This window comes from Euleptes europaea, chromosome 16 (genome assembly GCF_029931775.1).
Source record: "Euleptes europaea isolate rEulEur1 chromosome 16, rEulEur1.hap1, whole genome shotgun sequence".
NCBI lineage: Eukaryota > Metazoa > Chordata > Lepidosauria > Squamata > Sphaerodactylidae > Euleptes > Euleptes europaea.
Genome location: NC_079327.1, coordinates 4797145 through 4927016, shown reverse-complemented (window position 1 = coordinate 4927016; position 129872 = coordinate 4797145). Strand labels below are relative to the sequence as shown.

Below are 129872 nucleotides of genomic sequence, written 5' to 3'. Positions count from 1 at the left end.
TGCAACTATATATCTGTCCTAATAGCTATAAATAGCCAAGTGAATAACAAAGGATTACTATCCCCAAATGGGCTTGCATGTGTTGTAAAAGTCCAGTATTGGTACAAAAGCCTGTAAGAGTATATGTAGTAGTGAATCTTCTTATTTTCAGATGTCCTTCAGCCAGGTACAAGAGAAAAAGCAGGTTCCAAATGTCAAGAAAAGAAGGGGAGACGGCCATTTCCAATTCTTCCTCAGTCCCTCTTCAATTCAATACATGACTGTGCAAAGTCTCCTCTCAATTTATAACTGGAACCACCTCTAGTATAATCCAATTTTCATTAGTTCCATTATTAGGAAAGTCAGACCGGTTCCCGGAGGGATACCTGGAGGTTGGCAACCCTACGGCTGCAAGGCTCTTGTCCATCCTTGTTTGAGAGAGATTTTGTGGGGAGGGGCAGTAGAGGGCTTCTCTCTCTCTCCCCCCCCCCACACCCCCCGTCACCCAACAGCAACCTTATGAGCCTTTGCATAGGATAGGTTAGGCCTTGGAGCCTCCAGAGCTCTTAAGATCAGTAAGGCCATGGGGCAACAGACCCACAGCATTTGTGTTGGGGAGGTCGGGAGCATGTGCTTTTCTGCCCCCTTGCAAGGGTTGCCATCCTCCAGGTGGGGCCTGGAAATCTCCCAGCATTACAACTGACCTCCAGACTACAGAGATCAGTTCTCCTGGAGAAAATGGCAACTGCAGAGGGTGGACTCCATGGCATTATACCCTGCTGAGGATTCTCCCGAAACCCCGTCCTCCCCAGGATCCCCACCCCCCAATCTGCAGGAATTCCTCAACCTGGAATTTTCTTATCCCTTCAGCCTCCAAAACTCAACTCAGGAATAATTTGGGAAACCTTCTGCTCTGACAGATCTCCCATCCCAGGTTTCTATAATCTCGAATTTCTTCCCCTGTTCTCTTTTAACCAACTCTCAAATGCTCTCAACATTCTGTGCCTCCTGGAGTATGCTGGAGTTGGATCCACAATATCCAAGTATATGGGGTTTAAATATCAAATATATTGCTCTATTCAAAGCCAAGTAAATATATTCACTGGTGTGTTCCTGGAATGGATAAAGCACATTTCTACAACTGTAGCATAAGTCCAAAATGATCACACCCCTTGAAGTATCTCCAACACGCAGATGGGTAATTTGGTTTTCTATTTGCAGTTTGCTGAGGAATCCAATAAGCTCTGCAGAGAACTTCTCTCACCTAATCAACGCCTTGTCTAGGAGACACGTGCATTTCGGGATTATTTTAGTGAAGAACTCATGTCCTCCTTTATCTAACATGAATCTCCAGTTTTTACCCATAGATTTTTTTTCAAGCGTTAAAAAAAGCAGTTGCATTAGAGTTTACAGCTGTTCTGTGCCCTTTTCCATTGCAGGAATGGTCCTCATTTGCGGATTATGTTCTCTTGGTGCTATGAGCTTCCATTCCCATAAGACCGGCATCTTTCAGCAAACTGAATAGTTGGACAGCAAAAGTTGTCATCTTTTAAGAAGAGTTGGTTTTTATATGCCAACTTTCTCTACCTTTTAAGGAGAACCGACTGGCTTACAATGATTAAGGAGAGCCAACGTGGTGTAGTGGTTAAGAGCGGTGGTTTGGAGTGGTAGACTCTGATCTGGAGAACCGGGTTTGATTCCTCACTCCTCCACATGAGCGACGGACGCTTAACTGGTGAACTGGATTTGTTTCCCCACTTTTACACATGAAGCCAGTTGGGTGACCTTGGGCTAGTCACAGCTCTCTTTATTTAGAGAGAATTCCAAGGTCCATCAAGGTTGAGAAACTCCTGTTGATTTGGGGTTGGAGCCTGGGTAGGACAGGGACCTCAGTGGGGTTTACTTCATTTAGATCCTGCTCTTCTCCGCTCCCTGCCTCCCATGGGAACACAAAGCGACTCACATCAGGCTTTTCCTCATTCTCATTTTCCTTGCTTGTTTTTTTTTTGGGGGGGGAGGTTCTTTCCCGCACGTGTCTTGCTTCCTCTAGTGGTTGATTCGCTATTGCACCAGTTTATGTCTGCATAAAAACCAGCATTTTAAATCTGCAGGGACATATTCCAGACATAAACCTGTGTAATAGCGAATTGACCACTAGAGAGAGCAAAACATGTGAGGAACAGGAAAGAAAGAAAAAAACACTGAAGAAACTGGAATTTACAAACAAAGAAAATGAGAATGCGGAAAAGCCCATCCTTCTACTCTTTTGCATTTTATCCTCACAACAACCCTGTGAGGTTGACTAGCCTGAGAGTGTGTGATTGGCTCAGGATCACCCAGTGAGCTTCCATGGCAGAGTAGGGAATCGAACCTGGTTTTCCAGATCTGAGTCTGCCGCTCATGTAGCGGAACAGGGAATCAAGCGTGATTAGAGTCTGCTGCTCTTAACCACTATACCACACTGGCAGGCCATGGAAATCCACCTCTGAACATCTCTTGCCTTGAAAACCCTATGGGGTTGCCATAAGTTGGCTGCGACTTGATGGCTCTCCCCCTCCCCAAATATACTCCTGACCAAACATATTAACAGCACAGTCCTACGCAAAATTACTCCAGTCTAAGCCCATTGAAATGAATGGACTTAGACTGGAGTAACTCTCCTTAGGAATGCACTGTAAGTGCTTATTCTGAGCTTTCTTGGCCAGAGTAAGCCTTACATCCCAGTAAACGGCCCTGAGATGCTATGGGAGAACAGTAATGTGTATAGCAGCATATACAATCAAACCTGGTTTTCAGGTCAAAATTAAGTTTATTGCCTTTTCCGACATCACAAGTCAAAAATTGTCATACTGAGGTGACAAGCATGTTTCTGAGCAATACTGTTGTAACCACACGAGGGAGGGGCTGCAGATGGAAGCTCTCCTGTGACACGCAGTGACTTCAGACTGACTGGAATAATAAATATTTGTTCCCTTTTACACAACCTTTATGGGTGCCTGGTTGACGACACAGTCGATGTGAGGAGGAGGAGGAGAAGAAGAGTTGTTTTTTATATGCCGACTTTCTCTACCACTTAAGGGAGAATCAAACCGGCTTACAATAAACTTCCCCTCCCCACAACAGACACCCTGTGAGGCAGGTGGGGCTGAGAGAGTGTGACTAGCCCAAGGCCACCCAGCTGGCTTCATGTGTAGGAGTGGGGACACCAACCCAGTTCACCAGATTAGCCTCCGCCACTCATGTGGAAGAGTGGGGAATCAAACCTGGGTCTCCAGATCAGAGTCCACTGCTCCAAACCACCGCTCTTAACCACTACACCACGCTGAGTAGAGTCCCTGCAGGCCCTACCCAACACAACAGGTAGGAGGCAGGTCTTACAACTTCACATTCTTACACTGTGAAAAACCATCACTATATCTAATCGTAAACTGGCTGGCGTAGTGGTTAAGAGTGGAGGACTCTGATCTGGAGAACCGGGTTCAGTTCCCCGCTTCTCCACATGAGCGGCGGACTCTAATCTGGTGAGCCGGGTTGGTTTCCCCACTCCTCCACGTGCAGCCTGCTGGGTGACCTCGGGCTAGTCACAGTCCTCTTAGAGCTTTCTCAGCCCCACCTGCCTCACAAGGTGTCTGCTGTGGGGAAGGGAAGGCGATTGTAAGCTGCTTTGAGACTCCTCAAAGGTAGAGAAAAGTGGGTTATAAAAACCCACTTTTCTTCTTCTTCTTCTAAGTGGGTGAGGAAAACACCACAACAGGGAAACACACAGGTAAGGAAGGAAATAGCTTTGGGTGAGGGGGGAACTCCATGGTGTACTATAGAATATATAAGACACAGAAGTCCTGCTGAGCTCCCTGGTCAGGCACTGCCCCCAAATCTCCATGTATTTCCCAAGCAGGAGCTGGCAACCTTAAAGCCAAATCTAGACGTCTGCTACTGTTTGCCCTTCTACTGACAAAGTGGTCTGAGATACCGTCTAAGAAAAAGAAAAGGGTTCTTCAATTGATTTGCTTAGCTGTAAAGCTCATCGGTGTAACACTTGCTGTTTACTTTTAATGTTTGTGTCGAATAGAAAAATGCATTTGCAACCAGTTAACACAAAAACTCACGGCACATTGCCATGATTCACAGCTGCAATATCATTTTATTTTCTTTTTTTATCACTTATATTGTTTGGGTGCACATGTGTATATCTCATTCTTATAAGGCAGCCATTTAAATGTAAAATGGTGTGTTTTATTTATGTATTTACTCAAAAAATGTGGAGCAATTAAAGTTGGGGGGGGGGGAGGAAAGAGATGGAGAAGTTGTAAATCTTAATGTTTGGGTTGTATTAAACCGAATTTCCCAGGAAATGACACCCCATGTTTGTCAAGTGTCTCTTTACGTTTTCTAACAGATGGAACTCAGCCATTGTCAATGTTTCCACTAAACAGCAACTGGCACTGCGATGTAAACACAATATTGCAAGAGGCTGATCTTACATTAACATTTTTACAATCTGGTAGACAGTTTGTGCATTTAAAAGTTGCCTTGTTTTTATACCAGCACCAACTGCCGTGGCATTCCCCCGTTGCTAGGGAGAGCATGAATGGCGTCTATGCACCTGAAGTGACTCCAGGGCAGCCTTTAAGCGCACCGAGCAACACAGGTAGGGTTGCCAACCTCCAGGTAGTACCTGGAGATCTCCCGCTATTACAACTGATCTCCAGCCAATAGAGAGCCAGCATGGTGTAGTGGTGAAGAGCGGTGGTTTGGAGTGGTGGAGTCTGATCTGGAGAGCCGGGTTTGATTCCCCCCTCCTCCACATGAGCGACGGAGGCTAATTTGGTGAACTGGATTTGTTTCCCCACTCCTACACAGGAAGCCAGCTAGGTGACCTTGGGCTAGTCACAGTTCTCTTAGAGCTCTCTCAGCCCCACCTACCTCACAGGGTGACTGTTGTTGGCGAGGGGAAGGTGATTGTAAGCCAGTTTGATTCTCCCTTAAGTGGTAGAGAAAGTCGGCATATAAAAACCAACCCTTCTTCTTCTTCTTCTCCTGAAGAAAATGGCTGCTTTGGCAATTGGACTCTATGGCATCGAAGCCCCTCTCTTCCCCAAATCCTCAGGCTCTGCCCCTAAAAGCTCCTGCTGGTGGCAAAGAGGGACCTGGCAACCCTAGACACGGGGTCTGCTGTTTAATTTGTCAAAAATATGTCTCTCATTAGAATCATGGAATCATAGAGTTGGAAGGGACCTCCAGATTCATCTAGTCCCACCCCCTGCACAATGCAGGAAATTCTCAACTAGCCTCCCCCCACCACACACACACACCCAGGGACCCCTACTCCATGACTAGAAGATGGGGGGGACCCCTCCAGGATCCCTGGCCAATCTGGTCGGGAGGAAAATCGCTTCCTGACCCCAGAGAGGCGATGGGCGCCACTTTGGGCATGCAAGAAAGTTTCAGAGGATAGCCATGTTGGTCTAAAGCAGAACAGTTCAATTCAAGTCCAGTAGCACTCTAGAGGTCAGCAAGAGTTTAAGGGTATAAGCTTCCTCCGGCAGACACAAATGGAAATGGAGATCTCTGAGTCCTTTTATCCTAGTCAGAATTCAGCTCAAGAATTCATAAGGCAAATCCAGTTTCGCCTTATGGCAAGATGCAAAATTATTACACTAACCAATATGGAGTCACCAAGGTATACTGGTTAGTGTCCAACTAGGATCAGGAAGACCTTGGGTTGCCTGGTCCCCCTGGCCTAAGGTTGCCAACCTCCAGGTATTAGCTGGAGATCTCTTGCTATTACAATTGATCTCCCACCGATAGAGATCAGTTTCCCTGGAGAAAATGGCCAATATGGCAATTGGACTTTATCGCATTTAAGTCCCTCCCCTACCCAAAAACCTCCCGCCGGTGGCAAAGAGGGACCTGACAACCGTACCCTGGCCACCAGTGGGGAATGGTGGGTAGGGTTGCCAGATCCAGGTTGAGAAACTCCTGTAGATTTGGGGTTGGAGCCTAGGTACATAAGAACATAACATAAGAAAAGCCCTGCTGGATCAGACCCAGGCCCATCAAGTCCAGCAGTCTGTTCACACAGTGGCCAACCAGGTGCCTCTGGGAAGCCCACAAACAAGACCACTGCAGCTGCATTCTCCTGCCTGTGTACCACAGCACCCAATATATTCGGCATGCTCCTCTGATCCTGGAGAGAATAGGTATGCATCCTGACTAGTATCCATTTTTACTAGCAGCCATGGATAGCCCTCTCCTCCATGAACATGTCCACTCCCCTCTTAAAGCCTTCCAAGTCAGCAGTCCTCCCCACATCCTGTGGCAGGGAGTTCCACAATTTAACTATTTGTTGTGTGAAGATCCAGGTTGAGAAACCTCTGTAGATTTGGTGTTGGAGCCTGGGGAGGACAAGGACCTCAGTGGGGTACAATGCCATAGAGTCCACCCAACAAAGCATTCACTTTCTCCAGGGAAACTGATCTCTCTAGTCTGGGGATGAGCTGTAATTTTGGGGGATCCTCAGGTCCCACCTGGAGACTGGCACCCCTACCAAGACCTGGGTTTCAAATTCCTACTCAACCACGAAGCATTCCTACTCAACCAGGTGAACTGGGGCCAGCCGTTCTCCATCCGCTAAATCTACCTCACCGGGTTTTTGTGAAGATAAACTGAGGGACAACCACGCACACCATTTTGAGTTCCTTTGACGAAAGGCGTGATAAGAAGGTGCCAGGCAGACAGAGGCAACTCACCTGCTCTGAGATCGTTAAAATTAATTTTGCTTCCATCTTTTACTTTACTGAACTAAAACAGAAGATGGGTATAAAAAAAAAAGATGGCAGTATTTGTTAAAACGGAGGGGGGAGCTCAGTTTATGTACTGGGGGGGTTGATATGAGAGAGAAGAAAATTATTCTAGCATTAGCCATTTAAAGCACATCTTGAAATCTGAATGTGAAGGGGATTTATGTCTAAATCCTGTACTTTCCTTGTATATTTATGCAGCAATTTCCCAGCATAACAGCAACATCCATCTGTCATAAGATGTGCTATTACAAGAATTGTATACTATAGAAGTTTCATTTTATGCCGCTCTGCATATTCGGGGGGGGGGGCGTTGTTTGGCACACACCGACGGTGGATTCCACTCATTAAAGTCACTCACTTGCAAATGGAAGTAAGGAACAAGCAGAGATTGTGCAGGAGATTTTCAAATAGCTGAGGCAAGGCATACCTGTCTCATCAAAAACATTTATTTACTTCTCAGATTTATAGCCCGCCTCTCAGCCAAGATTTTCGGAAGCCAATCAAATCCAGCACAATAAGGCTGCCAGATCCTTCTTTGCCACCGGCAGGAGGTTTGGGGGGCAGAGCCTGAGGAGGGCGGGGTTTGGGGAGGGGAGGGACTTCGATGCCATAGAGTCCAATGGCCAATGGTACTCAGCAGTACCTGAAGGTTGGCAACCCTAGGCGACTAATTAGGTGGTGTGAAAGACCAAGCAATTTGCAGAGTTACACCCTGCTAAATCTATTGAAGTCAATGGACTTAGTAGGGTGTAACTAGGGATACCAGGTCCCTCTTTGCTATCAGCGGGAGATTTTTTGGGCGGAGCCTGAGCAGGGCGGGGTTTGGGGAGGGGAGGGACTTCAATGCCATAAAGTTCAATTGCCAAAGCAGCCATTTTTCTCCAGGGGAACTGATCTCTATCGGCTGGAGACCAGTTGTAATAGCAGGAGATCTTCTGCTATTACTTGGAGGTTGGCAACCCTAGGTGTAACTCTGTTTAGGATTGCCAATTAACTTCATGGCAGAATGTGGATTCAATCCTGGCTCTGCCACGTTGCAGTTTGACACTCTAACCACTATGCCAAACTGCAGTTATAGTGAATACAGGCCCAATCCATGGTGGTTTCTCCATGCTTACTAATAGAATTGCAAACGCTTGTCCCTAGGGTTGACAACCTCCAGGTACTAGCTGGAGATCTCCTTCTATTACAACTGATCTCCAGCCAATAGAGATCCCTTCACCTGGTAAAATGGCCGCTTGGCCATTGGACTCTATGGCATCGAAGTCCCTCTCCTCCCTAAACACTGCCCTCCTCAGGCTCCACCCCAAAAACCTGGCAACCCTATTCCCCACCCAGAAAATAGAGACTTCCAGTTTAAAAGTTCCATAAAAGAATGGAAAGTTCTGTTCTTAAAGATGCCAGTTTTGGCTAGATATCACTCAAAAAGTAGCTATTATTAAACAGAAGCAATTTATCTCCTTTGTTCCATTATGCAAATAACCTTCCAGAACCGAACTTAACGTGCAGTAATATTTCCAAGAACATTTTTTGTACGAAGTTCCCCCCCCCTCCCCAGAATGATTTGAATCTTTATAATTAGGAAGGGCAAATATATTAATAAGGATAAAGGGATAATTTTCTAATCTCCTGTTATGCAAATTAGTTTATAATTTTTTAACATTTATTTCAGAACTGGCAGAACAATCAAGCTTTTGTTCACTTGCTAGGGAGTCTCGGTTGTCTGGCTGACTCTGAGCAACTGGGCATTCACTCAGCGCGAGCATGATTAATGGCATAAAGACGATAAATACATATTAATTAGCTCACTGCCTGCACATGGTAAAAAAAACAATGCAATTCACAGTTTGTGTTTTACGTAACACCTTCAGTTCTGACCTCCTAACCCTCGTCCGTCCAAGAATGTGCGTGTGTGTGTGTGTGTTAAGTGCCATCAAGTCGCTTCTAACTCATGGCAACCCTATGAATCAATGTCCTCCAAAATGTCCTATCTTGGGCAGCCTTGCTCAGCTCTTGCAAACTGAGGGCCGTGGCTTCTTTTCTGGAGTCAACCCATCTCATGTTGGGTCTTCCTCTTTTCCTGCTGCCTTCGACTTTTCCTTGCATTATTGTCTTTTCCAGTGACTCTTGTCTTCTCGTAATGGGACCAAAGTTTGACAGCCTCTGTTTAGCTTCTAGGGTCAGTTCAGGCTTGATTTGATCTATAAACCACTGATTTCTTTTTCTTTTTTTTACAGTCCACGGTATTTGTAACCCTCTCCTCCAACACCACATTTCAAAGGAATATACTTTCTTCCTATCAGCTTTCTTCATGGGCCAGCTCTCTCACCCATACATAGTAATAGGGAATACGATGGCATGAATTAACTTGATCTTGGTGGCCAGCAACACATCCTTACACTGAAGAATTTTTTCTAGCTCCTTCATGACTGCCTTCCCAGTCTCAATCTCCTTCTGATTTCTTGGCTGCAGTCTCCCTTTTGGTTGATGATGGAACCAAGGAATAGAAAGTCTTCAACAATTTCAGTTTCCTCATTGTCAATCTTAAAGTTGTGTAAGTCTCCTGTAGTCACTACTTTTGTCTTCTTCATGCTCAGCTGTAGTCCTGCTTTGGCACTTTCTCTTTTAACTTTCAGCAGTAGTCGTTTTAAGTCTTCGCTATTTTCTGCCAGTAATGTAGTATCATCGGCATATCTCAAATTGTTCATGTTCCTCCCTCCAATTTTCACTCCACCTTTCAAAGGAATCCGCTTTCTTCCTGTCAGCTTTCTTCATTGTCCAACTTCCAAGAACACTCTTTGCATTTGTTGTGTGCAGTATTACGGCGATCTCTCTGTATTCGCATCTTACTTGAGCTTTCCCAGATGTTCATATTTCACAATTTGGTTTTAACTACAGATAATAGAAAATGATATCGTAAAACAACTTCAGATCCAGAGTCAAATGTTTATAGTACCCAAAGGATGGTCTTTCCCCAAAACCAGCCAGTATGAAGGAGCAGTTCAGCAAGAAAGGGACTGGAATGCTGGCTGGAGAGGAAAGGTTAAACACTTTCTACCCTAGAACTCTTTCCCCACATCCAATTCAATTTCCCTCCGGGGAGATACCATCAGGGGTATCCAAGCGCTTAGCCTAGCTTTGCTCTCCCTAGGCCTTTAGAGATTCCCAGCAGACTTGTCCTGCAAAGGAAAGGTGGCGTGCTGTGCTTCTCAGACTCCAACTGGGTACCAGGTGCATAATTACTAACTACCGTATAGTTTAGCTGAACTACAGCGCCATCCTAAACAGAGTTATATTTTTCTAAGCCCATTGACTTCAAGAGACTTAGATAGGTGGTATCTCCGCTTCGGGTTTCACTGTTAGCCATGGCACATGGGGAAAAAATTGAATTAATTTCACACTTACTTACTTAGGTCACTTTCATGCATACCGAATAATGCACTTTCAATCCACTTTCGATGCACTTTAATGATCGTGTGCAAGTGGATTTTCCATTTCACACAGGACACTTTCACACATGCCCAAATAATGCACTTTCAATCCACTTTCAATGCACTTCGCAGCTGGATTTTACTGTGTGAAACACCGAAATCCACTTGCAAACTATCATTAAAGTGCATTGAAAGTGGATTTAAAGTGCATTATTCAGTATGTGTGAAAGCGCCCTATTTACTTCCTTCATATCCCACCTTTCTTCCAAGTGGGGAGGGAAAGAGCAGCTGACAATGTTCTCTTCTCCTCACTTTTATCCTCACAACGACCCTGTTAGGCAGAGAGCGTGTGACTGGCCCAAGACCGTCCAGCCACGCTCTCCGCAGAATAGGGACTCATAAGCCAGTCTCCCATATCATAGTCCGACGCTCTAACCACCACACCACTACACTGGAGTACTTCCCAGGAACTTGTGAAGCATTTATCAAAGGAAGCCCCACAATACATGAATACAGTGATATGGGGAGGGGGGAATTAACTTTGGTATTAAAGTCCTATCAGCCTTCTGCCTTTGCTCTTTCCATTGCTTCAAAGGCATTTACAACAATCACTTTCCAATTATGAGCCTGAAAAGCGTTTTCTGACAACCAAGATGAATGCAGAATTCCTCTACAGCCTCAATCAGCTATCGTTATCTTTTATTTTCTCTACTTCCCCTGAAGAAAATTAAACCCTTCTTCTAAGATTGAGTGGTTCTTGTAAAAAAAAAAAACCAAAAAAACCCCACCGCAACCAACCAAAAGCATTAGAAAGGAACGTTGCATCACAAATCGGTATTCTGAGCAGTTAATAATAAGCTGTTAGACATTTGAGATATTAACACAATAAATTCTTGAACAAGTGAGGACGTATAATGTGTGGGCCAGCGAAGCTCCGCTTATTCTTTCCAACTTACTGGAGAGAGACTTGAAACGTGCATTTCAAGTCAATAGTGCTAATGGAAGCTCAAGGTCAGAGGAGATGGAGGTACAGTCTTAGAAAGGAAAATCAGCCAGGGAGGCAGACAATGAGAAAACTGCAGGCAACCCACGGTGGAAGCCCCGTATCCAAGTTCTTCTGTGTTCTGTCCATGCATTTGCAAAGTTCGGAAAAAGCAATGGTTACCATGTCTCCCTGTGACTTAAGGTTGCCAACCTCCAGGTACTCAGCACAGATGCGAGGGTAATTAACAAAGTGCAAACATTTATATAAATCGCTACACAAATACAACACTGAACATCAACTAGCCTATCATATATACATATACATCCAAAATATATCCTAATAAACATAATATATAAATAAACACACGAGTCAAAGTGTTCATGCAGTCATCAATAGTCCAAATATCATATAAGGAGTGGTTCCATGAAGGTTCCCACAAAGTGGTTGCACAGAAAGGTGGGGGTACAGCCTTTTCGATTTCTTGTCTCAATCTCTTCTTCAGTCCCCCCTTAATATATAAACAATTATGTACGGTAATAGTTATCCATAAGACATTCCTCTCAATTATACTTATATTTATACCACGTACATTACATATACTTGCAATATTCATTCATTTTTATAAGCTCGCTTTGTTAATTACCCTCGCATCTGTGCTGATTTCCAAACCTCCTGGTACTAGCACAGGAGTGTCCTTTTCCTACAACCTCCAGGTACTAGCTGGAGATCTCCTGCTATTACTACTGATCTCCAGCCGATAGATATCAGTTCACAGGGTTGCCAGGTCCCTCTTCGCCACCGGCGGGAGGCTTTTGGGACGGAGCCTGAGGATGGCGGGGTTTGGGGAAGGACTTCAGTGCCATAGAGTCCAATTGCCAAAGCAGCCATTTTCTCCAGGGGAACTGATTTCTATCGGCTGGAGATCAGTTGTAATAGCAGGAGATCTCCAGCCACCACCTGGAGGTTGGCAACCCTATCAGTTCACCTGGAAAAAATGGCTGCTTTGGCCATTGGACTCTATGGCACTGAATTCCCTCCCCAAACCCCTCCCTCCTTAGGCTCCGCCCCAAAAACCTCCCTCCGATGGCGAAGAGGGACCTGGCATCCCTACTGTGACTGGTCTTTTCTACCAACATAGGGAACCTGCATATAGGGTTGCCAGGTCCTTCTTCACCACCGGCGGGAGTTTTTTGCGGTGGCGCATGAGGAACGCAGGTTTGGGGAGGGGCTTCAATGTCATAGAGTCCAATTGCCAACGCAGCCATTTTCTCCAGGGGAACTGATTTCTATCAGCTGGAGATAATTTATAATAGCGGGAGATCTCCAGCTACTACTTGGAGATTGACAACCCTACCCACATAGCCTCTTATCATTTTGGAGAACCGGGTTTATTTCAAACTGCAAGCCTTCTGTTAAGTCCGCGTGGGGAGGACACACGAGGTCGAGACGGAGTTCCAACAACAACGCTTTATTGTAGTCCAGAACAGAACTGAGACCTGTGAAACCGGGCCGCTTATATTCCCCGCCGATCCGTGATGGGGGGAAACAACCCCCGGGTCGCCAACAGCGCAACCCGGCTTAGGGCCAATGGGGCGCGCTGGCTTGGGCCAAGGACTTAGGAGCCTTCGCCTGGAACTCAAGCTCCTAGGTTTCCCCCTGCTTACTATCCTATGTGCATACATAACACCTTCCCCCTCAAGTACAAGAGGTTGTTGGGTTTGCTGCCGTGAGGTTAGTTTTGCGGTGAGCAAGTCGAACATGGAGGTCACCGAGGAAGGCGTTGTAAGTAAATAACAAGGAAAATTTATTTATTTCTAGCTGAGTTTCCAAGCACAGATCAGCAGCACACTTCTCCAGGTAGTCAAAGGAAAGGCCAGGCTGAGGCACACAACTTTAAGCTAGACATGGCTCCCGGTTGCCACCTCCAGGTTGGGAAATAAGCTAATAACTCAGGCTGAAAACCTCCACACAGATGTCTCTCACAGCACTCTACATAGGGTTGCCAACCTCCAGGTGGTGGCTGGAGATCTCCCACTATTGCAACTGATCTCCAGCCAATAGAGATCAGTTCCCCTGGAGAAAATGGCTGCTTTGGCAATTGGACTCTATGGCATTGAGGTCCCTTTCCTCCCCAAACCCCACCCTCCTCAGACTCCACCCCCAAAATCTCCAGGTATTTCCCAACCTGGAGGGGGCAACCCTATCTATATATGTTAAAATGTAAGCACGTATTCTCTCCATGGCAGCTTTACTTAGACTCTTGTAGAGTGCAGGTTTATAAAGAGAGAACTTCAGACAGTCGTTCGTCTCTTTGGCCTTGATCGATCAGTTCCAGTAACCAGCTGCCGCTCGATCCATACCGTTCGCTAGGGAGCCGTCATAATGCTGCAAAGTCGTGTTTGGATTTCGCTTCCCAGAGAAGGTCACCAAACATCATGATGCCTCGGGGACACCCTTAACAGGAGCGCACCGATCCGAGTGTGTGTGCTTTGTTCTCCCTGGGAAATTAATTAATCACAACAGGTTTACTCGGCCTTCAGTAGGCCCATCATAGCAATAGGAAAAGGTCATCGAGGGAAACATGCTGACCCTCTACAGATTATCCTACATAACTAATCAAGTGCATGTTGCTTTTCTCAACCTAACCAATCTGTTCTTCTGCTAGGCTCCTGATGGCTGTCCCCTCTCAGCAACAGGCAGTGAGTCTTATTTCTCTGGGGTAATCAAAGGACCGTTGGTGCCTCCTTATTCTGTGGTTGCCAACCTCCAGGTACTAGCCGGAGATCTCCTGCTATTACAACTGATCTCCAGCCGATGGAGATCAGATCACCTGGAGAAAACAGCCGCTTTGGCAATTGGACTCTATGGCATTGAAGCCCCTCTCCTCCCCGAACCCCGCCCTCCTCAGGCTCCGCCCCAAAACCTCCCGCCGGTGGCGACGAGGGACCGGGAGACCCTATTGCCAACTCTGGGTTGGGAAATTCCTAGCGATTTGGGGACGGAGAATGGGAATAGCAGGGTTTGGGAAGGGGCGGGACCTCAGCAGGGTATGTAGCCATAGAGTCCACCCTCCAAAGCTGCCATTTTCTCCAGGGGATCTGATCTCTGTCATCTGGAGATTGGTTGTAATTCCGGGAGATCTCCAGGCCTCACTTGGAAGTTGGCAACTGTGCTGTATTCTAGGTTTGCCAACCTCCAGGTGGTAGCTGGAGATCTCCTGCTATTACATCTGATCTCTAGGCGACAGGGATCAGTTCACTTGGAGAAAACGGTCACTTTGGAAGGTGGGCTCTATGGCATTATACCCCATTGAAGTCCCTCCCCTCCCCAAACCCCGCCCTCCTCAGGCTCCACCTCCCAAATTTCCAGGTATTTCTCAACCCAGAGCTGGCAACCCTACCTTATCCTGATACCTAGTATTAAGGACACACAGAAAGTTCTTGTTTTCAGACAAGGCTTTAGGTGGTGAGTCTAATACTACATAATACAAAAATTGTGTAGATTGGTGAGGCTGAAATACTCATTCAAGTTATGGAGGTTCCCTTATTGTTCCTGCTCCACATGAAAGCTATCACGTTTACCTAAACAGCGCACATGAACACACATGAAGCTGCCTTCTACTGAATCAGAGTCTCGGTCCGTCAAGGTCAGTATTGTCTACGAAGACTGGCAGCGGCTCTCCAGGGTCTCAGGCTGAAGTCTTTCACATCACCTACTACCTGACCTGATCCTTTTAACTGGAGATGCCAGGGATCGAACCTGGGACCTTCTACACGCCAAGCAGAGGCTCCACCACTGAGCCACAGTCCCTACAAAGGGGGAAGAGAGAGAGATAACCCAGGCTGGAAAGCAACGTGAGCCTCATGGGCAAATATTCTAGGAATATATGGAATAATATGGAATAATCTCAGACCAAGCTGGTCAAGGACACAAGAGCTGGTCCTATTCCATAGGGTTGCCGGCTCCAGATTGGGAAATATCTGGAGATTTGGGGGAGTGGACCCTGAGGAGGGTGAAGTTTGGGGAGGGGAAGATATAGGGCCATAGAGTCCACCTTCCAAAATGGCCATTGTCTCCAGGTGACTTGATTCACATAGACCATCCTGCACAGTCAGGTCTGAGTAGGGTTGCCAGGTCCCTCTTCACCATTGGCGGGAGGTTTTTGGGGCGGAGCCTGAGGAGGGCAGGGTTTGGGGAGGGGAGAAGGGTTGCCAACCTCCAGGTAATGGCTGGAGATCTCCTGCTATTACAACTGATCTCCAGCTGACAGAGATCATTTCGCCTGGAGAAAATGGCTGCATTGACAATTGGTCTCTATGGCATTGAAGCCCCTCCCCTTCCCAAACCCCGCCCTTCTCAGGCTCTGCCCCAAAAACCTCCCGCCGGTGGTGAAGAGGGACCTGACAACCCTAGAGGGGAGGGACTTCAATGCTATAGAGTCCAGTTGTCAAAGCGGCCATTTTTCTCCAGGTGAACTGATCTCAATCGGCTGGAGATCAGTTGTAACAGCAGGAGATCTCCAGCTAGTACCTGGAGGTTGGCAACCCTAGATCTAAGGCAGTATGTAGGCTTCAAGAATGCGAGTTTGAAGAACTTCTGCATAAACTAACACAGAAACTTCAAGAATTTCTGTCTCCTCCTCAGTTTAAGAGCCAGCGCCAAACATCCGTTTTAGTTTCTACTTATTTAGAAACAGCTTTGTGCATTATTTTTTTTGCCTGACATTACATGAAGCAGAACATGCCTGAGGCAATCTCTTTTTAACACTTCTGAGAAACATTTTGTCTGTAATTCTGAGCTGTCAACAGGTCAACCAATTCTTGGCTTGCTTTCTGCCAAGGGGGGGGGGAAACATTTTACAAGATGAGATATTGTACCAAAGTTTTATTAAATGCAGCTTCATCTTTCCCCTGCATGTTTGAGATATATATGGTGCAAAAGGAAGAGAAACTCTTTCAAAGAGGGGGGGGGGAGAAACCCCTTTCCCTAATAATTTTAAAAGACTCTGTGAAGTTTAAAGGCAACTAATCCAAGTAACTGTTTCTATCCTTTTTAAAAGAATGAGATAGTCTGTTTTAAACTGTTTCATTAGGATGAAATGAAAATGTATCAAGCAATATGAGGGAAAACTGTACTTTGGCCTAATTTTGCCTCTTAGTACTTGACTTAGATACTCCAACAATACAATCCTAAGAACAGTTACACCCTTCTAAGTCTGTTGAGTCTTAGAAAGGTGTGACTGTGCTTAGCAATTAGGGTTGCCAACCTCCAGGTGGTGACTGGCGATCTCCCACTATTGCAACTGATCTCCAGCCGATAGAGATCATTTCCCCTTGAGAAAATGGCAGCTTTGGCCATTGGACTCTATGCCATTGAAGTCCTTCCCCTCTCCAAACCCCACCCTCCTCAGGCTCCACCCCCAAAATCTCCAGGTATTTCCCAACCCGGAGCTGGCAACCCTATTAGCAATGCAAACAAATCAGGAACGGACAATGTATTTCACTTCCTATGGCTCCAACAGGGTTTTTTTTAACCAGCATTTCAGAATCTAATCTGGCTTCAGATTTGGATAATTCTTACTTTCCGCTGCCTTAAAAGAGATCCTGAAATCCCCCTCCTTTCAACACATTTTCTTTGATAGCTGAACATACCCCCCCTCCTTTTCTGTTGTTGTTAAGTTGCAACTGACTTATGGCAACCCCATTGGGTTTTCAAGGCAATAGATGTTCACAGATACCATAGTTTGCCATTGCTTGCCTCTGCGTATCAACCCTGGACTTCCTTGGTGGTCTCCCAGCCAAGTACTCACCAGGGCTGACCCTGCTTAGCTTCTGAGATCTGATGAGATCAGGCTAGTGTGGGCCCTCCAGGTCAAACTAACGAGTGGTTTGCTATTAACTGCCTCTGCATAGCACCTTCCCTTTCCTCTTATCTGTGTTGTCTCTTTAAGCACCTAATCTGGTGAACGGGGTTGGTTTTTCTCACTCCTCCACATGCAGCCAGCTGGGTGACCTTGGGCCAGTCACAGTTCTCTCCAACCTCTCTCAGCCCCACCTACCTCACAAGGTGTCTGTTGTGGGGAGAGGAAGGGAAGGTGATTGTAAGCTGCCTTGAGACTCCTTAAAAGGTAGAGAAAGTTGGCATATAAAACCCAACCCTCCTCCTCCTTCTAGTACCTAGCATAAAAATCCATGTGAGGATCCAGTGACTCAGCCGTTTTCCACACCAGAATTCATCTCTCTCTGAGGACAGACAGTATCGGCTGCAGTCTCTCTGGGTTGATCTCGGGCTGCCTCCATCAGCCGAAGAAATACACAAATGGGATCAGAACAAACAGGGTAAATGTATCCACACTGATAGGTGGATGGGGGTTCAAAGAGAGAAGAAATGGTTGCCCGCGCCCCTTTCTGGAGGCAGTGTGGAGGTGATCCAGAAGAAGATGGAGTTGTGAAATGGGAGAAAGGAAGGCCATGTAAAGCACACTTCACCTCTGTATTTAAAAAAAGGTACAGGTAGTCCCCTGTGCAAGCACCGGGTCGTTCCTGACCCATGGGGTGATGTCACATCCCAACGTTTCCTAGGCAGACTTACAGGGTGGTTTGCCAGTGCCTTCCCCAGTCATCTTCCCTTTACCCCCAGCAAGCCGGGTACTCATTTCACCAACCTCGGAAGGATGGAAGGCTGAGTCAACCTTGAACCGGCTACCTGAAACCAACTTCCATTGGGATCGAACTCAGGTGGTGAGCAGAGCTTGGACTGCAGTCCTGCAGCTTAGTACTCTGTGCCACGGGGCTCCCTTCACCTCTGCATAGCTTACCGCAAAATAGTTGATAAGAGGGTTATGCGGGCGCTGGCAGAATATTACACAAACAAGGCAGACGTGATTACATGGTGTCTCCTCCTTTTTTTCTCCCTGAGTGGTAGATTAAGATTTTTCATTTTGGAGGCCATCTGCTTCACAAGTATGACACACCTGTTCCACAACTCCGTGTGGGCAAAGCACGAAATCTGGAACTGTTTCACACACACACCCCCACACACAACACCACACTACTTGATCAGTAGTTTAAGAAGTAGAATTTAGCAGGAAAAAGGAACCACAATGTGGACAAAGAAATATGCAAAAGTAAGATTGTCCCTCTCCCCTGCCTAAGGTTGATGTTTAGTATATAGCATTTTGAGAGATGCAGGCAAGAGAATCATTACCTGGTATTGTAGAAGCCTAAAAAGTCAATTAGTGATTAAGGAAGGCAGATGTTCCTTTCCTTGCATAGCAGCTGTCAGATTAATTATCTTGCTCTGCTTATTCAAATAGAGAAGCAGAAAATGTACTGGTAGTCCAAAGCCACTCTTAAAATGTTTAACCTGGAGTCAGTCAGTCTGTCTACAGGTTGAGTATCCCTTATCCGGACTGCTTGGGACCAGAAATGTTTCTTATTTCAGATCTTTCCATATTTTGGTATATACATAATGAGATATCTTGGGCACGGGACCCAAGTCTAAGCATGAAATTCTTTTATGTTTTATATATCCTTTATACACATAGCCTGAATGTAATTTTAAACAGTATTTTTTAATAATTCTGTGTACATTGAACCATTAGAAAGCAGCTTGGTGCACTGTTGAAGGCCTGTGAGTAATGCCTGCCAGGTGCCTCTAGGAAGCCCACAAACAAGACGACTGCAGCAGCATTATTCTGCCTGTGTTTCACAGCACCTAATAAAACAGGCCTGCTCCTCTGATCCTGGAGATCATGCATCATGACTAGTATCCATTTTGACTAGTAGCCAGGGATAGCCCTCTCCTCCATGAACATGTCCACAGGTGTAGTTTTCAGTATCAGGTGTAGTTCAGAGTCAGCCCTGGTTAGTATTTGGATGGGAGACCACAAAGGAAGTCTAGGGTTGCTATGCAGAAGCAGGCAAGGGCAAACCACCTCTAAGAACATAAGAAAGGCCCTGCTGGATCAGACCGAGGCCCATCAAGTCCAGCAGTCTGTTCACACAGGGGCCAACCAGGTGCCTCCAGGAAGCCCAAAAACAAGACGACTGCACTAGGAAGCCCACAAAACGAGTCGACTGCATCAGCATTGTCCGTCCTGTGTTCCCAAGCACCTAATATCACAGGCATGCTCCTCTGATCCAGGAGAGAATAGGTATGCACCATGACTAGTGTTCATTTTGATTAGTAGCCATGGATAGCCCTCTCCTCCATGAACATGTCCACTCCCCTCTTAAAGCCTTCCAATTAATGTGTTGGATTCAGCTGGCTTTTCAGTTGGTGAAAAGAGAGGTCTGCTTAAACTGCCAAAAGGCGATGTTGCAGATCATGAAAGCCATATTGAGAAATGTCCACTCTCTCTATACCACGCACACTGACCCTAAAGCACCTAATATAATAGGCATTCTCGTCTGATCCTGGAGAGAATAGGTCTGCATCATGACTAGTATCCATTTTGACTAGCAGCCATGGATAGCCCTCTCCTCCATAGACATGTCCACTCCCCTCTTAAAGCCTTCCAAGTTGGCAGCCAACACCACATCCTGGGGCAGGGAGTTCCACAATTTATTTGGGAGGGAGAACAAGGCGTCAACATAATTAACTCCCCCACCCTCCAGCTTTAAAATTCCTATTTCTGTGCTGCAACCTTTATTTGGGACGGGATAATAGCGTTGCAACATCCCCCCCCCCTCCACCCCCCATTCCCTGCAGAATCCGCTTCCCGAATTTCTCTCCCTCGCCCCACTCGGAGCTTCCTCTCCCTGCAACGCCGCGTTCCTGCCTGCAGGGGGAGCCCCCGGACACCGGCGGGACGCGGCGGAGAGCAGCCGGGCTCCCGCGATTGGGCGGCGGAAATCTTCAAAAACGCCGTTTTAAGATTCCCGCCAATGAGGAAGCGCGCTTTCCCGAGATGGACGGAGTAGCCGCCCAATGGGGGAGAGGCGCCGAGAGCTCCGCGGCTCCGCATTGGGCGGGGAGGGAAGGCGGGACGGGGCAGCAGTGGCGGGAGGATTTGGATGCTGGTCGAGAGGTTTGGGCGGCGGGACTATTTTTTTTGGGGGGGGGCGCGAAGTTTGAGCGGGGGCGGCGGAGGGAGACGGAAGTGACGCGCGCCCCTCCCCCCACCAACGGTCGCCGCTCCTGTGGCGCGAGGCGGGCCTGGCCCGGGATTAGCCGGGGTCTTCCCGGGACAAGGCCGCCCGCCGGTCGCTAATCGCCTCGGGGCCCTCCAGGCCGCGCGGACATGGAGCCGCCGCCGCCCCTGGGCCGAGGCCGCCGGGCCCGAGAGAACAAGGGGCTCCGCGGGGACCCCCCGGCCGGCGGCCATGGGTGGGAGGCCCCCGCCGGAGGAGGAGGAGGAGGAGGAGGAGGCAAGAAGCCCAAGTTTGTGAGTATGGCGGGCCGGGGGTGTCGGGGCCCCTGGGGGGGGGGGTCAGCCCTCACAACAGCCCTGCGAGGTAGGCGAGGCTGGGGTGGGGGCTTCTTTCCTCCTCCCGCTCAGTGGGCCCGTCTGTCTATCTAATCTACCTAATTGATTAATCTGTTTAATGTACCTATTTGTCTAACCATTTATCTAATTTAGTTTTTTATCCCCCCCACGAGGACTGAAAAGACTGTGTGTGTGTGTATATATATGTGTATATATATATATGTGTGTGTGTGTGTGTATGTATATGTATGTATGTATGTATATATATGTGTGTGTGTATATATATATGTATGTATATATATGTGTATATATACATATACATATACACACACAAACAAAATTTTATGTGTGTGTATGTGTATATATATACATATACATACACACACATATACATACATACACACATTTGGTTTATCCTTGGTCAATGGGTCTATCTGTCTAACTATTCATCTATCATTAATCTATCTAGCTATATGTTTTATTTAGTTTGTTTACACCCCCCCCAGGGGGACTGATCTAATTTAGTTTGTTTATCCCCCCCCCCCCCGCATGAAGACAGGGGACCTTTAGATATACACATACACACACACATATACATGCATACACACATTTAGTTTATCGTTGGTCAATGGGTCTATCTGTCTAACTATCCATCTATCATTAATCTATCTAGCTATATATTTTATTTAGTTTGTTTAACCCCCCCCCAAAAGGGGGACTGAAAGCAATTTATTTGTTTTCATTCATTTTGTTTATTACGGTCAGAGACCAGCTTAAAGCAATTTATATTCTGCCCTCCTCCACTCTGCCTTCACAACAGCCCTGCAAGGGAGGCTCAGCTCGGGGGTTTGTCATAGGAGCATAGAATCGTAGAGTTGGAAGGACCACCAGGGTCATCTAGTCCAACCCCATGAACAGTGCAGGAAATTCACAACTACTTCCCCCCACACCCCATGTGACCCCTACTCCATGCCCAGAAGATGGCCAAGATGCCCTCCCTCTCATCATCTGCCTAAGGTCACAGAATCAGCAATGCTGACAGATGGCCATCTAATCTCTTCTTAAAAACCTCCATTGAAGGAGAGCCCACCACCTCCCAAGGAAGCCTGTTCCACTGAGGAACCGCTCTAACTGCTAGAAAATTCTTCCTAATGCCGGTCACATTGAGGCTAATTCTCCCCTCCCCACACTCAGTGGGACCATCTATCATCTACCTATCTATCTAATTTAGTTTGTTTATACCCTGCTTTCCCAAAGTGCTGTACATTGTTCTCTCCTCCATGTTAGCCTGACAACAGCCCTGTGAGGTAGGCGAGGATCAGGGTTCGCAGTCACATTGAGGGAGATTCTCTCCCCACTCCTCCTGGTCAGTGGGACCAGCTGCTCCTGTGAGGAGCTTTGCCATCTATTTATTTTGTTTAGCTTGTTTATTCCACCAAACTATCTTTAGATAATTTTTTTCTCAAAAAGCATTTTATTTAAAAAATCGGATTTAAATTAACTAAGAAATCCTTTAAAAAAACACCATTGATTTTTATCCACTCTGGTAGGAGATATTATCAGAGGCCACTTTGAGATCCATAGAAGCAGTAAACAATTCCCCCCTTAGCATATGATGAATATTTCTCAGCAAGAAAGGAGAGCACCTATGCATCATGCAATGTAGATGTACCTTTTTAACAGCCAATTTGTTCTGGACCTGGTATTGACAAGTTGTAACTCCAGCTGCGAACTTTTAGTTGTAGATGAGATGCATGCAGCTTTTCTTGTATTGATAACAGACTGATTGGTCTGTAGTTGGCTGGAGAATGAGGTCTTATATATCAAGCTGGTTATCAATTCTGGTTTTATTAGCAAGCTCAACAATTGATTCCTTTTGTATATTAAGCCAAATGTCGCACTTGCTTCCAACAAAACCAGCACGGGTATCCCAACATGCACCTTAGAGGTAGGGGCAAAGTGGAAAAACGACAGTCTTTCATTTTATCTGTGGCTTTTAAAGCCTCTTTAACGTAAGATGGGATCATAATGGATTATTTCTTTTGCAGCACTTGCACATCAAGACACTGACAGATGATGTGGTAAGATTATTTGCTTGCTTATTTTGGATGTTGCGTGACTAACCTGGCGCCTTGGTTTCAAATAACGTAGATGCTTCATTGTAGCAAAGAAAAAAACAGCTTTGGAAAGCAATGTTAAGCTGTGTGCTGTGCAAATTTGGCTGTTAACTGAAATATATTAAGTTGAGTATGCCAGTGGTCAATGATTCTTTTAATGTAGCAATCTTAGTCATGAGGAAGATGTCCTGTGATTTTCTGCAGCTCTAAGGGAGATTGCTGCAGTAATTCTTCTGGTTCAGGGTTTCTCAGACTGGGTCCAGTGGGTCTCTTTAAGGGGATTCACGAGCCCTTTGCAAGAACACATACCCTGTTTGTGCCTCCAACACTCACCTAGCCAATACAGAAATGAAGCCATCTCAGTTTACTAGGAATGGAGGGTGGTGGAACAGGGATTCTTTTCCTCTTTAAAAAGCAAAATGCACATTTTGCTACCTCAAGTCCAATTTCAACGGGAAAGAAAGGTGTTTTTGAACAACAAAAACTGTTTGGAAAAAGCTGGACAGAGATCTCATTAACAAGCAAAAATGGAGTATACATGCCAAACTGAATTAGGTTACAAAATTGTCACTAAGAATCACAGTTCTCTCAGAGCTCTGTCAGCCTCATCTACTTCACAAGGTGTCTGTTGTGGGGAGAGGAAGGGAAGGCAATTGTAAGCCAGTTTGAGACTCCTTAAAGCAGGGATGGGGAACCTCAGGCCCGGGGGCCGTATGCGGCCCCCAAGGACATTTTCTGTGGCCCTCGGTAGCTCCGGGGCCGGGTGTGTGTGTGTGGGGGGAAGCGTGGAGGCTGGGGCCTGGTCGCGTGGGGCCGGCATGCGCGGGTGTGTGTGTGTGGGGGAAGGCTTTTCTTTCTTTTCTTCCTCTTTTTCTGTCACTCCTTTCTCTCCCTCTCTCCCCTTTTCTGTCTCTTTGTCTCCCTCCGTCCTTTTCTTTCTTTCTTCCCCTCCCTCCATTTCTTTCTCCCTTTCTCCTTCTTTTTCCCTCCCTCCCTTTTCCTCTTTCTCTGTTTTCTTTCTTTCCTTCCTCCTTTCCTTCCCTGCGGATCGGCTGCGGGCTGCGCCCCCCTGGCGCCTCGTTTGCTCGGGCCCACCGCTGGCTGCCCTCCTGCCTGGGAGGGGGAGGACGACGGGAGTGGGGGTTCCCTCCAGGCCTTCTCTGTGTGGCCTCCCCTGGGGTTGTCAACCTCCAGGTGGTGGCTGGAGACCTGGCAACCCTAGCCTCCTCCCCCCCGCCGGGAGATCTACACCTGGTTATGGCCCCCGAATGATGTTATAAATGTGCAAATGGCCCTTGGCAGGAAAAAGGTTCCCCACCCCTGCCTTAAAGGTTGAGAAAATCACGGTATAAAAACCAGTTCTTCATGGGCGGTCTCCCATCCAAATACTAAAGCTTAGTCTACAGCCCAAGGTTGGCATGTGGGCCCCCAATTCTGAGATTAGTCGTTACTGTTTTGATAGACTTCTCTTTATAGAAGAAATTTTATGATTTGTCTTTATACTTTTTTGTATATGTGTAAATAAACACTTGTTCTGGTTTTATGTTTATAGATTAAAATACAACAAGTGTTCTGTTGTTGTGGGTAAAATATAAATTTCGGAAATGTGATCATTCTAAGGGGGGATTGTTTTTGGTTGTTGTTCACAGATGGATCGATTTGCCAGCATACGAATTCCAGGCAGCAAAAAAGACAGGCCTCCTCTACCACATCTGAAGCAGTCTCATTCCTCAGCCAGTGACTGGCCTGTAACTGCAGACGGAGATGACTTCATCCTTACCCCGTTGTCTGATAGAGAGATTTTAACACTTTTTGAAAAAATGATGGTAAAGATCATAGTTGAATATTATGTGTTTCTATGGTGCTTTCTTAATATGATGTAGTTGAGACTAAAAATGTGGAGGCCCGGAAAAATTCAGAAAAAAAGGTGTGTGTGTTCCCCCCCCCCTATTTTTCTCCAAGGCTTTGCCCCACAATTTTTTCCAATTGAGAACTTGGAAAGTTTGAATGAATGAATGATTTTATTATTACAGCAATAGCCAGATGAGCTGCAAGGAAAGTTTGGAGATTACTGAAAGAAGCTCCTATGAAATTTTCTCTTAGAATGAGTGAAATGGTTTTAAAGGCAAGGTGGGCATGCTGTAGACACATACAGCTCTTAAATGTAAGATGCATTTCTGTACCTACAAGACAACCTAATCATGAAGGGAGCGTGCAGGGCTTTCATTACTTTTCAGAGGTTGTTTATCACCTGTTATCCTTTTGACCCAACTTGTGGTTCACTTTTCACCTCCCCCTCAAACCACTGTAACACATTTACCTGCAGACTGAGTAAAAAGTAGCTTATTGCCCTAACGTGTGTGTGTGTGTGTGTGTGTGTGTGTGTGTGTGTGTGTGTGTGTGGGGAATCAGAAGGACGTGGTCAGAAACTGAATCACAGCTTCCGAGGAAAACTAAAAGTTTCATTGCGAACTGAGCTCTCTCCAACCAAGTAGCAAAATTAAAGTGTGTTAAGATAGCATAGGGTGTACCAGCTTGCAGTTTTCTCTCAAGTTTTGGGTGTATTTGCAGTTTTGCTTATGCAAAACTAAGGCATTTGTAACTTTTATATTCCATAAATATGTCAAGTATTGCAATTTTATGTGCTAAGTAAGTTATAAATTATGTACTATGTTAAAGCAGTAAAATTAGTTTAGCTTTGATAGGAAAGTAAATATTGCACATATTTCAATTTTCCCAACATTTCAGGGTATTTTCCCAGGGGCCTATGGAAAAAAACCCCAGTATTTTTTCTGTGGCTTCAAAATTTCCAGAAATGTTACATCTCTAGTTGGGACTCAGTTCTAGCAGTTCCCTTGCTGTAAAATAACAGTAGCAAAATGTTGCTTCCCTGAATCCATTCCAGAGATTGATCTCTTTACCTGCCCCCCCCCCCCCAATACTTGTTTAGCCAGCCGTCAGCACTGCCTGGAATGGAAGCCTTCTTGTAAAACAATTGGCTGCTGTTAGTTGTGAGTGAAAATTAGCGGTGGGGAGTAGTATTACCTAATTGTGAATGGTTCTTTCCTTGTCTGTCTGTGGCACTGGCTTTAAATTGACAAACCGCCTGGACACCACAGTGCTCTTTGAATATGGCTTGTGATAAAGCATCGTGCTTCAGAAGACTGAGGCAGCCAGCCTCTAAAGGACTCTCTCTGCTGTGTATCTTAGAGCACGTGCACCGGTTGATAAAGGTGCGAGCTTGGTAGTACTGGGTGCCCACTTCCCTTCAATTCAAAATCTTGTTCAGTGCTTTAAGCGCTCCTTCATCCATATGCCTGCTACAAATATTTTTTCTCAAACTCTTGGTTCTTTCTTTGCCTTTAAGCATCAGGACGTCACTGTTGGCAGCCTGTGCTATAGTACTGCCAAAATCCTGCGCTGCTTTTGTCAAATCCCTTTTGGTTGTTTTCATAATTATGATGAAAGCTAGTCCATTGTTCTTCCTATGTTGTTATGTTTTGTTTCTCATTGGTTTGTTTTTCCCCCTCTTGTAACCAATGGCCGATGGGCAGTAACTTGCACCACTAGAAATTCCAATGCTGTAGAAATAAAGGCAACTTGGCGACTAGTTCTGAGAGAGAAAACTTTTGTCTGTTAACTGGAGCTAGAAGTTGAGACTTAAAACGATGCAAACATGTTATGTTGCCTGACCTTGATTTTTTCTTCTTCAAAGGGTCAAGCTAGAAGCTGGTAGCCCTTTAAGCCATAGTTTAGCCAAGTAGCCAAAAGCATGTTTGTATGATTATATTAGAAACTGGGGGGCAAGATGCCAATAAAGGTATTGTATTTGTATGAGAAACTGGGGGGAGACCCATGGGTACGTACCTTCATTTCAGGTTAATTGTGGCTGCCGGCTGCTGTTGAATAGTTGAAAACAGAGGAAACTGAAATGCTACATATTCTTGGTAAAATCTTGTAGCTTGTTGGTTAAAAATACAGACTTTGACAGGGCAGTGTTGCTTATTTTGTACAGTAGGGAGTGTCTAAAGGAGTTGTGGAGTTAGAGAAACTGGCTATGTAAGATACCAGTATTGCAAAAATACTCCTGAAACCCTCTTATGTGTTACTATGACTTTTTACATATAATTTAAATTGTGTATTAAAGTAGCTTCAAATACTCTTTCTTCTTGTTGTTTGATGCTATGACAGAGAAACTTATTTTGAATAATAAAATGGTCAGAAATATTTGGCACTCGAGTTGAAATATAACTTAAAAACTGTTTTTTATATGTCTTTTTGTGGGATTTAAAAGTCAGGTTAGCCAATCTTCATAACAGGAATGTGGATTGTAACAGAACTGAGAAGTTTGAAATGGTTAAGTTCCAAATGTATTGAAGTGGTTCACATACATGTGTTTAAACCTTTATTTTCTCCCAAGAGTGATTTGTGTTGGCAGTCACTGGTTTGTTTCTTAAAATTAAGCTTCTTTTACACTTAAACTTAAGCTGCTTTCTTTTTCACAGTGGTTCTTTAGTTGTAGGAGTTAAGAGCATTAACACACTTCCCCAGTTTCTCTCAAACTCGCCTGGGATCACACATTTCACAAGAGCTATTTTCCATTGAACTCTTAGGAATCACTCTATAAACCTTAGAGCTATTTTCCCTAGATAACTGGATATGGATCCTGTTCTGATCCAAAAACCCAAAATGTGTTCCTTTTTCACTCCTGAGGAGAATCCTCCACCTCACAGCTCACACATCGGTTTCCAAACTCTGTCCATAACTTATCTCTCAGTCAACTGTCAGAACTCTCCCACTCCAATTCTATTTGAACTCCCTATCAGTCATAGGGTTCTATGACCGGAAAAAACTCCATAGAATGCAGCTGTAAAGGTCCCCTGTGCAAGGTAAAGGTCCCCTGTGCAAGTACCGGGTCATTTCTGACCCATGGGGTGACGTCACATCCCAACGTTTTCTAGGCAGACTTTGTTTACGGGCTGGTTTGCCAGCACCTTCCCCAGTCATTTTCCCTTTACCCCCAGCAAGCTGGGTACTCATTTGACCGATCTCGGAAGGATGGAAGGCTGAGTCAACCTTGAGCCGGCTACCTGAAACAACTTCCATTGGGATTGAACTCAGGTCGTGAGCAAAGCTTTTGACTGCAATACTGCATCTTACCACTCTGTGCCACGGGGCTTCTTTAGAAGGTTTTTAACAGAGAAAACTAGTCCTGTGTAGAAATGGCTAATCTATTTTCATCATTCTTGAAAACAAGATGTCAGATCTTTCTAGTTTCTTTGACGATGGGCACTAGCTCAGTAGTAGAGCATCTGCTTGTCATGCAGAAGGTCCCAGGTTCAATCCCCGGCATCTCCAGTTAAAGGGACTAGGCAAGTAGGCGATGTGAAAGACCTCTGCCTGAAACCCTGGAGAGCCGCTGCCGGTCTGAGTAAACAATACTGACTTTGATGGATCCAGGGTCTGATTCAGTATAAGGCAGCTTCATGTGTTAGTCTTTGTATTGGTTTAGTAATTCACAGTGGGTAGCCGTGTTAGTCTGTCTGCAGTAGTAGAAAAGAGCAAGAGTCCAGTAGCACCTTAAAGACTAACAAAAATATTTTCTGGCAGTAGTTCTCTTGAACTTAATTGTGTTAAGTGAGAGGGGTATTGCGTATTTAAAGGAAATGGTGAAAAATTAATGGAGAGAATTTGGTCAAATGTAGTTGGTGTTTGAACAGTCTTAGCTGCTACTTTAATCCTTCATGACTGCCACAAGGACACTGTGGTGGTAACACCTGAATTTAGATAGCAGAGATTTTTTTATATTTCTCAAAAATAAGATGATGCTATTTGAAGAAATGTGCCATCTTGTTGATGGCTCTGAAGTGGCATAGGTTAGGAAAGCAGCTTAATTAGACTAGAGAATCACATATCTGATCTCTGTGCTTACTCTGCTTTCTTTTCCCCCCCTTAGGAAGATATGAATTTAAACGAAGATCGAAAGACTCCCCTGAGAGAGAAGGACTTCAATACCAAAAAAGAGATGGTGATGCAATATATTAGTACTGCTTCTAAAGTGGTGAGTTCCCTTCCACTTTAGATTTGCTCGAAAAGATCTTGCTGCTGCATCCCAGGAAACAAGATTATTCACATGCTTGCCTCCACAGTGTGAGAATACACCATGTAGAAACGACTCCTGCTGCTTGCCACACATGTAAAGGGAACTTAAGAGCACTTGTGTTCTTCACTGTATCAAGCAGTGACCTGGTAGTAGCTTAGCTTTTTGAAAATGCAGTGTTTGTTTGGCGCATGAATTAAAAGTGGCATTGAGCACTCAATCAGAACCAGAGTGATTGGGAAAGGCTGCAGACTGCTACGTCTGGAGCAGTTGATACCAATCCCCCACCCCCATCTTTTCGTGGCATGCAGGCCACAGCTAATGGCACTGCGTATGGCATCTCTGCTTCAACAGAGAATATGGTTATTGCTATGGAGATCAAAGTGTGTTTCTCTCTAGTAGACGGTACATATTTCTCTCAATAATGCCAAAAATGAAAGCGGTTGTGCAGAAGGTTTTGGTGGTCCATCACATTAAAAGCAGGCATATCCAGCTTGGTACCACAAGCCGATTGTGGGGGAAGGGGAGATTATAATTCAGCTTGTGAGGATTGGACCAGGTTCTATGGCAAAAAGGATGCAAAAGGAATCTGTGCATGGAAGCATGATTTCCCTTTCTCCCCTTTCCTGCTGGAGCCCGAAATGGACAGGGCTCATAGTATGTTGGAGAGTCATTCATTTAAAAAGTATAGGATTTCGTGTTTGTTTTCAGATTTCATTGTCCACTTGTTAATTTGTTTAAGGAAGAGCTTGGTTAACTCAGGTTGAAAAGGTATTCAAGTTAAATGAAGAACTGATTTTAAATTTAAAAGTATTTAAATTTTAGTCATTTAACTATTTAATTCAAATTCAGATTCAAATATTTATTTAAATCAAACTTATTTATTCAAAGAAATAATTTTTATATCCTTGTTGATATGTGAAAGTTTCCCCTGAATTGTATCACGTTTAATTTACATGTAGGGCATGTGTTTTCTCCGCATTCATTAGTGCGCCACAATGTGCACGTGTTGGGCACTTGTCGAGTGGCTGCTCATTCATTCATGTTATTCACCAATGCTTAATAGTGGATGTTCAGTCCTCATACCCCCTGCAGTAATGTTTGTATAAGCTCTTGTGTTGTGTACTTTGTTGCATTGTTAGGATCAACTTGGTGTAATTTTACCATGATCATATTATATATCTCTACTTCTAGATTCAGCTCGTGAAGTTTGGAACAGTATTTTGTCTCTTTGGTTCTACAAGTAATGCTCGAATAAGAGCCTTGTGAATTCCTCCTATGTGAAATGCAGTGAACTGGACGACAGATATACATGCTCATTTTATGCTTTTACTGATTTACCAATGTTAGTTTAAAAATCTGAAGCAACTTTCGCAGTAAATCCAATGTTGCTTTTTCAGGGAAGTCTCAAGAGCAGTAAACGGATCACTCCACAGGATTTCATCTGTGAACTAAAATCTGGAGCAGCTGATGAAAGGCTTGTTGGTCTTTTAGAATCGCTTCGTGTGTCATTGACCAGTAATCCTGTCAGGTAATGGAACAATTTCAAACTTTTTTTTTTTTTAAACAGTGCAGCTGTTTGTGACAGTCTTTTCATACTTTTGGCTTCCTTTCATTAAGTCAAGAGTTTTGTGAAAAGCTAGAGCTGACTTTATTTTGTTTAAAGCTGGAGATTATGATAAGAATCTCCGCTAACTTCTCACATGGAAGTGGTGCAAACACCATCACCTGCTTCAACATGGCTATCTCTCTTTTTTAGAATGTAAGCAGAAGGATAGATAAAGTAGCACAAAATTATAGTTGATTCTATTTTGAGAGTTTCTGTAGCTGTTTAGAAAGGTCTCCTCAAGATACGTGAATTACTATGCCGCTGGTGTACTTCATCTGTATTGCTCATTCATTTGGGACCAAATTAATCTCCATATCGTTATGATGTTGCCAAAAGGTCTCTTGAACTAAAATTAGAATTTGATTAAATCAACATGTTTAAAATGAACTGTATTGTGTTTTATGGAGATGTCTACATACAGATGGCGTGTGTGAGTTTATGAATGTAAAATGTTCATATGTTTCATAACTTCTCCAGCGATGTTTACGTATTCCCCTTCACATACATTGCTTGCAGTGCAGGGAGCATCATTCTTTGCAAAGGGAGTTTGCAAAGGGTGAAGCTCCTCTATTGATTTGGTTTGGTGACTTGTTTTAGTTTCTTTCGGAAGTCTTTTAAAGCAAGAACACAGAGGGCAAATATGCAGAAAGGTTAGCAAACTAGCAGACAGCAAAAATTAATGTGAGGGCTTTGTACTTTTGTTCAGCCAAGAAGCTGTCCAGGGTATGGGATTAAACGAGTATGTTCCTTTCCATTATTTACTGGTGTTGGCACCAAGGCCAGCAATAATGGGTTTAAATTGAGGGAAAGATAGCTGCTGGATATTAGGAATTTTTTTTTTTTACAATAAGAGTTGTTCGACAGTGGAATCGGCTACCTAGGGAGGAGGTGAGCTCCCCCTCACTGGCAGTCTTTAAGCAGAGGCTGGACAAACACTTGTCAGGGATGCTTTCAGCTGATCCTGCATTAAGCAGGGGGTTGGACTAGATGGCCTTAATGGCCCCTTCCAACTCTATGGTTCTATGACATCATTAGCTGAGCTGGGGCTTTGCACTTGGGTTTCTTCATCTTAGTCAAATGCTGTAACGACTATGCTACTATAGCTCTCTTGAAGACATGTAACCCAGTGTGGTGCCTTCAATATCAGGTGTGTGTCTGTCTCTTTGGCCTCCAACATGGGCATGGTTGCTGTGTACGAAGGAGTTTTTCTCCCCACAAACGGATTAAACTGTGGCTTTAAATCCCAGTTCGTGGGTAAAGAAAACCCTAAATTGCCCAGGCTCCCGCATTTGGATGTCACACAGCACTCTGGGGTTTGGTTCCAGGCTTTGGAAACCAGGAAACTCAATTGGGCTGCTTGCACATGGGGAAAAGGGAGCATGCTGGCACAGCAACAAGTGCATCGCATTCAGTCACTAGTGTGTTGGTTTTATGTGTTCCTTTCTTTCAAGTAACATATTTTATAATGATGACAGTGTATTCAGCCAGTTGACAACTTGGAAAAACAACAACTATCATTTCCTGTCTCAGAAAGATTGATGTAAAAAAAAAAAACTTTTCAGATTCTGAGCAAACTCTAGATGATTGATCATGCCCATAAAGTTAAATGGCACAAAGGAATCAATATAAACATCTCAAATGAGCAGTGACAAATGTATTTATACATGTATGTATAAAGATTTTGGCCTAGTTCTTTAGAAAATCTTTTCAAAAAATTAACGCTTATGGTATCCTGCTTTCAAAACTGAAAGACTGTAAATGTCAAACTCCAGTACTCAGAGTAACAATTAAATATAAGCAGAGTTTAAACATGATGGTGAGTAATATTATTTAATGAATAACATTCATGATAATTTTGAGAAAAATTTTTTGGGTGCAATCCTAAACAGGTCTACTTAGAATCCTGCTTGGGGCTGTACAATGGGGCTTACTCCCAGGAAAGTGTGTTTAGATTTGCTCAGTTAGTTACAGTTAAAAACATCAATTATTAACTTGTAATGAGTCAAAATATACTTCTATCAGGATTTCTTAATGGTAGTTGAAAAAAGAACTAGGAAATTTAATAGCTGCATATTTTTATTTAGGTGTGTGAGGCATTGTTCTTAGTAAACTACTTTGGGCAGAAGAGTGAGGTATAAATTAAGTAAATAAATAAATTCCCAACTAAAGAAAAGTGGTTATGGAGGCCAGCGTATAACGTCCAGATGTACAGATTATGAAAGCCTATGGGATGAGAAGGAAAAACCCCTGTACTTTTTCTTGTGTTTGCTAATGTATTTTTTAATCTTTTTTTGTTTTGTTGCAGTTGGGTTGAGAGCTTTGGCCACGAAGGGCTTGGAGTATTATTGGACATCTTGGAAAAACTAGTTGAATCCAAACAGTACGTCCTTTTGTGGAAATGTTCCAACTTCGGTACATGAACAATAACTTGCACTTACGGTTTAAATTGATTTTATTTATTCTATTGCATTCAGACAGGACAAAATTTTGAAGAAAGTACAGCATAAGATCGTACAGTGCATGAAAGCTTTTATGAATAACCAGGTCAGTGGTTTAATTTACTTTAGAAATTAAGATTGTTGTCCTCTCTATACTTTGAAGTAAATGAAACCAAATGAGATTACTTTCGAATATATTGTAGTGACAGTTGGGTGTATGTAAATACATAATTGCTGATTTGGTTAGTGTGTGCCAGGTCTGTTACGCTTCTGTAGCTCAAATGCTGTGAATTACTGTCATGTGTGACCAAATGGTATACCAGTGGGGCAGCCGAATCCTAAGGGGAGGGTCTGCAGTGGCCGGGAGTAGCGCAGGTGTGCTTCCTAGCTGCAAAAGAAACAAATTAAATGAAAGAAAGGCTACCCACCCCCCATTGGATTTAGCGAGGCTATGCCACCTATTTTGGTGGCTTAGCTATGCCGCAGCGCAAAGTGGCATTCCTGAGATGAAACGGGTCTGGAAGCTGACTAATGTCTCCTCCACCCCTGGAAATGCCCCAGGAATGCCACCCCATGCCGGTGTGGGCTTTCCCTTCTGGGGTTTCCTTGCCAGTGTGGCAGTGACGACAGCAAAGGCCAGCACAGCTTTGTGGCGCACCGGTGTGTTTGCCCTCGAACCGGCGTAAGTGTATGACTTCCAGTAACTTCATTTATTTAGCAGAGGGTTAAACATTTTTGATCATTTTTTTCCCTTTTTTGTACTCTGTATTGTATGAATAAGATTGTGGGCAAAATTGTGCCTGCGCTCCAGAGTTATAAACTGGGGAGCAGATGATCGCCCTAATTGAAATAGAGGGGAAAAACTCACCCACACTCTCAGTAAAATGCAATTCTTGTGCTGGATGTTATAAATATATTGAATGCTGGGCTGGCCCTAGGAAAAATAGCTCATCTAGGGTTTGGTCCTGAATGAATAGGCCAGTGGTTAGTGCAAGCTAGTGGCTTCAGATGCCAGACAATAGACACCTCCGTTCTTCTAGGTGCGCTGGGCAATGTTTTTCATATTCTTTGTGCTGATCTGTTTATTTTGTCTGTTGCAAAAATCTGACCTATTTCATTTGCTCCATGACCTTTACAGCAAACAATGTATAAGCTATAAACTTTTATTTATGTGTTACTGTATTGCATTTTTCAAATTTCATTGCTGCCAATTCTAGTGTTTTATTGTTTGAATTTTATGCAACTGGACACCTAAAATTAATTAAAAAACAACACATTTTTCCTTTTTTGGTGGATGTATGCTTTATGGAAAGATGTGGATGTTGGCTTTTTGATAGGAAAAGATCCTATCAGAAGGTCGGACTAGAACCAACGGGTTGAAATTAAATCAAAAGAGTTTCCAACAGTTAGAGCGGTTCCTCAGTGGGACAGGCTTCCTCGGGAGGTGGTGAGCGCTCCTTCTCTGGAAGTTTCCAAGCAGAGGCTAGATGGCCATCTGTCAGCAATGCTGATTCTATGACCTTAGGCAGATGATGAGAGGGAGGGCATCTGGGCCATCTTCTGGGCATGGAGTAGGGGTCACTGGGGGTGTGGGGAGGGGAAGGTAGTTTTGAATTTCCTGCATTGTGCAGTGGGTTGGAATAGATGGCCCTGGTGGTCCCTTCCATTTCTATGATCCAGCATGGCACAGTAGATCCTGTTGCGGCAGTCTCAGTCAATTGTTGGAAACTTTCTGTGCATGGTACGTGAATCATGTGTGAGAGGACTGCCGTTAGGTTCATCGTACTCCTGTTGCTGTTTGGAGCCGTTCCAGAAGAACGTAGCCTTGCTTCAAAACCTATCAGGAGACCTTTTATCCTGGCGGACACAGATCTCCTTGAACTGCACGTTAGTTGGTTGAATCTTATGCTTCCTGCTAAACTTAACTTCTCCTTCTTCCTCTTCAGTATGGTTTGGAGAGAATAATGGGCGAGCAGAGAAGCCTTTCGCTGCTGGCTAAGACCATTGATCCCAAGCACACCAATATGATGACCGACGTAGTGAAGCTTCTTTCTGCAATATGTATCGTTGGCGAGGAAAACATGTAAGTACGGTGTCGCTTGGCCAGCTACCCAGTTCACAAATATTTTAAAAAGAACCGTTGTCTTTTAAACTGGGGCAGCGTTGAGTTGTAACTAGGAACAGTTGTGTGCTAGCTCGGAGGAAAAAATAATTTTGAAAATAAGCGTTGCAACTAAGTCGCAAGGCTGGTCCAAAAAAGCTCCTTTGTTTTGAAGAGAACCTTTTGAAAACGATTTGCCGCACACAGAGACGGCAGCTCTATTTTTCAAACATCTGTGGAACCATGAGAGCTACATGGCCGTTTACAGAAACATATCCGTACTAGTTGCCAGATTCGGAATGAAATTCTTTGTGTCTAGACAACTGTAGCCTGGCAAGGTTGTTTTTTGAAAGAGCTTTTAAAAAGCTTCAGGCACCCTTGTTGATTTACCTGTCAAAACCATTCCTTTTCCTCTCTCTCTCTCTCTTTTTTTAAATAACTGATAGCCTCGAAAAAATTTTGGAAGCGTTGACTGCAGCAGCAGAAGAAAGAAGCATTGATAGATTCTGCCCCATTGTGGAAGGCCTGCAAGGGAATTCAGTCCATTTGCAAGTAAATGATACCTTTCTTTGTGGCACTTTCACTCCAAATAAATGCAGCTCTTGCGTTTGGATTTACTTGAGGAGAAGGAAATAGTGGGGTGTGCTTGGCTCCAAACATAGACGCATAGGCGGAGAAACATAGAAGCCATTATGCTGGCGGAGAGTTACTGTCCTGTCCGAGGTCGGTAAAATGAGTACCCAGCTTGCTGGGGGTAAAGCGTAGACGGCTGGGGAAGGCAATGGCAAACCACCCCGTAAACACTCCTGTGGTTTGAAGAAGAAAGTTGATTTTTCTATGCCGACTTTCTCTACCACTTAAGGCAGAATCAAAACTTAAGGCACAATTCCCCACAACGGACACCATGTGAGGTAGTTGGGGCTGAGAGAGAGTGACTAGCCCAAGGTCACCCAGCTGGCTGCATGTGTAGGAATGGGGAATTCACCAGATTAGACTCCGCCACTCATGTGGAGGAGTGGGTAATCAAACCCAGTTCTCCAGATCAGAGTCCACCGCTCCAAACCACCGCTCTTAACCACTATACCACACAAGGTTGGCATGCTGTAGACACATACAGGTCTTAAATGCAATGTACATTTCTGCACCTGGAAGAAAGTCAAATCTTCATGAAGGGTGCATGACGGTCTTTCATTGCTTTTCAGCTGTTTGCCATCTGTTGTTTGTTCGACCTGACTTGTGGTTTGACCTTTCACCTCTCCCTCAAATCACCATGAGAAATATGCCCACAGATTGTGTAACAAGTAGTTTATTCCCTTCACTTGCTGGGGAGTGGGGGAGATTAGGTGGAGGTGGGGCAGAAACTGCACTAAAGCCTCAGAGGAAAACAGGAAGTTTAATTTACAGCTTTCTGTAATCAAGACAGCAAAAGTTAAGGTGCATGTGCTAAGATAGCATGTGCTAAGATAGCATTGGGTGTTGCTTATATAACTCTGAGGCATTTATAACTTTTTAATTCCATGCATACATCAAATATTGCAACGTTATATGCTAAGGAAGTTATAAATCATGCAGTTTATGATGTTAAAGCAGTAAAATTAGTTTAGGTATGATAGGACAGTAAGTATTAAATATATTTAAATTTTTAACATCTCTTATCAAGCCAGGTGCTACAATTTGAACATAAAATAAGGGTCTGAATTGACTGACTGCCTCAAATGTAATACTTTTGATGGGACAGTCAATTCAGACCCTTATTTTATGTTCAAATTGTAGCACCAGGCCCATGGCTCTTTTCTGGTTGGGACCAGAACATTAAAAGATAACTTGATTTTGGAGGGAGGAGCTAAAATGCACACCATCCCAGCAAACTACTATTCTGAACCGATCAATATGATGGGAATTAGGGAGGGGGGGGGTAGAGCAGAAGTTAATACTATATTTTTAAAATGGAAGCTTTTTTGAGGACCTTATGGTCAAGCAGTGAGATATCAATCTAGTTAAACTAAGGGCTTGATCAAGTTGAGAACTCCATACATTGTGGAAACTTAACTCAAAACTTCCTAGGAGATTTTTGCCATGCAGAATGAAACCCTTAATTGTTAACTATCCACTCATGCCTGTCCGCTCCCTCAAGCCTGTAGCTGCCCTGCAAAAGCGTGGAGTCGCTTATACTGCAATATAAGGCATATGAATAGGTTTGAACTAAATAGTCTTAATCCTCTCAGTCTTCAGCTGATCCCCAGCTATTTTCATGTGGTTCTCTTATCCTCGAAGGCTGCAAGTGTCATTGGTTAAGATCTGGCAAGAGGCTTCTGTAATCTTCTTGCAGCCAAGCTGATATGTATGATGTTGTTGTTTTTGAAGGGGGTAGAGAAAATTATGAAAACATAGTTTTTGTAATTGTGGCAATTGTGTGGAACCATTCTGTTGTCCATCTAGCAAGTCTTGATAATTAAGACTAGCCCTTGTAAACCCTCCCTCTTATTTTGTCAACATTTTCTTCTCCAAGGAGACTGTCTTGTCTACTTTGCCCTTACAAATGAATGGATCTGATATTTGTCTTGGACCTTAAAGTTCAAGTGCTTCAATTTTTGTGTGCTTTGAAAAAAAAATCCATTTAGAGAGCTCTTGTTGTGTGCACGTCTGCATTAGCATAGCACAGCAGGAGAGCTCCTGAAAGGAATGCTGTTTTTTCCCCCCATGAGATCGTAAGATTATCTGCAGGAGGGAATTTCTGGCATGAAAGGATTGCCTGCAAAACATTATACAATCTTGGTTAACAGCAGTATTCCTCAGTGGTGGAAAGTGCTGTCAAGTCACAGCTGACTTATGGCTTACCCCGCATAGGTTGTCAAGACAAGAGATGTTCAGAAGTGGTTTGCTATTGCCTGTCTCTGTGAAGCAACCCAGGACTTCCCTGGTCATCTCCCATCCCAGTACTAATCAGAGCTGACCCTGCTTAGTTTTAGAGATCTGACAAGATCTGGGCAGTCCAGGTCAGGGCCATAAAGCAGGTTATGTTGAGAGAAAGCAACTCTCCAAAGATCACTCAGTTAGCCCACAGAGCACAGTGGAGATTTAAACCTGGGTCTCCCCAACCTCAGGCCAACTTTTACTGTTGGAGTAGGTCCTATTTTTTAGTCGTACTAAACTGCTTTTTTCAGTAACCCTGTGATCTCCCTCCACCCCCGGGGAAGCAGGAAGGCTTTACTTGTGGCCATACTGACAGTGTTACAATTAAGCATGAAATCCTAATTCAAATCAAATCATCTTTATTTCGATGCAAGAACAGTGCTGAATAAAAATTAAAAGTTAGATTAAATAATAAAAAATGTGTTAATAGTTCTGGGAGAGATGATTTGAACAGGAGGAGGAAAGATCAGCTATGGGGTAAGATTTTCAGTCAGCCGTTTTTGAATCCCATAAGACCAAAGGCAAAATTTGGCCACTTGGATGGTTATCTCCCTAGAGGAGTCTGCTGAGAGAAGGGAAATTTTAGCTTCTTCAGATCTCCCAGGAAAGGTTGACAATACTGGGAGAATATACTGCGATCTTATATCATTGTAAAAAGGGCATTGCACGAAATCCGAATTGTCTTTGTTGAATGGGTAGGATATGATTAGATCATTAGAGCATTCTTTGACAAATCTGACCTTTCCCCGTGTGTGTTGAGTGCTGTCAAGTTGCTTCCAACTTATAGTGACCCAATGAATTAATGACCTCCAAAACATGCTATCGTTAACAGCCTTGCTCATGACTTGCAGACTGAGAGCCGCGGCTTCCTTTGTAGAGTCAATCCATCTCATGTTGGGTTGTCCTTTCCTTGCTGTCTTCTACTTTTCCTAGCATTATTATCTTTTCCAGTGACTCCTGTCTTATAACATGACCCAAGTACAGTAGCCTCAGCTTGATCATTTCCGCTTCTAAGGAGAGTTTGGTTTAATTGAAAACCTGCTTATTTGTCGTTATGGCAGCGCAGTATCGGTAAAACTCTCCTCCACCACCACATTTCAAATGCATCCACTTTCTTCCTGGCAGCTTTCTTCATTGTCCAACTTTCACACCTATACATAGTAATGAGGAATACTACAGTATGGATTGTCTTGATCTTGATCGCCAGCAACATTTCCTGTGGCATCTGTAGTTTCTCTCTGACGGCCAGACAGAGGTGGCTCCCATAACAGTTCCTAAGTGGCACCGTTCGAGTGCTACTTCATACAATGCATAGTTAAATTGTGGAACTCCCTGCCCCAGGACGTGATGATGGCTACCAACTTGGAAGGCTTGAAGAGGGGAGTAGACATATTCATGGAGGATAGGGCTATCCATGGCTACTAGTCAAAATGGCTACTAATCTTGATGCATACCTATTCTCTCCAGGATCAGAGGAGCAGGCCTATTATAGTAGGTGCTGTAAAACAAGCAGGATGCTACTGCAGCTGTCTTGTTTGTGGGCTTCCTAGAGGCACCTGGTTGGCCACTGTGTGAACAGTCTGCTGGACTTGATGGGCCTTGGTCTGATCCAGCATGGCTTTTTCTTATGTTTTTACTTGTTCTTACTTATGTTCTTAAAAAAAGCTGGAATGGAGCAGCCCACCCTTGTAAGTATTTCTCTGCTTTCATGACTTTCAGGTACAGCTCCCACACATGCACCCCACCCCAAAAAACTTTCCTAAGAAGTGCGGGGTATAGAGTGGTATTTCCGAAGCTCAGCTGGCAGCTCCCACTGAGCCTCTTAAGCAACTAATGCTCCAGCCCTGCCTTTTTAGTACAAACAAAGCCGCTCGTAGAAGACGGGCTGCGGCTCTGCTTCAGAAGCTGGGGTGGAGCTGCCAGCGCACCCTCTTAAGTAGCACTCCAGCCCCGGCTTTTCTAGAGGCAGGGAATGAAGGGATGATTAATTAGGAGGGTTGGCAGCCCCAGCCGGGAGAGTTTTTGCTGCAATTCTGATCCAGCAAGACTTGCCTGAAAGGCGGGGTTGGAGCCCTGCTGAAAAAGGCAGATCCAGGGATCATGTGCAAGGAGAGGCAACAGCTAGTAACTGCATTTTTTTTTCCTGGCCAGATTCCTTATCACTGAGTAGCGAGCATTAAACAGTAAAAGGGATTAAGCACATGCACCTACCCCCACCCCTTTTCCCTTCAAAACATGGCCTCCTTGGGAACCTTTTCTTTTAAAAACCCCAGGAGGACTTTGTTTCCTGCTTGTGGACTTAATGTATGCCTTGCCTGTAAGCTATAGCAAAGGCATGTCTGAGGCAATGTTCTACCTCTTTCTTCAAATTTGTGCTGCCTGCTATGTATGCAAAATGTACGCTGTCTGGAAGGTGGCTAAAGCATCCTCTCTCCCTTTCCAAATACTGAAGGGGCGGGGCAGGGGGAGGACTGTCAAAAGGATGACAAGGAAGGTAGATAAAAAAGGCTTTGTTATGTTTGCCAAGCCCTTTACTTTAGAAGTTTTCAAACATTCTTCTTAACTAAGGTCAGGGCATCTCCTTGCCTCTAATGCCACCAGAATTACACAGCTTTAGTTCAAAGTTCAATATATACAGATCTCCAGCATTAGTGTCCTTAAAGCTGTGGACAATTCTCCCAAATGCTTCAGAATGTAATAAAATTACGAAAAGACTTCTGCTGAAGCATTATACCTACATTGGCACAAAGTATGCAGACGTGGGTCAGAACATCAGGACCTGAGGGAGGGAAATTGGTTCAGAAATCTTTATGGGGGGCTCTCATTTAGTTTACACAAACAGCAGATGAGAGATGATAAAACCTCATGCGGTTGGTTCACGTTGTAGTTAGGGAAACCTATTATGTGTATGGAGTTTTATAAGATGTCCATGTGTGTAGAAAGTGTGGCTTGAACATTGGTTCTTGTAGATTATCCGGGCTGTGTAACCGTGGTCTTGGTATTTTCTTTCCTGATGTTTCGCCAGCAGCTGTGGCAGGCATCTTCAGAGGAGTAACACTGAAGGACAGTGAGAGACACTGTCCTTCAGTGTTACTCCTCTGAAGATGCCTGCCACAGCTGCTGGCGAAACATCAGTAAAGAAAATACCAAGACCACGGTTACACAGCCCGGATAACCTACAAGAACCAATGAACTCTGACCGTGAAAGCCTTCGACAATATTTTGTGGTTTGAACAGTTTACCCCAGAATCCTAGAGTGAGTGTGTGTGCCGTCAGGTCACAGCTGATTTATGGCAACCCCTTAGCGTTTTCAAGGCAAGAGGCGTTCAGAGGTGGTTTGCCATTGTTTGCCTCTGCTTGAGCTGAGAGAGTTCAGAAAGAACTGAGCCTGGCCCAAGGTCAACCAGCAGGCTTCATGTGGAGGAGCGGGGAATCGAACCCAGTTCTCCAGATTAGAGTCCGTTGCTCTTAACCACTACACAACACTGGCTCTCCGGATCTTGGTAGCCTTTCCATTTTTGCTTACACTTATGCAGTCAAAAGGTGACATGAGATTTTGTTTGTGGAATGACTTCCGGTAAATGTATATGCCCCCTCTCTCTCCAGAGACCTGCTTGAAGTAGCTCACATGACAATGAAAATACTATATTTGTTAGGGGTGAGTCTGGCTCCTGAATTTTTGGCCTCGCTCCTACATCTGAAGGGGAAAAAAAAAACTTGTCAAGGCCTGATTTAAAACTCACTGAAATATGTCTCCAGCATGAAAAAATACTGAAAAGCTCAACGCCACTGCTCTACTTTTTTTTGCAGGTAGCTTGCATGCAGCTCATCAACGCCCTTGTTACGTCACCTGAGGATTTGGACTTCAGGCTTCACATTAGAAATGAATTTATGCGTTGTGGATTGAAAGAGCGATTGCCAGTAAGTCCCAGTACTATGAATGTGCATTAATATTTAAATCAGAAGACGTATGTGAGTTGAGAGGAAGTTGTATAAAGGCCCTTCTGGAATTATTTACAAAGAGCAAGAATGACAGATTGTGCATTTTTTTAAAATGCACAAAACATGTAGCTCCAAATGAAATAAAGAAAACTTCAGAACCACCTCTATTTTATGTTATGTATTTGTATTCTAACTGTTCCGTGCTCTGAAAACTGCTTTTGTGTATTTGAATATACCTTGTTATCTTGAAGACAACCTCTGATCAAAATACCTCATTTCAGTATTCAGTTAATTGTTTGTGTGCGTGTTATTTTCTACTCTAGCAACTGAAATGTATAAAGAATGATGCTTTGGATATCCAGCTCAAAGTGTTTGGTGAACACAAAGAGGAGGACATGATTGAATTCTCGCATCGTTTAGACGATATCCGAGCGGAGCTAGAATATCCTTTTGAAAGAAGACAATTCCCAAAACATTGCGATGGGCTGAGTCCCAAATGGAAAGCACTCTTTGCGGGCCACTGCTCTACTGTTTTGTAACGCTGGCACATTTCCTGCTGCGAGTTGTTTTTCTTGTGTCTTTGAAAGTAGGGCTGATTTTCCTCTAAAACCCCAAATGGAAGTTGATGATGTATAAAGTGGTTTAGATCCAAAGACCGTCTCCAGCAAGTAAGACTTCCCAGACAGTAGAATCCTACTCTGATTCAAATTCTCGCTTTTTGGGGAGTTTTTGTGTCTATCCCATTCCTCTCATTGGCACTGAAAAAAAGAGGGCAATTTCAGCCGGCTACATGAGTGCAGGAGAGCCCCGTGGCGCAGAGTGGTAAGCTGCAGTACTGCAGACAAAATCTCTGCTCATGACTTGAGTTTGATCTGACAGAAGTTGGTTTCAGGTAGCTGGCTCAAAGTTGACTCAGCCTTCCATCCTTCTGAGGTCGATAAATGAAGTACCTAGCTTGCTGGGGTAAAGTGTAGACCACTGGGGAAGGCAATGGCAAACCACTCCATAAATATAGTCTGCCTAGTAATCGTCGGGATGTGACGTCACCCTATGGGTCAGGAATGACCCGGTGTTTGCACAGGGGACTATTTTTACCTTTACGTGAGTGCAGTGGCTTTCATTAGCTAAAATGTGTACATCGCATAAAGTAATAAAATACTAACTTTTGTTTTGCTTAACTTGAGTCCAAGCTAATGTTCTCTTCCTTGACTTGGTTACTGAACCAAATGATGTTTACAACATGGTGTGGAACACAGTTAAAAATACGAGTGCGGAAGGCTATTTTCTTTCTATACTCCAGCACCTTCTCCTGATTCGAAATGACTACTGCATACGGTAAGGGAACCTGGTAGCAACTCCTACTACTTCGGTTAAGGGATTATATAATAATTACCCGTTAGAGGTTCTCCCCCCCATCTGCAGGTAGATTAAAGGTTCTGTGAACTGATACAACTCATAGCTTTTAAAAAAGGAGCATTATGCTAACACGGGGAGTTGTAGGCTTCCATGGAGTCTCTGAAGAAGATCCTGCTCCTATATAGTACAGGGTTCCAAAGGTGGTCATCCCCCCCCCCCTCTGATCATGACAAGATAACATGTTATTGGAGCCAACTTACTCTTGCTAATGAGTGTTCGTGCAAACTGTGGGAGATCTCTACTTTTTCACAATTTGCAGAAGTAAGACTTTAAAAAAATGTTGGATGCGCGTACATGAACAGACAATTCTAGGGAGGCAGAAGATTTTTTCTGTAGATGTCCAGTGGCAGATGTTCAGATCCTCCACAACTGTCCTTCGTGGCAGGGGGAGCTAAGTATGCCTGTGAGAGAAAAGAAGAGCCAAACTAAATTAAAACCTTGTCTTTCATTCCGTTGATTCCTAAAGGGGGAAAAAAATCATTGGAGTCTTTTCTGTGTTCTCCCAAATTTCCCAATGTTCCCTTTGGGGAAAAAAGTTAAGGAAGTTATAAAACTTTTTCATGTTGTACATTGTGAGTGTGAAAAACCTTGCATTCAGCAGCATCCTGCTAATTCCAAGAGTAAATATAAGAGGTTTTTTTCCCCCAGTGGTCCCCCCAATTTCCCAATTTTTAAATGGGAAGAATTGTAAAAGTCCTTGGCGGCACTTAACACCCCCCCCCCCGAGTCGCTTCCAACTCACGGCAACCTCCACCCCAGCCTCCATACATGTAGCTGTTAAACAAGGCTCTCGGGTATCTGGCTGCTTTTCTTTTCTTGGGCTGCATACTTCTTGGGGACCCTCCGGAGGATGTTTTAGCTAAAACTAATGAGGAGAAAAATTCTCAGAGAGAGAGAGAGACTTCTCCTGTAGTTCCTATTCTAGCTCAGTATGGTTTGAAGTAGGAGCTTTTCCCTGAGAAAGTTTGTTTGCGGGCGCTGTCTTCTGATGGTGACAGTAGGGGGGTCTCCCCGGTGGTTCCTTGGAGAACAAGAATTTACAGTACGAATATTCTTTTTTCTCATGATGACCCTGTTCACACAATGACATTTTCAAAAATCTGCACAGCCGATCAAATCTTCATTGGGCAATTAGAAGCCTTGCTGGGCAAAAGCCCCACCCGGGCCCTGCTCACTTTCCAAAAGCACTCAGGAAGCAGGATAGGTGTTGGTGGGTCCCATGGCGCTCCTGGGCACCATGTTGGGGACCCTAAAGAAATGCTAAGAGTTGATGCAAGCGGAATCATGGAAATGGAAACTGGCTGTGGTATTGCTCACGCCCACTGCTTCAGCTTGCCTGAAAGCTTTCCTCTTCCCCCCAGACCTTTACTGTGGCTACTGCGGTTGCTGTCAGCACTAGCAAGAGTTTAGTCTTAACCATACTTGGAAGCAGGTTTCTAATGATGGATAATCAAACCTTGGCTAGCATCAGCAGATGTTGCTGTGAGATAGGATAATACCAGGGCCTCAAGCGTCAATGTCATGTTACAGTTTTCTGTTCCGCTTTCTAGAAGTGGATGAATAATTAGATTTAGTCCGATAACAAAATTGTGTTGTACCATATTTGTTTTTAAACAAAAAGAACCTGCAGAATGAAGACGGCAGTTAGTTGTTCTGAACTATCCTATGGCTAATATAGTGACTATGTTTCTCCTTTGTTTCCGTAGACCCCTGTATTTCAAATTAATCGAAGAGTGTGTCTCACAGATAGTTCTGCATCGAAGTGGAGTCGATCCAGATTTTAGTTATCGTAAAAGATTGGATGCAGACTTCAGTCATTTGATGGGTAGGTTCTTTTTATTATAGGTTCCAACAAAGTGTGTGTATGTTTTAAATCAATTGGCTGTCCAGACTTCTACAGCTTTCGGTTGCCTTTTAGCTAAGTACCTTTACAGCAGTTGAACTCTGGAGGCTATTTGATGCATTGCACAGTAGCAGTCCTGAGTGTACCACTGGTTTTGTGCTGAAAAACCAACCATAGTTACTTCTGGCTCCCTGTATGATGCATACAATTGCAGAGGCTCTGTAAGATACCTTAGATGTATAGTTAAATTGTAAGGTGAATTAATACTTTGAAAGTGATAATTTCTCTCCCCCCTGCCCCTCCCTGATCTACTAACTGTAAAAAGTCATTGGCATTTCATGGATTTACAGGGTCCCAAAAATACTAATGGAAGATGTGTTGCTAAATTGTTAACACTGTTGGGCCTCTCCTTCATAAATCCGTCTGAACCCCTTTTAAAGCCTTCTGTGCTAGTGGCTATCACTACGTCTGCTGGCAATTTAATTTAAATTGTGCAATTCACTGCTGCTGAATGGCCATGAGCATAGACAGCTTAAAATGGGATTAGACAGGTTTGTGGAGGAGAGGTTCATCAGTGGCTACATCAATGGCTACTAGCCATGGTGATTAAAGAGAAGCTCCACATTTGGAGGCAGTAAACCTCTGAATGATTCCGGTAAGAGGTGGTGTCGGGCCAAGGCTTTGTTTGTGTGGACCTCCAGGGCAACTGGCTGCCCACTGCGAGTGAGACAAGGATGCTGGACTAGATAGACTTCTGGTCCAATCCAGCGGGGTTCCTCTTATGTTCTTTTCATCAAACACTCCTCATGTCAGAAGATCAACTCCAAGTACATTGTGCTTGTATCAGTGAAGCCAAATATTCCTTGGAATTTTGAAAATCAGGGCCCTAGTTTACGCCAATGGTTGAATGCTAACAAGTAAGCAATATTCACAGCTTTAATAGTATTAGAGCAGACAATAAGATGAAATATAGATCAATGAATCAAACAGCAAATATTTCTACAGTGCATGCACATACAACCCTGGTTGTCATCACCACAACAAAAAGCTAACCTCTAAATCTAATTTAACTTCTCCCCAGATTCTCATAATTCCATTATTGTTGCAGAAAGCTCTATTCAATTAAATATTGGAGCCAGTATAGAAGGCAGCTGGTTAAGAAACAATTTCATACCATCGTTTAATGGTGCTTAGTTAAGTATGTGTATAAACAAGCAGTGGCCAGAACCTCATGCATGTTTTCCTCTGCGTCATACAGCAACACGTTCTGATGCAGAATGATAAGGAAGCTTTGGGCTGGATCCAGCTTTTTCTCTTAATCTCAGGCAATTCTCCTCCTTATTGCAAACACCTGTTCCACATGGCTTTTGTCCATACAGGTCCCAGAATCCCATTCAGTCTTTTTGATTTTCAAAGGAGGAGGGGGACACCTTTGTCCCTTTTTTACCAGTAGAAAAACTGGATTGAGCCCTTTGTAAGTCCAATGAGGACTGCTGAAAGTCGCAATAATATCATTCTTGAAAATAGAAGGCGCCACAATGAAATTTCTAGGTGCCTTGGCAACCTGGCATCTGGGAATTGTTGAGCCCTGAATTTTGCAGCCAAAATATGCTGCTGATATAGTCTCACCTGCTGAATTGCTTAGAACAGGTGTGTCAAGCATAAGGCCCGCGGGCTGGATCTAGCTGCTTGAGAGCTCTTAGCTGGCCCACGAGCCAGCCAAGGCAGCCACCCCCGCCCCTCGACTTGGGCTGGCAAGGCATGGCCCGGCCCAACCAAGTGGCATTTATGTCATATCTGGCCCTCGTAACAATTGGATTTGACACCCCTGGCTTAGAAACCATGTTGTGGGTAAATGTTAGCCCACCCACATTTTCCTTGCATTCTGTTACCACCCTTGCTGTCACTTGATTTCTGAATACAGTTAACCCCCAGCCACTTATGGATTTGAGACTTGCCATTTTACTTTGTCATGGTCTGGTGGGAGACCATGAAGTGGTCTCCCACAGCCCCGTCGCTTTAACTGTCATATCCTTAAATTTTGTAGGGGACTCGGTTGTTTTGCTAGGGGGAGGCTGCAGACCCCTGCCACCCAGAGGTTGTGGATGTTTTTGTCATTCAACATGATCCTAAGGACAGATCCCCCCATGAACGGACGAGGGTCTACTGAACCCAGTAGATCCTTAACATTTCCTGGACCTTGCGGCTGTGTATGTACTGAGATAAGGCTAAAGGCAGGGGTCTCCCAAAAATTGTTTAGCCTGTGGGCATGAACACATATGTGAAGCTGCCTTATACTGAATCAGACCATCAAGGTCCATCAAAGTCAGTATTGTCTACTCAGACTGACAGCGGCTCTCCAGGGTCTCAGGCAAGGGTCTTTCACATCACCTACTTGCCTGGTCCCTTTAACTGGAGATGCTGGGGATTGAACCTGGGACCTTCTGCATGCCAAGCATATGCTCTGCCACTGAGCCACGCCCCCTCCACAGCATCTTTGGAATTCTGCCATAGGATGCCGAGCCTAGCACAAAATGGCTGCCACAGGAGTGTTGGAATAAATTCCAGTATCAGTTAGCCATCACTGAATACTACTGAAATCAGTGGAACGTATATCAATAACCATGTCTAAATTCCATTATTTTGTTGGGCTTGTCCCTTAGGTGTTCTGAGATTACCTTTCTTGCAACACTTAAAATGAAAATATTGTTTAAAAAATACTCTCTTGCATGTGCACAAATTAATTATACATATTAAGACAACAAGAAAACCCTGATCAAGCAGCATCTATCTTCATTGTGCAGGCATTTAATGTACTTAATGCAACCGGGAAAGGAAGAATGCTTCTCCTGGCTCTCCCCTTAACATGAGCCCTTCCGTCGTGAGCAGAGCCATTGTAACTGTCCTATTGTAACAATGACAGTGCTGAAGGGCTGGTGAGAGGACCTTGCATGTGCGTACAGTAAGAGAGATCCTGATCAGATATTGATAGGAATGTAGATTATTTTTGGGAAGGGATCAGAATTTGATGTAGTGATATTGTTGACTCCCATCTAGGGATGCCCACCTTGAAAAAAAATATCTGTATTTTTAAAAATCCCTATTCAGGGAGCTGAAAAGGGTTGATATTCCTGGTTATCTGGGTTGGAAGTACCAGTTTAGTGTTTGCATCTAGGTTCCGCCCCCCCCACACCCCAGGATTCCCATATTATTTGGCTCCATTATTCCCTGGGGGACTGAAGAAGCTTATTTTTTAAGCTGGTGGTACCAAAATTGCAGTGGAGCTGCTGGTGCCTGTCCATTAAATAACCGCCAAATTTCAAATGAATTGGACCAAGAGGTCCTATTCTGTGGACTCTTAATCAAGGCACCCCGAGCTATTTTCTGTTGTTTCCTAAGGAGGGAAAATTTCAAGCTTTCTCCAGGGAAAACAGTAACTGAATGCTCAAGAGCAAACAAAACAACCACTGGGCCCAAAGCTTCCCAATCCAAACAGAACCAACGAGCCCAAAGAAACGATGCATAACTAGGGAATCCAGCAGAAGCATGGAACAATATGTCAAGCCTAACGCAAAGCTGAGAATCAAGCCAATGTCAAAGCAGTCAAAGCTGAGAATCAAGCCAATGTCAAAGCAGAGATTCCTCCAAGCGACACAGATTTAACAAGGAACGCTGTTGTAAGCCCAACAGCTGTCAATTCAGAGAATCCAAGCCAATGTTGAACTCGAGCATCCAATTCAAACCACAAACCTAAGGCAAAGCAACTTGAGGAAAGAATATAATGGTGCAAGACCAACAAAACCTGTTTCAAAGGACAGAAGCCAAGCCAAGCCTGGCAAACCGATACCAAGCCCTGGCAAGAAGACCTCTTTCATAATTCTAGAACGCGAGGTCATCTGTTGAAGCTGGAGGGTGAGAAATTCAAAACTGATAAAAGGAAGTACTGTATTTTCTGGCGTACAAGACGACTGGGCGTATAAGATGACCCCCCATTTTTACAGTTAAAATATAGAGTTTGGGATTGTCCCGAGTCCGCGGCCTAGGGCCGGCCCTCGGGACTGCACCCCAACCCCGCGGCCGCCCCCAGACCTCCTAGAGCGGCCCAACCCGAGTCCGCTGCCTGGGGCCGGCCCTCAGGACTGCGCCCCAACCCTGCAACCACCCCCGGTCCTCCTGGGGCAGCTCAACCCCCGGGGAAACAACACCACTTACTGGGGCGGGAGAAAGAGGGGGCGGGGGCGGCCGGATGAGCTGGCAGCGTGCCGGGAGGCGGGGCTGGCAGGAGGAACAGGAGGAGGCCGGGGGCCGACCTCCCGGCATGGAAGAGTGTGTGCCGACCCGGCCCGGCCGGAGCAAATCCTGGAGGGAGCCTCCCCGGGCAGCGAGAGCCCCGCAGCCAGAGACGCCGGCTGTAGCCACGGCTCAGCCCCAGGCTTCGGCGGGAGTGTGGGAGCCCGAAGCGGCGGGACGTGGCTCTCAGGGAGAGTCGGCAAGGGAAGAAGGGAGCGGGGAAGAGGGGGACGGGGGCGAGAGTAAGGGCCCTCGAGAAGGGCGAGGCTAAAGGCGAGGGGAGGATTGAGCCGACGGCCCACGGAGGGCGGGGCTAAAGGAGGGTTTGGAGGGGAGGGAAGCCCATAACGACAGAAGCTGAAGCAGAGGCTGGGGAGGAAAGGGGGCATGTTGGGTGTTCTAGGCGGCAGCCAAAACACCCTGTGCCGGGAGAAGAGAGTGGCCACCCCAGCCCCGGCCAGCCAGCAAGCCAGCCGCCTGCCTGCCTTGCGCTGCCGCTGGAGCGCAGCCAAGCACTTCCCTCCGTGCACCCCGGCGCGCCTGGCTCCGACTCCGAGCCGGGCAGTGAGCGCCCTCGCCGGGCTCGCCTCCCCTCCCTCCTCCGGCGGACATGGACAGAGCGTAGGCGGCTCCCCAGGCAGATTCTCTAGTCCGGCTCGGAATTCAGCATCCGGCGTATAAGACGACACTCGGCGTATAAGACGACCCCCGTCTTTTGAGAAGATTTTCCTGGGTTAAAAAGTAGTCTTATACGCCAGAAAATACAGTATTTCTTCACACAACGCATAGTTAAATTGTGGAACTCCCTGCTCCAGGATGTGGTGATGGCTGCCAACTTGGAAGGCATTAAGAGGGGAGTGGACATTATCATGGAGGAGTGGGGTATTCATGGCTACTAGTTAAAATGGAGACTAGTCTTGATGCATAACTATTCTCCCCAGGATCAGAGGAGCAGGCCTGTTATCTTAGGTGCTGTGGAACACAGGCAGGGCAATGCTGCTGCAGTCGTCTTGTTTGTGGGTTTCCTAGAGGCACCTGGTTGGCCCCTGTGTGAACAGACTGCTGGCCTTGGTCTGATCCAGCAGGGCCTTTCTTATGTTCTTATGACACTGACACAGACACTCTGTAAAATTAAATAAAAGTATTCCTGGGAGCTGTAAAAACATTGGTTTCTGATATTACCAACTAATCCAGAATATTTCCAGGATTTTTCGACACCCGTTTCCTAGTATCCCGGAAACTCCTGGGATACCATCCAGACAACCAGATATGTCCAGAAAATACCAAGAAGGTATTTGTTTGAGTATATATTCAGATTGGATGTATTTGAATGCACATCCCCACTGCCTGCTGAATTATAAAAGCACATTTAAAAGTCTCACTGTGGTTTTTAGTGCCTCACTCTGCTGTTTGCACAAGTAAGCTACTTTGCATAAAGCCACTGACAGTGCACTCTACCATAAACATCAAAAACTCAAACCAGATCTGCGCCATGATATGACAGGGTACAATTAATCCCTGCAAAAGTAGTTGAAAATGGCATATAATAGGCGGGAGGAGAGAAAGAGGAATTTAAGAAAAAAAGTGAGGGGGGAGGAAACCCAAGAGGCAGGGAGGAGAATAAAGCATATTTACATACAGAGGATGGCCAAATGGTAGGCAGCGAAGGGGGCAAAAAAATGAAGGGGGAGCCTAAGAGGGATGCACACACAAACATCACAAGTGCAACGGAGAAGGAATTTTTTTAAAAAATGCATAGGAAAGTGGAATGTGAGGGAAAATAAAAGCAGCACAACATAAGGTAGCCTTAAGTGTGTGTGTGTGTGTGCTGGGGGAACCGTGATTCACACTCACAAAACCCAAGTGTGGGGAAAAGGGATAATTCTAAAAAAATACAGAGGGGATGATAAGGGGGGGAACCTAAACCACTCAGGTAACCCAATGGTAGGGGAAGAAGAAGAGGAGAAAGGAGTGTTCCCCCAACTGTCGTGCTGCGGGGATCCTTGTACGGAGGCCGCAGCTGCGCCAACCATATGATCTCCGGTGATCATAAGCCCTGCTGGGCAAAAGCCCCGCCCTGCCCTTTTGTAAATATTTGGCAGGAAAGGTGGCAGAGGGTGCCATCACTCCCGCTAGGTCTGTGTTGGGGGCTCCTGACACGCCCAGGATAGAGCAGGAGATGAACCCAAAAATAACTAAATAAATAAAAATAAGGAGAGAAGTACAAGTGGAAATGGAGTCCCTGTTAGGCTTCCAGAGCATCTTCTGTTGATCCCTTCGAAGCAGCAGCTCTGTGTATGACTGGAGGACATCTATTGGCTTCAGTTCTTTTTAAAAAAATATCAATCGTGTTAACCCTGCTATGCTTTAAAAAAATTGTTTCTTTTAGATGTTTGTATTGAGCAGCAGAAAATAGAAGAACTTGAGGATCGGGCTTTAGACTTCTCAAAAAAGGTTAGTTAATTTGAGTGGTTTATTTGCGTAACTTTGAAAGGGCGTGTGACTTTCGGTAATAGATGCTGTCGGTTTCCGACAGTAGCCATGTTGGTTTGTGGTACAGCAGCTAGATTCGAGTCTAATAGGACCTTGGAGGCCAACAAGATTTTTGGGAGTCAAAGGTCCCTTCATCAGATACCTATCAGATTTCACAGCCTTTGTGTGAATCAAGCTCATGAATCTTCATTTTCATGCCAAAATGCCGGTTGTGGTTCCATAGCTGGACTTGAGAGCCAGCATGGTGCAGTGGTTAAGAGCGGTGGACTGTAATCTGGAGAACCGGTTTTGATTCCCCGCTCCTACATGTGAAGCCTGCTGGGTGACCTTGGGCTAGTCACCGTTCTCTCAGAACTCTGCGCTCCATCTACCTCACAAGGTGTCTGTTGTGGGGAGAGGAAGGGAAGGAGATTGTAAGCTGGTTTGAGACTCCTTAAAGATAGATAAAATTGGAGTATAAAAACCAACTCTTCTACTTGATTGATCAGCTGCCATAAAGTGAATTGGTTCCATCAACGAACCCTGTAGGCTGGATCCCATGTGGTTCCATTCTAGTGCTGCACTTCTCATTGGGTATCGCTTACCAACTTCATTTTAAAATATATATTAATTTAGCATAGTTGCCTGTTATTACAACTTTAATTTTCTCTGGGTCGTTTTTTCTGAATTTTGCATTGCATTAGTAAAACTTGATTACGCAATAGTTTTTTCATCATTTGTTAGCAATTAAATGTTGGGCAGTGAAACACAATTAGGATTTACACTGGCACCTTTGGGGGAAAAAAATAATACAAAGGTACGTAGCGCTGTTTGATGTTGATATGCTTGCTTTCGTTTCAGTTTGAAAATGAATTTGTAGCCCATCAAGAGACCAAGGCGCAGCTTCAAAAAATGGAAGAAAAAATGGGTCAGTTTGAGGCTGAGCTAAGAGGTTATAAATGCCAGGTAAAGGAATTAATTTTTAGTAAACAGTACCATCCTAAAGCCAATAAATCTGCCCGTTTGGGGGAGTGCTGTCCTTTGCCTTGGGTTCAGATGTGCTTGTTTTAGTCTGTGGGCCGAACCAAATATTGGTATCAGATAAGGTGGCAAAACTTCCTTATCTTCTTCTGAAAGATGTATGTCTATGCATGATGTTTTGATGTGATAACCTGTTCTGATCTGGTAGCTTAAGCTTTTTATGGTGTCATCAGGATGGCCGAAGTCAATTTTTTCCTACCTTTTCTAATTTGAGTTGTAGCTTCTGAACCAAGTGACCAATTTCAAAGTTTAAAGCCCTGTTGGAAAGCTAATAAATTTCCCTGTGGACGACTAATATGAATAATGCTTCTATTACAGTTTTTGTGATATAAAGCGTAAATAAAAGAAAGTCATTTTGTCCCACATTTGTAAACGGTTTACGGCATATGGTGATTTACCTAATCTAGATAGTCATCGAAAATACATTAGACAATTGTAGCTTATTCTTCTGCTTCTCCAATTAGCCATAGCATGAAGAAATTCACTTTGATATGCCAGTTAGGTACCTGAGAACAGATCTGTATTTTATGTGATTTTTATGCAATTTAACCAGATAATAAATAACTTTGTGTTGCTGAACTCACAAAATAATAAGGTGTTCCTTTGCAGTAACTCTTCAATATGCATACACTCTTATTTACAAATCTTGCATTATCTCATTCTCTAATGGAAGTCTCTAATAGTAGATCTGTCCTATAGCCTCAACTGTGGCTTCTTCTACGTTTGTGTTCATAAATTTGTCGCTCTGTCATGATTGGCAGAAGAATCTCATAGGGCTTCTGGCACGGGTGTCGAACCACAAAGACCAGTCGACATGCAGCTGGACAGGCTTTAGGATTCCTGTCCAGGAATTTGAACAGATGATAAGTAAACCGACTCAACACCTACTAGGTAAAATCTATAAGCTATTGGTGACATATGATACAGAAGATGAACAAGTGAAGTCGTGCCAAATTAAATGGATGGAGAATCTAAATGAGATTATAACAATCGATGAGTGGGAACAGTTATTTCGTAGAAACCTTAAATTTACTTTACGTCAAGGGATTCATGAAAATTGGTTGAAAATGTTGCTCGGCGTAAGGTACCACCTATGTGATATTCAAAATATGAACAATTTGACATCTGGTTTATGTTGGAAATGTCGCAAAGCCAGAGGCACTTTTTATCCTTGCTGGTGGACATGTAAATCAGTCCAAAATTTTTTGAAGAAAATACATAAGAACATAGAAGGCATTATCGGTCAAACTATAACATATGATCCCAAACTATTTCTACTACGTAAAACTCCAGATAACATCGACAAGGACAAACAGGATATATTAAAATATTTAATTACAGCTTCAAGAGTAGTTTTAGCATCTTTATGGAAAACAAACAGAATACCAAAAATTGAGACCTGGATTGATAAGGCTTACAAATACATAACAATGGCACAATTAACTGAAACATTACAAAAGGATACTCAAAAACAAAATAGAGACAAATGGAAATCTTTCTATGAATATATTAAAACCAAAAAATAACTATTAAACTCTATGAGCTACAGCAGGATTAAATTGGAGATCAAATCCACTCTGCTAGTAAGTTAATGTATTACTGTATTCTACAAGGGGGTAGTACTAGGCATATCAATGTTGAACAATATTTATGTAATGTTTTTTCCCTTTTCCTTTTTTCCCTTCTGTATCCCTATTTATTATTAAAAATCAATAAAAATATTTAAAAAAGGGATTCCTGTCCATGATGATGTCACAGCTGGGCCAGACAGCATTGACTGTTTGCCTGCAGTACATGCTCCTGCAACGGAAACGTTAGCTGTTACTGCGAGGCCCTTAACTGGTCTGTCAGCCAGTACATCATATGGCATGCTTCTGTATGGGGTTGAAGCATTGGTCAGAACAGTTGTGTTGGCTTGTTTACCAGCGTGGTGTAGTAGTTAGGATTGGTGGTTTGGAGCGGTGGACTCTGATCTGGAGAACTGGGTTTGATTTCCCATTCCTCCACATGAGCGGTGGAGGCTAATCTGGGGACTGGATTTGTTTCCCCACTCCTACACATGAAGCCAGCTGGGTGACTTTGGGCTAGTCACAGCTCTGTTAGAGCTCTCTCAGTCCCACTTTCCTCACAGGGTATATGTTGTGGGGAGGGGTGGGGAAGGGAAGGTGATTGTAAGCCTGATTCTTCCTTAAGTGGTAGAGAAAGTCGGCATATAAAAACCAACTTTTCTTTCTCTATTAATGCAGATTTAGGATTTGCTCTCATTTTTGAGATGGTGGCATTAATAAAATCTGAACGTTCTGGTTTGTTTCCCCCCCCAGAATGGCTCTACAGCCAGAGGTTTAGATGCCTGTACCCAGCCAACCCTGGAAGGACAAGAATGCTCATCCCCATCAGCTGATGCTACAGGTCACTCAGTGCAATCTTCGACGCCTTTTCCTGGAGCTGTGCCACCCCCACCACCTCCCCCGCTGCCCCCACCATTTGCTCAAGGCTCAGGGAAGCCGCCTCCTTTCGGCTGCGCTGTCCCTCCTCCCCCGCCGCCACCTGGAGGGCATTGTTCTCCTCCCCGCGTGCTGCCCTTTGGGCTGAAACCTAAAAAACAGTTCAAACCAGAGATCACCCTGAAAAGACTCAACTGGTCGAAGGTAATGCAAGAGTGGAGATCACTTTACGTATAAATCAAACTGAAACAATTCTAAGACCCTGGCGTTGACTAAAATGCAGCCGGAAAGGAAATGCTGGTGCAACTTGACTTTGGCAAGTGGGGAGGGGCCCTAATTTCCTTCGTGGAGGATGTTATGAGGCAGCAGATGGCGGGGGGGGGGGGGGGTTTGCTAGGCTAGTGCTATGCAGAGGCACAACAGCTGCTGAGCCCCAGGGATCTGTCTGGAGTCCACGCTGGGTGCTGCTGGCTTTTCATCGGACCTCTCCCCTCATGGTTAGGTTTCCCGGTTCCCATAAAGTCGCCTTAACTTGCTTCCTATCATGACTCCCTGTTGAGCACTGAATGTGTTCTTTTGTTTCATGCAATTTAATCCATAGTGGGGTGTTCCAAAATTTAACTGATTTAATTTTTTTAGAGCTGTTCATTAGCAATGTGATTGGTCATTGCCTGGGTATGTTTCCTGGCTCCTTTTGTATTTGACAGAAATAAGCCTTACAAAAAAAAAAAAACTGTAGCTGTGCAAACAGCCTCAGCCTCTAATCGCTAATAGCCTTGTTTGCCGGGGCATGCTTCCCATTGTGGGTGGTTAGTTTAATTCATAAGGAAAAATATGCTATGAAGGAAAGGTGTGGGGTACAGTCTGAGTAGATAATACTGACTTTTGATGGGCCGAAGGTCTGATTCAGTATAACGCAGCTTCATGTGTTAATGGGTTCTAAGCCATTGGCAAATGTGTTCCTTATAGCAGGTAACCATAAGAACCTTCCATCTTTATGTGCAAGGTTCTTATCTGTGTAGCTCATTGAGAACCAGCGTGGTGTAGTGGTTAAGAGCGGCGGACTCTGATCTGGAGAACCGGGTTCCATTCCTCACTCCTGCACATGAAGCCTGCCGGGTGACCTTGGGCCAGTCACAGTTCTCTCAAAACTCACCCAGCCAACGCGGAGGCAGGCAATGGCCAACCACCTCCAAACGCCTCTTGCCTTGAAAACCCTACGGGGGTAACCATAAATCTGTGACTCGAGGGCACTTTCCACCACAATGTAGCTCATTAATAGGAACTAATGTATACTATGTGCTATTACTTAAAAGTTATGATGGTGTTGTTTGCAGATCAGACCGCATGACATGAATGAGAACTGTTTCTGGTTAACAGCAAATGACGGCAAGTACGAATGTGCTGATCTGCTGGGCAAACTGGAGCTCACGTTTTGTTGTCAAAAGAGAGGTGAGTAATTTTTTTTTTAATTAAAGCTGTCGCTTGATTTGAAAAGGACATTGGTTGTATTTCAGTGAAGCATTGGTCAGTGCAACCACGCCAGCGCAGGCTTTCCTAGAATTTTACTTTCTAAGCTTATTTGACTTACTCTGAGAACTGATTAGGAAATGGTTTGCAAACTTTTAAAAAACTGACGTGTCCGTATTAAAATCAAAGTGGACATTACTCTTATGAGCCATTACTGAGAATCTTGCTGTTTTTGTGGGGGTTATGTAGTCTAACATGGGCACAGCAGGGCAAATGCGAATCTAATGTTCTGAGTGACCATTTATGGGGAGTCTCCAGAAGGAGAGATTACTTATTCAAAATACGCCAAAAATGATTGTGGGGTACAAATGAAAAGAGATTTTAAAATTGGATTTTCCCCCCTTGAAGGTTTATCCAAGAAAATAATAGTTGACATTACAGGTAAACACACTAGAGGAAAGCGAGCCATGTAGTTTATTAACCCCACAGCATGGCTTATACCAAAATACAAGCAATATTGCCTTATTGCTTTTGAATACATGAGGACCGTTTATAAATATGCTAACATAATGCATTCTCAGTTGGTGGAGGGAGCAGACTTGCGCTGCGAAATGTTCCTTTGGCATTTAGAGTGTTCCCGTAACCATTCATTAGTTACTGAACTAGACGCAGTAGTTGTGGTTGTTAACGCGACTGTGAGCATGACTAAGATGCCACTTAGCTTACTCGCTAATGTATTAAAACACTGGGTGGTTTGTTTACTTCCTCCGTAAGTAGGCGCCTCAGTTTACATATGGGTATGTAGTTGGCGTACAGCTGATGCTATTTGTATCCTTCTCTGCCCTCCTAATGGAGGAGGGGGAAGTACAGGCCTTAACAGTTTGATAAAGCGGCATCAGGAGTCATATATCATCATCTTTGGAGAGGATTCATGTGGCCTTTCCCTAATGTATAAGTAACATGTATTCTTCAATTTTGCTAACAAAAGGATGTGAGCTGAAGTCTTCTAAAGAAATGTCATGTAAGTTTTTTTCAGCTTTACTAAGTGAATCCCCTGTGCAGCTATACCGTATACCATAGAATCATAGAGTTGGTAGGGACCACCAGGGTCATCTAGTCCAATCCCCTGCATAAATCAGGAAATTCACAACTACCTTACCCCCCCTTACCCCCAGTGACCCCTACTCCATGCCCAGAATATGGTCAAGAAGATGCCCTCCCTCTCATGAGCTGCCTAAGGTCATAGAATCAGCCTTGCTGACAGATGGCCATCTAGCCTCTGATTAAAAACCTCCAGGGAAGGAGAGCTTACCACCTCCGGAGGAAGCCTGTTCCACTGAGGAACCGCTCTGTTAGAAAATTCTTCCAAATGTCTAGATATTCAGTGTCCCTCCGTCCCCCACACCCATAACAATGTTTCATGCATTCCGGAAACATAGAGAAAGTCTAGTAGAACCTGAAATTCAGCTTGAATTTCTGTTTGGTCGAACATTCCTTATTTGATTACTGTTGAGTCGAACAAGAGAAATGTCTGTGTGCAGAAAGAAACAGGTGCTGCCTCCAGCAAGTGGGGACCGTATGTAGGACCTATGGATTCTATGCAGAGTCATCCGTGAGGACGGGTAGATCCTCTTCTCAGGCCATGTTGTCTGTGAATGCTGTTGTAGTTGTTGAATTCAGACTATACGTGATCCTGATGCAGTGGCAACGAACGTATTAATGCTGTCAAAGCTGATGCCCCAGCCAGTCTTTGGTGGATCAGAAAGCAATCTGTTTTGTTCCCCATACGTGCACGTCTAGTGTTGTTGAAACCACTATGATGGGAGGGCGGGGCTAGTCTGGATCAGGGCTCGTATGGTAGTGAGACATCATTAGAGTAGTCTAGTGGTTTAAGCCTGGAACAGAATAGCGAAAGCTTCTGAAGTGCTTCTTAGATATAGTGCACTTTTGTATAACAATAAGCTCTTTTAGCATGTACAGGCCACAGTAAAGGCCTCTGAACTCATGAAGCTGCCTTAAACCGAATCAGACTTGGTTCATCAAGGTCAGTGTGGTTTGTTCTGACTGGCAGAGGCTCTCCAGGGTCTCAGGTGGTCTTTCCCATCACCTACCTGCCTAGTCCCTTTAACTGGAGATGCTGGGGATTGAACCTGAGACCTTTTGCAGGCAAAGCAGATGCTCCACAGCCCCTCCCCATCTCACATTTTAGTGAAAGATTATACATGATGAATATGTAATATATTCATCACATATATGTTATGTATATGAATATGTAATACACAAGTAAGACCGAGATGTTCCACCAGGCCTAAGGTTGAGGGCAGTAACGGTGTGTTATCATAGCTGGCCTCCCCCCCTTCTGTTTCATCGAATTTAAGGGGGGGGGTCCCCTGGCTCAATGTGGACCAGTGTGCAAGTAACAGGCGCAAATAAGCTGTTGATAAATTTTAATCTTACATTAGAATTTTTATTGTGTTTTATTGGATTTTATATGTTATGTACTATATTCTGATGAATATGAGCCGCTCTGAGCCCGGCCGTGGTTGGGCAGAGAGTGGGGTAGAAATTCCATAAATAAATAAATAATATTCACACGTTGATTTAAAAAAAAAAAAAACCTGTTTCCTTGACAGTAAAGAAAGATGAAGATCTTGAAGAGAAGAAATGTATTAAAAAACAAATCAAAGAACTCAAAATTTTGGATCCAAAAACTGCCCAAAACCTTTGTAAGTAAATAGAGTTGTATATGGAAGTATTTTACAGGTCAATATATTTATTTTACTTTTGTTCCTAATCATTAGAGCCATTTTTGCATTTAAATAATAGTCTGTGTTTTTCACTTTGTGTTGGACTTGTAACAAAATGTAATGCCCCTCTCAACAATAATTGCCTAGATAATATTTCTCAAGTAATTTCCACTTGTGCCCTGTAAGCTCACTGGGTGACCTTGGGCCAGTCACATTCTCTCAGCCTGACCTACCTCACAGGGTTGTTGGGAGGATAAAACGGAGGAGAGGAGAATGATGTAAGCCACTTTGGGTCCCCACTGGGGGAGAACACATGAAGCTGCCTTCTACTGAATCAGACCCTTGGTCCATCAAAGTCTGTATTGTCTGCTCAGACCGGCAGCTGCTCTCCAGGGTCTCAGGCGGAGGTCTTTCACATCACCTCCTTGCCTAGTCCCTTTAGGCTTCCATCATGTGCTGCTTCTGTTCTTGGGTGGGTAAATGTGTATGGCTAAAGGAGAAGGTTATAGAGAGGAAGAATTATAAATTGGCTCGTCCTCTTGACTAATCCAAATATTAAATGGCCAGGATTTGGCATGAATTTTCCTGTCACCCCCTGTTCTCTGTCTTCTCCCACCTCTTTTTCTCTTCATCTGGCCTTAACATGTTTTCACTACCTTGTTTAGGCTGGTGATGCGCCTCAGCCCACCTGGCATAAGTTTATATGCAGGTAGGGCTGGATAAGGGCTGCATGGTGTAGTGGTTAAGAGGGGGGCAGACTCTAATCTGGAGAGACGGGTTCGATTCCCCACTCCTCCACATGAAGCCAGATGGGTGACCTTGAGTCACAGTTCTCTCAGAACTCTCTCAGCCCCACCTACCTCACACGGTGTCTGTTGTGGGGAGCGGAAGGGAAGGCGATTGTAAGCCGGTGTGATTCTGCCTTAAGTGGTAGAGAAAGTTGGCATATAAAAACCAACTCTTCTTCATCTCCTTCTTAAGCAGGATCGGCCCTGGTTAGTATTTGGATGGGCGACCACCGAGGAAGCCCAGGCTTGCTATGCAAAGGCAAGCAATGGCAAACCCCCTCTGAATATCTCTTGCCTCGAAAACCCTACAGACTCTCTCTAAGTGGGCTGCAACCTGTCGGCCAGCGTGGCGTAGTGGTTAAGAGCGGCGGACTCTAATCTAGAGAACTGGGTTTGATTCCCCACTCCTCCACATGAACCTCCAGGGTGATCTTGGACCCGTCACAGGTCTCTCAGAACTGTTAGCACACACGGAGGCAGGCAATGGCAAAACCACCTCTGAACGTCTCTTGCCTTGAAAACTCTACGGGGTCACCATAAGTCAGCTGTGACTTGCCGGCACTTTACACACAGACGCACACACACAGGGCTGTGTAAAACTTTTTGTGGACTCAGGCAAGAACGGTTGCTGGGCTGTTTTTCTAGGTTAACTCGGCTCCGGTTTCACTTGTCGATTTTGCTTTCCTTTAGCTATTTTTCTAGGTTCTTTCCGGGTGCCTTACGAGGACATCAAAACGATGATACTGGAAATTGATGAGACCCATCTCTCAGAGTCCATGCTTCAGGTATAGTGGACTGACAAACAAGTTTTTATTACGAAGAAATCCACTACTGATCCTGTAGATACCCAGACAGGACTCCTAATGGTCAATTGTGTTTGCAGTAAATCTTTTACTGGATCTTTTTGTCTTCCAAGTACAAATGTTATCTGAACAACATGGATTTCCCATATCCCTGTGCCTGCTGTACCCAGTAGGGATGTGCAAAAAAAAAAAAAATTCAGTAAATTTTGGGTTTATTGGGCCCGATTTTATTTGGGAAACCTGAAATAAGCCGAATACCCATACTGGTAGATATGGGCATTCAGCTTATTTTTGGGTTTCCTGAAAATATTCAGCCTGGGGTGTGTGTCATTTTTTGAGGTAGAGCCCCCAAATTCGTAGAGTACTTTGAAGGGACTCTCCTTGCAAGAACCCCAAAGTTTGGTGAAGATTGGGTCAGGAGGTCCGATATTATGGGGTTCAGAAGGGGTCACCCCCCCTCCATAGAGAAATATCGCAAAGTTTGCAATGATTCTCTATCGGGGGGGGGGGGCATTCTGGACCTCATAAAATCAGACCCCTTACCCAATCTTCACTAAACTTCAGGGGTCATGCAAGGAGAGTCCCTTCAAGCTACACTGTGAATTTGAGGGCTCTACCTCGAAAAATTCCTCCCCAGGAGAATTTTAAAAATACTTACATTTTAGACTTGTAAGTAATGGCCGCCGACTGCTTCTTCCCTCAAGACATTAATTTTCCCATAGTTAATTGCAGTGCTACAATCAATCATGGGAAATTGAGTTTTTCCACGTTTGTAATGGCCGCTTCCTTTCCATGATTTATTGTAACCCTGCAATTGTGTGTGTGTGTAAAGTGCCATCAAGTTGCAGCCAACTTACGGAGACCCCTTACGGGGTTTTTATGGGAAGAGACTAACAGGTGGTTTGCCAGTGCCTTCCTCTGCATAGCAACCCTGGTATTCCTTGGTGGTCTCCCATCCAAATACTAACCAGGACTGACCCTGCTTAGCTGATGAGATCGGGCTGTACCATGCTGCCTTCCCTCCTAACCCTGCAATTAACCGTGGTAAAATTAGTGTCTTGAGGGAGGAATCTGAGCAGTCCTCCCCCCAGATGTCATATCAGAAGCATTTCTCATGGGATTTCCTAGCTCCTGTTAGTTTTTAAAAGACTTGTAGTTTGAGAGTTGGTTAGCATCCCCAAGTCATGAGACTTTAATGTGTTTTTGCAACGTCCAGGTTGGGTGCTGCTGCTTAGTGTTCGATGACACAGATCAGCATGTGGTTTTTGTATGTCGCTTGCTGCTAGACTTATTTGTGTGAAGTTTCTCTGTGCCTAACAATACTGTTGACCCTTTTCTCTGTTGCAATGTTCCGTATGAAATCCTCAGCACACTCATCTAGTGAAGGCTCTCTAAAGCATCTAATTTATTTTGTATTTTCATTTCCATGCAGAATTTAATTAAGTATCTTCCTGAACAAAAACAACTTGGTGAATTGTCCAAGTTGAAGAATGAATATAATAACTTGTCTGAGCCGGAGCAGTTTGCGGTTGTGGTGAGTAGCGCTGCGGTTGACTTACTTCTGTTTCATGACAGTCTCTATTTCACTCATTTAACTCCTGAAGAGGGTTTGAGCTCTCTTTCCAATCTAGGAAAGGCAGTCAGGAACAAGTAATTCCTTTAATGTCAGAAGGTGGCTCTCCGACTCTTTTATCAGGGGTGACCCCATCTCCCCGATCATAGCTGCCTTCTAACTTGAAAGGGGATTTTGTGACCTAGTAAGTTGCCAGTTTTCCTTTTTTTCCCTTTACCAGAGACCATTCTAAAGGTTTCTGATCTCTAACAGGTAGTTCATAGTAGAGAGAGTACAGAAAAGATCAACCAAAATGATCAGGGGACTAGAGCAACTGCCCTATGAGGAGCGGTTAAAACACTTAGGGCTGTTTAGCTTGGAAAGAAGGCGGTTAAGGGGAGACATGATAGAAGTCTATAAAATTATGCATCTCTGTTCGTCTTTGACCTGATCTGTATAGCCCAGGCTAGCCTGATCTCATCAGATCTCCAAAGTATGCAGGATTGGTCCTGGTTATTACTGGGGTGGAAGACCACCAAGGAAGCCCGGGGTTGCTATGGAGAGACGAGCAATGGCAAACCATCTCTGTTCGTCTTTGCCCTGATCTGGATAGCCCAGTCTAGCCCGATCTCATCAGATCTCCGAAGCTTAGCAAGGTTGGTCCTGGTTAGTACTTGGATGGGAGACACCAGGGAAGTCCAGGGTTGCTGTGGAGAGGTGGGCAATGGCAAACCACCTCTGTTCGTCTCTTGCCTTGAAAACCCAACAGGGTCGCCGTGAGTTGGCTGTGACTTGACGGGGGAGAAATGGTTTTAAGAGTCCTTTCTGTTCTCCTCCCCCCTCCATTTAGATGAGCTGCGTGAAGAGGCTGCAGCCACGGTTGAGCGCTATTCTTTTTAAGCTTCAATTTGAGGAGCAGGTGAGCAACGTCAAACCTGACATCATGGCTGTCAGCGCTGCCTGCGAAGAGATAAAGAAGAGCAAAAGCTTCAGCAAGCTGTTGGAGCTGGTGTTGCTAATGGGAAATTACATGAATGCAGGATCACGGAATGCACAGACCTTTGGGTTTAACCTCAGCTCCTTATGTAAAGTGAGTCTTCTTTTTTTCCCCCTAAAGACTTAGCAACGCTGTATTTGCCGTTACTTCCTTTTTGTAGTTACCGTGCTATTTAAATTGCTCGTTCTCTTTTGACACTTAACCTCTCCAATAATATGAGCTTTACTCTCTGTTCCTTCCCACTCGCTTAGAAAAGCCATTAATTTGCTTTGAAGCTAGTCAAAGTAAACATTTAGTATCAGTAGTAGAAAAGAGCAAGAGTCCAGTAGCATCTTAAAGACTAACAAAAATATTTTCTGGCACGGTATGAGCTTTCATGAGCCACAGCTCACTTCTTCAGATACCCTGAAGTAGAAAGCTCATACCCTGCCAGAAAATATTTTTGTTAGTCTTTAAGGTGCTACTGGAGTCTTGCTCTTTTCTACTACTGCAGACAGACTAACACGGCTACCCACTGTGATTTAGTATCAGGTTACTGTGTACACAGTTTTGAGATGGTTGTACATTCTGCGCTAAAGCGTCTGTTTTTATCTTTTAAGTAAAGCAGTCAGAATGAGTATGATGTCACAAACAGTGGTGGATGCTGCTGTAGTGTGGCATCATCTCTGGTGTGAATGAGATGGATCCAGTGCAGAATTTCTGCTTGTTCTAGCGCAGGAAAACCTTGATAGCTGCTTGCCCTGTAAACTTAGTGTATCCCTGCTGGCACAGGATCTCTTGTTACCAATTTCTGGCCACTATTTTATTTATTCTTTTTACTATATTTGTAGTCCACTTTTCACACTGATCCTTGAAGTGGATTACGCAGCGTAAGTCAATACAGTCAGGATTTAGAGACATCTGATAAGCAATGTATTAGGATTACAGAACTCTGAAAAGCTTAGCGTGTTACATTTGATGCAAAGAGCAGATACAATGTAGAAAAATGGTGTGATATCAGTAGAAAGCAATGCATTCACAACAGGGTAGTAATATGTTGCACAGAATCTTGGGCGAACAGAGCTGTGTTTTGGGCGCTCTGCTTAATGTCCAGATAACGTACAAGACAAACAATGGTAATGACTGGAATTTCTAAAACTACCTATAAGACATGCGTCAAAATATACTGAAGCTCCTGATTACTTCTTCCCCCCCTTTCAAGCTAAAGGACACTAAATCCGTTGATCAGAAAACGACATTGCTTCATTTTCTGGTTGAAATCTGTGAGGAGAAATACCCTGATGTCCTGAGGTTTGTCGAAGATTTGCAACATTTAGATAAAGCAAGCAGAGGTTTGTATTACAGCTGGCTTATTTTATTTGATTGTTTAAAATATTTCTAAACACCTGCCTTTCTCCTGAACATCTCAGGACCCAAGGTGGGTCACAACAGTATATAAAAACCATCTGATAAAACAAACTTGACAACACCTTACGCTCCTTATGGCAGGGAGTTTCCTCTTTGCCTGGATTCAGGCTGCCCCCAAAGCTATTTGGAATAGCTCTGCTTTTGCAACTTTGCTCAAGAGTCAGGGACAGTAGGAGCCCCCCCCCCGACCTCTTCAAGGAGGTTGTTTCAGAGGCGTGGGGTGGCCACTGAAATAATTGTCGCCAAGCATGCCTTGAGCAAGAGGGGTAGTGATAGGAAACTTTGCTAGAAACAGCACAGCTCTGGGGAAACATCGAGGAAAGGGCAGTAACAGATGTAAGGACATAATATTAAGTACTCTTCACATTTGAGGGTTTTTTTGGGGGGTGGGGAATGAAAGCCTGATCTGTGCAGGTCCTAATGAATCCTCCAGAGATTTATGTAAACTTCCTCCAATACCTTCTCAAATCACAGGACTCAATGTCCACAGACTACAACCTAAAAAATCACAGATCTGGCGCTCTATAGTGATACCATAGTGCAAAAACCTTTATCTGAGCCATGAATCCTTGTGATTTTTAAATGTGTTCGCCTTTACCTCCTGCCTGTACATAGCCTTTTGCCTGTAGCTTATTTGTTCATGTGGGGTCGCTTCCTTCTTTTACTACCCATGCGTCTTTGGAAAGGCTCATGTCTAGTTTTCTCTAAGTTCTGGCATGTTTGTCTCCTCTGTTTGTGTTGATTTGTTTTGGTTGGAAGCTCTTATTTCTTTGTACTATTCCAGGAATATGTTTGGCACTCTAAAATTATACAGGCAGAGATATAGAGGGCATCTTACCAGTGTGGTGTAGTGGTTAAGAGTGGTGAAGCGATGGACTCTGATCTGGAGAACTGAGTTTGATTCCCCACTCCTCCATATGAGCGGCGGAGGCTAATCTGGTGAACTAGATTTGTTTCCTCACTCCTACACACGAAGCCAGCTAGGTGACCTTGGGCTAGTCACTCTCAGCCCCACCTACCTCACAGGGTGTCTGTTGTGGGGAGGGGAAGGGAAGATGATTGTAAGCCAGTTTGATTCTCCCTTAAGTGGGACAGAAAGTCGGCATATAAAAACCAACTCTTCTTCATCATCTTTCTAGGGATGTAGAGTTGAAGACTGCTTCCTGTCCATTTGCGTCAGTTATCTCTAGAAACATTTACTTTGCGTAAACTTCATGTCCGTGCTTTGTCATCGTTGGCTGGAAGAGTTTCCCTTCCAAAACCCCGTGCTACATCCACTATCTAGTCATAGCCCACATTATAACGCACTTTCTCCTTCTAGTGACATGATTCTTTCAGCCTAGTAAACCAATAAAAATGTTTATAAATACGTTGGACGTGGTTGTTCACAGCCTTTACCTAGCAAAAGGCCTTTTATAACATGAGCTTAGTAGATCCCTTCTATGCCTAGGTACACTATTCACTTGACATTAAAGTTTGAAGTAACTCCTAATGTGTTTAGTTTCAGCAGAAAGCTTGGAGAAGAGCTTAAAGCAGATGGAAAGGCAGCTTAAGCAACTTGAGAAGGATTTGGAGACCTTTCCCCTTCCTGAGGATATTCATGACAAGTTTGTGGCAAAGATGTCCATATCCTTTTGACAGTTAAATGCTCTGTCGCTTTGTTTTAAGTTTTCTCAGTATTTTAGATGTATTTGCATAATCTGCATTCAGTGTGCAGCAGTCACTTTTGACAATTTTAATCTTACCTCCACCTTAAATGACTAAATCTAAAACGACTTAATAAAAAAAAAGACTCACCCATACTGTTTTATCTAGAATTAGCCTTATGCTATCTCCATTGACTCTGTAACTGTTTGGTTCAACACATGAACAGAGCTCAGTGAAATGTTTTTGAGATGCTGGCTGGCTAAAGATGGCAATTTCCAGTTAGGTGGGGAATTGTTAAGAACTTGAGGACCCTTCTGTTAGCGATATCATTCAGATTATTTTTCAGCCATCAAATCGAGCAGTCTTCCTATGCACTATGAACTGCTCTGGGTTTTTTAAAGCTCCTCCTCTTCTTCTCCCTGTCTTAAATAATACCTGCAGTTATTCTTGTAAATGTTTTGGGGCCCATTGTTTCTTCCAGTGAATCCTATGTGTCACAACTGCTAATTCCGATCCAGTTTTCTTCCTTCAGAGTCTGTTGCTCTGAAATTGTTCTGCATCTGTCCTGTAGTTTGCTAGAAGGCAAACAGGATTACCATGAAGGAGAGAGCAGGAAACGGTTAACGTAAAGTAGATAAGGGCTCTCTGTTGACTCGCATCGGACATGAAATTGTTGTATATATTCCAGACCCTGAACACCCACATCAAGCAATCGCCTCCAAATAGCGGTGACTATCAGATGAAAATGACGGAGCACAGTTTCTTTCTTATATGTCTTATCCTATGGAGGGTATAAAAATAGCAAATTGTATAACAGCTCTGACTGAAAAACCCTTACACCACACAGAGGGTTCTTCTGTGGCAAGACACCGTAGGGTGCAATCTTGTGCAGAGAGTTTCCGTTCTAAGCCCATTGATATCGGTGGGCTTAGCCAGGAAGAGGATTGCACAGTTATATGTATTTCTGCCTTTTTTGCTGTGGGCAGTTTCCAGTACAGCCTATGCCAATACACTGTGTAGAATAAGAATTAGCCGTTGGTCTGCTGAACTGGAGAAGGAAATCGGAACGTATTAAATGGAACCTTGTTATCCAGCATGGTGTAGTGGTTAAGAGCAGTGGCTTGGAGCTGTGGGGTCTCATCTGGAGAACCGGGTTTGATTCCCCACTCCTACACACAAAGCCAGCTGGGTGACCATGGGTGAGTCACACTCTCTCAGCCCCACCTACCTCACAGGGTGTCTGTTGTGGGGAGGGGAAGGGAAGGTGATTTGTAAGCCAGTTTGAAGTGGGAGAGAAAGTTGGCATATAAAAACCAACTCTTCACCTTCTTCCATGTGAAGGGGAAGCTGCCCGTCATACATAAACTGGCTTGCTTAATTCTCAGATTGAAAACATCAATCTGAGAATTACGCAGACATTGTGAAAATGCCTTAAGGACAGTACTTGGTATTACACACAAGCAGATTCCCCTCTTATTTACAGGTCATCGCGTTATCAGGAACTTCACTGACATATCAGTATAATCCACACGTGACACTTTTAACAGACGTTTTGATCTTTAAACACTGTTAACATGCAATAGTTAGCTGTCTCCCGTTAACTGTCCCTATAGGCAGAGAATAATTGAGAGACAGCAGAGCTACATGTGGATTCTGGTAATAGCTGTGAGCTCGCTAATTAAAGAAGCTTGACTTCCAGGAAGGCGGGGGCTACGATAAATCACAAAGCAGAGGAGACTTGATGTAAAGGTCAGGTAATCCTGCACAGCATGAGAAATTCGGGGCCTGTTCTAGTGCTTCCTTTGAAAGGCTCTAAGCTGGACAGTGCTGGTGTCTTGAGAGACACGCAGCTCGTAAAAAGCGGCTAGCAGGAAAGTCAAGACAGGAAGGATGGTCCTCCGTGAGAATACATTTTTCATCCTGTGCACAATTATGCTCCGTAGGTGACTCAGCTATTATATCCTGCTGCTAAATATCACAACCTGAAGCTTTCTGATGAATCTATTAACATCATGTTTATTTTAAAATTCAGATATGTACACAGTCTGTGTACTTTTGTTGACAACCTATAATTATATAGATAGCTGTCTTATTAATGTGGTGGGCTGTCCATTGTAGCGACTTACAAGATCTTAAATGCAGCGACGTTCTTTTCTTGCATGGTTTTGTTCGTATCAAGTGCAGTAGAAAAACAGGGCTTGGAATGTTAAATTCATTGATGCCGCCGTTATGGGAAGAATAAAAACTATTTGAGAGAGGTAATAGATCTGGAAAGAACAAGTTAAAGATTGAACACCTTAGCAGTATTTAAGATCTCAACTTTATTTTCTGGGGATCATATTACAGATAACACTATTAAAATCAGCTAGAATTATTTAAGTTCTGAATAATATATTCAAAATTGTAAATGCCCATAATGCTTGATTTCATTCCTTAGACTTAGGTTTCTTAGGATTGTTTTAGTAGTTTACTCTTTTACAGGTCATTTGATGCAGTACATCTGTCACTTGCCAATGAGAAATTAAATTATCTTTGTACTTCACCTCCATTTTCAGAGTGGCAATGAAAACTGGTGACTTGGTTTAATAAAAACTTTTGGAAATAGAGTGGTTCAAAAGTATGATCTAGATTAGTAACTGATTTATTATACTGTTGTGTGTTAATGTGCTTACTGGTAAAAGCTTGTGTGTTAATTCTTTTCTGCTAGATAATAGCAAGTTATGTTAAGATAAATTGAAAGGAAATCAAATTACTAGTGGGATAAACTTGCTATCGGCATTCATTACGTATAAAGATGCCATCTGGGTGGTAATTTTGCTTTATGTTTAATGAAATATCATCCAAGAATCTTAAAACCCAGAAGACTGGAAATGTAGAAATAATGTTTCTGCAGTAGTTGGACCCTTTTCACGTTTGTTGAGAGTTTTGATGAGCATATTTTAGAGGTGCTTTTAAGATACTTTGAAGATAAAAATGAAAGAAGTTGGGTTTTTTTCGCACTGGCTGTCCTAACGCAAAATTTCAAGGAAACTCAGTACTATTGTTATGTAAAATAAAGTGCGACAGACAGTAATAATGAAAGCTACAGATGTGTTAAAAATAAATTTGATAGTTCTGCATATGTGTGTGTGTAAAAAGCCTTCAAGTTGCAGCCGACTTACGGCATATATTTGAAGCTATACTGACATGGAAGTAGACTATTATTGGCCATTTCTACTGGTTCGATGTTGTCAGGAAGCAGATTTTTCCCCCTGCTTCCCCAAAGCATTGTGGTGTGTTCCTTGATCTTTACCACACTTGCTTTGCTCTGAAGTTTGAGGAAAGATTGTGGCAAAGCCTTTTTTTTTTTGAAACAGGAACTTAATACTGTTATAGCAATATAACATTATTACAATCTGTAACAGGTTCTCTAAATTCCCAGCTTCCATTTTTTAAAAAGTAATTTAGCCCTTTTCATTGTGGAGATACGCCGTTCAACTTATGGGACAGAGACCTACTTAAAAGAAAAGCTGGGAATTCAGAGACCCGGTTACTCGTATTCTTACAACATTATAGCAATATGTTATTAAATTGCTAATTAAAAAATACCTGCAGGAGGGCAGCTGCCACCAGGGGGTCAAGGCAGGGGAGCTATGGGGATACCTGGCATGTCCAGGCTCCAGAGCCGCTGTTCTGTTCATTGCTGTGGCTTCTCGTTTTCTCACCCTGTCAGCTCCCTTCTTGGGAAGTTCTTTGGGTTTTTATTTATTTATTTTTTGCTATTATATCCCACCCTCCCCAGCAAAGTCAGGCTCAGGGCAGCACAATACAATAAAGAGCAATAAATAACATTAAAATGATTCCAGTCATTTGAAAGCCCTCCCAAAAACAATCATAATGCCTAAATCATCTTCATAAATCAGAAGCCAGAAATTCAGATGGTATCAATTGAAGAGTTTTGCGCCCCAGGGAGTTGAAAGCCTCATACCAATATTAAGAGCAAGGGGTGGGGGTAGGAGGGGAGGCCAGCATTGATGGTAAACAGTAGCTGCCTTCAACCATAAGCCTGGCAGAATAGCTCCTTCTGACAAGCCTTGCGAAATTCCTTCAGGTCCAGCAGGACCCTGGTCTGATTGGAGAGACTATTCCACCAGGCAGGGGCCAGGGCAGAAAAAGCCCTGGCCCTGGCCGAGGTCAGCCAGACACTCCTTGGGCCAGGGACCAGCAATTGAATATTTTGGGTACATAGAATCCCAGAGGTTTCCTGTTCCTGAAATCAGGGGAAAATATACCCCATGGTCTTTATATACCCCATGGAATTATGACCATAGCAGCAAACCATTAGCACCATAGAGCCCAGGTTGTCACAAACTGATTGCTGACTTGTGTATATTCCTGCAGATGCCGTCTCTAATGAACGGCTTTGAAATGTGCTAAAATTATATTGTTTTTATTGAAGAAGACACTTGATTTGTTTGTTTTGCACGTCATAAGGAGGGTAGACTCTTAAGCCAGGGGTGTCAAACATAAGGCCTGGGGGCTGCAGTTGAAATTCTTATATGGTATTTGAATTATATATACGTTATGTGTGTGTGTGTGTATTTGCTGTCAAGTCACAGCTTACTGATGGCGACTCCGTGGGTTTTCAAGGCAAGAAGCGTTTAGAGGTGGTTTGCCATTGCCTGCCTGTGCGTTATGACCCTGGTATTCCTTGGTGGTCTCCCATGTAAATACTACCCAGGACCAGTCCTGCTTAGCTTCCGAGATCTGATGAGATGAGATCTGATCTGATGAGATCAGAGTAGCCTGGACTATCCGGGTCAGGGATGTCTATATATGTATACATATATATGTCTATATATGTATATATAGACACACACACACAGAAGCACACCTGCAGGGTTTTTTCAAAACAATTCACTTGAGAATGTTTCTCAGTGTTATGGAGCAAGCTACTTTGAGTAGTGTGTCTGAAATGATTTTGTAAATCATTTTTGAAGTTAAAAGTCTCAGGAAAACTCATTCCTGGAGAATTTTTTAAAAAAACAGCACTCAGATACTCAAATAGACGCCATGTTTTAGACCAGGGAAATTGTTAATTCCCCAGCAATTAATCTAGAAAGGATTGACAAGACCATCTTGAGAAATGCTGGCTAGGATCTCGTGTGGTCTCTTATTATGTGTTAGCGAGAGAGAATGCATGATATTGTGGTTGTGCTTGGTTTCCTATCCCTGTTCCACTTCCTTTGATTCAGGTTAATTCAAGACGGCTTAAAAAGCCAGCCTCTGTTGACTTTCCAACCAATATTGTATAAATTTCATAACCTTAACTAGCTTAATACACCTTTGCAGTTCAAGCAAAGGAACAGTTCCAGAAGCTCTCCAGGATGCATGACAACATGGAAAAGCTCTATCGGAATGTTATGGGATACTATGCCATTGATTTAAAGAAGGTTTCAGTAGAAGAATTTCTAACTGACTTGAACAATTTCAGGACGGCATTCATGGTAATGTATACATAACCAGTTTAGCCTTGGGAAGACCACAATCAAGTCTGCTTATTTTTTTCCCCCTAGGCTCAGTTTTAATTGTGTTATAGCTGTTCACCTTATGGGTTCCCGGACCTGCTTTTAAAAAAAATGAAAGCAGGAATTCAGAGACCCTGTTACTAATATTCTTACAACATTACAGCAATATGGTGCTGAATTGCTGATTTAAAAGAAAAATCCCTTTGGGGGGGAGGGGGTGGCTGCTGCCTGGGGATCACTCCCTTAAGAAAAGGTAGTGCATTTGTACATGAGTCTAAATCTGAACCAAAAACACAGTGATGGGAGATAGAGTATAAATCTGGGCTGCAGTGCTGGGGAATTAACGCTGCCCCTGGCTGCTTTTAGCCCCAGAAGGGGTGGGTGGGTAGGTCGGAGAACAGTCTTGACAATCCATCAAAAACTGTAAAGCTATTGAAGGAAATAACATGGACAGTTCCCTAGAATCTAGAAGCTTTGCACATGACTGTATAACTTCCTTGGGAGAGAGCGGTGTGCAGTGCTTACACGCAGTCATTTGAAGAGTAAGTAATGTTATTCTTCGATGGCAGATGAGAAAGTCATGGTGTGGTGGTTTTTCACACCATGCACACAGCTTACTTGACATTTGTGCACCACTCAAACCTGCACTGATATACTGGCTGCCTAGAATTCACAAAGGAAATCTTTGCATATCAAGTGATATTTAAGTTATCACCCTATGTCAGTTATTTATACCTGTAGTTTCTCAGGCTTTATATAAATGTTTTTACAGCATCTTATGACGAGGGTTGTTGACCTTAATGCATTTTTTCTTAGCAAGCCACAAAGGAGAACATGAGAAGAAGAGAAGCTGAAGAAAAGCAGAGACGTGCTAAAATTGCTAAGGAAAAAGCAGAAAAAGAGAAGCTAGAAAGACAGCAAAAGAAAAAACACCTGCTGGAAATGAATACAGGTAATGTGGAAAGAGATTAAATGGTTGTAAAAGGTACATGTGTGTGTGTGTGTAAAGTGCCTTCATGTTGCAGCCGACTTATGGCGACCCCTTTTTGGGGTTTTCATGGCAATAGCTATTATGATGATAGTGATAGATACAGGCAGAGTAACTTGTATTTAAACCTCCCAGCTAGGATCAGATCTGACTCTTAAGGCAGCTTTCTTTCTTTCTTTCTTGCTTTCTTGCTTTCTTTCATCATAGAGTTGAAAGGGACCACCAGGATCATCTAGTCCAACCCTCTGCACAATGGTCCCAGTGACCCCTACTCCACGCCCAGAAGATGGCCCAGATGCCCCCCCTCTCATCATCTGCCTAAGGTCATAGAATCAGCATTGCTGACAGATGGCCATCTAACCTCTGCTTAACAACCTCCAGGGAAAGAGAGCTTACCACCTCCCGAGGAAGCCTGTTCCACTGAGGAACCGCTCTAACTGTTAGAAAATTCTTCCTAATGTCTAGACGGAAACTCTTTTGATTTAATTTCAGCTCGTTGAACTCGTTGAAATTAAAAGGGGGGGTTGTTGTGAATTTCCTGCATTGTGCAGTGAGTTGGACTAGATGACCCTGGTGGTCCCTTCCAACTCTATGATTCTAACGGGTTAGATCCAGGCAGGATTTCTGCTCAATCTTACCCACGTCTCCTACTACATCCCCTGTTCCATAGGGCATTTGCCCATGGAAGTCCCATGATCCCCAGCATAGCCTCTTTGGATGGTCCCTCCACCCTTTTTCACAGTTGAAGCTCAGGTTGAATCCAGTCCAGTATGTTTAATGCAGATAGCGACCACTGAAGATGTTGGCCCTAAAACTAAGGTGCTTCTGCAAGGGGCGTGAGGTTTATGATGATCTTAGCTTCATGCAGGATTCAGAGAGGGAGAAGCTTAAGGGCATTGCTTTACATTTAAAGTCACTGCTAGGTCTCACTTTAGGGCGCGGTGGTGTGAAGTGAATCAAATGAGCTTCGGTTCCCTTCACTAGATGCAATACCCAAACTAAAAGGGGGTAACTTCTTGGAGATACGATTTATGATTGAATGTTAGGCTTATCTGCATTTGGAATTGCCAGCTTTTTAACGCCACACCCCTTTCGCCAGCCTTGTAAATCTTTTGGCATTGCTATGGTAGCCCTGAGAGCTGAAGGAATTCCCTGTGTTTGATTCTCTACAGAGGGTGACGAGACAGGAGTGATGGATAGCCTGTTGGAGGCCTTGCAGTCGGGCGCTGCTTTCCGAGACCGGAGGAAACGGACCACGCGGCCTCAAGGTAAATATCTCCCCGCACCCACCCCTCTTCTTCCCATGGCGTTGTGGTGCAGGGATCAACATATCTAGTTCTCATCGTGGCTTTGTGAACACATGCAACCACCTTATACTGAAACTGACCATCAGTCCATCAAAATAAGTGGTGTGTACTCAAACTGGCAGTGGCTCTCAGCCCCACCTACCTCACAGGGTGTCTGTTGTAGGGAGGGGAAGGTGATTGTAAGCCGGTTTGATTCTCCCTTAAGTGGTAGAAAAAGTCAGCATATAAACATCAACTCCTGCTACTACTTCTTTTCCCGCTCTGAAGGAAGGTCATCTTGCCAGTTTCCAGGCAGGAGATTCGCTTTAATTAACATACATTGCAAATATTGTATATATATTTTAAGCTATATGTGTCTAGCCACCACTACAGTACCATGTTGTGAAGACAGATACAGCAGAACTCCTCCGTTTGGCATAGTGTTAATACTATTTTATCAACCGGTGTTCTGCCTGCAACCTTACAACTTCTCACCAGGCTCTTCCATAGACTCATGTTCAGCTTATAGTATCACTGTTAAATGAGAAATACCTTGTATGTACAGTAAATGCAGCTTTCCTTCCAGAGATATTTAACCTGAACGATCCTTTGGAAATGTGCTTGCGTACGAAAGTTAACAGCATATATGTTTATCTTCTTACCTACAGACACGATACAGAATCTCAGCCCCTTCTCTCAGAGGCCTGTTCTGAAAGCTTGTAACCATGGTAATTCATAAATTGCATGTTCTTATTTCTAATTCCTGTTGATTTGTGCCTCTATAAGACTTCTGTAATATTCCCTCTTTTCTATACATTTGGAGTAAAGTAATAAAGCACTGGGACTGACTTGCCGAAAGAACTGAGTACTGTTTGCATCCTAAAACATTTTCTTTGGTTCTTTACATCTTACCTGCATTTTCATGGTTCCGAAGCTCTGAGCTTTTGATTAATGAAATCCTGTATCTAGAAGAAGTTGACTCAAGAAACAAAATGCTCTGTGTTAAATTAGCAATACCATTGACCTAATTGCAAAATGCTCCACTATTATTACTGTGTTTTGATTCATGAAAAGCTGTGTGTGTGTAAAGTGCCATCAAGTTGCAGCCGACTTATGGCGACCCCTTTTTGGGGTTTTCATGGCAAGAGACTAACAGAGGTGGTTTGCCAGTGCCTTCCTCTGCACAGCAACCCTGGTATTCCTTGGTGGTCTTCCATCCAAATACTAACCAGGGCTGACCCTGCTTAGCTTCTGAGATCTGACGAGATCAGGCTACCCTGGACCATCCAGGTCAGGGCCATGAAAAGCTAAGTCATATGTATTATATTTTGGGCTACACTATAGAGAAATGTAGCCCCTGTTTCACACATGCAGCACAGAAATGGTTGAAAAGGTGCAAACGGACCACTAAAGCATAGGCACAACTACCCTGAGTAAAGATGCTTGCTGTTATCCTAAATTGCCACCTCTCCTGGTATACCTCCTAGAGAACTTTACGCTCAAGCAACAACAATTTCCTGGTGGTCCCCAGCCTGCAGAGTGTGCGGCTGTCCTCGACAAGGGCCAGGAAGTTTTCAGCCCTGGCACCAGCCTGGTGGAACAGTCTGCCAAGTAACATCAGGGCCCTGCGGGATCTGAAGGAGTTCCGCAGGGCCTGCAAAACAGAACTGTTCCACTGGGCCTACATCTGAGGGCAGCCGCAAGCCTTTCTCCATTTTCATCATTTGCTGGCCTCTCAATCCTCCCCAACCAGATTTGGGCGTCCACTGTACTCCAGGCCTGTTTAGGGTCTAGTGGCTGCAAATGAAAGAGAATGCCATCTTGTTCTATTGTTTTAAGGTATAATGAAGAAGGGTTTTACAGTATGTTTTAATATATGTTTTAACCTATGTTTTATCTTGTTGTGACCCGCTCTGAGCACGACTTGCCGGGAATTAGGGCGGGATAGAAATGCAATAAATAAGTAAATATGGTTTGGGTCCTGTGTCTTTCCCCCCTAGGCTTCTCTCTGGCCACTGTGGGGGCTGTCCTCTGCAGCACTTGCTCTGTGTGCCACTAGGGCTTCCACTTGCGCAAGACCAATGTTTTTTTTGTGGTGCCCTAACACAGGCAGAAATGCTAGCGGCAGAGGAAAGCTAGCTCTGCATTGGAGGACAGCCTCCATGGCGGCCGGAGAGAAGCACAAGACAAACAGTCATAAGATCCAAGTCCAAGCAATATTTCCTCCTTCTTTGTTAACTGATTTGATGAATTAAGTCTTAACCTATGCCACCCAGTTTAGTATGTGGTTCGCCATGATCATAGCTGGGATCCTAGAAACGAGTTCCATGTGCACTAGTTATTCTCTGCTGCGGTGCATGCTTCCTTTTCTGCTAAGATTCCTGTTAGTTTTAGGGCCCATTGAAAACCATCACTCTTGCACAAATGCAGGTTTCAGTGGAAGAAGAAGCAAGCTGTGTGGCAGAAAATATTTTGTGTAAACCAGAGTCCGGAATATCGTTCACTATACTACTACAGGAAATGTGTGTGCCGACGTGCTGCTATGAGGGATTTTATGTAAGCCATTTTTTGAGGCTTGGATTTATTTATTTTTAACTCTTTTATTTTGAGTTTGTTTTATAATAACAACGACAAAAAAAATTCAACAACAGTAGGTTAAACATCGTACAGTCGAGATATGTTTCAATACTTGGTTCCAATATATGTTCCAATATTATACATCAGTACTTTTTACAGAAATCGTACCACTTAGCAGAACTTAATAAATGCAAATCATACGACAGTTACGTGGGCATCATTTACTTCGTGATGCCCCCTTTTCCAAATATTCTAGAAAAGGCAGCCATCTATTTAAAAAGGTTGTAGAGTACGATATTTTATTTACTACTTTTTGGATTTATTAGCAAAAACCTATCTCTAAGGCTATACAATATCAACTGCTCCTGTTTATGAGGAGGTTAAAGGCTGGCTTGCTTTTACATGTGACTTAGAAAGTGGAGTCTGGAAATGGTCAACCTCCCAAAAATGTTGCATTTAATCCAGCATTCCCTTAGAACAGTTGGTGGCCGGATTCCTCTGTAAGTTCACTGGAAGGTTGCAATGGGGATGGCTTTCCTTCGTTCCGCGGCATCTGGCATTCAGAGGCATCTTGCTTCTGTCCATGGAGGTTCTATATAGCTGTCTGGTTGACTGCGATTGATAGCTTGTGGGGCATCTTCTGACAGCAAAGCCCACAAACAAGTTGCATGTTTTTGCAGTGAAGAGGATGCAGAGGAGGTCCAGCCTTCCGAGCGGGAGGCAGCAGCCGCTCCAAGACATGGCAGGGCTCCGCCCAGGATTGCTGCAGCAGCAGCATGGTAGCCTCAGCAGGAGCGGGTGCGGGAGATCCCAGGCAAGCCTCCCCCATGCCGATCAGCTGCTGTGTGCAGCAGCAGTGGCAGGGGGGTGGGACTGGCAGCAGTGGGCTCCGTGAAGAAAAGAAGGGGGCTGCACCAAGGCAAAACAAAGGCAAAGAAACAAATGGTGTTCACGGAGGAGAGGGCTATTCATGGCTACTAGTCAAAGTGGATACTAGTCATGATGCATACTTATTCTCCAGGATCAGAGGAGCATGCCTATTATATTGGGTGCTTTGGAACACAGGCAGGACAATGCTGCTAAAGTCGTTTTGTTTGTGGGCTTCCCAGAGGCACCTGGTTGGTCACTGTGTGAACAGACTGCTGGACTTGATCGGCCTTGGTCTGATCCAGCAGGGTCTGTCTATCTAGCTAATGTATCTATCGGAACTCCCTCCCCAGGATGTGGTGATGGCTGCCAACTTGGAAGGCTTTAAGAGGGGAGTGGACATGTTCATGGAGGAGAGGGCTATCCGTGGCTACTAATTAAAATGGATACATGATGCATAACTGTTCTCTCCAGGATCTGAGGAACTCGCCTATTATCTTAGGTGCTGTGGAGCACAGGCAGGATGGTGCTGCTGCAGTCGTCTTGCTTGTGAGCTTCCTAGAGGCACCTGGTTGGCCACTGTGTGAACAGACTGCTGGACTTGATGGGCCTCAGTCTGATCCAGCATGGACTTTCTTATGTTCTTATGAAACAAATGCTTTAATAATTTTTGCCGAGGAGGCAAGGGTATGTTCGCTGCTCCTCCCAATTTGGTGTCATCTGCAAATTTAATGAGTAGTCCCTGCTAAGGCTGCAGAGGCTACTAATAGATCCCGCCTTCCTAAAGGATGTTCTTTCTGCCTGTATGAACTGTGTTGGAATCTCAGCTAGAGTCAACAGATGCCTACCAGGCATCTGGTAGTAGCAGGAAGTCATCTCTCCCCTTCCCCTGTGATAGTTGTTTTTGGCCAGGAGAATTGAGGCTAGGCCCAAAGGCCTTTGAGACCTTTCCTCAAGGCCTTTCCGGCAAGCAAAACTGGGCCCAAAGCAGCTTTTGCAGAAGGTTGTTTAGGAACCTTTGTGGGTTATTGGTTAAAGACCACCATTTTTTCCAAGATGTGGCTTCCTGCCTGTATAGAGAGTAGGGCTCTCTGCTCATTCTGACACCAGGGGGTGCCAACGGTCCACTGTTTTGGTCCTGGGCCCAACGATCCGGTGCTTTAAAAATTGGCGAACAGGTATTGAAATGAGTCAAACTTAAAAAAAAAAAATGAATCCCACAATAAAATGAGGGAGCAAAAATAATATTTAGCTGGTACTTGTGCATAAGGAGAAACGTGGTACGCTGTGCAAACTTAAAGACCTCTTCTACCTAGCTGTCGGGATACTGCCTGATAAGCGTAATAATTGCCGTCGCTATTTTTTATTTCAGTGTATAAACATAGAATAATATATGAGCGGTAATTATAATTGCACAGCCGGGGAAACAATGTAGTGTTAACATTGCCTTTATGATAACCTTCACGCTGCACACGATGCAAACAGTGCGGGATCTGTTGCGGCTCGAGACTAATTGCGTAGCCTTCAGCTGATGTCGTTTTGTCACGAGCCTTAATAGGCACATCAAATATTTATAGCGAGCATAAAGCGCACTTAAGTGGCATAATCATTTTGAGCCGTATTTCGGTTGTTCGGGAGTTTAAATAACAAAAAGTTAAGGCCTCGGTTGAAATATCCGAGTTTGCACGGTTGTGCTGTAGGTGGTAGCCTCTGCCTGCTCTTGGTGAGGCGGAAATAAATAAATAAGGGTCTGTATATAAATATATAATTCGGTGTGATCCATCATCAGGCAACTGTTCAAAAAGCAGCATTCTTAAACGCTCTCAAATGTCTAGTAGCAAAAATAAATGAAGGGCATAGTGCATTAAGGGATTTCCAGCCGAGTCTCTTAGGGCAGAGCAAACGGCTGCGAGAGAACACTCCTGGGACCGATTGTGCTCTTACTGCCTTTAGCAATCGCTTCCTAACTAATCAGTCTCCAGGCTTACACCCGGCTTTAAGTGGAGCTGCTTTCTGTTGGCCAGGCACTGACGGAAAAACGGGACACAGCCAATTACTCTCCGCTGAGTTAACCCCGTTTCCCTTCGTTCTGCGCATGGCGGCAATGGCCTCTTTAGGGCAGCGCATTCTTCGCGTCTGCTTGTTCTAGGCACACCTTCCCCCCCCTCTGATTAGGCTGAATTATGTTTTATTTGCAAGTAAATGTCAATTAAAACTGTTGCGCGTTTGTTGCGCTAATCATTCAGGAGTGACAGTAGGTAATGCAAAATAGCAGCAGAGACAGGCCGCCCCTATGCAGTTGTACAAAAATGACTGTTCTCATAGCTTCAGCTCTCATTGGAATGCTTCGCTGCCACCCATTTTCAGCCTCTAATTTATGGTTAAAATATTGTGGGTGCAAGATTCATTAGTTTTATTTACTAATTTAGCATTTGTTAAAACATTAACACCCCACCTTTCCTCATGGTTCAAGGCCTCTTGCAATAACAGTTAAAAACATTTCCAATTAAAACTCAAAAATAAAATAGCAAACACCACATCTCTCCTCCCTCCTCCCCAGTGTGGTGGTGTGGTTAGGAGCACTGGACTCTAATCTGGAGAACCTGGTTCGGTGCGTTGTTTGCGCATTCGTTGCCTACTGTGTGGACAAAAGTGCTGTGCTTTCGGTGTACTGGTCATGTTTTGGATTTGAAGGTTTCCTTAAAGATGCCTTAGACTTGCCGGTAATTCTTCACTAGACTTTAAGTTCTTCAGCACTTTTTGGGAGCTTTGTTAGATCTTAAATAGGGGTTGTTGTGTGTGTGTTTAGTGGCCACACCTGGAAGTGTATACCTACTGAAAGCTGCCATAGGATAGGATACTAAGAAAAATGTGGAAAGAACCTGGTGTCCATCTGTTAATAAGGTCGATCTCATGCTCCTCCAAGGAGCCATCCTCCAGTGGAAGTGGCTCTTCCTCTAATGGAAGAACCACTTAAGTTGCAGGAAGTCTCCTTAGGATGGAGGAAGCCTTCAGACTTTGCTCAGGGGAATGAGAGGATAGGAGTAGATCTACCCTATTATAGCTACTGGCCGGTGGGCAGCTGGTGTACCGTTTTACATCTGAACTGCGGGATACCCATGGTGCCTTGTTATGACATGGAGCAGACTCCACTGGCATTGCTTCCCAGCCTGTGAGAGACTGAAAGCTAGATTCATCAGCTGACCTTTTCTTTTGTCTTCTCTGTGAATGACTACCTGGTGTGACCTTGTCCAAGATGGCAGCCCGCTGAATTTTGAGCCATCAAATGAACCTTGAACGAGCTATACCATGAATGCTGACTTGAGCACTCGATTATAGTCTGTTAATATTGTAATTCGAGTTGAAAATTGTTCAAAATGCATGTAGGTCATATAGAGCAGTTCTGTGTTGTCTGGTTGCCCTGAACATAAAGGTATTTCTGACAAACGACTATACAGTCTTGTTCAGTTGACGGATCTACCTTAAAACTGGGAAAGTTCTCCCCACCCCCACTCTTCATCCTAAATTTGTTTAAAATAATTGTTGTCATGGCTCATGTAGTTACAGCAGCTTTCTCTCAAAAAATTAAGCTATAAATGTTTCGGAAATGTTTTCTTCTAATTGAAAACTCTTTATTCCTGGCTGCTCAGACTTGCCCATCACTTTGCTATAGTGTGAATACTCAGGTTCAGTGTTCAGTTTTGGGCACCGCCGTTTAAGAAGGATGTAGACAAGCTGGAACGTGTCCAGAGGAGGGCAACAAAGATGGTGAGGGGTCTGGAGACCAAGTCCCATGAAGAAAGGTTGAAGGAGCTGGGTATGTTTAGCCTGCAGAGGAGAAGACTGAGAGGGGAAATGATAACCATGTTCAAGTACTTGAAGGGCTGTCATATAGAGGAGTGTGCCGAGTTGTTATCTGTTACCCCAGAAGGTCGGACCAGAACCAACGGGTTGAAATGAAATCAGAAGAGTTTCAGCCTAGACATTAGGAAGAATTTTCTAACAGTTAGAGCAGTTCCTCAGTGGAACAGGCTTCCTTGGGAGGTGGTAAGCTCTCCTTCCCTGGAGGTTTTTAAGCGGAGGCTAGATGGCCATCTGTCAGCAATGCTGATTCTATGACCTTAGGCAGATCATGAGGGGGAGGGCATCTTGGCCATCTTCTGGCATGGAGTAGGGGTCACTGGGGGTTTGGAGGGGAGGCAGTTGTGTATTTCCTGCATTGTGCAGGGGGTTGGACTAGATGACCTTGGTAGTCCCTCTATGATTCTAGGTCCAAACTCAGAAAATGTTCAGAAGAGCATTCTTGGATGATTGCTTCTCTGCCTCATCACATTTGTTTGAGGCACACACTTAAAAATATTTTGTGTGAACATGAAAAGATGAGTATTCGAAAAGATGAGTTATACAGGAATGCTTGTCAGAACTGGAACTGACTATTGCTCTCTGAGGGCAAACTTGATGGCACCTCTGGGTTTACTGCTGCGTAATGTGTGAAATAGCCCTCATTACAACTTGGCCTGAAGAAGCTTCATAATTGTTGTAATGCTTGGCATTTGGACTGGGGTTTAATGATCTGAATGAGGCAAGCTAGTCTCGATTTCCATTTTCTTTTAAAAAGTAAATAGGCTGTTTTCTCTGATCCTGTAAGATGGGGCAGGCGGTAACTCTCAAATGACCATAGTTAGACTTAAAAAATCTTTAGCATTTTCATTGGTCTCATCTAAACGTTTTTCCAGTTCGTCAGCACCTTCTGGGAGATAGATGCGAATTTTGCCTTGCCTGCTAGAGTAGTCACACCTCTTGGTTGAACTGGTGGCCCTTAACCCACTTGTTCAGTCCTGGGGTGGTTCATGGTTTAAAATCTTTAGTATTTTCATAGATCGCATCTAAACGTTTTTCCAGTTAAGGATCAGAGGAGCATGCCTATTCTATGAGGTGCTTTGGAACACAGGCAGGATGCTGATGCTGCAGTCGTCTTGTTTGTGGGCTTCCTAGAGGCACCTGGTTGGCCACGGTGTGAACAGACTGCTGGACTTGATGGGCCTTGGTCTGATCCAGCAGGGCCTTTGTTATGTTCTTATGCTCTTAAGCATATGCTTGAACATCCTTTGTTTGCTTTTCCCTGGTCCTTCATCTCCATGTTCAGTTCAAGTCTAATCCATGGTCACCAAGTTGGGGCTGTAGAAAGTTGAGATCATTTTGAAGTTGGGGCCTGACCTCTAAGCTGCTGGCTTTATATCCTAGTTTTATTGCTTATAGCGGGGGGGTCCCCAACCTTTTTGAGCGTGTGGGAACCACTGGAATTCTGACGCTATAAGGCGGGTGCGACCACAAAATGGCTGCCACAAGAGGCGGGACCAATTGCAAAATGTAACTGTTCATTGTAGCTTTATCAGCTCAAAGAGTAACTCTTCAGCATTTCAGGCAGAAGCTCTGTTTAACAGCATGGCCTTTAAAATGAGCACATTGTTTTAAAACATTTTCTTGCATACACACAGCTTTACCATCAGTCATACAGCGAAGATCCTTGTGCTGGGGTGGCAGCTGCTGCCATAACAACTTTTTAAAACTCTGCACAGCCAGTCGGAAGCCCTGCTGGCCAAAAGCCCCACCTGGCCCCACCCACTTTCTGAAAACACCATGTTGGGGAAGCCGGGCTTATAGGAAAACAATTGCGAGATGCTGCTTGAAGTTCAAGAATTTCTTAGAATCCTGTTGGCCTAAGAGCATCATTAGCAGCAAAACACAGGTTGCATCAGTTTTACTTAATGGATCTAGAGGGGTTTTTTTGTGGGGGAGGTCAGGCACAAATGATCATTTTCCCACCTCTGTTCCTGATTAAAATATTCTCTGTAAACCTAAATTACTTTCGCATCAACAGTTTAATTAAATTATTCTCCTCTTATCTTGGTTCTCCAAGCAGGCTGCAGCCCACCATTACAGAAGGCCGTTACACTAGTGTTGAGCCAGCTTGGTTACTGCAGAGTAAACCCTTTTTACTCCTCCCTACATCAGTTCCTATAAAATATTAGCCACCTGTAACAAATTAGCATATTTGGATGGAACTCCTGTTTGGCGTTCTGGCTGCATTCCAGATGTGCGCGTGCGTCCGTCTGTCTAAATTGCCGCATAAAGGAAAAGCCCCGAATAGAGCCGTTTCAAATATTTCTTACTTAATTACGCTTAGAAGCACCGGGTGTGTGTGTGGGAAATAATGACACAATTTCTTAATTAATCTTGCAAAATAAAAGCAAACATGCTAAAGCGCCAGTGGGCATATACGTGGGCCAGAATCATGGCTATTCTGTTTAGTAGTGATTATGTGGTATGCAGCAGAAACCAAAGCCCCTGTGTCGTCCGGGCAACTCCAGTTGCCATAGCGATGGCACTCTCTTGCAGGAGCAGGGTGAATGCTAATCGGAGCCGTTTGTTGTTATCTTCCGCGTCTTCCTCGAGTTAGCACAGTTACCGAGCAGCCGGAGTTGCTACTGAGTACCCCCAAAAGCATCGGCGCCAAAGGCCATGGGATGCTTGGCTGTAAATGACGTTTTGAGCGCAGCATTGCCCTGCGAACAGAAAGGCAGGCGGTCCAACCTCTTGGAAAGGAGGCAGCTGTTGGTCGAGAGAGGGGGTTCAAATCCTGATGATACGGAGATCACTTTGGCACTGAGGCTTGGGTGGAGGAGGACTCCACAGGGTGAGTAAGCCTCATCATAACAAGGGGAAGAAGAAGAGTTGGCTTTCGTATGCCGACTTTCTCTACCTTTTTAAAAGGAGAATAAAAACCAGTTTACAGTTGCTTTCCCTTCCCCTCCCCACAACAGACACCTTGTGAGTTAGGAGTTCAGAGAGAACTGTGACTAGCCCAAGGTCACCCAGCTGGCTTCATGTGTGGGAGTGGGGAAACCAATTTGGTTCACCAGATTAGAGTCCATCGCTCATGGGGAGGAGTTGGGAATCAAACCCGGTTCTCCAGATTAGAGTCTGCTGCTCCTAACCACTATACCTTGCTGGCTCTAGAGAATAAATGCTTCACCAGACTGGTATTTTCCATGTCATCTTCTAAGACTGTGTCGGTGATGATAGGTGCCGCTCAAAAGTGTTCTTTCTCAGCCCTACCTTTTCAGTAGTTAAATCTTGGAGGTTTCGTTCTTCGATTCTTGTTCTGCAAGTTAGGATGCAGTTGATCATATCCTGCAACTGCTCATCAAAAACCATTTCATTTTTCAGTGTCGGTATGCAATTTTTGAGTACAGGCTTCAGAATGAGCCTATGCAGCGTTGCTCGGCGATTTCTAAGAAGGCACGTGCCTTTGGATCAGAGCTAATGGTCAGGTGTGATCCCGGCATTTTAAAAACGACTTTCGAGAACTCTCTCGCTAGGTTTGTCACAAGTGTATGCTGGCTAAATAATATGAAGAAATGAACTGCCTGAAAACTGCTCGAGTAGCAGGCTGTCCATGTCATGAGTAGACTGCTCAACTGGCAAATCAGTAATGTGAATATAAAGAATCATTTATCACTCTGTCCTCTGTTTCTGACAGTTGCTTAGGTACTCTCCAGGAGCAAAAGAAACTTCTGGTATAAAGAGGGAGGTCATATAAAGTATGTCTAGGGCAGCAATTTACTGATCTTTAGTGTACCTTGTTACACGCAGACTTCCACACTAGTCAGCGAGAAATCTATAGACATCTAGATCAGGGCTTCTTAAACTTTTTCTACTTGCGACCCCTTTTTGCCCATGAAAGTTTTATGCGACCCTAAGTTATATAGGTATATACAATAGGTCTACAAATCAAATATTTACTGATAATAAATCACAAAGAAACGTCTTTTAAAACAATTATTTAGTATTCGTATAATTTTACCATTTATTAACAAAAGCAAATTTGCATACTAATTTGCATACTGTTGCCAAATTTTTTGCGACCCCCACATTCAGTTGTATGTTAAGCTTCCGACTCATGGCGGCCCTATGAATCAAAGTCCTCCAAAATGTCCTGTCTTTGACAGCCTTGCTCAGATCTTGCAGATTGAGGGCTGTGGCTTCATATAATGTCACCATTTATTAACAATGAAAGCAAATGTGCATACTAATTTGCATACTGTTGCCACATTCAGTTACACCACCCTATATGGGGTTGTGACCCACAGTTTAAGAAGCTTTGATCTAGATGATCTCCCACACACACACACACACACACACACACACAAAACTAATAGTTGTATGGACGGCCTTGGATCATTTGGTTCTGTAGTACTTCAGAATGAACAAACTGCATTATGGGAGTGACTCCTCATTCAAACAGTGCACCACCTGTGGAACGCTAGCAATTCACAGAGAAGGGTTCTGATCCACCCTCCTCCCTAGTGTGGTAATTTTCAGAAGAGAAATTTTTGATGGGAGGGGGTATCAGACATATAATGTTCCGCTTTGTTGTGATTTCAAACTGTGTCCCTAGAGCTTCTTGCCAGTCATTTTTTTTTTAAACAACCTGGGCTCAACTTATCTGTATATGCGGTAGCTCAGTGGAAGATCTACTCCATAGAATCATAGAGTTGGAAGGGACCACTAGGGTCATCTAGTCCAACCCCCTGCACAATGCAGGAAATTCCAAAATACTTTCCCCCCACCTCCAGTGACCCATACTCCATGCCCAGAAAATGGCCAAGGTGCCCTCCCTCTCATGATCTGCCTAAGGTCATAGAATCAGCATTGCTGACAGATGGCCATCTAGCCTCTTCTTAAAAACCTCCAGGGAAGGAGCGCTCACCACCTCCCGAGGAAGCCTGTTCCACTGAGGAACCGCTCTAACTGTTAGAAGATTCTTCCTAATGTCTAGATTCCATTACATCTTGGCCTGTCCTCTCTACACTGAGCCTCGGAATAAGTTCCTGGCAAATATTTACACTTTACACTTATTATCTGATGCCGATAAACTCATTTTCATTTGCAGGCAGATCCCTGAAATTTGGCAAGTGATGTGCTTTGCTTTCATATGATGATTGGGTTGAGTCTCGCATGGTGTAATGGTGAAGAGTGGTGGTTTGGAGCGGTAGACTCTGATCTGGAGAACCGGATTTGATTCCTCACTCCTCCATATGAACAGCAGAGGCTAATCTGGTGAACCGGTTTGGTTTCCATCTCCTACGCATAAGGCTAGCTGGGTGACCTTGGGCTAGTCACAGCTCTCTTAGAGCTCTCTCAGTCCCACCTACCTCACATGGTATCTTGTGGGGAGGGGAAGGGAAGGTGATTGTAAGCCAGTTTGATTCTTCCTTAAGTGGTAGAGAAATTTGGCATATAAAAACCAACTCTTCTTTTTCCTCCTCCTCCTCCACCCCCCCCTCCCGGGAAGAATCTTTGTCTGCCAGCCCATGATGACTCTTTGTATCGCTGATTCTGAAACAATTTGGCTTCTCTGATATGGTAGCATTTGATACATTTACTACATATTCAAAAGTAATGGAGGTCTAGAATCCAGTCGCCGAAATAGCTCAGTTGGGGGAGCATTAGACTGAAGATCTAAAGGTCCCTGGTTCGATCCCGGGTTTCGGCAGGAAGTATTTTCTTTACCCTCCTAAGTTTTTGGGGAGGGATTGTGGCTCAGTGGCAGAGCATCTGCTTGGCATGCAGAAGGACCCAGGTTCAATCCCCGGCATCTCCAGTTAAAGGGACTAGGCAAGTAGGTGATGTGGAAGACCCCTACCTGAGACCCCAGAGAGCCACTGGAGGTCTGAGTAGACAATGCTGACTTTGATGAATCAAGGATCTGATTTAGTATAAGGTACGTACTAGCTGGCTAGCAGGTATAAGGACCCAATTTAAGGAATTTCAGATAGCGTGGCCATCTAACATGTATGCAGGTTTTAAAATGAAGCGCCTTGCTTAAATATGTTGTCCCCGTAATTATTTCTTTTTAATTACATGCAGAGATTACAGCACCCTTTTGTGTACCTGATATGAAACGGTGAAGCCACGGGACACCTTAAAGGCTGAAAAGTACCAGCTTTTGTGTGCCTTAGCCCATTTTGTCACATGCATATTGCAGAGCAGTGAATTTTTTTTTACAAAGTTTGAATGTAATATTTAAAGCTTCTTTGATCTTTGAGAGTAGTGTGTGTGCGTACTGTCTGTCTGCATAATGTCTATCTGGTTTTATTTCAATTAAAATGTTTTGTATCCCCCATGCACTGGGTTTTCTATGCACATAGCCTCTTAGCATGGAGTCACACATCTTTGTGTGTGTGTGTGTGTGTGTGTTAAGTGCCGTCAAGTCGCTTCCAACTCATGGTGACCTTATGAATCAGTGTCCTCCAAAAATGTCCTGTCTTTGACAGCCTTGCTCAAGTCTTGCAAATTGAGGGCTGTGGCTTCCTTTATTGAGTCAATCCATCTCTTGTTGGGTCTTCCTCTTTTCCTGCTGCCCTCAACGTTTCCTAGCATGACTGTGAGGAGTGTGAGGAGAATCTCAGTAGAGGTTTCAGCCCCTTCGACTGCTTCACATCTCTGTGCACTCCTAAGCTTATTTTCCCCAGCCAAGCTATTCCCTCTGGATCCAGACAACCCTGGGAGCATTTCTGAGTTTTCTGCTGCGATTTCCTTTCATGATCAGCCTGCCTTACAACATTAGATGCCACTGGGAAGGTGGTGGGGAGCTGGTTAGTAGAGTAGCGAGAGTGCAGGACAGATCAGATATATGAGTAGAGGCCCGTTTGAATCCCAGAAAAATAGCTGAAAGAGCCTGCCACACCTTATGTGTCAGACTGTTTAAAAGGGGGGAATTGAGAGCCGGCATGGTATAGCTGTTAAGAGCAGCGTTGTGGAGCTGTGGACTCTGATCTGGAGAACCGGGTTTGATCCCCCACTCCTCCACATGAGTGGCAGATGCTAATCTGGTGAACCAGGTTGGTTTCCCCACTCCACATAAGAGCAGCTGGGTGACCTTGGGCTAGTCACAGCTCTCTCAGTCCCACCTACCTCACAGGGTGTCTGTTCTGGGGAGAGGAAGGTGATTGTAAGTCGGTTTGACTCTTCCTTAAGTGGTAGAGAAAGTCGGCATATAGAAACCAACTCTTCTTCTTTCTCAAGACCTTAAAAAGTGTTTAACAAGGCAAGGAACCGGGGTGGGGGGTGTTAGGAAGTTCTTCATCGGATTTTTCATTCTTCCTTCCCTGCGGTTCACTTACCAATGCCTGGCACTCTCTTCCTTCTCATCACATTGTATACGTAAAGCTTTCTAGGCGAGAGCCATCTCCTCTCTGTGTTTGCTAGAGCCCTTAGCCGGCTCTCAACAGTTGGAGTGATTCTTCTGGCGTGGGTTTCAGGGTAGAGCAGACTTAACACTTCAGGATTAAGTGCACACTCTGTACGCAGGCAGAGGCCGCAGCGCCTCCTGATCCCAAGATTAGTGGGTCTTAACTCTTAGCAGAGTGTGGCAATTCCGGTTTGTTTTTGTTTGTTTTTACGTGTGGCTTGTCTCTCCCTTCTCCCTTTTTACCATTTTGTAGAAGCCCCCAAGCCATGGGAGAAGACCCGCTCTAGCAGAGGTGACCTTTCTCCTCAAAGAAAGAGGCAGTGCCAGGAGGGCTGCTATCAAGGGCACTCCATGCCCTATGCCCCCCCCCCCAAATGGTCAGGCACCAATGAGATCCCGTGCTCCTTTCCGTTCCCTTCAACGGGGCAGATATTTCATTTAAAAAGAAGCCTGTATTATGGCTTCTTCGACTTGCGTGGTTAACCGTCTTCAAATCCAAACTGATTTCTTTAAAGAGGACTCAACTCCTGTGTCATGAAGGAGTATTTTGGTTTTCCTGATCTTAGTTGATTATCATCAAGCATATTTGTTAACTTGTACCAATTACAGGGGTTGCTGCTATTCAGTTGGACTTGTCCATGTTGGGCTGTTTTGGAGATTTCTTGCATGGGACAATCCGCTGCTTGAAGATGGGCTATAGCTGAAGAATAAGCTTTGTACTTTATTTTGTTTGATAGGCTAGATAGGTTTCGCCCTCTGTACAAAGTGATTAGTGCATTATGAAGAAGGAATATAAAGGCACTCCTTACCTCCAGTATTTAATATCAAAATTACTTGTGGGCAAGTAGGTAAATGTTGGAGGGACTTCTTTTCTGCTTGAAGCACAGTTTAGTTTCTTCTACCAAGTCTGCATTCAATATATAACATCTGGCTAATTTTATAGGCAAAGCAAGAGTTTCTTTGAGTTCATGGCCCTTTCTTATGGTTGTAAAATATTTCAGCGTCTCCTTTTTACCTTTCATGGGATCTTTTTACCTTTATATGGGATCGGAATACCATTTGTGGACAAATAGGCAAAGCACTTTAGGTAGTTTTTGTATCAGAAAAATTACCTTAGTTTTTTATTTAGGTTCTACTCGACAAGGACATCAATTTATGTTTCACAACCATATTACTACAAAAGCCATCAAAGATTTGTTTCTTCCCTCGTTCGTTCAACCCCTTCTGCCCTCTTACTTGGAGAAAATCAACTTGCTTCACATGCTGAAGATACTAAATTTATAAGAAGTAGTGGCGAACAAATGGATTCAGATGGATCCACCCTAAGGTTGAGGTTGCCTTTATAGCTTCGTCTTTAAGATAAATCAAGAGCTCTTATTATTTTTCAATGGCTTTGGCACAGAGAAAAGATTCTTATTTTATTTTTGTTTTTAAGTCTCTCTGGTTGTTACCCAGAGTTTATGAAAGCCTTTTTCAGTGATGAGCACTTTACAAGCCCAGGGAGATTTATTTACATTTGCCTATCCTTCTGCTTTTCCCACTGGTGCATCATAAGCAATATACTGTTAATTGGGGTACAAGGAGGGAAATACAGACTTCAATCATTTTTTGTTTTGCATTATTATATATTAATATGCAAGTGTAAGTACTTTAAAAGACATCTAAATTTCAATTAAAAATACCTTAACATCCAAAGAAATAAAAGCCTGTGCTATCTAAAGAAAGAGATAATTATCTAAATGAAAGAAACCTCTTCTGTTTAGTAAGTGAATTTGCTGCGTCCTGGGTTGAGCAGGGGACTGGGGATTGAGGCATTGAGAATTCCCTGTAGGAGAGCGCTTTTAAATGCCCTGTTCATATAGCTGTCCATCTAGAAACGGAATATTAAAAAATATAGCTGTTTTTGAAGTTTTTGTCAGTATTTTCAAAGCTTTAGGATGGAATATCATTATAACTATAAAGGAAGTTCGTTCAAAATGTATATTAATTTTTTATAACTATTTAACACTTTAAAAAGCATTTTAGGGTTTTCTGCTGTAGGAAGATCTTAGAACTTGACATTTATTAGACTATTAAGTACTTTGATTTGAAACTTCCCACAAACCTTTTGACTTTCTTCATGTAATGAGAGAATTCGTCACTGAAGTTGTTGGGACCTGTTTCTTGGCTAAAAAGCAAGACATTTGTAAAAAAGACTGATGCATTGTGACCCATTCAGTTCCCAGTAGATCATACTAATGTGACCATCACTTTAGTTTTCCTATTTGCTTTAGTTTGAGAAGGACAGAGTCGAACACGAAAGAGAGAAGACCAAAAACAGAGGAAAAGGACTCTTTAGAATAGCAAGTTTTGTTGGAGTGGAAGTTAGTTCTTGGTTATGACATGTTGGAAAACTCTTGATCTAAATGGTTCTGGTTGAAGAATTTTAACAGTTGAACACAATAGGGTTCCGGCGTACATCTGGCTGTCGGAGAAAGAAGGCAGAGATGAAAAAGTGCTCTTCTCGCAGGCCTTTTACTCCTGAGTAGTCCACGGGGCAAGCTTGGGCTGTGCATGTGCAGATAACTTGCTCAAACTGAAAAGCCAGTGTGGTGTCTGCTGGCCCTTCATATCATTTTTTCTGCTGGGTTGTTATAAACTGGAAGACCGATCCCTGGCTCTATTTGCAGTGATGGTGCTGGCCTTTAGCAGAGTGCCGACAAACGTCTCTCTCCTGTGACCAATCTATCTGGTGGCATGGACCAAGATGTAGGACGCTTGGCATCATCCAGATGGCTCTTGCCAATCTGACACAGATACGGTTGGTCATCTTTCTGCCTATCGTACTTTCTGTAGCAGGATGGGCACTTAAGAGCAGACAAGAGAAGAAAGGTGCAAAGACGAAGAAGAAGAGTTGGTTTTTATATGCCAACTTTCTCAACCACTTAAGGAAGAATCAAACTAGCTTACAATCTCCTTCCCTTCCACTCCCCACAACAGACACCCTGTGAGGTAGGTGGGTCTGAGAGAGTTCTAACAGAGCTGTAACTTGCCCAAGGTCACCCAGCTGGCTTTGTGTGTAGGAGTGGGGAAACAAATCCAGTTCACCAGATTAGCCTCCGCCACTCACATGGAGGAGTGGGGAATCAAACCTGGTTCTACAGATTGGAGTCCACCACTCTTAACCACCACACCACGCTGGATGATAACATATTTGGCTTTGTGGATGATAACATATTTGGCTGTGTGTTAAAGAAGCATGAGAGACACGCAATGCTAATGATTCTTTAGACTTTTCCCCTTCATTTTACAGGGCAGCATGTAAATGTCATTTCCATAAAATGAATACTTAACAGGGGACTTTTCTTCTGGCACGTAAGACCAGGGCTTCAGTAAAACTTTCCCCACCTAATAGTAACAAATTAAGATTTATTTACAGTAAAGGTCACATTTCTTGCATCCTTCTTTTACACCGTCTGGTTTTATAACATACCGAACAAATTTACGCCGAGTACGAGCAATCAAAAGATTCTCGCTTGTAAAAATGGCACGTCCCATCGTAGTATTCTATCTCTAGCAATCTTTTCTGGTGCTGCAACTACTGTACTAATATCGGAATGGTATACATTCTACTTCAGTTCTATTGGCAATACATAATTGGGGAGTGGCCATATTCAGAAATGGCCTTGTTGAGAACAATTGATATGTCGAATACAAAAATAAACCATGAATTCTTTCCTGCAATGCTTTGCTCCCGTATGTCAGCACTGGAAGGATCTGGATGAGGTGATGGATTCATGATTAATATGTTTATCACTAATGCTTTTGCAACTTAGCATTCCGTGTGTCCCAACTCATTTCTCCTAGATAGCCATTACTAGAATGAATGTGTGCGCGCGTGTGTATAGAGGTAGAGAGAGTTGTGTGATTTTTTTTCCTTGCTGTTCATCCAACAGCATAATTCAGCCTTTGTACCTTTGTTTATTGATATAAGAGTACAATTTGGGGTGCAACCTTCTGTAAATATTTTCTTCATGTGCATAATTACATCTTGATTTGCAAGCATTACAGATTTGTCACTTTACCTGTTGATTTGACTTGGGGCTATTATTGGCCCCAAGAAGAGGGGTATGAACTTGTGTGTCCCCCTCCCCCCTTTTAACTCCATTACTGTTATATTATCAGAAAACAAAAAGACATGTGGCTGGCCACGTATGCCCATTGTACAATCCAGAGATGCTGGACAGTGGGAATAAAACAGGCCACATTTTCATTAGCTCGATAAAGATGAGTCATCTTAGTCTGCAGACAAGAGGCTCATACAATTGAAAGTTCTCCTTACGAAAAAAATTCCTGCTACACAGACAACTAGATGTCAGGCAGATGATTCATGCAGTCTTCTCCCTGGCTTGCCAATTTGCTATATCCAGGAATCTCTTTTTGATGGCCCTGTCCCAAATGGCCCAGGCTAGCCTGATCTCATTGGATCTCAGAAGCTAAGCTGAGTCGGCCCTGGTTAGTACTTGGATGGGAGACCTCCAAGGAAGTCCAGGGTCTCTTCACAGAGGCAGGCAATGGCAAACCACCTCTGTCCATCTGTTGCCTAGAAAACACCACTAGGGGTTGCCCTAAGTCGAATGCGACTTGTTGGCACTTTCCACCACTGCCTCTTTTATGGGGGACCATTCAGTGGGGTGTAATCTGAGGTACACTTCACACACAGGTTTCCTGTGGTTTGCTGTAGCCACCATGCCCTGCTTCCTTTCAAAATTGGGGTAGATAAAGTATCATGTTGGAAATTTAGTTTCCATTACTGTTTTTTTGCAAGCAAATACACGTGTAAACATAATCACCCGGATATGTAATTCACAATTATCCAGTCAGAAGCTCTAAAAGAGGCCCTATGATAAATGTCAACTTCCTGGAGTTCTGTAAAGGAGAAAGTGCACTATATCACTTTTTAAATTAAAAACTAAACCAATCTGTTTGACATGTGTATGTTGGTAATGACTGATCATCTTTGATTACAAGTTCAACCACGTATAATTTTTATTTCCGAGTTTGGCATTTGATAATGTTGGCCTAGGAAGAGGCACCTGTTTTATTCTGTGGAGATGGGATAAATGTATGGCTGGTATGGAAGATTACAGTTTATGTGTATGTGGTAACTGTCATAGCCCGTCTAGTACTTAATTAACTACATTGATGCTTTAAATTATTTTTTCAGTTAACGCTCAGACTGAATCCTCAAGAAAAGTGCCTTCTCTAGGCTTAACATAATGCACACCCACTTATCAGTGTTGTGCAGTCACTGGTGGGTTGGATTTCAAGTGAGGTTAAAATCTCTCCTCAACCATAAAATTTGGCCAACTGTGCTGAGAGAGCACGGTGTGGTGTGGTTAAGAACGGTGGAATCTGATCTGGAGAACCAGGTTTGATTCCCCATTCCTCCGCATGAGCGGCGGAGGCTAATCTGGTGAACTGGATTTGTTTCCCCGCTCCTACACACAAAGCCAGCTGGGTGACCTTGGGCAAGTCACACTCAGTCCCACCTACCTCACAGGGCGTCTGTTGTAAGGAGGGGAAGGGAAGGTGATTGTAAGCTGGCTTGAGTCTCCTTTAAGTGGTAGAGAAAGTCAGCACATGAAAACCAACCCTTCTTCTAATAGGGTTGTTATGAGGGGAAAAGTGCAGGCCTATTTGTGCCGAGTAGAGTGCTAGGAGGAATGGTGGTGGTAAGTGCTGTCAAATTGTACCCAACTAAGGGCGACCCCTTAGGGTTTTCAAAGCAAATGACCAACAGAGGTGGCTTGCCATTGCCTGTCTCTATGTAGCAACCCTGGATTTCCTTCGTTGGTTTCCCATCCATGGAAGGGTAACATTTTATATTTCAGGCTTAAACTCAGAACTTGCAAGTCCCATTCTCCCCTTCCCAAAACCTCTGTTCAGGACAAGGAATCTGCCCTATATCTTCAACAGGGAAGACAGATGTGAAGAATGCATTTAGTTTCTCAGCGATCACTTTATCCTCCCTTATTGTTCCTTTACTCCCATTGTCATCCAATGGTTCAACCACTTCCCTAGCTGGTTTCCTGCTCCTAATGTACTGAAATAATTTCTTGTTGGTCTTGATGTGTTTAGTGATATGTCCCTCAAAATCTTTTTTTTTCTTTTTTGCATCTCTGTTTGCTCGCATTTTCTTTTTTTTAATTTGCTCTTTTCTTTATTTTGTTGATAATTGTTCACAAAAACAGAAGAAAATATTGCTATGAACAACCGATTACAAAGTAGTAAATGGGTGGATGCACCTTTTAAATCTTTGTGCAGGTTTGCGCTTGCCTCGTTTGGGCAGTCCTTCTAGTTTCAGAAGGAAGCCATTTTCCCTCTAATAACTTCCTTTATCTTAGCCATGGCGGTGACTTCTTGGACTTTATACTACCTTTTCTGACTTGCGGTATACAATCTAGCTGAACTTCTAGTATTCAGGACTAGAGTACACCCCAAGCCTCTTCCAGCGATTTAACCCTCCTTTCGTTTTACCAGTTTCCTCATTTTAGAGAAGTCCCCTCTTGTAAAGCCAAATGTAATTGTGTGAGACCCCCCAAGCACTTTCCCGCATACACATAAATTAAATTTGATGCCATTGTGGTCACTATTGCCAACTGGCTCAACCACATCCTGCATTTTCAAGCAGTATTCATGGAAATTTAAATGAACTAACTTTTGAATAACAAATTATTCCATTCTTGTCCACCTCCGTCGGTGATGGTTCTACAGCTGAAGCAGTTGATTTTGAAATTTCTAATTGAACAGTTGGCAGGATCTTGTGTCTGGCAAGAATTCGATGTATTCCAGAATGATGGCGCTACATTTCTAACCCTTGCTGAATTCTCTCCTGCCCCCCCCCCATGTTTTTCTGGGTAAAATCAAGAACTGAACGATGTCGAATGGCCTTTTCGGCAAGTTCAGACGTTTTCTTGCATGATTAGAACATGAAATTCTAATTATTTGCAATAGGGATGTAAATAAGGTGGCACGAAGCCTTATTTGCAATGACTAATGAAAGCTGTTGACTGTAATCAGAGAGATGCAGAGCAACGGGGGCAATTCATTAGGAAAAAATGTGGCTGGCAAACAGCGACTGCATGCCAGGTTGAGCCTTTCTGGTTTTGCATCAAAATGTATACCATATTTGTTTGTTGTAAACGATGATAAATAACTCCCTTTATGAGGAGAATAAGTAGTGATAAGACATTGCGGCACAGTTAATCCTGCCAGCTTTTGCAAAATATCTACAGGGTACGTGTCATTCTTGGCTTTGCTGTGGGATAGCTAAAGATGCTTGCCATATTACATTGATTAAACACATTTTAATTGTGAATTGCTTCTGTTCGGTTGGAGTTCAACACATTAAACACGTGGTTATTACTTAAAGTGATAAAAATTTGCTTTAATTTCTAGAATCAGTAGCTTTTGGTGTGTAAATTCGTACATATTGGTTTTGAGATGTATTTAAACCTCTCATTTTGTTGAGTACCTGACCTTGTTTAAAATTAATACCAAGAATGTTTAAAAAGCAGGATTGTTTTTTGCTTGTTTGTTTTTAAGATTAATGCACCTTTGAAATACTGTTGAGTGTTACTTTTAATACTGTTTTGAAGGCTTTAGGTAAATAGACCTCTCATCTGTGAACATGTCCACTCCCCTCTTAAAGGAGAGTTCTGATTGGCTCTGCAAATGGGAAAAAAACATTGCTTCAATAGCCGACTGTCCTTATTAAAAGAAATAGCTCAGGGTGAAAACGTCACATGAAGCTGCCTTATACTGAATCAGACCATTGGTCCATCAAAGTTAGTATTTCCTACTCAGACTGGCAGCGACTCTAGGGTCTCAGGCAGTGGTCTTTTTCATCACCTACCCGCCTAGTCCCTTTAACTGGAGATGCCAGGGATTGAACCCGGGACCTTCTGCATGCCAAATAGATGCTCTATCATTGAGCCACAGCCCCTCCCCTGGAGTCATGAGAGAAGTGCTCATCCAAAGCAAAGAAGGCAGGAGAAGCGGTTTTTCCTTTTGCATAAGTGTGTAGAGGTCTGCAAAATGAAGACAGGTACAGCCAGATGAGGGTTTCTTCATTACCTCATGTATACTTATTCCAGAGCCATCTCTTGTGCCAATACCAAGGCCTCTTCTACTGCTACTTCCCCTGGTGCCCACTGAGTTTTTGAGAAAGTGGGCAGGATTATTGTAAGGCTGCAAATGAAAGGGTTTTCCATGGCTGCAATAGCAGCTGTAACCACCAGAGGGTCAGGACAACTGATAAGTGTCTAGGCAAGAGGTGGGGAACCTTTTTTCTGCTAAGGGCCATTTGGATATTTATAACATCATTTGCGGGCCATACAAAATTATCAAGTTAAAAACTAGCCTGCTATATTTGGTCAAACGTTTAGCCAAGAGGCACAACCGGAGACAGTTCCGAGTGTCTGCCACGTAGAGCGACTCGCTTTTGAGCTCTGCCGTCCCCAGCTGGACCCAAGAGATTCAGGCAGGGCAGCAAACACAAGACAGAGTGAGCGACATGCCACTTGGGGTTTGTAGGCGAAGGAGCCTGGTCCAGTAATGCCCCGATCTGGCACTTTCCTGCCCAATGCGTCTTTTGCAGGACTCTTCCACCCCCAGCCCTCTTGTAGTACAAAGGAAATACGTTTCTCCACAGCCCAGGTGGGAAAGGGTTAACACAGTTTCTTGGGCGGTCCTAGCAGCCCCATAGCTAATGACTTCTGCAAGGGGAAAAGAAGGTTCCTTTTGTCTACAAAACAAACTTATATCCGCCTACTCATCTTTTGCAGGACTTAGAGGGGAAGAAACCAGAAGGGAGAGGGGGTACCGACCAAGCTCCAAGCAGGCAGCTGCCCAGATGACCCCCCTGGCACGGACAAGCAGGCAGGCATCCAACTAGTGGTGCACTCGCCCACCAGGTGGCGCAGAATGGTCTGTTGCACCAGCTGGGCATAGCCATCCAGCCACATGCCGAAGTTGCTCCTGCTCCGCATGGTCGGGGCCGGGTTCTTCAGACAGCTCCTGCTATCTCCACCTGCAGGGATGAAATGAGGACACACTGGCTAAGACCTCGCCCCAAAACATTATGGCCCTGCCCCTTTAACCCCTACATTGTCGCCACTTCCGCCCCCAGCCCTCTTGTAACACAGAGGGAATACTTTTCTCCACGGCCCAGGTGGGAAAGGGTTAACACAGTTTCTTGGGCAGTCCTAGCAGCTCCATAGCTAACGACTCTTCTGCAAGGGGGAAAAAAGGTTCCTTTTCTCCGCAAAACAAACTTACATCCGCCTTGAATAGAAGCTATTCCTGTCAGCGGGAGGGGGTGAATTGCCAGTCTTAGATCCTTCTGAGCTAGAGATCTGCCAGGACCCACAATGGGCCAGACCAAATAATTTTGCAGACCTTATATGGCCCCTGGGCTTGATGTTCCCCACCCCTGCTCTAGAGTATCATCTACCATATATACTGGTAAAGAGCACAACCTTGAATGTAAGATGACCCCCATAAAAAGGAGGAGGTTATACATAAAAGCAAATGACCCTAAATGTAAGGTGACCCCCCCTCAAAAAAGAGTTGTACATAAAAGCAAATGACTTTGAATTGAAAATGATCCCTCATAAAATAGGTAGCATTAGAAACAAAGTTTTTAATTCCATCATTATCAATATACCATAAATATTAGACTACAAAAGAAAATGATTACTTCCACTTTTTTGCCTCTGCATTTTAACTATTCAGAAGTGATATTGTATCAAACTGACAAATTTAAAAAGGCAAGAGACTGGCTTTAAAAAAAAAAAAACTCCCCCCAAAAAGAGCTACCATTGGCATTAAATCCCACTGAAGGGTTTTCAAAAAGAATTTTGTCTCGGATGTATTGTATGGCAACTTGGCCTACATTCTGGTCTGATTCAGTTCCCTAGAATCTGACCAAAAGGGGAATGTGCAAGGCAATCATAGTGTGGGAGAAGGAGAAAATGAGAATAAAAATTAAAGCTGAGCTAAAGACAAACAGGTATTAGTGATTTCCAATCAAATATCTTCCATTCCTAGAGCCGAAATATGCTGGTGAGTGTTGAGTAAGCAGGAGGTACCCTGAGCTGTAATGCCCTTTCCCCAATCTCATTAACTGATTTAAGAATTGTCCAGCTTATGAAAACGAAGCTGTGTTTCTAAAAATAGGAAGGTGTCATGCTTAATCGTGGGTCGGGGTTCCAGAGGGCTCCAAGATCACACACTCATCGGAATGTGCCTTGGTATTTACTGCTGCTCAAAAATGTTTTGTGTACCTGTTGGCGTTGTTAAATATAGCTGGGAAATTTGTATATGAGAAAGGAAGAATTTTCTAACAGAGCAGTTTCTCAGTGGAACAGGCTTCCTTGGGTGGTGGTAAGCTCTCCTTCCCTGGAGGTTTTTAAGCAGAGGCTAGATGGCCATCTGTCAGCAATGCTGATTCTATGACAGTAGATCATGAGAGGGAGGGCATCTTGGCCATCTTTTGGGTATGGAGTAGGGGCCACTGTGTGCGTGTGGGGGGGGGAGGGAGGTAGTTGTGAATTGGCCACACAAAGGACTAGTTTTGAAAGGTTTCTGTTTCTTCTTTGCTCAGTGGTGCTTCTGCTTTACCATGTGGCAGGAGCAGTGATCTAAGCACTACAAGAATCTTGCTACCTTTTAAAAACGTTTTCTTGCTTCGCCTGAGGGTTGGTTTGGCTTTCAAATGTATACACAACATTTATATATTGTTTTTACCCTCTTTTCCCAAGCAGCTCAGAATTGTCATTGCTTGATTTTCGGTTAAGAATATATTTAACGGTCCCCAACGGTACATAGTGACGTCCTCGTTCAGTGTGCCTGTTCATTTTGGACTAATGAGTGGGGCAATAAAGGCGCAGGTGGTTAGATCTGCCTTTTCAATAAACAAGAAAGGGGGGGGCAGGGGAGACCCAGTCTGAAAAATCAAGAACTGGGTACCCAAGGTTGGGCGTAGAAAGATAAAATAATGTTATATGGAAATATATTTATTTTAAGGCATTTATATCCAGGTTAAAAACATAAAAAATGATAAAACAAGGCTCAATAGCAACTAGTAGGTTGATAAACTTTAACCACACACCATACGCGTTTTGGCCAACTGGCCTTCATCAGCGGTCAGATAAAAACCCACATAGTGCACACACAAGCAATATACAAACTTATCACAATATGTAGGCAGAATTATAAAAGCCCAGGTATGTATGTAGGGTATAAAAATTTTCAAGTTTGGTACTAGCATGCACACTCTGTATGGGAGACTAATATAGCCCAGAATCATAGAATCATAAAGTTGAAAGGGACCACCAGGGTCATCTAGTCCAAACCCCTGCACAATGCAGGAAATTCACAACTACCTCCCCCCCACACCCCCAGTGACCCCTACTTCCATGCCCAGATGGCCAAGGTGCCCTCCCGCTGTTAAACATGGTGTTGACTCAAGCTCGTCCATACTAGCATTTACATTTGGCACTCAGGAGTAAGACCGGAAGCAGTTTGAGTTTCTGGCACCATTTTTTTTTTTACACAAAGTTAGTTCAGGGACAGCTGCAGATGTGCCCACCGTTGGCTGGCTCTTCTCATCCACACTGCTGCCAGCTGCCAATTCCAACTCCATTGTCTACTGTGGCTACCACATTGGACAGTTACATCAGCTTGTATCCAGGAACCTGAGATGAACCCAACATTAAAAGTAAACAGCAGAAGCTCTGGGCAATGTGCTCTCTGCTTCGAAGACTACAACAAATAGGTTAAGAATCATGGAGAGCTTGGTTTTATTGTCCATCTTGACCAGCATAAAGATGAGCAGTGAAGGCTGGAAAAGTCCATCGTGGATCTTGCAGAAAACTAAATCACTGCTTTCGTTTTCTTCGTTCTTCTTTTAACTATTTCTTGAGGTCTCGAATGGAATGTGCCACCCTCTCGCAGTTTTGCTATGCTACTTGTTGAACAGCTGCAGGCAGAACAGAAATAATTGTGGGTTTTGCTTCCTTGTCCACCCAATAGCCAGAGCAGAGTTGTACATGTGAAATAATTTATCTAAGGGTCAACTTTTATGAATGAAAATGGACTTAAAAAGTATCATTGTGTAAAGACCCACGACGCACATCATCTTGTGAGTAGCAGAGTTTAGTTTTTTTTTTCTTGCAGCCAAAAGTGAGTTCTTCAAATGAGGAAGAGCTGAGCTAAAAATTGTGAGACCAGAGGAGCTGAAGCACCCCTCTGAACACTGAGCACCGGCCAGTTTCGTTTCTTTTATACCCTCAACTGTTTGGCAATTTGGAGAAAACGCAGACAGCTTAAATACGGAACTAAGTCAGCAGTTCTTTTGTTGCTGATAGGAGTTCGGTGTGATCAAATTGGCGATCTGATATCAACAAATCAAACGTTTGCATGTTGTGCTGTTGCTAGATACGGCTTTTTATGCTCCTGCAGAATTTGGGTTTTTCTACAGGAGGGATTCAGATTTTGAATTTGGTCCCTTCGCTGTCGAATACTCAATTCATAATAATTGTACTGGGTCTCTGTAAGTAACTTGCACAGCGGGTGCATAGCCAGATTTAGCAAGGGGAGACTAGACTCCATGTATTCTATTTTGTATGACTGTTGTAGTATACATTTTCTGTGAACAGGGAAAGGAACAGCAGAAAGCGAACAACGACCAAAACCTGTAGAAAAATATGTGGCTCACCCCACTGTCTCGTATCCTTACTTGACTATAGTAAGGTCCATGGACATTTGAAACCTACAGGCAGGCATGTGTGCCGCAAAGATGACCCGTAACACCCATTGTGTTTTGCAGTCCATTTGCTGTGTTTATTCTTGCAAATCTACTGTGCTCTCCCTGGTGGTCCTGGTTGTCACAGTCATGCGGCAAATATTCTTTCATTCTCTGGGGAGCTGTTGGAAAATCATTCAGCCGTCTCCTGTTTGTGGCTGATCTTCGTGGTCTACCCTGCTAGTATTTGTTAAAAAAAAAAATGCATTCCCCGTCTCACCAAGACAAAGTCCTAAACCACCTGAATGGTTGAGGGTGGTGAGGTTAGGGTGTGGCATATGGAGTAGTGACACTTGTGGGAGGTAGCAATAAGCCATCGATAAACCAGGGCGGAAGGCCTGGCTCTGTCTCCGGACCAGCCTGGGGGTACCCCAGAAGATTAGCCCCAGTTGAACTGCTCCAAACCTGGCTTTAATAAAGATACATCACACAGCATTATTGTAATCCACCTTTATTGGTTCTCTCACACAGTCTCACTTTCCCGTGATACTCCCCTCCACGCCATAGTTAGCCTAACCCTGTCTCACTTCTTCTCGCCATTGCCTGGGGGGTTGTTAGCCTCACTCCCCAGCTTTCGTGGCTCCGCATAACTGCCTTCTCTGTCTCTGCCCAACCCCAGCTCTGATGTACATCTGGACCTGCCAACTGGATCTGGGTTTCCTTCCCCTAGCCAGCATGCCCCTGTTGTGTCTCAAGCTCAGGGGCACTGCCTCTCGCCCTACAGCCACTGCCACAGTCAACCAACCATACCCACCTGTAGGAATCCCAGGCCTCACCCACCCTACTAGCCTGACCATCTCCTCCCTGCTAGTTATCCCAAGAACTCTCTCTGCAGTTCAGCCGAGGCTAATCTTCTCCTTCTGGGGTACCCCCAGGATGGTCAGACGAGAGACCCAGTCCCTCCACCATGGCTCACGAGTAAGTTATTGTTGTGCCTGGCTGTTACCTGGTGGTGGAAAGATGGTCAACCAATGTTAATTTCTACTAGGAATAGCAATGGAGGAGAGAGAAACGCTTTTGGGTTTCAGGTTTTCAAGGGGTACCCTCTGTTAAATGTTTCTGGGTGTGCTTGGGTGGTTAATGTAAAAATCTGATGATAGTGTTAGATGAGGTAGCTAGGGTTTGGAGATCCCTCTTGAATGGTCAATGTTGGGGTACCTTTAACTTTAACGATTAAAGAAAAGCAAACTGACAACTGTAATCAGCGTCATGCGGGGGGGAGAGATGGAAAGTTTGGATTTTCTGCTTCAGACACGAAAACATCTTGGCCTGTATCTGGATAATTGCAGGGTTTTTTTTTTTTTTAAGAAATGGGTGTAAAATATTCTTGGGAATGCCTAACTTTAAGGGAATGCCCACTCCTGGAGATGCCAGGATTATATTAACGTTTAGCATTTCCCCCTTTTAAATTCCGCAGTCCTGTTGCATTATTTTCCAGTCTTTACTGCAATTAACATGGCGTGCTTTCGGTTAAATTTAACGTAAATTCAGCAGCTTCACCTGTTTACGTTAAACCTGAGAAAACAAAGAAGTTTGTCAAATTCAATTTAGCATTCCCGAGACTACCGCAGCACAACGACTCTTTATCAGTAGTAGTGTATAAAAGCACTTGGAACACTGCATCAATTTTCACAGCCATTTACTAGATTAGAAAGCAATTGTAAGCAAACTAAAACCCACATTAACTCCTGTCAACAGCCCTTATTCTCCCCCCCCCCTCTTTCTGTTATGGATTGGTTTGAAATAACCGTGAGGTCGGAAGTGATTGCATCAGCAGCTGAGACGGAGTATAAATATGAATGAACCCGCTGTAAGGCTATACGGCAGATAGCCGCGCTCCCGATCGGCACAACAGCTTTCACGTTTCAGAGAAAGCAAGCCAAACAAAGCTGTGTCACGAGGGAACGCGTCACTGTCTTCCAAGAAATAATTCCTTAGATGTAATAATTTTGAAACTGCAGTTATGTCAAATGGCAGGGTTTTTGTTTTTTAAAAATAACTGAGCGCAATTTCCTATTCCAGGAATAGTAATAGCTGCCTGGTGTTCTGTGTACAACCAACCAGACACATAAATAAAACCAAATACTTCTTGAACACGAGCGTTGTTCTGAACAGATGATGGGCCCGATACCTCGTTTTTTGCCCCGCCATTTCCTCGTGTCACTGTAAAAGCAATTAGAGTTACTGAGAAGGACAGTTTATCTGAGTAGAAAGAAGACAATTAGCCTAAAGGCAATTAAAATAGAATTGACTTTTAATCACAGATGGAAAATCACTTGTATATAGCATTCAAGACCCTTTATATAATTTAAAGCAAGGTTTGCTTTTTTTAAAGAAAAATTGCTCCTCTCCTGTTACGTTGGAGAACTTAGAATGAGATTTTTTAATAAAAAACCCCACAAAATTACTAAAGAAAGTAGTAGCGCATATCTTTTTAATTGCTTGCCTATGTTAGAACAGTAATTTTCTTTCAGATAAGAGGCATTTTTATTCTGTTAATTTCATTTTTGTTAAAAAGCTCTGACCTTCACTAAAGTTTTACCTAACAAGCAAAGTCTGACTTGCTACAATGTGTAGAATTGCAGATGGTACTGCTTATTAGAAGAGACTGCAGTATTATATATTTCAGTATTAACTGCCTGAATCAGATAAAAATTCCTTAGAAAAATTCCTTAGAAAAGCCTGCGACAATATCCTTAGAAAAGATTAGTGTATTTTTAGTTACTTGGTTCTTACGTAATAATTTTATTGGGTTTGCTTCTTTCTTTTGCATCACATCAGCCAACACTGCAAATATAAAACAGATGTACCATCTAACTTTGTACTTTAATCCGGACAGCCTTGTGTTTTACTCTGTTACTCAAGGAATGATTCTCTTGCAGGTAGTGTGTGTCTGTGTGTGTAAAGTGCTTGAACACATTGTCTGCATGAACACATGAAGCTGCCTTATACCTAATCAGACCCTTGGTCCATCAAAATCAGTATTGTCTACTCTGACCGGCAGCTGCTCTCCAGGGTCTCAGGCAGGGGTCCTTCACATTACCTACTTGCCTAGTCCCTTTAACTGGAGATGCCGGGGATTGAACCTGGGACCTTCTGCCTGCCAAGCAGATACTCTACCACTGAGCCACAGCCCCTCCCCTGACTTACAGCAACCCGATAGGGATTTCGAAGCAAGAGACAAAGGTGTTGTACCATTGCCTGCCTCTGCATAGAGACCTACTTCCTTGGCTGTCTCCCTTTCGAGCACTCACCAGGGCTGACCCTGCTTGTCTTCCAACTTCTAATTTGGGTGGATTTTAGAAGAAGTGATTATTGGTTAGTGTGACTTCTGTATCCAGATGCTGTTAGAGTGCTTTAGTCATTTAATGGTGGTGTCCCAGGAATCAGCAGATGTCATAGTATTACCATAAATATTTTCTTAACTGGTTGTCTTTAGAAAGAAACCCAGGGAATACTTCCTTCCTTGAGCCAGCTGCTTCTGATTGAGTTGAAGTTATTGCTGCTTTAAAATCCGGTGATGACTGTTAGTATTTTGTTCATAGCATTGGTTTGGATTCTTTGAATAAGTTCTGTTCATGCTATATAGTCTCTGCTGCAAAGCATATTTCGCATGAACACATGAACCTGCCTTCTACTGAATCAGACTCTTGGTCCATCAAAGTCAGTATTGTCTCCAGGGTCTCAGGTAGAGGTCTTTCACATCACCTACTCGCCTAGACCCTTTAACTGGAGAGGCTAGGGGTTGAACCTGGGACCTTCTGCATGCCAAGCAGATGCTCTACCACTGAGCCACGGCCCCTCCCCTAAGTTTCCTCTTCTAATGAAAGCCCCATTGGTCTTCACATATCATTCTATTATTATTTTTTACAAAGTTTGTATCCGGCCTTACCTCTCTTACAAGGGCTGCTAAGGCAGCTAACAATTTAAAACATACACAATGAAATCACATTTTAAACCTTAAAATGAACCCACCCATCACGCATCATTAAACAATTTAAAAAAACAACAGTTAAAATTCGCACAAAGCATAAGGACAACAATTAAAACATTGGTTAGGGAGGAAGTATCATTGAGGGAAAGCCAAATGAAACAAACAAACAAAAAATCTTCTCTGGCAGAAGATAGCAACAAAAGAGGACAGACAACTGTCCCCGGGGAGAGACTTCAAAAGTTCTGGTGCTGTGACTGAGAAGGCCGTCTCTTGGGTTTCCCCCCACTTAATCTCAGAAGGCAGGGGCACCCAAAGAAGGGCCTCTAAAGACAACTGTAGAGGTCAGGCTGCTTCATAAGGGAGTAGGTGGTCCTTCAGGTACGTTGATCCCAGACCACGGACCTCTTCCTTCAAAGGGAGTGCAACTCCATCCAGAACGGGTAACACCTTAAATCCTGGGTCTGACCTTCTGCCCACCAGTAGCACTTCCATCTTGTTAGGATTAAGCTTCAGTTTATTAGCCCTCCTTCACTCTAAAACTGCATCCAGGTGCCTGTTTCAGATGAAGAACCAGCGTGCTCCATGGCAGACACTATCCAGAGGACCCTAGCCATCTATCTTCTGGAGTAAGAGTTGAACTGAAACAGGCAAAAGGGAAATAAATTAAGTTGTCCATAGATTTTTGAAAAATGTCGCTGGCTCAGCCTTTCTTACCCTTTTCCCTCTTTTGAGTTGTCAGACCACCAAAACCTGTGATTTTTTTTAAAAAAACTATTTTACTAGCAAGTTGAAGGTTACTCTCTATAAATTCTACTTTTGTAAATTAGATTGTAGCTATGCTTCTGCTTAAGACCCTGAACTAGAATTCTTCTTGCCTGAATTGAAGAATAAAGATACTGTTCTGGGCACACAGAGAAATTAACTTGAGCTATTTGCCCTTTCCATAGGCGTTTCCAGTGCTGTAAGTCCATTGGGCATAGGCTATTATGTAAAGTGCTTTTTTGAACATTTGTGTAAATATGGCATGATAAGTCATCATAATTTTGCAGAATTGTTTTGGAACATAACAAGGGATGGTTCTGATCCTCCAGTCCTGTACGCTACTTACTTGACAGTAAATACTAGTAAAATCACCGATTCATCTCAGTATGGGTTCATACATCAGTAAAATAGAGGGTTTGGTTACATTCAAATAAATTTCAGCTTTTAGGGGTTGCCTAAGTCTGAGAAGTCTAAATCTTCCCTTTCTAAAATGTTTTAATCTAACTTTAAATATCACCAAATTTTAATTACCTTGTTCTTTGACTTTTAGCATCTAACATCTTTTTCATTGAATATAATGCTTCCTAAGTTGAAAATGGCATCAACAGTGTTTGCAGATCACTTAGAAAGTAGAAAAATCACAAGCCGGATGCTAAGTTCTTGCCTTGAGCGACAGCTTGGTGTAGTGGTTAAGCTTGGTGTAGTGGTTAATCTGGAGAACCATATTTGATTCCCCACTCCTTCACGTGAGCAGTGGACTCTAATCTGGTGAACCAGGTTGGTTTCCCTGCTCCTCCACATGAAGTCTTCTGGGTGACCTTGGGCTAGTCACAGTTCTCTCTGAACTCTCTTGGCCCCACCTACCTCACAAGGTGTCTGTTGTGGAGAGAGGAAGGGAAGGCAATTGTAAGCTGGTTTGATTCTCTTTAAAAGGGAGAGAGAGTCGGCATATAAAAACCAACTCTTCTCCTTCTTCTCTTTGGCTTCCAAGTTTCTACCCCTCTCCCCTGATCCCCGAGTATATAGCAGGGAGAGTCCAGCCAATGAGCAGTTGGAGGGGTAGGCTCTCCATATTTGTCCCCTTGCTCCTAGAGGCAGAGGAGGCCCAGAGCACTCAAATGAGCATAGACCGTGAGACGCCAGTGCACTTGTCTGTAGTGAGCACTGCGCCCTCATCGGAGGTTAGCTGGATTTATTCCCAGGCCCCTCCCTTCACAAGTACTGAGCCTCAACTCCAGTGGAAGAGAATACCTCTTCAGCATTTTCCTCCGTCAATGAACTCTTAGTTGCCCCTAAGTGTTGTGGGGAAGACTGTGAAAAGATAACTCTTCCCATGAGTAGCAGGTTTGGCGTTCTTCCTTCACGCCATCCACCTGGTAATCTTAGAGCCAAGGCTTGTAGCTCTGGGGAGCTTTAGATAAAGTCATCATCCCAGCTATTCCGTTGCCACACGTTGCCACCGCTATTTATTTATTTAAAACATTTCTGTCCCACCTTATCTCCTTGGACTCAAGGCAACAATCAATGTAGACTCCAAGTAGGACATAAAGAACATTCCAGTTAATAAAATTAAAAGAGATTAAAGTTAAATACACAAGTTGCCAATTTAAAAGCATGGACACAGAATAGTTATGATGCTCATGATCAGCAAACTCGGAGCCAAATCTGCGACAAAAAATTAGTGTTGTCCTGTGCACTTGCAGAGTCATCCCCGACTGGAATTGCTCTTGCGGATCCAGATCAGTGGGGTCACTGGGTAAGAGCCAAAGGTCAAGGACCTTTTGATTCTTGCCCTTTGGCTCATGCCAGCAGTTCACCTTACGCAAGCTTTGGCTTCTAAAGCTGTACCTGAAAATGGGGAGGCTGGTACTTAGCGACAGCTCTACTCAGGTGTGTCCAGTCCGCCCTCTCCACTTAAAAAGCACACTTGCAGGACTCCTGCAGTAGAACATTATCTCTGCTTCCAATTAAGCCAGTGTGGTGTAGTGGTTAAGAGCTGTGGTTTGGAGCGGTAGACTCTGATCTGGAGAACCGGGTTTGATTCCCCACTCCTCCACATGAAGCCAGCTGGGTGACCTTGGGCTTTTCACATTTTCTCAGCCTCACCTACCTCACAGGGTGCCTGTTGTGGGGAGGGGAAGGTGATTGTAAGCCGGCTTGATTCTTCCTTAAGTGGTGGAGAAAGTCAGCATATAAAAACTAACTCCTGCTTCTACTTCTACTTCTTCTTCGTTTGTGCTGTTAAGGGCAGCCATGTGCTTTTAGTCCCCCACCCATTTAATCTTTCTGGTCTTTGCAAAGGCAAAATGAGGAGTGGTCCCTCCCCTTCTTTCTTTCAGCCATCTGTCCTATTGGCTCAACGGCAGTATCTTGAGACGAATAAAGGTATGGTATCATAAGAATTTGAAGTATGCAGATTTTGTACAGGCTTAGCCTGCAAAAATGAGCAGTATCAGATTTTGTTTTAAATGACTCGTTTTCATTATACCGTGATCTTAATAACAAGGTTTCATCAAAGATGACAGGCTCCCTACTGTCGCCTGTGTTTGGTACAGAAGTGAAAATGGAAGGTAGGGCTGACAACTAGGGGAAAACAACAACAACAGGAAAATACATACCCAATTTGTTATTCACTGCATTGGTTTAAGGTCCTTTCGTTGTCGGTTTTGTTATATATGCTGTAGCCCAATATATATATTTTAGGGATGACTCAACCTATTATGCTATCATGGGCTATCTCCTAGACTGAACAATGTGTCCGTCTTCTGATACGTAACTCTAAAGCGCTTAGGAAGTGAGATGACTCTTTAGTTAATGTAAACACGTATCCATGCTGTCTGTGTCTTTTCTTTTTTCTCCTAAGCCACAGGACTTAATTGTCTCTATTGTCCACTTCATTCCATGTAGGATATGGTGGTGAAAAGTCTTATCTTTTGCGTCCTCCATCACCGAATTAGTATTATTAAATCCTTTCGTTCCATGAAATATCTTTTCATGACCTTCTTTGAAAGATCTGCTGCATAGAGAAGGGAGCCATCAGAAGTGTGTGCCTTGTCAAAATGGGTAAAATTAAGGCTGCAGTATCATAAAAAGGAACATATTTAATTATTTCATATTAAACATGCCATCCCACAGAGAGCAAAGAGGAAAATTGATGGCCATTAAGCCATTAGAGGAAGGGGTGAGATGGAAGGGCATTTATGTGATCCTACTAGGTGTACTTACATTGGTCCACATCATAAGAATACGGGGTATTATAAATTACAATTAGTGTGCTCTTGTGTCGTCTTGAGATTGGATTGCCAAAATAGTGGAGGGGATGGAATTCATGGATACAGGTGCTTTTACCTGCAAAGTGCCTTACAGGCATGTCACCGTGACCTACAGATGACTCTGTGTGGAAGAAGACCTTTGCCATATGCAGAAGTTCAGCTGGAAGGTTACTTGCAGATTAAGCAGTAGTACCATGAGAGCACTTTGCCATGAACAATGTCGACAGAATAGGCGTGGCTTTGTCTTGGTTCTTTCAAATTCATCAGTTTTTTCTTCACTCGTTCTCAAAAGTTCTTATCCTTTTAATGTCTGTCAGTATGCCAAGGGTCTGAATTGGCTCCATGGAAAGCCAAGAGGTACCTCAGAGCAACTCTGAGAATAAAAAATTGTTGAGTGTCAAGATCATAAAGAACTGCGAACACAAGTGACCTGTAGACATCTTAGATTTCCATGTGATGTGCTGTTTCCAACTGCTACCTTGGAAATTCAGGGTCAGTTGTAGTGATGGTGGTGGTGCAAAGTGCCATCAAGTCGCCACCAACTTAGGGCAACTCCGTAGTGTTTTCAAGGCAAAGGTTGAACAGAGGTGGGTTGTCATTACCTGCCTCTGTGTCGTAACCCTGGACGGACTTCTTGGTGGTCTCCCATCCAACCAGGGCCAACCCTACTTAGCTTATGAGATCTGATAAGATCTGGCTAGCCTGGGCCGTCCAGGTCAGGGTAAGAGATGTTCATAGGTGGCTTGCCATTGCCTGCCTCTTTGTAGCAGCCCTAGACTTCCTTGGTGGTTTCTCATCCATGTACTAACCGGGGCCAACCATGCTTGGCTTCTGAGATCTTGAGAAGATTGGGCTAGCGTGGGCCTTCCAAGTCAGGGCAGTTGTAATTATACTGAGTATCTTTTTGTTGAGAATTGTGAAGATTGCTATACATACCGGATGCCACGTTCAACAAGACCGAGACCCAATAATCATGGTTTCAATGTTAGCAATTAGCTACCTTTCAAGAAAGCTGATAGGAAGAAAGTAGATTTCTTTGAAATGTGGTGTTGGAGGAGAGTGTTAAGATACTGTGGACTGCCAAAAAACCAAATCAGTGGGTTATAGATCAAATCAAGCCAGAACTGACCCTAGATGCTAAAATGACTAAACTGAGGCTATCGTATTTTGGTCACATTATGAAGACAAGAGTCACTGGAAAAGACAGTCATGCTAGGAAAAGTTGAGGGCAGCAGGAAAAGAGGAAGACCCAACCGGAGATTGATGGACTCAATAAAGGAAGCCACAGCCCTCAATTTGCAAGGTCTGAGCAAGGCTGTCAAAGATAGGACGTTTTGAAGGACATTGATTCATAGGGTCTCCGTGAGCCGGAAGCGACTTGATGGCACTTAACACACACACACCTTTCAAAAAACGGTTATGTTGCATTGTGTGGATCTTAAACGTCAAAGATGTGCACCTGTAAACCGTGGCAAGAATGTAGCTGCTTTGGAGGGCCACTTTATTTTCCCCAACATAAGAGATTAATATTCATGTGGAAAACATAAGTAAATGGTAATGTATGAATCACCAGAAGTATCTCTTTCTTTCTAGGTATGCTTGCTGGGAAACTATTACATTTATCTGCTTTCTGATGCATATACACAGAGAAAAGAGCTCATAGTTCCTCACAGAGTACATTTAATGCTCTCTTCTTGACATGAGTAATTATATCCAAGTCAGAGAAAAAAAACACACAATGTGAATCAGCTCTGAGCTATGTAGCGAACCTGGCTTTTAAACACAATTTCCAGCAATCAAAAGTGAAGTGGCAGAAAACAAAATTAAAAACAACACATGAAATACTTGTTTGAATGAAACACGCGGAGTGAGAGGTGCTCTCAGTTGCGGCCATCAACTTAACAAAGTAGAAAATGTCGCAGTTGCAACTCGCCGCTAAGAATTAGATTCTCAAATAATGCCAACACTTTTCACAGCCTGAAGTGGACGGTGCATCTTTAGTTGGCCCATCTGGTGGGTCAGGAAGCAGAGCAGAATCTTTCCAATCCACAGTTAGTATGAACTCACTGTATCGCCCAAACCAGCCCTATATAGTTGGAGAAATTATGACATTATTTTTAATGGTAGCAAGAACCAAACATGCTAATAGAAGAAGAGTTGGTTTTTATATGCTGTCTTTCTCTACCACTTAAGGGAGAATCAAACCTGCTTACAATCACCTTCCCTTCCCCTCCCCAAAACAGACACCCTGTGAGGTAGGTGGAACTGAGAGAGCTGTGACTAGCCCAAGGTCACCCAGCTAGCTTCATATGTAGAAGTGGGGAAACAACCCAGTTCACCAGAATGTCGTCCACCTCTAATATAATATAAACTACTCCATTCTAGCCTTAATGTAGTCAAAATCTTATAGGCCATTCACATGTCTCATGGAATAAACCCTTTAAGTCTTTGGAATTGTGCTCATGAGTGGACTTCTAAAGACATAGCAAGCCCTGTCTTCAAGTCTCAGAATCTCCACAAATATTCTATGCTCATTTGATTTTTCTGCTGTCTTCATAAGAGCATTTCTATCTTGTGTCAGGTGAGAGAACAGCATCTACAGCAGGGGTGGGGAACGTCAGGCCCGGGGGCCGTTTAAGGCCTGTGAAATCATTTGGTCTGGCCCTTCGTGGGTCCTGGCAGATCTCTAGCTCAGAAGGATCTAAGATGGGTGGGGAACCACCAGCCCGCGGGCCATGTAAGGCCCGTGACATCATTTGGTGCGGCCGTGGACTCCCACAGAAGCTGCCATTGCCACCACAGGGAGACCTGGTAGCCCTAGCCTCTCTCTCTCTCCCCCCCCCCCCCGCCGGGAGAGCTACACCTGGTATGGCCCCTGAATGATGTTATAAATGTGCAAATGGCCCTCGGCAGGAAAAAGGTTCCCCACCCGTGATCTACAGGGAGGAGTCTTCTCTATGCAATATAAGCATTCACTACTCTTGGCTTCAAAAGAGTACAATATCAGAATATGTGACAGATTGCGTATCGTTTTTGGTAAAAAAAAAAAAGAGAGAGAGAGAAACACTGTAGTGGACAAACAGGTCTCAATTCAGTCATAGGGTTCGATCCGTTTTGCGAACATCTAAGCCTTCCCGTGTAGCAAGAGGGCTATACATTTTCATAGTGCTGTCAGACTGCTAGTATAGTTAGGCTAAAATGCCTTCGTGTCAAAAATCTGCTTAATAATTTTTCATGCCAAAGGGGAGGGGGGGACTTGCCTGGGAAAGGACTGTAGCAGTTAGCTTTAGGAAGATTGGAATTACCTCTAATACAGCGATCCTGTTTAAGAGAAATATCACTCTTCAGAAGTGTCATTCTTTGCGAGTTGCTGATATTAGCTTTCATATGTAAATTCAAAATTGGCATGTTATCCAGATTGAATGGGTTTTTTTATCCCTCCCTCCCTTTCTCCAGAGAGTGCAGTGTTATCCCTCACAGCCTTGTGCACGCCTAATTCAGATTATATGTTCGTTGTGCTACTTCCTCATACTATAACCGCAGTTAAGTGAAATTGTTCCCGTTACTCGATTTTTGCAGCCGTTGTCCCTCCGATGTAGGAGAAGGGGGTATTTATTTTCCTCCCAACAGCCGAAAGGTGATCATGCTTCTAAAATGTGTTGCGATTGCCCAAGAAACTGGATAAAAAACTCATCCATCATTGTGAGCCCCTGGTCAGGAAATGACAGTGCAGTAAATATCTTCAGCAGCAGCCTTTTAATGTACAAGCTGTTTTCGGCAGGGATTTTCAGCACTCGCATAAAACACACTGTCATGAGTGACTGCCTGTGCTCCAAAGTCATTACTATTGGGATGATGGAACATCTTTCAGTGAATAACCAAAAAACTCTAAATGTCATGTCAAGTTTGCTGAAGCCGTTTTCAAGCCTCGTTCAAGGTTACATGAATATTGAATATGCCTTTTTTTTAAAGTTGGAGCTCATTTGAGGGACCACTCAAAGACTGGGGGGTTTAACGCACGGCCAATTTGTCTCGCTTTTGTGCCTTAATAGTAGCGAATCTCCGTGGTCCACACGCACGACCGTCCAAGTGCTGCGCATCGGACCCACCTTAGTAGCGAATTAAGGCAAAAAAAACCAGGTTAAGCAATCCCTGTTTTCTAGCGATCTTTTCAGTGCTAAACCGCTACTTTTTTAAAATTTCGCTACATTACTGGAACGCCGGCGTGCGTGTAATCACATGACTAGCCCGCTACTAACCTCCTTTCGTTCAAGGACACGCCCCTTACTGGTCTCCCTCACATAGGCGTAAACTTTGGGGGGGCTCAAGCCCTCGAGCCCCCCCCCCCCCGAACTTGCGAGGGGGGACTGAGCCCCCACTCCAAGGCAAATGGCAGCTGAAGCACAGTCCTGTCCTACCTTCCTTTTGTATAGGCTGACCCGTTTTTTGTCACATTTCCTGGCTGTCCCGTCTTTTTAATTAAAATGCCCATTTTGTCCTGTTTTGAATAAGCCCAGCCAGTTTTGTTGCCTCGCCCTCACAACACAACTTTATTTACACTTGGAAGGAAAAGGCACAACTTTCCAGCTTTGGGTGGAAGCAAAACGTGGTCCGTCAATCTGATCAACGCGTTCCCATCCGCTGTGCTGTTGCGAGCCTCTGAAGTGGTACGCTGAAAAATGTACAAGGCTTTCCTTCCCCTCTCCTCTGGGCTGGCCACCTCGGGATCATCGCAGCTAGTTTCCGGGTGTGGGTGGAAGCAAAGAGGTGAAGTCAGGATGCACTAAAATGAATGACAGGCTGGCCGATTAGAAACAATGGGAGAGGATGCATAGCCTATTGAAGGAGCCTGGATTGCCAATTGCCTTGCATGAGCTCCATTGAAATACATTACAGCACAAACAGAGTTGCAAAGAAAATGTGGAATGGATTTTCCAGTAAGATCTCTAAACCCAGAGCTCTGGGACTGGAATGACAGCCCATGGGACTAGCACAATCCATCCTGTCATCCACACCAGCTTCTACTAGTGAGTTCGTTTGCAAAGCCTGTAAACTTCTGAGGTATGCTAGCTTCACCAGATTGCCGATTTTCTAACATCTCAGCAAAAAAATACCCACATCTTTTTTTCAGTAGCACCAACGCACCTCCCTCACTCTAGTATGCATTCCACTGCCCCACTCCAAAAAGCCATTTTATGCCTGAGAAGATCAATGCTTAACTGGTTGAGACGATGGTATACCGGAACGCTGGTGTTCCAAGAAAAAAAGGGGGAGAATTGCCCTTTGATTGGATAACCCCTTGGCCAATCCTTGGGCGATGTCACTCCCCTGCTATCCCACATTGTGGACTATCCCACATTATATGGTTGGCTCAAATGCACGGGGAGCCTCCAGCAGCTACTTGTTTCAGACTTAATGTGGGATGGGCTGGCGTCATGCGTTTGATTATCCAGACTTAAATATTGTGGGATTAAAATACTGTGAGATAACAGAGGAGCGAACCAGGAACATTCTGCCCATGCGTTAATCCCCTGGATGTTGGAAGAGTATTTTGATTTTTTAAAATTGCTTTATAGATTGCTGAAGACCCAGCATTTTTGATTGCATCAACATTTGTTTGGGGTTACCATTGCCCCTTCCCCATTTATGTTCTTGGAAAAGATAGTACTCCATTGCTTAGAACAAGAGTATGGGATTAGTGGGCTCTTTGGCCTAATCCAGTACTGCTCCCCCTGTCCACCTCTGTTACCAAGGAAAGAAAGGCTAACACCATGCCCTTTCCATCCTTCTTTTTGCTGACTTGGTCCTCCAAGGGCTGAGGTTGCGGCTGGAACATCCAGCTGAAAGAAAGGTTTTGATCTTCCACCACCCATAAGAACAGCATATTTATCTTGACATGGTTTGGGGGACAGGATAGGTAGACGACGTTGTTAGGCAACATAATAGGCAGAACATATGAGTAGAGATTAAGAACCCAAGAAGAACATAAGAAAGGCCCTGCTGGATCAGACCAAGGTCCATCAAGTCCAGTGGTCTGTTCACACAGTGGCCCACCAGGTGCTTCTAGGAAGCCCACAAATGAGACAGACTGCAGCAGCATTATCCTGCCTGTGTTCCAAAGCACCTCCAGCGATGACTTGGGGAGGGGGATTTTAGCATTCATATAGAGGCCATGCTCAGGATATTACAATTGTGCCGGGCCCAATGTATGTGAAAAGGCCTTCACTGGGTTTCCTCTTTTGTACCAAATCAGTATCTAGTAATCTAATGATTATAGCACTATGGTTAAAATAGGTGTCGTGGACAGCCCATTACCTGTTGAAGAGCTCTTTTCAGGCAATAATGAATTTATAATTCTGGCAAGAGGTGCCTTTACCATTATTCTAACTGCTGAGGAGCCCCGATTGCCTAAAAATAAGGTAACGGGCCTTGTTAGATAATTAAATAGCGAGACTTTTTCTTACTGCAAAGAAACTTAAACAAGGAAAGAACAAAAATAGCAGCAAGGTATCGTTTGGTATAAATCGTTTTGGACTTGGAACTTCCTTCTTAGCTGAAATGAAGTGAAAAACCCCATTTAATTGGTGGTGGCGAGCTCATCATTGGAGAAAATGTTTCTCCCAGTTACTAATTTGTGTTTTGACACGTTGATAAGGGCTAAAATGTGCTTGAATTTCAGAAGGCAAAGCAACCACATAGTTCCTTAAAGGACCAGTTGCTTGAATCCATGCTGAGATTTGTCCTGCTAGCAAGATATACTCCATACTACCAGAATATTGTTTCAAGTAGTCACCACCAGGATTATTGCATCTAATTAGGATCAGGATCCAGAATGAATATCTTTCTTGCATATGTATAGTACCCATTTTTAATCTCAGACCAAATCCTATGACATATTATTGATTGAGAAATAGTGTGAAAATCCAGGTTTTGATTCTTGCTTTGCCATTAAGGTCCCTGAATGATATTAGCCAAGTCCAGCAGTGTTCACTATTCCAAAATGGCCACCCCACCCCATTTAACGTAGTTTGAGGTGAGATCTCTTTGAAAAGACTTCTTAAGTTCTTTCAGTGTACCTGTTAAACAAAGGAATGCTCTCTGTCATCCCCATCAAAGTTTTTTGGGGTGTGTGTGTGCTGAAGTCACAATTCTAGCCACAAATTGTGTGCTGTGAATGTGGGACCAGCTTTGCTCGTTTTCATGAGCGAGCAAATGTCAAAACTTCCTTTGTTCTGATTTTAGTCGCTACTGTTCTCCTGTGATTTAAACTGTTAGATAAAGAGGGGGAATAGTGTTCACCGTTCTCTTTTTCCCTCCATTTAATTCTGTACGATGAGTGTTGCTAGGTCTTGTGGGTGATCTGCAGTTGGCAGGATACGCTGGCTTTATGAAACTGCAGCTGAAACTTGTAGAAATCTAGGCCAAGCTCCAAGGGCCACGCAACTAGTTCCATGTATCAAGAAAGCTTTGGACTTTTGCCTCTTAAACTGCTGTTGATTTTTTCAAGTATTTTATACTAGTCATGATGCATACCTATTCTCTCCAGGATCAGAGGAGCATGCCTATTATAATAGGTGCTGTAAAGGAACACAGGCAGGATAATGTTGCTGCAGTCGTCTTGCTTGTGGGCTTCCTAGAGGCACCTGGTTGGGCACTTAGTGAACAGTCTGCTGGACTTGATGGGCCTTGGCCTGATCCAGCATGGCTTTTCTTATGTTCTTATGAGCATGCCTGTTATAGTAGGTGCTGTGGAACACAGGCAGGACAATGCTGCTGCAGTTGTCTTGTTTGTGGACTTCCTAGAGACACCTGGCTGGCCACTGTGGACTTGATAGACCCTGATCTGATCCAGCATGGCCTTTCTTATGTTCTTATCCTGCCTGTGTTCAACAGTGCCTAATTTAATAGGCATGCTTCTCTGATATTAGAGAGCATAGTGTGCATCATGACTAGTATCCATTTTTCCTAGGAGCTTTCATGAGCCACAGCTCACTTCTTCAGATACAGCTAGAATGTGAGTCCATCTGTCCATAAGTAGAGAAGAGTGAATTCACTGTGCAAACAGACTGCTGGACTTGATGGACCTTGTTCTGACCCAGCATGGCCTTTCTTATGTTCTTATGTTGTATGGCATTTCATTCTCTCTCGTTCCTCTTCATTTCCAAGCTTCAATAAACAAACAATCTCCCCCTTCGTTCTCCTCTTTGGCATGTAGAATTGTACATTTGCTTCAGGGACCTGGCTGCAGAAGACAACATAAATGACATGTCTGTTTTATTCCATACAGAAAACCAGGTCGCAGCGGCAGAAAAGCTACATTTGCACCTCAGTGCTAACACAACGTTGGTGAGGAGTCAACTGAGCAAGGAGCGTAACCATGAGATGGAAGCTGGTTTGTCTGCAGAAAAGAGAAAAGCCACGGGGAAGAAGGATATCAGTCATGGGGGAAGCAGCAGAGAGAAGGAAATAGAGTTTTCCAACAGTTCTTCCAAACGAGAAGCTATTCCAGAAGTGGAAGCTCTGCTAGCACGATTGCGAGCACTGTAGGCCCTTTCACCAGTAAAATGCTAAGAGGGTCCTTCAAACACTCAGGAAAACTGTGGTGCAGCCCTCCCCGGACCATACCACTTCAAAAACGCAGGTGGAATAGTTCTCTGTACCAAAAATCTCTGCCTGTGGAAAGCAAGCACCTCAGGTAGAAAGTCAGGCCAGAAGAACCTTTCTTCTTGATGTGCAAGCTTATGTACGTGAAGATTTTGACAGGGAGTTTTCAAATACCTGTTCTTCACCTCTATTCTGAAATGAGTCCGCCTTTCGAAGGCTGTACCATGTGCTTTTCCTGAATGCTTGAATCACCGATATGGATAAGACTTTTTTTTCTGTTATATGTTTAGGCTATATACGCCCTTTTGTGATGCACACATGTTATATATTCAGTATTATACTTTTGGTAAAGTACAAATGCATCATATCTGGTGCCTGGCTATAAAATAGTTCCTTCTGTAACTGTAATTCTGGGTGGAAGGCAATTCAACCGTGATCCAAATGAGAACAGATACATTTTGTTGGCTCTCAGATCTGAATGAGCCGGCGTGCTTTCTTCACTATGTGCTGTACTTTATAAAACAATTTTATGCTGTTGTCGGGTTTTTAAAATCCAGCACAAAATATGTATATTTTATGTGTATTGCTGATAGTTTTGAAATTTTAACAAAATGTGCAATACAAGATTGTACTCTAATGAATGTATTTTATAGGTATATTGGAATTGCTTGTCAGAGGGACGTGTCTATGCTAAAATTGCTCCTGTATAACACGATGCATGTCTAGCATGTAGCTTCTGCTTAAACTTGAAATATAAAACACAGTTTTGCTAATGTGTGTTCACAGCACAAACATATACCAAAGGAAGTTAGTTACTCTTTGACTGATATTAATTTTTTTTCTTTGCACACAAAAGAGTCATAGGAAAATGTTTAGTCGAATGTCGGTGCTTTGAATCTGGTAGGCTTACCACATGCTTTCATCATTATTGAGGCATGTGCGTATACATATTAATCCATTTATCAGTCGCACACCACTAAGGCTAATCACAGACAGAATATTATGTCACTTTCAGTTTTGTAGGAGTCTCTTCTACAAGATTCCAGTCAGACCACACTTCCAGGTTAATTGGAGAAACAGATCAAGAACCTAATTTTGTCAACCATTGCTTTGATCCCCCTCTACAGTTTATGTGGACAGAAAGATTCCGTCCACAGAAGTGCTACTTCCCTGACCCCCCCAATGCTGCCCCTGGGGAATGGGGGATCCCCCCTCCCCTGAGGAATAGCTTGGGGAGACATTGGAGGATGGTAATGGGAGGGCAAAATCAATGAAAATCTCCTCCCTTGTTGGGCGGGTGGAAAACGTTAGGCCGGCTCCAACCCTTTGTGATTATGCGTAGGACCGGTTTTTCGATATGTGCACTGCCTTATTTATTGCTGAACAAATAAAACCAGAATGCTGAGACGTGTTTCATATAGTGGATTTCTTCTTTCGGATTCCTCATCAGAATGTTCCTCTGATTACGAATTCCATGAATGCCGATTCTATGACCGTAGGCAGTTCATGAGAGTAAGGGCATCTTGGCCATCTTCTGGGCATGGAGTAGGGGTCACTGGGGGTGTGGGGAGGAGGTTGTTGTGAATTTCCTGCATTGTGCAGGGGGTTGGGCTAGATGACCCTGGTGGTCCCTTCCAACTCTATGATTCTATGAAAGTGGATGCCAGCGTAAAAAGATGTTAGTCTTGTGGATGAAACCACTCTTCTTTTAGCAGCAACAGACAAGTGCAGGCTGCCCCTTTGGGATTAGAGATTACTGAATTTAATACGTGCCCTTGTTCACGTAATTTATTTATTTCTCTGGAAAACTGGAAATACAAGCCTTTCCAGAAGTGTGCAAGTTCTTTAAGGCGTAAAATGCCTTCCGGGCCTTTTACTCGTCTTATACTTTGGAAAAGAAACACAGAAATTCTCAATTTTAAGGGCTGAACATGCTAGGGTGAACTATGTCTCGCCGTCTTCCACTTCAACAAAGCCATATAGTGTTCTCCGCATGCTACAGAAAATTAAAAAATCTGTTTTATGACAGATGCAATACTTTTCTTATCCCTGCAAGAAGCAGATGGTACAGCCAAAAGGCTGGTGGGGAATCCAAGAACAACGATAGTCAAGAATGTGTTGTCTTATTAGGACCTTCCAGGGAGAGAGGAGGAGAAGAGGGCGCTACTTGCAGCTCCATCTTTCATGTCATCTTGTTTGATCTTAAAGAAGAAGGAAAGAACGGCTTTTACGCTAGACAAAGTACGCTCCCTACAGTTTCTTCTATGACAGCAGCAGACCTTGCTGATCCGTATTGCCCAAGTAAGATGCAAAGCATTGGTAGGAGCAGAATCCTTATATAATGTTTTTAATATCTTGATTTTATGAACTTCTACTATTGTAATGTTTCCTAGTTCTAACAGCCGCATCTAATTGTGTAATTTTTATGGGTAATGGAGTACGGAAACAAATTCTTTTTACCAGCTGCAAAATACTTTCTTCACTTTCTGTCGCCAAGCTAAAAAAAACAATTAGCGAATTAGATGTGTGTGTAAGCTATAAATGTGAGAGATGTTTTTTCCCCAATGGCTTTTTTAATCAACACAATTCTTTTAATTTGGATTTATCCAGTTAAAGTAATTGAATTAAACATTTCCAAACTGTAGCTGGCTTTGTCGTACGCTCCGTCTTCGTGATTAAGGTTCCCTCTGCTTAAGCCGATGTTTATAGCACTCTTGGATTAGCCCACAGCATTGCTTGCTTTCTAGAGTTAAATTTAGAAGGCGACTTTGGTTCATCTTTGTGGTTTCTGTGCAGACTAGGGTCCCAATTCCAACGGGAACTTCATAGCCCGTTCCCACAACACAGCTTTTAGCCTCAAATCATGATCCTGGCTACTTTGGGGGGTAAAGAGGGCACAGTCCCGTCAAGTAGAAGGGATGTTGCCTTCCACCAGGCAGAGAAGACAATTACCATGATTGTCGATTTGCTCCATTTTTGTCCCACAAGAGTTACACTTTTTGAAAAGTGCCATCATAGAAGAGGGACCAAGAAAACCAATGAGAATTGGTAGAAATTAGACGAAAAACTCAGACGAAACAATCCAAACGTCCTCTATCCGTGGTGGCAGAAAGAGAACTGAGGGAAGGATGCTGCCCTGCTCCTCCATAATATGTCCGAAAGGGCAGGAAGGACCACTGGCGGAGGGGAGGGGGGAGCAATCCTTGTTGCTGGGCTAAAAAGAAGCTTTCCAAAAGAGCTCTGCGGCTGGCCTGCGCATGCGCAGTTCCCATGTGTGCCTGCAAGGAGGACCACTCGATGAACAACAGTTACAGGTAAGCAACACCTTTTAAATCTTTGTTGCTTTTGTGCATTCCCACATGGAATCCGTGCTTGCACAGGCCTGTTGCAGAGATTGACACTGAAGCTTCCTAGCTCTCTCCAGAAGGTTCGAAGCACTCCCCCCCCCCGACATGAGCCAGCATTTCCCTGTCCAAACCAGCGCATGGTGGAGGTGGGGAGACCATTCATTCCCTCAGTCCTACCTTTGCCACCATGGAGACAGTGTGTTTCTATATCTAGTTCTTCCACTTACCTCAGCTGCAAGCAACGTTTCCTTTGTTGGTATTTTTTTTCTTTTTTTCCTTCTCAGTGACTTCTTTCTCTAAAATAATAACAATAAGTAATATTATTAAGTAATAATTAAATGATTGTTAAATCACAATATTAATAATAGTATGTCAGAGTGGTGTAGTGGTTAAGAGCGGTGGTTTGGAGCGGTGGATTCTGACCTGGAGAACCGGGCTTGATTCCCCACTCCTCCACGTGAGCGGCGGAGGCTAATCTGGTGAACTGGATTTGTTTCCCCACTCCTACACACGAAGCCAGCTGGGTGACTTTGGGCTAGTCACAGCTCTCTCCGCCCCACCTACCTCACAGGGTGTCTGTTGTGGGGAGGGGAAGGGAAGGTGATTGTAAGCTGGTTTGATTCTTCCTTAAGTGGTAGAGAAAGTTGGCATATAAAAACCAACTCTTCTTCTGTATCGTGGTCCCCCAACACGCACACAAACACACCAAACAGTTTCAACTTTCACAGGGGCAAGTCCAAGGGTAGTTCAAAAACCAAGTCCAAGGCAAGGTCCAGATGGAGCACACAGTTCACCGCAAGGTCAGGAATAGAGTGACATGTTGCTTCCTCACCACTACACCCTTTCCCACTGCTTATCAACAGCATGCCACTCAGGCAGCCTGTATTGCCCTGCACCTGCCAGCCCCCTCAGACCTGCTCCTGCAAACACTCATTCTTGCTGTCAGTGCTGGGTCGGCACCGAGCTGCTAGTTGAGCACTTCGCCTCCGGTCCTGTAAGGTCCGACGTGTTCGCCTCCTGCGCTATTCCTGAGGCTCTGGTGACGGGGGTGAGCAGGCAGGTCGGTGGTCCATGACATAGTATTATTAAATTATTATACCTTGAACAAAGGGAGCACACTTATTACACTTACTACAAGAACAGCTAGAATCAAGCCCAATAGCACCTTAGAGACCAACAAGATATTCTAGGTATAAGCATTCAAGGGACATATGGAAGGAGACTGTCCTTAAAATATGTGGGTCCCAGGTTGTGAAGGGCATTCAAGCTCATAACCTTTAAAGGTCATAACTGCTGTAGCTGTTTCAAAATGTTCCCAGCAGCTGGCCCTGACAGCAATCAGGCTGCCACGTTTTGGACCAGTGGTCGTTTCTGGGTTGTCTTCAAGGGCTGCCCCACGTAGGGAGCGTTGCAGTAATCCAACTGTGAAAGTACAGAAGCATGGATCAGCATGGCCAGATCAGCTGAGTCCAGTGGTGGAAAGCGCCATCAAGTGACTGCCGACTTATGGCGACCGTGTAGGGTTTTCAAGGCAGGGGACATTTGGGGGTAGTTTCCCGTTGCTTGCCTCTGTGCGGACTGAGAGAGTTTGGAGAGAACTGTGACTGGCCCAAGGTCACCCAGCAGACTTCGTGTGGAGGAGTGGGGAATCGAACCCAGTTTGCCAGATTAGAGTCGGCTGCTCTTAACCACTAAACCACGCAGGCTCTCGATGGTGCTACTGGACTCAAATCCAGCTGTTTCTACTGCAAGCGACCAAGGCTACCCTCTGAACTATCTAGTTGCTACGAGAACTATGAAAACCGAAATCACCTAAAAGGCAGATAAAACATCACCACAAAAATTGTTTAGATGAGGAAGGGAAAAAGATAAACAGGCTTACCCTACTGCTGATGTAAAGATGATATATATTATGCAAAGGAAGCTTCTCCATTTTTGAATGTGTTACGTCAGTCAGGAAAGAAATCTAAAGGCACAGGAATAAGATTGGAAAAGCCACGCTGATAAATGGACTGCCGGATTTCACTTTGGGGGCTTGAAATGGCATCTGGCGCAGAATGAAGCAACGGGGGGGGGGGACAGCTCCCTCTGACATCTCTAAAGGTCATGAAGGAAATGATGGTAGGCGATCCAAACTCGGGATGGCCGCAGGTATTCAGAGAAGCAGACCAGAATATCTGGTTGCATTGTTTTTCAGGCTGTTCAAAAGAGATAAAAGGAGAGGGACACCGCCTGATAAAATTAAAGGAGACTCCAGAACTCAAATTTTGCTCACGCTGGGTTTAAACGTACCATGTGATCCCCTGAAGCAAAACGTTGAGTTTATTTCCATGAAAACGGAGGAATCTTGAGTAGTTCAAAGAAGAGAAGGCTGGTTGTGACAAATGTCACCCAATTTCACCCCTTCCCCAGCGCAGCTGCCTGCTATTAGTTGATGCACACACACACACCCCAGGGTAGAAAAGAACAGCTGGGGGAGAGGAAAAGAGAAATCTTTGTGCCCACAATGGATATATCCAAACCTTTATTTCCCGACTCATGAAAAGTTTGGTTTATATAAGCCGTTGCTAGTTGAGTATAAAAATCGAATGCCTCTAATTCATCTCTTCCTTAGACGTTTTCTATATATTTTGCAATGACCTTTTGGGCATTTATGCCTGGCTGTTTCCTCGCGGTCACCCCACCGACTACTTCGGGGATTTCCTTTGGTTATGCTTGCATTTTCCGACCGTCAAGTTGCCTTGCTCTCCCCACATTTTCCCCACTGTTTTCTGGACGCCGGCTAAACACAAATCCAGAAAACATGGTCAAAATGTGCGGAAACACTTGGGGGGAGCGAGGCGACCTCTGACAGTCGGAAAACGCAAGCATAATCAAAGCAAAGCCCCATACTAGTTGGCGGGGTGACCGCAAGGAAACAGCCGTGCATAAGTGGCCTTTCTGTTTAGTTTCAAATATGTTTATTTCATCAAGTTTTTTTTCCCTAGATCCTTTTTTTAAAAAATTGGCTTGAGGCTTCTACAGATTAAAATGCACCTTATTGCACTCTCCAGGGAAGGAACACAACATGTTCAGAGATATTCCAGGAGTAGGATTTTTTAATCACTTGGCTAGGTATGTTCTTCAATAATAAGGAATTAAGTGTCCATATGTAGGTCCTACCAATTCCCGGTGGCAGGAGCTGAGGCTGTAATTGAGAAAGTAACGTTGCACAGTATGTTCTGTCTGTTAGCTGTTTTTATGTGCTAACAAGTCATCTGTTTAACTTCAGGCATTGTAACTGCCTGAAGAGCGAGTAAAATCTTTGACGTTAAGTCTTATTGTTCCCAGATATCTACCACGTCATACCTGCATCAAAGGTGTGAATTTTGCTAACTGGGTAAGTATTTCCATTTGTTTAGTCATATATAACCAAGGAAGGGTGATATGATAACCATCTTCAAATACTAGAAAGGCTGTCATATAGAGGAGGGTGCCGAGTTGTTTTCTGTTGCCCCAGAAGATCGGACCAGAAGCAAAGGGTTGAAATTAAATCAAAAGAGTTTCCATCTAGACATTAGGAAGAATTTTCTAACAGAGTGGTTCCTCAGTGGAAAAGGCTTCCTCGGGAGGTGGTGAGCTCTCCTTCCCTGGAAGTTTTTAATAAGAGGCTAGATGGCCATCTGTCAGTAATACTGATTCTATGACCTTGGGCAGATCATGAGAGGGAGGGCATCTTGGACATCTTCTGGGCATGGAGTAGGGGGTCACTGGGGATGGGGAGGTAGTTGTGAATTTCCTGCATTGTGCAGGGGTTGGATTAGATGACCCTGGTGGTCCCTTCCGACTCTATGATTCTATTCCCAAAACCTCAGGGCTAAGATTGAGAAAGATTGGAGAAAAGTTGTGTTGGGGGTGGGGGGACTCAGAGGTGTATGAACGCGCTACGATTCTGTGGGGAAGCAGGAGGAAAAAACACACTTCCTGACAGCCTCAAATTTGTGGGAAATAACCTGTGCGGAAACACCCAATATTTAGTTAATAAGTATAAGCTCCCAACGTGCCAAGATTGTGTCTGGGTGATATAACATTTTCATGTTCATAACATTTCCAAGTTCTTATTGAATTGCCTATGGAGGCAAGTCACAGTGAGAACAGATTTCTAGGAGGAATCCATATCACAAGCGTGTATGTCTGGCTTTTGCCGTTTCGGTTTCTTCTTTCCCCTCACCATCTGTAAGCCCTGTAATAAATTTCACCATTTATACCTGACAGTTCTAAATCTTTATTAGCAAGACCTGGATCCAGTTCAAGAGGATCAATATCTTTTTTTTTTTTTTAAAGCTCCTCGGCCTCCATTTGGATGCTAGCCATAAGTGTTTGTCATACACAGAGAACGACCATTTTAAAGGGAAAATGCTGGGGATCGAACCTGGGACCTTCTGCATAGCAAACAGGCGCTGCCACTTGAATCTGGATTGTTTTCTATAATAGTTTAATAGCATAATAGTTTAGCTGTCTTGCGGGCCCGTTGGGTGGTGGAAAGGTGGCCTGTAAACATTTTAAAGAAGTAAATAAAAATGATTCTAGATCGGCAAAGCTGCAGGGTCCAGGGCCCTGACCTATGCACAGCTTGCCAGAGACTATCCTGATAAACTGGAGATCTGTGCCTGCCACCCACATCATTTGGGGGACGTTACTTCTGCAGTAGAGCAATGGCATTGTGGTGATAAGGATTTGGAAGGAATATCAGGAACGTCAGGTCAGGGGGACTCTGATCTGGAGAACCGGATTTGGTTCCCCATTCCTCCACATGAGCTAATCTGGTGAACCGGGTTGGTTTCCCCGCTACTACACACGAAGCCAGCTGGGTGACCTTGGGCTAGCCATGGTTCATTTCAGACTTTCTCAGCCCCACCTACTTCCCAGGTTGTCTGTTGTGGGGAGGGAAGGGAAGGGGGTTGTGATCTGGTTTCAGTCTCCCTTAAGTGGTAGAGAAAGTCGCCATATAAAAACCAACTACTCTTCTTCTTCCAAACTTCCATGGCAGAGTGGGGGTTTGGACTTGGTTCTCCCAGATCCTAGTTTGACACCAAGCACAACAACAGGCTGGCTCTCAATGGTATGTGTAGACCAGGGGTCCCCAACGTGGTACCCATGGGTGCCATGGCGCCTACTGATACCTTTTCTGGTTCCCACCAAGTGTTTTCAGGAAGTAGGTGTGGTTGGGTAGGACTTTCCCCAGCAAGGTTTCTGTTTGACTATTGAAGATTTGATTGGCTGTGCAGATTTTTTAAAACTGTTGCTTGGGCAGGAGGTGCCAGCACAGCACAAGGATCTGCACTGCGTGGCTGAAGTTAAGCTGTGGTGGTCATTTTGTGGCAGCCGTTTTCTTGCTACGCCCACCGTGCCGTGTCAGAATTCCTAATGACCCACCTCAGAATCCAACGGCCTCTATCGTGGAAGAGGAGAACAGGCCTTAGATGAGCTTCACACACACAATGCTCACAGGTGCTGCATTCTTGGTGGACTGAATTAATGATTCGCGGAGGACTCTCGATCCACGATTCGTTAGCCATGCAGCTAACCAAGGGCTCATCGGTTCCAGCAGCTGTTGATCTCCTAAGAGAAAACAGCTACCAAACTATCCTGCAGTGTTAACCGTGTTTTTTTTCTTTAATAATTTTATTTTTATATATAGGGTTACAGAAAAAAAGAAAAAGGGGAAAAGAATATAGGGGGATTAATAACAATATCAACATGTCTGTGTCCAAAGCAATATAAAAATAAATTTTTGCCCCCATCACGACATTAAACTTATCTAGAAGATCATTAAATGGTGTTTAGTGGTTAGATAGTTAACTACCAATTAATATAACTATTACTGCTTTTATCTCTGGTACTTACTATTATAACAATTAAACAATCAAATGCTAAGTTTTGTAATATTATTTATAAAACCATATATACTCTATTGATTAACTAAACTTAAGCTACCGACCACATATTAAGTATCAGTTAAAGTTATTACTTCTCTACATACTATAAAATAAAGATACTTTAAGTGCCAGTGTATTTATCATAAAGTGGTTGCCACATCAGCTTGAATTCATCTATTGGCTTGCAGTGTTGTGTGTGTGTCAAGTGCTGTCAAGTCGCTTCCAATTCTTGGCGACCCTATGAATCAAAGTCCTCCAAAACGTCCTATCTTTGACAGCCTTGCTCAGATCCTGCTGTGGCTTCCTTTATTGAGTCCATCTCTTGTTGGGTCTTCCTCTTCCACTGATTTGTTTTTTTGGCCGTCCGCGGTATCTGCAACACTCTCCTCCAACACCACAGTGTTAACCATGTTGAAATAGAGCAGCAATCTGCTTGCTTCTTCCGCATCGGCGTCAAGCGCTTTTTACTCCGTGTAACATAGCAGTGTGACCTCTCGTTAATACTTCACCTTTGAAATATGTCAGGCTCGCTCCTCTGCGATTATAGAATCCCCCAACAAGAATCAGGGAATTTCCCCACACACCCACACACACACACACTTTAGAAGAACTGCAGTGCAGTAAATCTTTTGATACAGACAAACTGCAGGGGAAAAACAAAACCAGCTAAGACCCAACACCGCCTGGATGAAACATCAAAACCTGTGCAGGCACAAACATTTAGCCCTTGTTGGGAAGTTTTTTCCAGCTGTCGTTACCCATCCATCTGCCGGTCCTTTTTCGCCTCCTGATGCTGAATCCCGTTCAGGTAATTCTCGCCCTCGCTTAAGTAACTAGGCATTAGTGTCAGTGTTTCAGTGTTCCCAATTTGGATCATGTTACGCCAGGCTGAAATCGGAGCTCCGATTTGGCACATGAACGATCCTTAAAAGCTTTCTGACGGAGCGGGTGTTTAGCACTTTGATCCCTTTGGAGAAGGCAGAGAACGGAGACGTCTGCCATTTAAAAGGAACGTAGTACTCAGACACGGCTGTGTCCAATCAGGCTCTGGCGGATGGATTGCAGAAAAATAATATTCCTTTGGGAACCAGCCTGGCCTTGGCAAGGCAGGAATGAGATGATAACCCCCAGAGCATTTCTTCCTTACCTCTCCAGTCCATCATCAAGAAACCATCCACCCAACACAAGGAAAATGTTAAATGCTGTGGACTTGACTCAAGTGATAGTCTAACAGCCAGATTGGATGGACCATCCTAGGTAGGCTGGTAGGCTGGGCCCATCCAGAATCCCACCCCTGTTTATCACCCCTACTTAGGGTTGCCAACCTTGAGACGGTGGCTGGAGGTCTCCCACTATTGGGGAGGAGCTGTGGCTCACAAGTAAAGCATCTGCTTGGCGTGCAGAAGGTCCCAGGTTCAATCCCCAGCATCCCCCATTAAAGGGACCAGGCAGTTGGTGATGCAAAAGACCTCAGCCTGAGCAGCTGCCGGTCTAAGTAGGCAATACTGAGCTTGACAGACCAAGGGTCTGATTCAGTATAAGGCAGCTTCATGTGTTCACAACTGATCTCCAGGAGACAGAGATCAGTTCACCTGGAGAAAATGGCCGCTTTGGAAGGTGGACTCTACCCTATTGAACTCCCTCCTCAAACCCTGCCCTCCTCAGGCTCCACTCCCAAAATCTCCAGGTATTTCCCAGCCTGGAGCTGGCAACCCTACCCCTCCTCCTTTCTTGAGCGCACACAACTTCACGTGTTGCCATGCATCAATTGGCACCCATAATTCCAGAGGGGCAGCCGGATGAGGCCCTGACCTGGATGGCCCAGGTTAGAATGATCCCATCAGGTCTCGGCAGCTAAGCAGGGTCAATAGTCTGTACAGTGTGGTGCGCTTCCTCTCTGGCCATTCCGTTTGCACCAGGGTCTGTGGGAAACCACTG

At 44.0% G+C, this 129872-nt stretch overlaps 1 protein-coding gene and 1 non-coding gene across 3 annotated transcripts; both read left to right on the top strand.

The window, feature by feature from the left end:
* The first annotated feature begins 20442 nt into the window (after positions 1-20442).
* Positions 20443-118612, top strand: DIAPH3 (diaphanous related formin 3). Of its 2 annotated transcripts, XM_056862188.1 has the most exons (28): positions 20443-20586; positions 22677-22709; positions 24395-24571; positions 28702-28806; positions 30246-30376; positions 32760-32834; positions 32929-32998; positions 34839-34975; positions 35440-35545; positions 41717-41827; positions 42172-42290; positions 43067-43183; positions 44971-45089; positions 51787-51851; positions 52731-52835; positions 55232-55558; positions 56692-56806; positions 59458-59550; positions 61050-61144; positions 62595-62696; positions 63565-63804; positions 64913-65042; positions 66620-66744; positions 72087-72251; positions 73089-73224; positions 74433-74528; positions 75215-75274; positions 118353-118612. In XM_056862188.1, the coding sequence occupies exons 1-28, from the start codon at positions 20443-20445 to the stop codon at positions 118610-118612; spliced, it is 3558 nt and encodes a 1185-aa protein (XP_056718166.1). The 2 variants fall into 2 exon arrangements, with proteins under 2 accessions (XP_056718166.1, XP_056718167.1); XM_056862189.1 differs by lacking the exons at positions 20443-20586; positions 22677-22709; positions 24395-24571; positions 28702-28806 and adding an exon at positions 57455-57457 and having other exon boundaries at positions 30265-30376; positions 52731-52854; positions 55290-55558.
* TRNAF-GAA (transfer RNA phenylalanine (anticodon GAA)) lies at positions 87477-87549 on the top strand. The gene has a single exon. It is a non-coding gene; the product is annotated as a tRNA-Phe (tRNA).
* Positions 118613-129872: the final 11260 nt, after the last annotated feature.

Excerpts from the sequence above, each read along its gene's own strand:
- DIAPH3 (XM_056862188.1), top strand. The coding sequence starts at position 20,443 with ATGGAGCCGCCGCCGCCCCTGGGCCGAGGCCGCCGGGCCCGAGAGAAC. Across the intron at positions 42,291-43,066 it reads GATATCCGAGCGGAGCTAGA|TGAACCAAATGATGTTTACA; the intron begins ATATCCTTTTGA and ends TGACTTGGTTAC. Across the intron at positions 65,043-66,619 it reads TTTAGATAAAGCAAGCAGAG|TTTCAGCAGAAAGCTTGGAG; the intron begins GTTTGTATTACA and ends TAATGTGTTTAG.